Source organism: Cyanistes caeruleus, chromosome 15 (genome assembly GCF_971803275.1).
Source record: "Cyanistes caeruleus chromosome 15, bCyaCae1.hap1.1, whole genome shotgun sequence".
NCBI classification, from domain to species: Eukaryota; Metazoa; Chordata; class Aves; order Passeriformes; family Paridae; genus Cyanistes; species Cyanistes caeruleus.
Window position 1 is genome coordinate 3,477,859 of NC_141715.1, and position 131,898 is coordinate 3,609,756.

At 56.6% G+C, this 131,898-nt stretch overlaps 10 protein-coding genes across 71 annotated transcripts in view; 5 read left to right on the forward strand and 5 right to left on the reverse strand.

Moving 5' to 3' along the window:
* Positions 1-5,105: 5,105 nt before the first annotated feature.
* Positions 5,106-11,735, reverse strand: FGFR4 (fibroblast growth factor receptor 4). 2 transcript variants are annotated; one of them, XM_086852318.1, is made up of 18 exons: positions 11,546-11,735; positions 11,089-11,193; positions 9,871-10,140; positions 9,676-9,765; positions 9,387-9,553; positions 9,178-9,301; positions 8,705-8,895; positions 8,452-8,590; positions 8,175-8,368; positions 7,802-7,947; positions 7,537-7,658; positions 7,327-7,437; positions 7,000-7,190; positions 6,470-6,592; positions 6,324-6,394; positions 5,921-6,058; positions 5,748-5,853; positions 5,106-5,668 (listed from the first exon to the last, which is right to left on the reverse strand). In XM_086852318.1, the coding sequence occupies exons 2-18, from the start codon at positions 11,159-11,161 to the stop codon at positions 5,522-5,524; spliced, it is 2,403 nt and encodes an 800-aa protein (XP_086708444.1). In that variant the 5' UTR covers positions 11,162-11,193; positions 11,546-11,735; the 3' UTR covers positions 5,106-5,521. The 2 variants fall into 2 exon arrangements, with proteins under 2 accessions (XP_086708444.1, XP_086708445.1); XM_086852319.1 differs by lacking the exon at positions 9,871-10,140.
* A 4,008-nt stretch (positions 11,736-15,743) lies between these two features.
* ZNF346 (zinc finger protein 346) lies at positions 15,744-24,222 on the reverse strand. The gene is made up of 7 exons (XM_023935835.2): positions 24,076-24,222; positions 23,798-23,901; positions 23,616-23,711; positions 21,675-21,825; positions 19,948-20,187; positions 17,328-17,421; positions 15,744-16,058 (listed from the first exon to the last, which is right to left on the reverse strand). The coding sequence occupies exons 1-7, from the start codon at positions 24,134-24,136 to the stop codon at positions 15,953-15,955; spliced, it is 852 nt and encodes a 283-aa protein (XP_023791603.1). The 5' UTR covers positions 24,137-24,222; the 3' UTR covers positions 15,744-15,952.
* Positions 24,198-64,125, forward strand: UIMC1 (ubiquitin interaction motif containing 1). 18 transcript variants are annotated; one of them, XM_086852326.1, is made up of 14 exons: positions 24,502-24,616; positions 28,842-28,999; positions 36,958-37,045; positions 42,086-42,210; positions 42,552-43,709; positions 47,212-47,276; positions 47,702-47,800; positions 49,747-49,835; positions 50,741-50,823; positions 54,066-54,234; positions 59,687-59,765; positions 61,282-61,402; positions 63,170-63,233; positions 63,636-64,125. In XM_086852326.1, exons 2-14 carry the CDS (start codon positions 28,850-28,852, stop codon positions 63,887-63,889), a joined length of 2,544 nt encoding a protein of 847 aa, XP_086708452.1. In that variant the 5' UTR covers positions 24,502-24,616; positions 28,842-28,849; the 3' UTR covers positions 63,890-64,125. The 18 variants fall into 18 exon arrangements, 14 of the variants coding, with proteins under 14 accessions (XP_086708446.1, XP_023791597.2, XP_086708450.1 ...); XM_086852320.1 differs by lacking the exons at positions 24,502-24,616; positions 47,702-47,800 and adding an exon at positions 24,198-24,501 and having other exon boundaries at positions 36,961-37,045; XM_023935829.2 differs by lacking the exon at positions 47,702-47,800 and having other exon boundaries at positions 24,208-24,616; positions 36,961-37,045.
* A 672-nt stretch (positions 64,126-64,797) lies between these two features.
* On the forward strand, positions 64,798-70,616 carry HK3 (hexokinase 3). Of its 34 annotated transcripts, none has more exons than XR_015276854.1 (21): positions 64,798-65,004; positions 65,261-65,401; positions 65,523-65,669; positions 65,777-65,828; positions 65,902-66,064; positions 66,379-66,527; positions 66,639-66,779; positions 66,880-66,975; positions 67,054-67,153; positions 67,234-67,417; positions 67,587-67,742; positions 67,865-68,098; positions 68,187-68,491; positions 68,570-68,709; positions 68,850-68,969; positions 69,064-69,159; positions 69,279-69,378; positions 69,501-69,684; positions 69,758-69,913; positions 70,063-70,315; positions 70,443-70,616. XR_015276854.1 is itself a non-coding variant. In XM_086852328.1 (21 exons), exons 2-21 carry the CDS (start codon positions 65,316-65,318, stop codon positions 70,582-70,584), a joined length of 2,985 nt encoding a protein of 994 aa, XP_086708454.1. In that variant the 5' UTR covers positions 64,798-65,004; positions 65,261-65,315; the 3' UTR covers positions 70,585-70,616. The 34 variants fall into 34 exon arrangements, 12 of the variants coding, with proteins under 12 accessions (XP_086708454.1, XP_023791606.1, XP_086708453.1 ...); XR_015276857.1 differs by having other exon boundaries at positions 70,104-70,315; XR_015276869.1 differs by having other exon boundaries at positions 69,501-69,674.
* A 63-nt stretch (positions 70,617-70,679) lies between these two features.
* Positions 70,680-83,471, reverse strand: UNC5A (unc-5 netrin receptor A). 5 transcript variants are annotated; one of them, XM_086852337.1, is made up of 16 exons: positions 83,351-83,471; positions 75,368-75,589; positions 75,085-75,228; positions 74,906-75,009; positions 74,614-74,794; positions 74,333-74,500; positions 73,980-74,144; positions 73,707-73,895; positions 72,992-73,291; positions 72,813-72,900; positions 72,565-72,733; positions 72,254-72,487; positions 72,009-72,158; positions 71,750-71,914; positions 71,491-71,666; positions 70,680-71,281 (listed from the first exon to the last, which is right to left on the reverse strand). In XM_086852337.1, exons 1-16 carry the CDS (start codon positions 83,454-83,456, stop codon positions 71,122-71,124), a joined length of 2,721 nt encoding a protein of 906 aa, XP_086708463.1. In that variant the 5' UTR covers positions 83,457-83,471; the 3' UTR covers positions 70,680-71,121. The 5 variants fall into 5 exon arrangements, with proteins under 5 accessions (XP_086708463.1, XP_086708465.1, XP_023791616.1 ...); XM_086852339.1 differs by lacking the exon at positions 83,351-83,471 and adding an exon at positions 75,901-76,197; XM_023935848.2 differs by lacking the exon at positions 83,351-83,471 and having other exon boundaries at positions 75,368-76,918.
* Positions 83,472-92,424: 8,953 nt separating this feature from the next.
* EIF4E1B (eukaryotic translation initiation factor 4E family member 1B) lies at positions 92,425-93,966 on the reverse strand. Of its 2 annotated transcripts, XM_023948467.2 has the most exons (7): positions 93,887-93,965; positions 93,648-93,733; positions 93,444-93,539; positions 93,273-93,336; positions 92,973-93,086; positions 92,731-92,870; positions 92,425-92,614 (listed from the first exon to the last, which is right to left on the reverse strand). In XM_023948467.2, the coding sequence occupies exons 1-7, from the start codon at positions 93,902-93,904 to the stop codon at positions 92,500-92,502; spliced, it is 633 nt and encodes a 210-aa protein (XP_023804235.1). In that variant the 5' UTR covers positions 93,905-93,965; the 3' UTR covers positions 92,425-92,499. The 2 variants fall into 2 exon arrangements, with proteins under 2 accessions (XP_023804235.1, XP_023804234.1); XM_023948466.2 differs by having other exon boundaries at positions 92,731-93,086; positions 93,887-93,966.
* A 307-nt stretch (positions 93,967-94,273) lies between these two features.
* SNCB (synuclein beta) lies at positions 94,274-98,821 on the forward strand. Of its 2 annotated transcripts, none has more exons than XM_086851815.1 (6): positions 94,274-94,347; positions 94,985-95,112; positions 96,597-96,635; positions 96,982-97,100; positions 97,845-97,934; positions 98,075-98,821. In XM_086851815.1, exons 2-6 carry the CDS (start codon positions 94,992-94,994, stop codon positions 98,105-98,107), a joined length of 402 nt encoding a protein of 133 aa, XP_086707941.1. In that variant the 5' UTR covers positions 94,274-94,347; positions 94,985-94,991; the 3' UTR covers positions 98,108-98,821. The 2 variants fall into 2 exon arrangements, with proteins under 2 accessions (XP_086707941.1, XP_086707940.1); XM_086851814.1 differs by lacking the exon at positions 94,274-94,347 and adding an exon at positions 94,718-94,810.
* Positions 98,822-108,399: 9,578 nt separating this feature from the next.
* GPRIN1 (G protein regulated inducer of neurite outgrowth 1) lies at positions 108,400-111,944 on the forward strand. The gene is made up of 2 exons (XM_023935849.2): positions 108,400-108,492; positions 108,695-111,944. Exon 2 carries the CDS (start codon positions 108,735-108,737, stop codon positions 110,121-110,123), a length of 1,389 nt encoding a protein of 462 aa, XP_023791617.2. The 5' UTR covers positions 108,400-108,492; positions 108,695-108,734; the 3' UTR covers positions 110,124-111,944.
* Positions 111,945-112,136: 192 nt separating this feature from the next.
* On the reverse strand, positions 112,137-123,394 carry CDHR2 (cadherin related family member 2). 5 transcript variants are annotated; one of them, XM_023935851.2, is made up of 33 exons: positions 123,028-123,394; positions 122,072-122,137; positions 121,563-121,621; positions 121,135-121,200; positions 120,905-121,044; positions 120,654-120,707; positions 120,363-120,452; positions 119,667-119,756; positions 119,259-119,381; positions 119,038-119,181; positions 118,820-118,895; positions 118,525-118,631; positions 118,023-118,253; positions 117,780-117,935; positions 117,395-117,562; positions 117,106-117,167; positions 116,782-117,022; positions 116,442-116,678; positions 116,094-116,163; positions 115,392-116,012; positions 115,076-115,147; positions 114,753-114,802; positions 114,486-114,637; positions 114,190-114,292; positions 114,022-114,110; positions 113,753-113,827; positions 113,561-113,638; positions 113,421-113,481; positions 113,189-113,313; positions 112,915-113,028; positions 112,727-112,804; positions 112,563-112,623; positions 112,137-112,352 (listed from the first exon to the last, which is right to left on the reverse strand). In XM_023935851.2, exons 1-33 carry the CDS (start codon positions 123,048-123,050, stop codon positions 112,233-112,235), a joined length of 4,002 nt encoding a protein of 1,333 aa, XP_023791619.1. In that variant the 5' UTR covers positions 123,051-123,394; the 3' UTR covers positions 112,137-112,232. The 5 variants fall into 5 exon arrangements, with proteins under 5 accessions (XP_023791619.1, XP_086707915.1, XP_086707916.1 ...); XM_086851789.1 differs by lacking the exon at positions 123,028-123,394 and adding an exon at positions 122,712-122,773; XM_086851790.1 differs by lacking the exon at positions 123,028-123,394 and adding an exon at positions 122,712-122,749 and having other exon boundaries at positions 112,137-112,349.
* A 129-nt stretch (positions 123,395-123,523) lies between these two features.
* Positions 123,524-131,898, forward strand: part of RNF44 (ring finger protein 44) — a 16,424-nt gene continuing 8,049 nt past the window's right edge. The window contains exon 1 of the mRNA XM_086851808.1: positions 123,524-123,702. The gene's annotated coding sequence lies outside the window, so the exon portion shown is untranslated. The remainder of the gene's footprint in view (positions 123,703-131,898) is intronic.

A 131,898-nucleotide genomic window follows, 5' to 3' on the forward strand; every position in this document is an offset into this window, starting at 1 on the left:
TTGCGTGGCTTGAAACCGCAGGGATGGAGCGGCGGGAGCGGGGGCGACGGCTGGGGCTCAGCCCGGCTCCGTGCCCGCAGGCGCGGCTGCACCGGCCCGGTGTCTCTGGCGCCGGGGCTGCTCCTCCTGCCGGGGTGACCTCTGCTTCCCAGGTCCCTCACCTCGCAGTCCCCCTGCCCTGTTCCATGGTCCCCCGAAACCTTGCGGGGGCATCCCAGGGCATACAAGGGCGGTGGGTGCGGGCAGGACCGCTGCCATGAGCTGCAGGGGACTGGAGCCATCACTGCTGAGCAAATCTGCCCGGCGCAAAGAGCTATCGCTGCACTGTCACCTGGAGGCCAGTCCCTGCAGCAGCCATGTGCGGCATGGGGATAATCCCGAGGGGCCGAGGCCCAGGGTGCCCGTCTGGGTGCTGCAGCTGCTCTCGGAGTCCACCCTGCTTCCCCAGCCCTCAGGTTGCCCCCCATTCCCAGCTTAGGGGGTCCGCCCCAGCCCTGGGCAACGAGGCTGAGCTCACGCTGGACTTTGATCCATCCACCCAAGGCAAAGCCAGGTTCACCAGGCTCGAGTGCCTTTGGGGTGCCCTCCCCACACCGGTCCTGTCACCCGGAAGGATACAGATTGGGACACAGCACAGCTCTGCCACCCAATCACCCGCCCTGTCCCACTCCCAGCCCGTGCGGGCGATGGAGAGCGGAGCCAGGATACATCCCCATGCCGCAGACCGTTTTTCCCACTCGCGTTTGTCATCCTTCCAACAAAGTCCCGTGTCTGTCCTGCCGCCAAGGCCACTGTCGCCAGCCTAAATGCGGGCGGTGTGCGGCGGGGGAGCTGCTCGCCCTCTCCGTTCTGCCCGCCCCGCGCAGCTGCTGCCGCCGGCCGGGAGATGGGGCTGACAGTCCGCGGCTTCCCGCAGCACCGGCGGCTCTGCCCGGCGGCCGGGGGGCTACGGCCGGGGGCTCCGCAGCACGGGACCACCGCCCTCGCTGGCACCCCCAGCGGGGCCTGTCCGGCTGGGACTGGGGGTCCGCAGTGGCGCTGGAGCCTCGGCTCTGCTGCTGTGGGGAGAGAGGGGGTGCGTGAGGACAGATGCAGAGGGGGGTGTGTGTGTCTGTGTGTCTGTGTGTCTGTGTGTCTGTGTCTGTGTGTCTGTGTGTGTGTCTGTGTGTGTGTGTGTCTGTGTGTCTGTGTGTGTGTGTGTGTGTGTGTGTCTGTGTGTGTGTGTGTCTGTGTGTGTGTGTGTGTGTGTGTGTGTGTGTGTGTGTGTGTGTGTCTGTGTGTCTGTGTGTGTGTCTGTGTGTGTGTGTGTCTGTGTGTCTGTGTGTCTGTGTCTGTGTGTCTGTGTGTGTGTCTGTGTGTGTGTGTCTGTGTCTGTGTGTGTGTCTGTGTGTCTGCGTGTGTCTGTGTGTGTGTGTCTGTGTGTGTGTGTGTCTGTGTGTGTCTGTGTGTCTCTGTGTGTGTCTGTGTGTGTGTCTGTGTGTCTGTGTGTGTGTCTGTGTGTGTGTCTGTGTGTGTGTGTCTGTGTGTGTGTCTGTGTGTCTGTGTGTGTGTCTGTGTGTCTGTGTGTGTGTGTGTCTGTGTGTGTGTCTGTGTGTCTGTGTGTCTGTGTGTGTGTCTGTGTGTGTGTGTCTGTGTGTGTCTGTGTGTCTGTGAGTGTCTGTGTGTCTGTGTGTGTGTGTGTGTGTGTGTGTGTGTGTGTCTGTGTGTGTGTGTGTCTGTGAGTGTGTGTCTGTGTGTGTGTGTGTCTGTGAGTGTGTGTCTGTGTGTGTGTCTGTGTGTGTGTCTGTGTGTCTGTGTGTGTGTCTGTGTGAATAGGGATGGTGGTGTACGTGTGTCCAAGTGGGTGTGTGGGGGTGTATGAGGGTGCATGGGGGTTTTGTGGAGGATGTAGTGTGTGTGCTTGGCTGGAAGTGGATGTATGCACGGAGGGATGTTCCTGGAGGGTGTGCCTGAGGTGTGTGTGCAAGGTGATGCGAGTGTGCACACATGGATGGATGTGTGTGTGCAGGTGCTTCTATATGGATACGGGGGTTGGGCACGTGCCTACATCTCTGTGTGTGCCTGCATCACTGTGTGAGGTGTCCCTGGTCACAGGAACTGTGGTGGGATCCAATGTTTGGATTCCTCCACAGGAGAGATGGGGCCCTGCCTCAGCCTCTACTCCGAAGTGTGGGTGTTCATGAGCCCCTTTTCTCTGACCGCTGGCCCGTGGGGGCTCTTCCCTTCCTTTGCTACCTGGGCACATGCGGCACAGGCATGGGACAACGACAGGCATGTCGTGGAACAGGGGCTACGGCAGGCAGGAGCAGCCAGAGGGGCAGTGCCAGCTCCTCCTACCAGTGGGGCAGACAACAGCCTGGTGCCTTTCCGCCCCGCCAGCCTCATCCTCTCCTGCCCGGGGCCAGAGGCTTTCTGCATCTCACAGAAACCAGATTCTCCCCAGAGATAAAATCCTGTTGCCTTTGTTTTGTGGAGAAAAGACAACATCAGCTCCCGGCCAAACAACAGAGTCGTTAAGCGAAGGCATCTCCGGGCAGGGGCTCGGAGCCACATCCTGGAGCTGGAATGAGGAACCAGTTGGTGTCCTGGCCCCTGGGGTGCTGTCTCCCCCAGGGCTCAGCATTCCTCCCAGGACTACAGCAGCTCCCCCAGGACTCAGCATCTTACCCACACACCCCCTTCCCCCACCCCAGACCAGAATCACCTTCCCTAGGGCTCAGCATTTCCCCAGGGAGCGCAGCATCTGCTCCAGGACTATGGCATCCCTCTAGAATCATCGTACTCCCCGCCAGGGACCACAGCATCCCATGGAGGAGAAGCAGATTAGTGGGGTGGCTGTGAAGCTCCTCAGCCCCACCAACACACCACATCCCATTGGGATTCACAGATATATCCCAGAAACATGCAAGGGGAATCTGCAGCCCTGGAGTAGATTCTGGGGTGGCAGCAAGTACATGGCCCCAGAACTTGGGCAGACAGGATTACCCAGGGGCATGGCTGGGCAGGGATCGGTGCCAGGGCCCAGGGACTGGGAGCAGGCAGCAAGGGGGGGTTGTGGTGGTGGGGGTGTGTGGGAACGCTGCCTCAGGAAGCCAGCAGGATTTACTGGGCTACACACTAAATCCCCCTCACAAAAGGGGCCTGTTCGTGCGGACAGGATGCTGGTGGCTCAGCCACACTTGTTTGGCCAGCAGAGCCTGGCGGATTAAGGACAATTGGTTCAGCCCTGACAGAAAATACCAGGAATGTTAAACAATAAAAACTGCCTCCAGTTGTCGTGGGGCTGCAGGACGCCCCAGGCTGCTTCCCTGCCCAGTCATGGCCTCGGCTGCCCTGTGCCTGGCAGAGCTGGTTTGGGCACAGCCCCTGTACCCACTGCTATTTTTGGGGGTTCACTGGGGGATGCAGTGGTACCTGGGGATGGGCTGACAGCCATCCCCCCAAGGTGGGGCAGGCAGGTGGGCACAGTAGTGGGTACTGCCAGGAACCTGAAAGCACCCCTGGGCTGTACTGGTGTGGGTGGTTGGGCTGTCGGTAGCAGGCACTGCCTGCACCTGCAGCAAGCCTTTTAAGTGTGCAGGGAGTGAGCAAGACTTTGGCAGGGATGGCAGGTCCCTGCTCACAATGTCCCCTTCTGCCCACCTCCCCCCCTTTTGTATTAAGCATTAGCAAAGCCACCTTTGCCTCACCCTGTGAAACTGGCTGTGGCCCCGTTTTCCAGGGAAAGTGCAATGCAGGGTGAGCAGGAACTGCCTGCCCTCTGTGCTGCCCTTAGCATGGATACCCCATTCTGAAGTAAGGTCAAGGTGTGCAAGCTGGGCACAGGCCCTTTCCATGTTCAGTCTCAGGCCTGGCTGGGATCTGGGCAGCTCCTGTGGACAGCTTGGGCAATTTGCCCTTCAGCGTGTGAATGCCCTATTCAGGGTTGTGCAAAATGCATTGGTTCTGGCACATTACCGGACAGCTGGGATCCTTCCCAGGCAGGCAGGCTGCCGGGGCAGGCAGGTTTCACACCTGCCAGTGGGCTGTCTGCCTCCACCCACCGTGCTGAAATGGGGGGCTCATCCCAGCAGAGAGGGGAGTTGGGCTGGGGATGGAGGCTGCAAGCATGTCACTGGAGTGGGAATACCCCCAGCAGCCCTGTGAGGGGCTGTGAGAAGGAAGGGACACTGGGATGGCTCTGAAAGCTGTTGTGTTCCCAGCATATACAATTCACAACAGGCACAGCACCCATGGCTGAGTCAAGTCCCAAGTTCTGTATCTCTTGGGATCCCAGACTGGCACCAGCACAGCAGCAGCCAGGATCAAGGGACTCCCTTTCCAGCTGCCCTGGGCCCAGGTCCTGCCCCACAGCACCTGCCAGCCCCCATCACCTTGGGCTGTTTTGGGGCAGACTGTGCCAGAGAGCCAGCTTCCATGCTGAAAGAAGCAGCTTCCAGGCGGGGGGCTGTGAGTGCAGCTGGGAGCTGAAGAAGGAAACCAGATCCTGGGGCTAATGGCCGGCAAAGCCTGGCCCTAGATGAAACCCTAGACCCAGGGAGCAGGCTGGCAGGAGGGGGTGAGACAGCTGCAACCCCTCCCTGCCCACGCTGCCGTCACTGCTGGGCACCACAGGGCAAGGGGGAGCAAAACAGGCATCAGAGAGCAGGGGCTGGAGACCCCCAACTTGTGCTCCCATGCACTTTGGGGAGACAGAGCCTGTAACTCACTTTTATCTGGAGTGCTGGGCTGGCCTGGGCAGGAGGGTGAGGGAGGTCTCCAGTGCATGGGGCTGGGCCCCAGAGCACTTTCCCAGCCTGGGAGCCCTTGGCAGTTGGGGGATCGGTTTCAGGGCAATGCTGGTAGCGGAGTTCACGGTGGCTTAGTGCAGCAGTGGCTAATGGGGAACAGATGCGAGGGTGCTTTGTGCTGGAGCAGGCCTGGAGGCACAGGAGTGGGGACATCACTTCCTGCACCTGTGGCACTGTCTCTGCGTCCCCCAGGAGTGATTGCAGGCCGCTGTATTGGCTGGGGCAAGGAGGCAGTGAGGAGGCAATGCCTGACCTGCCTTCCAAGCTTAGGTGAGCCCTTTGCGCCCCAGGAGCAGCCCAGAAACTGCACTGGGATGTATTCCAAAAAAATAATTTATCAGGTTGATATTTCATGTACATAAATATTCATCTCTGTGGCTATGTACAGATGCAGCAGGAGCCTGGCAGCAGCGGGGCTCCTGCCCAGAGATACTTCCACTGAAGCGCTGGCCAAAGCCCATCTCCCTGGGCAATGCCATGGGCATCCCAGGCAGTGCCCACCTGGAGAGGCTCTAGCTCCTGCTGGCCCACAATACCAGGCAGATCTCAGCCAGGGCTGACGGCTCAGTGCCCAAAAGGAGCCTGGAGAGAGGGACGCCCTGTCCCAGTGTTGTGGCTCAGGACCCTGCCCACCTACTGCTCAGCCCGGACAAAACAGGGACCTTTGGGAATCTGGACCCCCTCCCTGCAAGGGCAGAGGTGGCTTCAGCATCACCCTTCCCTGCCCTCCCTTAAGTCCTCACAGTGGGATAGGAGAAGAGGCGGGGAGCCAGTGGCAGCGGGTCATGGGTGAAGACGGAGTCATCAGAGGAGCAGGAGCTGGCCGTGTCCTCGCAGGAGGGTGAGTACTGCTCAAAGGGCATGGAGAGGTCCAGGTACTGCAAGAAGGGATGGTGCCATGACCACCAGTGCTGCCCACACTGCCCCCCCCTCACCCACCAACTCCCCTCCTCTCACCTCCTCTGAAACGGCTGCCAGGATCTTGTCCAGCCCTTCCACAAGCTGCTTGAAGGTGGGGCGCTGTGAGGGCACGGCATGCCAGCACTCCCTCATCAGCATGTACCTGGGGATGAGAGAGTGTTAGCAGGGTCTCACCCTGCCCCCTGCTCACCCACCTGGCTGGTACTCACAGCTCGTGGGTGCAGTTGGATGGCCGGTCCATGCGGTGCCCCTCTTTCAGCAGCTTGAACAGCTCCTCCACAGGGATGCCAGGGTAGGGGGAACCCCCCAGCGTGAAGATCTCCCACATCAGGATCCCAAAGGACCACCTAGGATCATGCATAGCAGAGGGGTCAGATAGATCCTAGGGTTCTCCCCCAGTTTGGCCCACTGCACCCTGCAGTGCTGTGGGAGCAGGGATGGGAGAAGGTGGATCACCCCTGGGGAATATGTGCCCCGCTGTCCCCACAGAGTACTCCCACTCTGCTCATGGGGACCCTTCACTACATGCATAACCCCACAGTACTGCCTTGTCCCACACCAACAACATCTTCAGCCCACACCCAACAGACCCTCATTCCCCTCAGGACTCACACATCACTCTGGTGGGTGTAGACACGGTCAAACAGGGCTTCAGGTGCCATCCACTTCACTGGCAGGCGACCCTATGAGAGCAACCCCCTGTTCAGCTCAGCCCTGCTTGGGGGTCCCTGTGCCCCTCTCCCAGGAGCCCCACTCACATTGCTGGTTTTCTTGTAGTAGTCGATGTCGTGAACATCCCTGGCCAAGCCGAAGTCAGCGATTTTCATCACACTCTCTGCTGTCACCAGCACGTTGCGGGCAGCCAGGTCACGGTGGATGCACTGCAGGGGGAAGCAACACCCACAGGGGTGTGAGATGGTGACTCCAGCTCCACATGTCCCCTTCAAACACTGAAATCACTGTTTCACTTCCACACACCCCCCCAAGCACCTCTGCAGTGGTGGGGCCATCCCATCATTGGGCTGGCTGCAGGGACAGGCACAGTGGAGGAGCCACATACACTTCCCCAGGAGGTGGGTCAGGCTTTGAGTCCAACATTTTGGGGGAGGTACTGCCTTGAGCTTTGCTGGATGGGGCTGGGAGGCTCTGGACAACCTATGGGAATGGGCTGGGCTCTCTTTCCACAGGGACAGTGGGTTCACCAGGGGTAAACAGCTGCTCTGTCACTGCCATGCCCTCCCCAGCTGTGCCCAGCACAGGTACCCCACGCAGGCCATGCCAGCCGTACCCGTTTGGACTCCAGGTACTCCATGCCACGGGCCACCTGGTAGACACAGGAGACCAGATCCTTGAAAGAAAGCTGCTCCTCAGGCATTGCCATGACATCAAAAGCGTAGTCAGGTGTCGGGGGCCGGCGGGCACGGAGGTACTCGCGCAGGTTGCCCTTCTCAGCAAACTCCACAATCACGTACAGCGGCCCTGGGAAGGGTGACCACTTGTTCAACCCCTGTCCTGCCTTGTCCCTTCCCAGTTAGCCATTGACCCCAGTAGTCCACATCCCCTCCCTGCTCCATGCCCATGCCCTGCCTGAACCCTGCCTGCACAGCCCCCTCACCATCCTGTGTGCAGACTCCCAGGAGGTTGATGATGTTCTTGTGTTTGTCCATGAGCTTCATCATCTCCATCTCAGATATGAGGTCAGCCAGGTCCTTGTCGGTGGCATTGTCTAAGGAAGGAGGGCTGTGTCACGATGCCAGCTGGGTGGCACCCCTGCCCAGTGCTGATGCCACCTCTGTTCCTAGGACACTGGCACAGGAGCTGTTACCTTTCAGCATTTTGACAGCCACGGTGACAGCTCTGTCTGGCCGATCCCTGTCTATGCCGTAAGCCTCTGCCCGCACCACCTGGCCAAAGCAGCCTTCCCCCAGGGGCTTCCCCAGCACCAGCCTGGCAGGGACAAGCAGAACCATGAGAAATCACAGGGATGGCCTTATGGTGGCCAGAAACCTCCCCATCCACCACTTGCATGCTCCTGTCCCTAGGGCAGCTGGGAAGAGCAGCCCCTGTCCCTGCCCTGTGTGGCACCGTACTTGTCTCGGGGGAACTCCCACTTGGCGTCAAGGGGCAGGTCCAGCTCCATGACACCAGCCAGCATTGGGGCACAGCTGGAGGAGAGACGGGTGACGCGCATCAGGGACGTGCTGGACTTCCCAGAGGAGCTGGAATCCAGGGAGAACTGTGGAGAGAGACACAGGTCCTCAGCTATCTCATCCCATGCTCCAGGGACAAACAAAGGCACAACAGAAAAGCAGAGACCCTTGCTTGGAGCAATGGGATGAGGCAGTGGGAAGGGCAGCCCCAAGGCTGGCAGCAGAGAAAGGTGTGATGGGCACAAGTGGCACTCATAGAGCCCATTGGTCACCAAGGTCCCCTGCATTACCAGGGCTCAAGTTTGGTACCCACCTGTCGGATGAGTGGGAATTTGGAGAGTTTGTGGACTGCCATGGGCTCCAGGTGCTGCTTGCTCGACTGAGTCTGCATCCGGCACAGCACCACAATGATAATGGCCATGGCCACGGCGAGTGAGCCCGAGGTGTAGATGATGATGTCCGTGTACTTGGTCTCAGGGGCCTCAGCTTCCCGCACCAGCTCCTCTTCTGCAGGGAGTGAAGGAGCTGGCCTGAGGCATGGACTCTGTGTGCTGGTGATCCCAGATCCCACACTGGGTCCCCATCCCTACCTGGCAGGACGGTGAGCCAGGCAGACTGGTAGGAGAGGCCAATAGAGTTCCCTGCCAGGCAGGTGTACTCGCCAGCATCCTCCATGGACACATTGCGCAGGTACAGCACCTCCACCTCAGAGCTATTGATATCTGCAGTCTGTCAGAGAGAGGGATGGATGGTCAGTATCCCTCTTCCTTGGGGGGCTCTGTGCACCCCTGTCACCACTTTAGCATGAGTATCTGGGACCTGAGTGCTTCCAGCCCTTATTACCTTGAGCACTTGCACATAGGGGACCCCATCAGGACCGTAGTTGCTGCCATTCACTTCAATGTGCTTCAGCCACTGGATGTGGGGCTGGGCATCACTGTAGACCTTGCAGAAAAACTCCACATCACTGCCCACCAGGGCTGTGGTGTTGGCAGGCAGCCCAGCCTGCAAGATAGGCCTGTGCGGGGACCTCTCTGTGCACAGGGAGCAGAGCAGTGTCACTGACATGGTGGCCAAGGCCAGAGGCTCCTTTTTTCCCTCCTTCTTTACCCACCGTGGAGCCACAGAGAGCCCTTCCCCAGCTCTAAAACAGACCAGCGCAACCTGAGCCTGGTCTCCATCCCATATCCCTGGGGTGTGAGGGACACATGGGCTGCATCAGTGGACAGGCCATGAACAGAGGCTCCTCCACCCCTTTCCCTGACCCCACCAGGCATGGGGAAGCCCAGATCAGCACCATGCTGAGGAACTCTCACCCAGCACGTCCAGGAGGTAGCTGTAGTGGATGCTGCCAAACCTGTTTTCCACCAGGCAAGTGTAGTTGCCGCGGTCAGAGGGCACCACGCTCTCCATCACCAGGCTCCAGTGCTGGTGCCGGAGCTGCAGAGTGGGAGGTAAGGCAGTGAGGTGAGTTGGGGAAGATGGATCCTGGGAGGGAAGCTGTGGTGGGAGGAGTTGGCCATACCCGGATGCCCCCGATGCGGTGCTCTCCTCGGAACTCACGCCCGTTCTTGAACCAGCGAATGCTGGGGCTGGGGCTGCCTGAGGCCGGGCAGCGGAACTTCACCGTGTTCCCTGCAGGGACTGCATACAGCTTCTTGTCCATCCGGTGTGGGTGAGTCCAGTAAGGAGCTGGGGACATGCAGGATGTACAGTGGGAGGAGGCCTGTGCTCGGAGCAGGAGGCAGGAGTGCCCCATGCCCCTGGTTCTGCCCCACCTGCCCTCTCCTGTAGTGCCCCGGTGTGGCACTGACCTCTGTGCACATAGACTGACTCCTCATTTCGGTCTCCGTGGGGGCTCTCCCCATCACTATCTTCATCATCATCACCTGATGCCAGGGAGTCTGCAAAGGGAAACGAGTTGAGAGGGACATCCCTGCCTGCAGGGCTGGGTGGGCAGTGGCTGCACTGCTGCCCCAGGGGTAGCTGGGTGCTGCCGGGGCTCCTACCCACGACAGAGATGGTGAAGTTGCGCAGGACCTCCCCAGTTCCCCGTGCCCGGCACACGTAGAGCCCTGAGTCCTCGTAGGCAACCTCTGAGATCTCCAGGAGGCTCTGCCGGAGATAGATGCGACCCCCCGAGACGAGTGGCCGGGACTCCTTGTACCAGATCACACTGGCACCACTCTGGTTGGCATCACAGTACAGCTTCAATGTGTTGCCTGGGTCCAGTAGGAGATGTTCCTCTTCTGACTCCAGCAAGGGGCTCTCAAATAGCTCTGGAGAGATGTGGTGAGCATCCACCCCAGTGCTCACCCCTCTCTGATAACAGGACCCCTCCATATCCCTGTCCTAGTGTGGAGAGCATGTTGTGTGACACAGCCCAGAGCCTGGTTCTGCCACCTCAGAAGCGGATAAGGGCTGGACTCTGCCCTGAAGCATGGGGACAATCCCCAGTGGCATGTCCTCGTCCAAGGCCACACACGCCACCATCCTTCCACCACTCCCAGTGGTGCAGGGTGCTCCAGCCTGTTCTGCCTTACTGAAGGAGGGCACCAAACCCCTCCAGACATCCATCCCTGAACTCCTACAAGCCCCAAGCCCGCCTGGGACCCCTACAGCCTGGCTGTCCCCGGCAGTGCCCGGGCTGGCACAGGAGCCCAGCTTGCTGATGGCCAGCAGCAGCGTGTCCACGTGGAGACCAGAATCAACCTGGCTGCCAGCACAGCGATACCACGGCAGCCCGACTGCCCACGTGCAGGAGCCTGGAGGGCATGAGCGCGTCTCCAGCCTATTGCATGGCCAGCACGGGAGGGATGGGGGGCAGCTGGTCTCTGCTCCCCGGGGACACGTCCTTCTCCCACCACCTCGATGCACAGACTGCCCTCACCTCCCCAGGAACCACACACGGCAGCCACAGCCCACAGCGGTCTCGCAACCCCTCTCTGCCACGTGTGTTCACCGAGAGAGACAAGCCCCCGCAGCACAGGGACAGCCTGGCTGGAGCCACCCTGCTCCTGTCAGTGATGGAAACGCTGGTCCCTGTGCCGTGACTCCAGCTCCTACCAGCCCTGCTCTGCAGGCAGAGCGGTGGGGCTGTGTGCCCAGGACAAGCACCCGCATCCCAGCCCGGGGGATCGCCGCCCAGCTGAGATGGAGAAAGTATTCACAAAGCACGACCCCACTCCCGCCGCCCCCCGGCTCCGCTTCGCCCCCCGCAGCCGTACCTGGCTCCATCGCCCTGCCCTGTGCAGCCACCGCCAGCAGCAGCCCCGCCACGACCTGCAAGAGGGGCCGCATCTTCCAGGCCCCCCCAGCGCGGGGGTCCCACCCTGCGGGACAGGCAGGGGCGGGTGAGCGGATCCGGGCGGGCAGCCCCCTCCTCTCCCGAGGCACCGGGGAGAAGCAGTCGAGGTCCCCAGGTCACGGCGAGGGTGGGTGCGCATGGACGGGAGGCAGAGCACGGGGATCCCGGGGCAGGAATGGGAATGGGCACGGAGAGTGGGAAACACCCCGTCTGCGTGCCGGGAATCCGATCTCTCCAGCCAGCGGCAGCCTGATCAGGGCGCTAGGGGAGGTTAACCGGGGGCAGGGGACTGCGGGGGATCCCAGGGAGGGGGAGAGTGTCCCGGGAGGGGGGGCCCGAATGGTGCCGGGGGCGAGGGTCGCGGTCGGCGCGGTTACCGGCGGTGACGGGCTCCAGCGGCGGAGCCGCCTGTGCTGCGCGGGCCGGGGCAAAGTCCGGGGACAGCGGGCTCAGCGCCGCCGCGCCCCGCACCGTGGCCCCATGGCGGCAGGGCCGGGGACGGCTGCGGGCTCGGGACGGCTCCGGCTGCCGGCACGGCTGGGGCTCGCTCAGGGCTGGCTCCGGCCCCGCTCTGCCGCCGCCGCGGGGGCGCGGGCACTTTGTAGGGACGCGCTCGGGTTACAGCGGCCCCGCCCGGAGCGCTGGGGAGGCGGGAGGGGGGGGCGGCGACCGGCCCCACTTCGCTGGCATCTCGGCAAACCGACCCGCCGCCGAGCTGGACGGGGGAAGTAGGGGGGCAGCACCCGCCCTACCCCCCAGCAGGGAGAGGTGGCCCCCCGGGCCCCTCTGTCCCGGCCCTGCCGGTGCAGCCTCCCCTCGTGGGTGGGGGAACGCAGGGAGCTGCAAAACACCCGGGGCTGCTCCTCTGTGCAGTCTTCCAGGCAGACCCCACGCGTGGGGAGCAGCAGATGGGACAGGAGGCAAGGCCACCCCCGTTTCCCACCCGATTGCTCGGAGTGGGAGCACTCCAGCCCCAAGCAGGTGTTGTGGCCCAGGCTGGGCGCTGAGTGTTGCTGGGTGCCCAGCATCCCACACGCTAATTGTGCCATAATTAGCTGTAGTGTTATCGGTGTTGGTGCCATAAAGTGGCTGTGACCCTCATTAGGAGCCTATAACGGAGCATCATAAAATGTGGGTAAGCTTCGAGCCGGCATTGGAGTGGCCTAATCCGACCCATAAACACTTTGCCCTCACCTTCCCTATGCTGTTGCCTGTGCTGGGGCCGGCAAACCCCACCATGCCCAGGCCTTGCTGCTTGTTGGCCCGTGCAGGACACCAGGGCTCTGGGGGAAACTTTGCTTCAGACACTGAACTGGTGTGATCCCAGGGAACCATGTCCCCTAAGCATCCTGCTGCCATCAAGAGGGGTCAGTGTCCTGCAGTATATGGCCAGGTCTGGCCCTAGAACTGCTCTCCTTTCTTGTATCACCGCTGCTTTGCCACCTGCTTCCCAGCAAAATCTTCCAGGGCTGTGCTGAGCCCCACACACAGCTTTGCCCATGCCTGGCGTGGATCTTGAGGCCCTGAGTGAGTGTGGTCACCCCTCATTCCATAGGGCCACACCGCAAGTCCTGGGCACAGCCTTGTCCATGCTGTTCCACTGTGCCAAACCAGCAACTTCCAGCATGACATGGTTTCAGTGTGAGGTCTGGTTGGTGCTACAATCTCCCACAGCACCATCCACCCCGTGCTGCTCCCTGTCTGGAGTACTGGTGTCCCCTTGGGATGCAGAGGTGCACAGAGCAGTCCTGGGGGCCAGCAGCCCCCAGCAGCTGTTCATTCCTGCTGACGCGTGAAGAGGACGAGAACATCAATTTCACGGAGCAGCGGCCGCCCCTGCAGAGTTCACAGCGTGCCGGAAGCACAGAAAAATGTTGGGTTCAGCTCAATTCGAACCAAAACCAAATTAAAACCAGAGAGAAGGGGACACTCCCAGTGCTGGGAACATCAGGGAGACTGGGACTCTGGGAAGCCTATGGGAGCCACAGCCTGAGATGAACATGGAAGGATTCCCTGTATCCCAGGGTTCCCCAATGCTGAGTGGAAGAAGGGCAAGCAGACCAGTGTGGGCACCTTGCCCAGTGTCACACTAAACATCCCCATTGGGCCAGAGCAGTGCCAGGTACAGGCCAGGGCTTGGTGGGGCTCTGCTGAAGGCTGGGAACTGGTCACCTCCCTGCTGTGGGGCAGTGCTGGGCCGGGGCTGGATTGCCTGGCTTGATTTATAACAGCAACTGACGGCAAACAAAAAGCTCTTCACAGCAGCCCAGCCCCACCGCCTGCCACCCGCTGCCGGCAGCACCACAACGGCCTCTGCCACGCCAGCAGCTCAACAAGGGGGGATTGTGCCAGCACAGCACTCTGCGCTGTGGGTGCTCCCCTGCCCCAGCACCCTCCTTTGGGGCCACTGTCTCTTCCAGCTCATGGGCTGCCCCCATCACTGTGGTACAAGGGATGTGTGACCTGTGGTTGTTTAGCTCAGACACAGCAGGGTACCCAGAGAGGAAGTGTGTTCTCAGAACTCCACAGATTGGGCAGAGGGATCCCTCTCGCCCCATGCCCCTTTGGGGGAGATGACCCCCTGGCCAGACCCTCGGCCTTGCTTACATATGCGGGGCCCCGCGGCACTGAGCACGCACAAGAGGCGGGTGTCGGCATGCTGGGGCTCCATCCTCCCGCCCCTGCCCCTTCCCCCAGGCAGTAAATCATCCCCACTCCCCTCATGAAAGGCCCATGTATGTGCTGCCGGTGCAGGGAGCCTGCCTGGTGCCAACAATATTGCTCTTGGAAGGCAGCCGGAGCTGCGGGAACACAGCCGCCCCTTGTGCCTGGCCCCAGCACTTGCCGCCACTCCCGCTGTGGTGGCACCTGCGGCCAGCCAGAGCCCGCGCAGCACGGTGGCTCCTGTGGGGGCTGGAGCCTGGGGGGCTCTTTCCTCCTGGAAGTTTCTTTTGGCCTCCCCTGAACGGCTCTTGTTTGGGGCACAGAAAACCCAGCTCACTGTATGTAGGATGGTATGTGCATAGGATCTGAGACCGAGCAGGCTCATTCCATGTGCTGGGGTGATGTGAACCTTCTGGCACTGAGGGAGGGGGTCAGCCCTGGAGCACAGGGGTGAGCCCCAGCACAAGGGCTTCCAGCTCCATCCAGTCCCACTGGCTTTGACATGGTAGCTTCCAACCCGAGCCACAACCTCAGCTGCTCTCCTCCTATCACCGGGAACCTGCTGAGGAAGGCAGGGGCAAGCTGGAGGTGCAGGCAGCTGCCCCAGACTGGGCAGGGTGCTCTGCAGGGGCTGGGTCCTGCCCTGGAGGCAAGCAGCCAGGTTCAGGGCAGCACGTCCCACTAGGCCCTGGTCTTGCCTGCCCATCCTTATCTCCAGCTGGGAGGGACTGATGGAGCAACCCAGCTCGGTTAAGGTTTAACCAGGCAGAACTTGGCAAACATAAACCTGCTGCTCCCTCTGGGGAGCCAAGAATGTGGGGCCCAGTGCAGGGGCTGCAGGACAGGGACACCAGGGGCCCAGGCTTTATCTATCCCCCAGCATAGCACAGGAGCATCCACAGATTTGTGCAGTGACGGCTGAGCGGGAACATACAAGTTGAGGGTGATGTGGCAGGAGGGCGGGCAGTGTCATGCCTTGTCCTGCTGCAGCCCTGCCACCTCCTTCTGCCCTGCCTGTGTGGGGGAGGGCTGTGGCTGCAGCTGGCACATGGAATCAGGTGCATGGGGGCCAGAACATGTCCTGCTCCCTGTGGGGACATTGCACACACCATGTATGAGGTTGGGCACCACAGTGCCCATCTATGGGACAAAGCAGAAGCTTTGCTCACCAGCCCTGTGCCTTGCACAACATTGGGGGTTCATCCCAGTGAAGCAGCAGCCATGGCAAGGAACTGCAAGGCAGGAACGGGGCCACCCCAATCTTCCCAGCCCCTAATTGTAAGCAGGCACCCGGTCCTGACTCCACATCTGCACTTGATTTACTCAATGGAGCCTGCAGGGCTATGAGGGATGGCAGTGGTTGGGGCTGTGGCCAGGACTGCGCTTCCTCCAGCTGAGGCAGGGACCCTGGGTGTGCTGCTGGAAGAGCAACTGGCTCCACAGAGCTGGCTGTGGCCTGGGCAGGGGACTATGGTGCTTCTGTGGAGAATGTGGCTGGTGGGTGGCTCTATGCTCTGTCCTGCGCCTGCCAGCCCAGAAGGCAATGGAGTTCAGCCTGGCAAGGCAGCCAGAGCCTTGTACCAGGGCAGGGAGGAGCAGAGCTGGGCTGACAGCACACCAACACCAGGGCACACATAGGGACAAGGGCCATGCTTCATCCTCAGCCTCCTGGCCATGAAGGTGACTCTGGTTCCACAGCCAGGATCCAAGTCACCTCCTGTCATACTTGGGGGTGCCCATGGGTGCTGGTGTCCCTCTGAGAGAAGTCCAGTAGCAGGATGGGCAGCCCCCCAGAGTGGGGACAGGGAGAAGGTGCCACTACCAGCTTGCTGCCAAACCCTCCTTACACCAGATACACACTTCTTCTCACACCTCACCCACCTTCACAGGAAGCAATTACACAATGAAAACTACTCTAAGGGAGTGAAGTATTTGCTGTCTAGCAAGTCTCTTCCAGCTGGATCCTTTTCCTGACAGATTCAGTCCCCGTTCTGCTCAACGGGTGTATACAGGAGGGTAGGGCTTTGCTTATCCAGAGGGATAATGAAACCATTGTGGGCTGGCAAAGGATGTGCATTCTGGGGCCACCAACAACTCCAAGAATAGTGCTGCAACTTGCTCTAGAAGTCTTGGCTGAAGTAACTGTAGCCTCCTGGGGCAGTTGACTCTTCCCGGACATACTGCTGTGGTGGGAACGGTCCGACAGCCGGCACTGCTCCTGGGATCCTGCACATTGAAGGGAGAAAGAAGGAAAAAAAGGAGACAATGTCACAAATGCTCTGAAATGTGCCAGCTGCAATCACTGCTCAGCAGGCAAGGCTGTCAGCAGAGCAACAGCCCACTGCAGCCAAGGCAACAACTTGCCAGAAAATCTTCCAAGTGAATCCTTGCTCTCTGTGCCTGTGTGTAAACAGACACCTTTAGCATGGTAGAATTAGCTGCGGCACAGCTCAAGGACTGCTAAAAAGCTCCCATTACAAAGCAAGCATCCTGCCTCTCTTCAGGCTGCAGAAGCTGGAACAGGACTGCACAGCTGAATCCAGAGCAGCCTTCTGAAAGGGAGTTGTGTGGTTGCAACAGCTCCAACAATAGCAGTGTCCTTAAAGAGAACATTCATGTGTGTGTGGTGGGAACATTCTCAATGTTATCTCTCTAGAATGGGATACTTCCTATTCACTGATCTAGTTGTGCTGTTCGAGAGCTGGAACATCCCTGGGATGAAAGATGTCTTCCCATCAAGTACTCCCCAGAGCTGAGGGACCAGGAGGCTGTTATTCCATAGACAGGCAACAAGAAATCCCAGTTTTCTTCCAGTCCCTTCTGGGGAATCTGGCTGGGAGCCTGCCCTCCCTTCAGGTAGGATTTCCTAATACCCCTTCCTTCTAAGAAGCTTTCTATGCAACCCAGGCTCATTACTGCACCTCTTTTAGTGAAGGCTCTTAAATTAAAGATTGGCAGTCTCCAGAACAAGTATTTTTGGTGTTAATCATCTGGCAGCATAATTTTTTTCAATTAATAATATATGCAGGGGATGCCATTATTTAACTTGCCAGCTGTAAGAGTGAGTTCAGAAATACAGTCCAGGTTTCTGGAGCGTGCTGACTATATGCCAAATTTTAAAACAAGCAATCCCAATGGAGATTAGAATAGCAAGCAGATCTCCACTGAGCCAGTCTTTAATTAAATTAAAATCTCAGTTGTTAAGAGAAGCTGTGTTTAATAGGTGTCAGGTTCACTGCAAAGGTCTGTGCTGAGCTGAAGTATTAGGAACCAAAAGCAACTGGAGGCACTTCCACCACGGCAGCACAACTGGGCTGTCTGCAGAGGGAGCTCCTGGAGCAGAGTCAGGACACACAGAGAGAGCCTGCACAGACCCTGCTGCTCTGTTTGGAAGTCAGCTGGAAACACGTGCTCAAAACCGCATTTTAGGTTATATTTAGGTCATCGATTTGAACAGCAAGGCTGGAAACACACTTAGACAAGAACATTACTTACTGATTCTTGTGTTTGAAGCCACTGATGTGAGCTTGGTACTGCTCTATGGAGTTCAGCACTATGTTACATGTGCTGCAGGGGTAGCCCTTCCCAGCTGAAACAGACAGCAATGTTAGCATACACAGCTAGCCAATTCCCGTGCCTGAGTTAGAAACAAGCAAGATACTCAATCACTTGATTTATTAAACTACCCTAAACAAAGACAAATATCAGTCAACAATCTGACCAGGCAGGGAGATCACAGAATCCCACTACCCCCCACCCGTGTATCAGCCAGTCACTGCAAGGGAATCACTAAGCCAAAAAAGCTTCCCTGATGAGAACATGGTTTGTTCATTGCTAATACACACACACATGTTCCCTACAAACAGTTCACAGTATAAGGCATAGTAAAAATTTCAGATATGGACCCCAAACCCCAAAGGTTTTAACTGCCTTTGCAACTCCACTTCTCTGCCATATTCCTACTTCTGCTGATCTGGACATCTCAAAACAGAAAACAGGAGATACTGAATTTGTAAGCTTATAACATTTCAATAAAAAAGGCAGCCAGAGAAGATTACACCCACTGTCCAGCTCCACAATGCAGCATTTTGCTAAGCCTTGCTGAGGTGCCAACTGAGGATATTAAGCTCTGTCCTCCAGCAGTTTGGTTACAGTCAGTGGATCAGTTAACTGCGAGGAAAAAAAAGTTTCCAACAATAGTGGTACTTGACAGGATCAATGGTTTTGTGTAACATGACAACTCCAGCTGGGCTGAAAGTTCAGGAGGTCACAGATACCAAAAAGGCAAGTATGGCAGCACAGGAGTCTGTAACTGGGAAAAATTCTGGCAGTTGTCCTCAAGATATTCAGTGTTCCTGAATTTTGGCTCACTGGGGAAAGGCTTTGATTGGGAATCTCACAAGAAAACATTTCCTTAAGGTGAAAGACGAGACGAACCCCGGGTGGGAAGAGCAGTAAATCACTGGGAAGCTCAATTCTGGATGTAGCAGAGGCTTCACCACATGGCTGCTGCACCTCAGATATTTCAGAGGTGTCTCCAGTGGGACATTTGGCTCTCAAAATGGAGCTGGATCTGAGCAGTAAAGGCCAGAGGAGCTGATACAACCGTCAGATCTCTTCCCTGCACCATCAAAGTCAAGGTTTCTCTGTTGCAAACCCATCCAACAGGTGCATGCACAAAGCTGTCTAAACCACACTACTCAACCCTAAACCACTTGTTCGCAAAGAACTAAGCAGTCAACCACCTCAGTGTTACATTTGCAAAGAACACATCTTTATCTGCTGCAAGTCAGGTCTCAGCAGACGTTTAGGGACAACTGTGGCTACTGGCACACAAAGGCAGAGAGTGGGACAAAACATCCATGACTGCAGCCCATCTCATCTGAGAAGCCCCTGATTATAGCCCAAGCTCTGAAACCTTTCCTGAAGAGCTGAAGTGCCCCGGAGATGTGACTACATATTCCTGTTCTGCTGGCACTTCTTGGGACACATCAATCACACAGGCAAGGGCACTGCCCACCTACCCAGGCAAAGGCACTGCCCACCTACCCAGCCCGCCTGGGCTGGAGCTCCTGCCCCTGTCAGCGCCTGAGTCACACTCAAGTGGAACCATTCATCAGACCCCACTAATTAGGTGCAGAGCAGATGGGTAACGTGAGATACCGAGCACCTTTTCCATCTCCCACACGGCCACGCAATGTGGGAGAGAACATTACTTGGCTAATTGAGCCTCATTTGTCATAAGTGCTACCGGTATCTAAAGGTGGCCTGCAAAGAATTAGAATAATTAATCTTCTGCTTGTGTGGGTTTTTACGACAGAGAAAGAAGCCCTTAATGAAGATTTTAAGATGATCTGTCTGCTTATTATTTACCTCAAGTATCCAGCAGGTACTAAGACTTCCTGGCCCAAAAGAAGGCTGCTGGGAGGAACAAAGGAGTTTTCTGTGAGTGCCTAATGCTTTCACTGGACTCAGAGGGCTTTCATCACGTACAAGTGCTCACAAGCAGCAGATCATAAACCAAAAGAGTTTTAACTGTCTGCCTAAAGTTCCTCCTTAATAGCTCTGGGTTTTTTTTTTTTCCACATTCCTGCTTGCTCCAGAGAGAGTTGCATTAGTTCATCAGATGGAAGTGCCCACACAGAGGCAGAAAGGCATTCAGGGAGAAATCTTTCTGGCTTTCATGTGCTTTGAAGCAGCAGGTGCAGTTAAACCTATTCCTTCCATCTCTGGCTAGTCCCCTCAAAGACAACTTTTAAGCATCAAATGCCACTTTTATCTTTCCATTTTGGATGCAATCACCTAACTAGAAACAGTACTGGCCAAAATCCCTGGATTATCTGCAGAGAATAAAAAGGACACGTCCCCGATTAAACAACACTGCATAACACAACCCAAAGCTTGTCACGAGTAGCTACAGTCTAAAACATCTGCTGCTGGGGGTTACAACATCAACCAAATCAATCTTAGGGTATCTAATTAAGTTCTTCATCATGAGCAATACTCCCCTGCTCCCTCCACACAGACTCTCTTGTCCAAAGGTCTGTCAGACACATTCTGCTCCTCTCCCACCCTGCTCTTCAGCTGGTTATCAGCCTCCCTGTTGAGAACTCACCCATGAAGGATGATGCTGGTGCATCAGGGGTTCGGCCATAATGCGCCATCAGCTTGTGTTTGGTCTCCTGCTTTCTGTGCTTCTTGCCTACATAGTGCTGTTTTGCCATAAGGGGGTTGTTGAAAGTGGCATGGCAGAGGCTACAGAACTTGTCCGGGTCAGTAACGTCCTTGTTCTCTTCATTAGAAGATGCAGTAGAGGTGGGGAGGGCAGCAGGGTGTTTCTGTGGGGGCACCGTTTCTGTAGGGTGAATCCAAACTCCCGGTCAGTCTCAGAACTCAAGAGGTAAAATCCAGTTACTTTATTTCCTCCAAACCCACATTAAAACTGGTAACACATCACATCTAAACCCCAAACTAGCCAATTCAAGATACCTCAATAAATTAATGATTTTCCTACCTCTACCCTTAACGCTGCAGAATTTAAAGACGTGGTAACATAACTCACAGTATGCCAGGAAAACTTTCAGGTTTAAAAAATCCAACAGATTTGCATGTTTCTCCTTCACACAGCATGACTGTATTCAAGAAACACTGGGTATGAATGAGCTTCCACGTGCTGTTATCATCTCCCAAACAGAACATGGCCACAAGCCCTTGCACAGCAAAGGCAGTGGGACTCTGGAAGCACCATGCAGCCACAGGACTTGATCCTGAATTCCTAAGGAGTGTTGCCTGACACACAGCATAAATGGGACTAGGTCTGACACAATGAATCCACACAGGGAAGCAGCTCTTCTGTTTGGTGGAGAAACCTGCACCCTCTCACTCCAGGGTGCCAAAGAGCAGTGAGTAACCTGCTAGGGATCAGAGAGCTCCTCTCATGCCAGCACCAAAGGCACATACTAGACTGCTCAGTGAGCATCCACCTCTTCCTGCAGGCCCAAATCATACCCAAAAGCAAGGGCTACAAAGAACAAGAAGATCCCGGAGGTGGCTTTGCTGTGCACACATTTTAACATAGTCATGAAGACATGCTGGGACAGACAGTTTCTGCCTGGAAGATCCCAGGAGTCAGGTGTCTGGGTGACTCACAAGCCCCCATCTTGGAATTAGCACAAGCTGCCATCGTCAGGTGCACTCAACGGCTGTGTTTTCCTGCTGTCCTGACCTGCTGCAGCTCCTCTGGCCCAAGGCTACCCCTACCTGCCCTGCACAGGGGGTGTCACTCCCCGCCCACCAGGACTTTCCAGCAGCTAGGAAAGAGGTTGGACACACAGGCAGTTACACCAGGGCAGACAACATCAGAACAAGCACATACAGCTCCCCAGCTGTATTCTCCCACTCCCCAGCGATCTGCAGCTTTTAGATCTGTGAACCTCAGGGGCCACGTTGTTGTAGCTGAGCAGCCCTGGGGAATTTGCCATATCAGAGTTTCACCAGTCACTTCAGTCTCTGTAACCTTTTAATGAGCATCATACCCTGTGACAGGCGTTTTTACATCTCAACATCACAGGCCTGGTCCCTGCATACAGGGATGGGTACAATCCTGTATGGGTAAAATCCAGCTGCATTTCCCCCAAACAAAGCAAAACAGAAAAACACACAACCTCTTGCCAATGCCAGCCCACTGAGCAGGCTGACACAGCCACGTCTCTGGAGGAACACGGCTGGCTTACTCTATTTCATGGCAAAGAGCGCACACTCTTAAAAGAACTCACATTTGGGGTTCAACAAGCCTTTCCGCAGCCCTTTGAGACAACGTGAAGGTGCTGCAGACACTCATACCTTCAACTTTGGGGGCCTGCTGCTTCATGTTCTTAGCATGAGTCTTGCCCAGGTAGTGAGATGTTGCCACGGCCGGAGAGGAGAAGGTCATGTTGCAGATGGGACAACACTTGTTCCTGTCCTCCCCATTGCTGCCTTCCTGCTTGCTGTCCTGTGCACAGAGAACCACTGAGTTGCTGAGGCCGGGAAGGACCTCTGCAGGTCATCCCATCCAGCCTCCTGGTTTTCAGGAGAAACACTACAGTTTGGGGGTCTAAAAAAAGATCACTGAAGACATATGGGTGTTAAGTTGATTAAGTGTGACTAGGTAGAACTTCCATGATGCAGTATCACCCTCTCCCTCCCTGGAGAGTGTTCTTGCACCAGATTACTGTTTTTAACCTGTTGGCAAACACTCCAGGCAGAGGGGCAGCTCTTTCCTGTTTTAGTTAAGGACAAGGTTAATGTGTGGCTGCCAAAACTGGACCACACAGCCTTGTCCCCTGCAAGGTGTGAACTGAGCAGCACAAACATCATTATCAGCTGGGTCATCTGCAACACAACACCAGCTGAGGAGGGAGCTGCAGGCAGTTCTCAGCCTGACACTATGTGCAAAGGCATCTGCTGTTATCCCCCAGCTCCCTGCAAATGCCAGAGTTAGGGATTACAGCTGAAGCAATCATAAAAGTAGAATCTGTTCCCTAAGGGAGTCACGGGGCAGACAGATGGCTGAATGGAATGTGGGCCTTTACTGACCAACAGGCTCCAGCTACCAGCTGAGGGAACCTAAACAAGTAAAATAAAGAATGCATCTGGGAAGAGAATTCCTGTGGATGGTGAACCCAATGTGCTCTGAGTGATGTTATGCAATAATGCTCATGACAAGCTGTTGCTCCTGTTCTTTCTCTGTCATTTCCAGCAAGATTATCAAAATGAGAAACACATTTGTTTAAATGGGGAGGACAAGCTTGAAGAGTCTGTCTGAGTGGGGAGGGCAGCAGGAACTGGGATATGGCCTGGTGAAACACCTGCCACTAAGCTTCTCAGCTCGCACAAAGCCCCTTCTGAGAGCATTTTCCTTGTTCACTTACAAGGCTGTTCAACTGCCTTCAGCCCAGCAGATCTCACTGAGCTGTATTTAGCTCTGGTGGATCCTGCACTCACAAAAGGCAAGGATGGATCAGGCTGGAAGGGACCACAGTGGGTCGTCTGGTCCAACTTCCCTGCTCAAGCAGGGTCATCCCAGAGCACTTGGCACAGGACTGCATCCAAAGGGTTCTGGAATACCCCTAGTAAGAGCTGCTCCACAGTTCTGGAATAACCCCAGTAAGGGAGACTCCATGCCCTCTCTAGGCAATCTTCCAGTGCTTGGTCACTGCACAGGTAAGAAGTTCTTCCTCATGTTCCGGTGAAACTTCCTTGGATTCAGTTTCTGCCTGTTGCCTCTTACCCTGTTGCTGGGCACCCCTGAGCACAGTCTGGTCTATTCTCTGACACCCTCCCTTCAGACAATTCACAGAATGAGAGAATCATTAAGGTTGAATAAGACCTCCAAGATCATCAAGTTCAACTTCTGACTGATTGCAACCTTGTCAACTAGACCAGAGCACTTGAGAGCCATGTCCAGTTATTTCTTAAATACGGTGATTCCACCACCTCCCTTCCAACACCTGACAACCCTTTCAGTGAAGAAATTCCTCCTGATGTTGAACTTAAACCTCCTCTGGCACAACTTGATGCCATTTCCTCTTGTCCTGTTTCTGATTTCCTGGGAGAAGAGCCTCACCTGGATACTGCCTCATGACAGAGAGTTGTAGGGAGCAGTATCATCTGCCCTGAGCCTCCTTTCTCCAGGCTAAACAACCCCAGCTCCCTCAGACGCTCTTCACAGCACTTACCCTCTAGATCTTAAGACACTGATTGTAGACATTACTTTTAGACATTGATCAGGTCTCGTCTCACCTGCTTCACCTCCAGCTTCATCTTCTTCCCGTGGGCACCCTCCTCCCCACCGTGGATGGACAGGTACCGTCTCACCTTGTTGGCGTGTTTCTTACTCTGGAGAAAGCAGAGAAATCCCCGCTCAGTGCCTCGCCGAGCCCGGGGCTGGGCTGGGGCGGAGGCGAGGGGCTCCTCTTCCCTACCTGGTAGTGAGCCAGACGCTGTGACTCGGAGATGAGCAGGGCGCTGCACACCTTGCACTGCGCCTCGGTGAAAATGTGTCCGTTCTCCCGGATCAGCCGCTCCACTGTGGAGTGAGGGCGTTGGGACACAAAACGGGAGCGTCAGCGGCCCGGTGAGACCCCGCGATGCGCGGGCCGTCCCTGCTCGGGATGCCCCGCATCTCGCAGGATCCAAAGGGAAACTAGAGGGAAACTCCTGGGGCCCGACCACCCGCCCGCTCCCCGTCTCGCCGCCTCACCTGCCTCTTTGCCCACCAGTGGCCCCGCAGCGTCCCCGTTGCTACCGGCCCCGTCCGCCATGGCCGCCGTCGCCGCCTCACGCTGTTCTCGCGAGAAGCCGCCCGCGCGCCCCCTCCGCGCTTAGCAACGGTAGGGTGGTCTCCCGCGAGAGCACCGCACCGTCCAAGGGAGGCGGCGGCGGACATGTTGGTTGTGGGCACAGATGTATTGCGGGCAGCCCCGTGGCGGCTCGTTTTTGTGGGTACTTAAGTGGCGCAGCGCATCCTTCTCCAAAGGAAGCGCCGTCCGAAATGAGTAAACAGCGGGACTAACACCTCAGAGCGAGCCGTCCGGGCCCGCTACCCGCCCGCCACGGACATGGCGCTGCCCGCTTCAGCACCCCGATGACAACGTGAGACACAGCGAAGCCGCCGCCGCCATCTTGGGTGAGGGCAATGAGGCCTCCGCCGCCAACTTGAGCGCGGGTGCGGGACCCGCCAACCGGGGCCGGCGCGGGAGACCCGGCGGGGAGGTCGCGGGCAACGGGGCGGCCCGGGCCCGGTGAGTACCTTGTGCCCTGCGGGGGATGCTGCTGCCCCGCGGCGGGTGGGCCCCGGGCGAGCCGCGGGGCTCCCGGGGCTGCGAGGGAAACCCTTTCCCTCGCCCGGGGCCTTTCTCCGACCCCTGCCCTCGGGCTGACCTCCCCCAGGTATAACCCCCGGTCCCCGCCCCCGGCGGCCCGGAACCGGCCGCCAGCGCTGCCCCCTGGGGAAGGGACACCTCCCGTCCCCTTCTAAGGGCACTTCCTCTGTCTCTTGCCTGGAGGGGACCCAGGTGCTGTGCCTGGGGCGACCCTGGCACTGCTTCTGAATCGTTCCCTGGGGAGAGGACCCGACAAGCGGAGCTCTGCCTTGGCCACATCCCCTGAGATCGAGGCGCTCCTGCCTCTCCTGTTCCTCTTGCCAGGCCTGGCTTCCTCCCCTTTTCCCGGGGCAGCCCCTGCACGCTCTCTTCCCACAGGTTTGCCCACCTGTGGCTGATCCCCTTCCCCAGAGCTCACCCGTATCCCTCCTGGCATCCCTCATGCTTCTCCCTAGCTTATCGAGTGTCCCTGACCTCACCCTTGTAAATCTCCCTGCAGAGCCCTCCGTGCCCCAAGGGAAAGGACCGCGGGTGGGTTCTGGGGCGAGGATGGCTTTCCCTCCGTGTACAGGGGGGGAAACATTTTCCTCCCTGTCCTTGGAGGAGAGGGATGCTGCGGGCTGGACTGGAGCACTGGAGCAGGGAGCATCTCCCGGGATGCTCAGCAGCCTGTGCGGATGCACCCGGCCGTGTGTGGCCTCTGCAGTGCCCGTGTCCCCTCTGTGCACAGCCAGCTCTTGAAACGGATCAATCCTGTAAACAATTTCCCTCTCCCCGGGGCGCTGCCAGCCCTCGTGTCCTGCTCACGGAGCATCAGCTGAGCCCTGCGTGCGGGGTCGAGCCGAGGGTCCGGGGATGATATTTCCATGGAAGCGTGTGGTGCTGACCTGCCTGAGCACGGGGAGTGTCGTGCCTCTGCTTCCCGAGGTGGGGGGAGTTGTTTACAAAGCGACAGCCTGTGTCTCAACGACTCAGGAACTCATCCGGGGATGAGAGTCATTCATTTTTTTTGGCTTGGTTTTTTCGAGCATTTTTCAAGCTGTCACAGCTTGGCAGGTCTGTAGCTGCAGTGTCAAGATTTAGAATTATTCTGTCGGTAATTGCTTTCTGATTCATCAAAATGATAGATGAGAAGGAAAATGACAAATAATCATAAGTTGGGGATCTTCAAGGATATCCCTAAAAATGTGACTGGAGAAGCGTGGCATGTGCGAGTTCCTTGTCAGGAGGTCACCTTTGCTGTCAGAGCATTTACAAAGAAATTCTCTTAAATTCAGAGTTGAAAAAAAAATCTGGATAACTGCAAAATGAGTCTGCAAACTGGACTGCAAAGGTAATTTTAGATAATTCAGTCTCTGGCCTTTTTTTTTTTTTTTTTCTGGGTTTGAAAGCAGGTATCTTCCCCTCAGGCACTCACAACTATCTTTTCCAAGAGTGCTAAAAGCAAAATATGCTCAACTTCGCTTCCTGAAGAGGAGGTCTATGCTCTGATGCGTGTTGTCTTCCCTGAGCTACACCAGCTTGTCTAATAAAAGCCATTACTGCTCTCCTACTCACAGCCTCAGACTAGCACAGCTACAAGTGATCTCTTACTTGTCTTGTTCCCTTAGTTACAGTTTCAGAGACTCTCTTTGCCACAAGTCCCTTCATTTTCAGAAGCGCTGTGGGAGTTGTGTGGTTACATCTCTTACATCTCCTCTTTTCTCTCCTTTAAATGTTGAAGGTAGGTGACTCATCATAACTTCAGCTGATATTTCTCAGTGATCTCTTATTTAGCGCAGAGCACCGAGCAGAAGATGTATCACAGAGTCAGAGGAGAGATGGTGATACCGGCATGGATTTAAAAAAAAAATAGAAAAAAAAGAAGCAGCACAGCAGTTGTTTGTTGCTGTTGCTTTTGTTGTGGGGATAAAAAGGTTTATCTCCAAAGCCTCAGTGACCCTGTGTGGGCCCTTCTATGCTCCTCACGGCATATGAGTGAGTGGTTTTTCAAAGGTGAGGGAACATTCTCCACCACCATGCATGCCCATCGTGGGGGCAGCTCACAGCAGCTGGGTGGCAGCTGGCTCATCTCCCTGAGCAGGGAGGGCAAAGAGACCATTTGGAGCAAAAGATAAAAAAATTGGAGAACATATAGTGAGGATATTCCAACGACACTGGAGTTCAGCTTAGCTGGAGCTGAACAGCTTTGTTTTTCAAGAGCCAGTGCTTTACCAAAAGCAGTGCTTGTTTTTATTTTCCTTTCCTTAAATGGCTTGAAACTGACAGAGAGCAGGATTAAATTAGTTATTAGGAAGAAATTCTTCCCTGTGAGGGTGGTGAGACACAGGCACAGGGTGCCCAGAGAAGCTGTGGCTGCCCTATCCCTGGAAGTGTCCAAGGCTAGGTTGGGCAGGGCTTGGGGCAGCCTGGGACAGTAGAAGGTGTCCCTGCCCATGGCAGGGGATGGAATGAGATGATCTTTAAGGTCCCTTTCAAAGCAAACCATTCTATGATTCCTAAACAGACAAATACTGGAGGACTGCAGAGGTCCTTGCAGTCACTCTGGCTCATTGTGCAACCCATGACTGCCCATTTGTGCAACATTCTGCTTTCCGAGGGCTCAGCAAACCTTTGGTGCAAATCATGACTCACCAGGATAATCGCCTTTTGTCTCTGGGCATGTGTGTGCATGTATTTGCAGAAGGAAGGCTGCAAATGTAAGGAGGGAGCGTGAGTATTCCTCACCTTGCTGCTCGGACTGTAGATGGAGCAGTGCACTGCTGTTCTCGGCGCTGATGGGGATTTTGGCCTTCCTTAGTGTTTCTGTACGCAGTGGCTGTTTGCTATTTTGTGGTGTTACAGAGAAGGGTTTGGCTCTATCCTGGGTGATGCAGGGTTTCTGTTGCATCTTGTCTTACTCTTATTTTAGATCTCAGCACACATCTGAGCTATTTCAGTGATCTTGAAGGAAGGCAGAGTGATTCTGTGGAAGGACACTGGTCTGGGATCCAGCCAACTTAACTTGCATTTCCAGCTCTGCTGTTCCCTGATGTGGAACGAGGGGCTTGTTGTTCAGCCTCTGTCTGCACATGTTTAATTGAACTTCAGCAGAGCTGGTCATGCTCAGCCTGCTTTGTAAGGCTCTTTTACATCACAGTTCAAGAAGCACTGAATGTTATTGTCGAGCTACTAGGCAAACAGCAAGCACAGGCAGGAAAGGGTGATTTAACTCTGTGCCATCCTGCTGCTCTCCTTTACTGAGATCTCTTCCCAATCCTCTCCTCTGAGTTCTTTTGGATCCAGGCAGCTAATGCTTGCTGTGCATCCCTCTCCATCAGCCTATGGGCTGCCAAGAGAAAGGATGCTGAAGTACCAGTTTGCATTGTGTGGGCACCTGCCCTCAATTGTTCCATGCACTCAGGTTTGCACTAATAACACTCAGCAGGTTCCTCGCTGCTCGTTCAGTGCCTTCGTTAATGCGGATGGTTTGGGCATGTCTGGATGGAGTTCTTCCGGAGGCTGCTGCTCATTGAGAAATCCGTACTGCCAGATAAACCTGTTGTCTTGTTTCCAGCCTGCCTGCTGCCATTGCCTGTGTTTTCCCTGTCTGGAGCAGCCATGCACTGAGCTGTGCAGACGGCAGGACAGCATCCTTGAATGAATAATGCCTTTCCCCCTGGTTTTTATCAAATGCAAAACCTGACAAAGGGCTGTGCTGTGGTGGCGTCTTGGTCTGGTGTGCAAATATCAGCTTGATCCACTGCCACAGCCTGGTTTGTTTTGGTCAAAATGTGGGGCTGAGGAGGGGAGGTTTTGTTGGAGGGTGGGAGACCTGCTGTGAAGTAATTCTGTGGAGGAGTTTGCTGATGGGCTTTTAGAGGAAATGCTCATTGCTTTGGAACAAGGCATTCAGAGTAGCTTTGGTCTGTGTTGCTGTTCCCCTGAAACCCCTTTTTAGCAATCAGCTTTAATAAAGTGTTCTTAACTAGATGAGTGGTGACTGGTGCATGTGGCTCCCAGTAACACTAAATCCACCACGCTTTGTAATAAGGTTTCAGTGCCTGGGGTCTTTTGCCTAAAAATAGCAAAAAAAAAAAAGTGTGTTAGGGGAAATCTAAATCAGAAGGAAACAAATGGCTTTTAATCTTTCCCTCTGTTTCAGAGTGAAGGATGCCGAGGAGGAAGAAGCCTGCAGAGGGCCTGAAGTCTGGAGGTCAGGATGGGGAGGAAGAGGAGGAAGAGAAGAGGAACCCAGCCAATGCCAAGAAGAAGCGCAGTTTTGTGGATGCGTTTATTGTTATATCCGACAGTGACGGAGAGGTCAGTGATGGCTTTGGGGTACCCAGAGACTGTGCTGGGTCCTGCTGCTCCAGGACAGTGCCAGAGCAGCCCTCACTGTCGTGCTGGGGTCAGGTTTTGCACTGAGGGTCTTGTGCCATTCCTTTTCTTACATATGAGATGAATCAAATCCTATTTGACTAGGAAATGAATGGTGTGCTTCGTGAGGGTGAGTTATGAGTCTGGGATTTGATAACCAAATCCTCTCAGAACTGAATCTGAAACGTAATTTAAAAGTAACCTTTCCTCAATCCCTTTACAAATCTTTTTTTCATAATTTTTATTTGATTGATTTCCAGCTAAACCTTAGAAACATGATTCTGTATTATGTGCAAATAGATAAGAAAATGATTCAGAACTCAGGCTTGTGAGTAGCTCAGAGACAGGCAGTGTCTGGTAAACTGATTCTGAATTACAGGAGCCTGAGTTTGTAACCCAGCTCCAAAGGGTGTAAAGGTGAACGTGGTGTGGGAGTACCTGGCGAAGGCATCAAGGCTCAGATCACTGATCCCAGCGTCGGCTTATGCACATCAGCATTACCCTCAAGATTGAAATGTCTGTGTTGGTTACACAGGCGGTGGGATGAGCACGGGAACTCCTGCCTGGGGGAAACCCAGAGCCCTCAGAGTCTGTGCCTGACTGAGTGAGGTACATGAGAGGAAATTATTACAATCAGTGTTTTTATGCGTGACTCTTAAGGCTTTGCTCTGTCTTGCTAGTGATTGGGGATCCTAAGCTGCTTTTTGTAATTCCACCATTTTCAAAAGCATTTCAGTTCACTCTCAAGCTGTAGATCTTAAATCAGGTCCCTTTTGCTCCCACATCTGCAGTGTGCTGCTCTCCAATAAGGCGATTATCATGTGAGGAAGGGAAAATCACTAGAAATAAACAGTAAGAAGCTGTAGGGCAAACGATATTGGATGTTTTTTCTTCACATTGTCTGAGTTCTTTCCCATTGGGAAATTCCCTGAAAGAAATGGAACATATGGCAGTAATAGTTCAGTGGGGTTAAACCCTTAGCTCTGCAATATGCTAAGTTAACTTCAGATGTCTGCTGCATCACTGGCCTTTATTGTGAAACCTATAAGGAAAAAAGAAATCAGAAGCTATAAGAGCTGCTGCAGTACATAAAAGATCAGGACCTGTTATTGTCTGCAATTATTCATCTCAATGTGCACGTATCTGAAAAAGAGAAACAAACGTCTCTTAAAACACATCTATAAAAAGGTTAGGCTCCCTCACTGTTCTGTAAGTTTGTCTATAAACAATAAATTCCGATGGCATAATCGGTCATATTACAGAAAAGGATATGCTCAGAGAGGCCGTTAAAGAGCCAATTAGGTTCTGTTTAAGTGACAACAGTTCAGTCAGTTGAATGAGTGGATTTATTCAGTTCAGTCTCTTTCTGAGTCATCAGCTTCCAGATCCAGTGCCACAGTCTCTTGTCGTGTTGTTTTCTACAAAATCAAACGCAAAACTGATTTACTTGGGATCTCAAAAAAATAACTGTCTGCCTTCTGTAACTGTCTCAGCTCTTCAGTGTACATCAAGTTGAATTTCAATTTTGAATGTTGTAACTGTTGTTCTTGCACTGGTAAGACCTTGTTGTGTGTTCAAGAAGAGGTGTGGGAAGCTCAGATCAATAGCAATTTTAGAGAACAATACATTCTCAATTAATCTTGCATCTGTTAGGACATGGTTCCTTATGAATCAAAAGCTACAAGGACAATTTGGGCATCATTGATTCGATGGCTTTCTTCCTTGGCAGTCTCTTGGCAGGTATCTATAGAACAAGTCCCTAGTTCTGCTTCCAGACCAGCAGATCTTGTAGCAGCTGCACCTGGAAAGCCTCCAGCTTCTCACTTTTGATGATCTTTGGCAGACTGCCTCTCCCAGGAATTTTTCAGTCATGCTGGATTATCAAGCTCATCCATGTTATTTTGCCAAGTTCCCTTTCTTTGCTCATGTCTATGCTGTGGCATCTGCAGAGCTGCATCAGAAAAAAGTTTTCTGGACGTGAGGCTTTCTCATCTCTGCTATATATAATCCTGGATTTGGGGAACACTTCTCTTTTTTTGGAAAGGGTCAGACAAAATAAGAACAGTCTCTCTGGCTCTGCGGAAACCAGAGGAGATGACCTTCTTTGTGCAGACTGTGTCTCTGAAAATGCAGACATGCCAAATGAGTAGAGTGGTTCCCATCTCCCTTGGCTGTTTAATCCCACAGGGAATTGGTTGCCTGTGCCAGAAGATGGATGTTCATTCACAAATACACAATATTTCAAGTAGTGCCCAACAATGCTCTCTCTGAGCATGACAATTCCTGGTCTCTTGAACCTCCTGCTTGCCTTGGGCTGTTGGTTTGACCCCTGAAGCCATGTCTTCAAGATGATTGTTCTACAGCACAGGGCCTGGCCAAGCATGAACTCTGAGCACAGCCCAAAAGTTATGCTGTCCTGTTAGACTGATCTGCAGCTTTTAGTGCAGTTGATCCCCAAATGCTGCTGATCTGGTCTGGGACCTTTTGGAAGGGTCTTTTGCCTGGATAGATCCTTTGGGAGCTTTGAGAGTACCTGCCTGCACTTATAAAGTTGGCATCAAGTCTCACAAGCTCTTTCTGCCAGATCCATCAGCTCTGCCAGCCCTTGGGGAACATATGACAAGACTCCAGGGTGATGGTGCCATCTATTTCTGCACGGCCTGTCTTCCCTTCGGTGCGGAACATCCCTTTGCCTGAGTGTTCCTGTGTTGGGAGATACTCACAGTCGGGGTAATCAGCAGCATGTGTTGATGTTCCAGATCAGATTTTGGCTATGGTGCAGAAGGAGGTGTGTTTAGGCATTGGCTGGAATACCCAGCCACTGCCCTATCCTGTTTCCATCAGCTGTGACAGTGGATGCTCACCTCAGGACCAGACATGGCCTGAGGGACATCTTGCTGTGGAGAAGATGGCACTGGAAATGTCACAGCCAGGATGGCAGTGCCCACCTGTCATAGTTGAATCCCATCCAGCAGCTAAGTAGCAGGCAGCTGCTTGCTCACTCCCACCCCATGGTGAGGAGAATTGTGGGGAAAAAAAGTAAATCTCGTGGGTTGAGATAAGAACAGCTTAATAATTGAAACAAGATAAAATATAATAATACTATTAATAATCCTAATGATAATATCAAGAATAATTGTAATGAAAAGAAGAGAGAGAGGAACTGCTTTTTATCAGGAGCTGGAGTGATAGGGCAAGGAGGATTGGGTTCAGACTGAAATGGGAGAAATTTAGGTTAGATATATGAAAGAAATTCTTTACTGTGAGGGTTGTGAGGCTCTAGAACAGGATGCCCAGAGAGGCTGTGGATGCCTCGTCCCTGGCAGTGTTCAAGGCCAGGCAATGAGCATCCTGGTCCTGTAGAAAGTGCCCAGGACATGAGGGTTGGAATGAGGTGATCTTTAAAGTCCCTTCCATCCCAAACCTTTCCATGATTCTGAGTAAAACCCAAGAGAAACCAGTGACACAGTGCAGTTGCTCACAACCCACTCAGTGATGCCCATCTGAGCAGCAGTCGGTGTCTCCCAGCCAATTCCCCCCTGTTTATACACTGGGCATGAGGTTCTGTGGTGTGGAATATCCCTTTGCCCAGTTCCCCCAGCTCCCTGTGCACCTGCTCACTGCCAGAGCACAGGAAACTGAAAAGTCCTTGATTAGAGTAAGCACTGCTTGGCACCAACTAAACCATTGGTGTGCCACCAGCATTATTCTCGTACTAAACCCAAAACACAGCACTGCACCAGCTACTAGGAATAAAAATAGCTTAATCCCAGGACGCCACCTCACACCACTGACCATCTGAGCGAAGCAGATCCACATGGGAGTATTGCTGCAGTGCCCTGCTGTCTCCATGGGCTCTGCTGGTGCCAAGGGACCTGGTGCCTCCATCTCCCAGAGGAGAAAGCAATGTGAGTTGCTTCTGGAGGAGGCTTCATGGCTCTGCTGAGCTCACTTGTTGAAAATCAGATTGATCTGATTCCAGGCTCCTCAGAGCCCAATAAAAGCCCTTTTTCCTACAGAGTCCTTTCTCCCTGTGTCAGGAACTGCGTATTCTGGCATGAGCCCCATTGTGTCTTGTTGTTCATCTCCACTTCCAGCAGGTTTGTTCTAATGAGCAAAGCTGAAACAGATTCTGAGCTGAAGTCAGAGACTAATAAAGTAGGGTGAGATATTAATTTCAGCAGCAGCCTTGGCAAGAGCCAAACATGGCAATTCCAACATCTAATTGGCTTTTAAAAATAAATTAGTCTGGTTTTCATCTGCATATTTCCCATGCAGGATGTGTGGTGTTTGGCTGTGCCCTATTGTTAGATGGTCAACTGCTGTTGAGCAGTAAAATTACCCAGACCTTTTGACTTTGCAGTCTGCGCTGTTAGGGGTGGAGACACTCTGCTGTAGCCTTTTCTTCCCTGAGTCAGTAGAAGCTGATTTCTGTGGTTTATCATGTGGATTTGAGGGAGCAGGATGTGGGATGCTGGCTACTGGCTTCCATTTATGGGTTTTTAGAAATGAGTGGAGCTGTATCTGTTTCTGCTGGCAGAGTCAGCTTCTCTTAAGTACGTGCAAAAGCATTTTTAAAATGGGAATTTGATTTCCTGCTGTCTGGTGAAACCAAGCAGGTTACAAAAACAAGGAAGAAGAATAGTGGCTGCCTTCCACTAAATGTGTAAGGAATTTGGAAACCTGTCTATTTCTTGATCTGTGTACAATGCTAACAGTGAAATTGCTCATAAGAGAGCATCATAAATTAAAGTGCAGAGCCTGACACACAGGAAGAAAATTTGGGTTCCTTCTGGCCGTTATGCCTTGAATTGACAGCAAAGGAGGAAGGATGCTCTCCAGGCTGGCACTGAGCAGAGGTGTGCAGTTCCTACCTCGCCTCCGCTATAATAATTAGTTTCCCTTGGAAGATGTGTGTTGGAGATGACCTTGTAACTAAGAGTATTGGCTGCAGTTTGGGAATATTTTAATTGATTAAGATTATTTTTGGACTAGTGATCTTATTAGAAAGGCAGTTGGTTGAGTGGCCCCTTGAGTTCCTATTATCCTTGTAGATAGATGAGCATTAAAAGGTTGGGTCAGGAAGAGCAAGCCCTGTTGTCTTGTCTGAATTTTCTTGGCCCCTTCTGTTTCTACCATTCACGCCTGCATTTATGCAGAGTACTCTGGGGCCTGTGGGGCTTTCTCCCAGCAGAGGTACAAACAGCCATAAATCCTAATTAAAAGGTATGTTTTATTTTCTGGGTTTAAAAATAAAGAAGACTTAAGAATTCTTGGAATTGAGATGTGTGTATATATTTTGGCCCATCAGGATTAATTGGATTTGCTTCAGCGGTTCACTGTACCATGGCTTCTCAGTAGAATGCTGCTGAGCAATTTAAGCATCTTTCTCGAATGTATGAGGTTCGTACAACACGTGTCCTGCAATAATTTTGCTCCTGCCACTGATGTAAATGTTGAGATTCTTCAGGACCAGCGTGGGGACACGAGGCACGTACTTGGCTGTGCCGCGGATCCGGGCAGCGCACCTGGCGCCGGGCGCTCTGTTCCCCTCGGAACCCTGGAGGTGTTTGAGCCCTGTGTTGTCCCGTGGTGTGTGTTGTAAGTGTGTGTCTCTGTGCACAGAGCAGGCACTCACAGCCCTGGAAAGTTTGGTGTGCTCGTAAATCATATCCGTGCCCTGGAAGAGAGCTGCAGATGAGAGTGTCAGGGTTGACCTTCCAGCAAGTGCGGGAGTGATGAGGGGAAGATTGATGCCTGGAGAGAAGAGCTGGGGATTTACAGAGCCTGTTAGGATTAAATTGCCCCTGTTTTAAGCTGGGGTGGGTTTAGCATTGTTAGACAGGGTTTTGGGGGAGGGCAGGAGAGCTGTTGCTGAACCTCCTCCAGTGTATAATCCTAGTGCAATGCTGCTGTGATCCCATGGACTGTTCCCCATCCCCTGAGCTGTGAGCAGCCCACAACGTCAGCATGGGGCTGTTGCTGCAGACCAAGGCAGGGCAGTTTGGGTTGAGAGATCCCATGGCTTATGGAGAACTGCAGAGGGGCACTATGCCAGGGCCCTGGAAGAGAGGATTTTACCTCCTGAGCAGGAGCTTGGCATCCATCTCCTAGGAAGAGAGACTGGATGTGAAGCAGCCTTTTGGAGACATGGTGGCAGATCTTGGAAAGGGAATACCTAAACCAGTCTGTGGGGAAGAGAAGGAATCAGTCACAGAAGAAAACCCCTTAGGCACAAGTGTGAGTGTGTGTGGACCTGCCAAGCATGATTGCTGCTGTGTTGTGAGGTGATTCTTAAGTCAGTGGAAGTGAGGAATGGTGTAGGTATTAGGGCATGTAAAAGCTGTAATGTATTAAGGTTTCAGGAAACCACCTAATAGTATGTCTTGCAAAATCTTAGTTGGATAAATAATTTAATTTGGTCTAGATAGCAACATTCCTGGATTGAAATCCTGCTAAAAGACTGTCAGTAAGAGCTGCTGATGAACAAAGGAGAGGCTCATCTGGGGGAGATGTAAAGCTGAGGCCAAGAGGATCAATATTAGGTCTGTGTGTGTTTTAACATCCTCATTAATGATCTGTAAGAGGGAGCAAGTGGTGTATATAGATTAATAAAAACTACCGATAACACTAAAGCTAGAGATGTCTTCAACAAAGCTCAGCACAGAGGTGCAGTCTGAAGGACTTCACAGGTTCAGAAACATGGGCAAAGGACAAAAGAAATGGATGACAATTGAAAATAATCAATGTATCTGTTTGTGTTAAAGTAGCCCAAGCCACGTTCCCCTCCTTGAACCCTCCTTTTGGCAGAGGAGGTGGAATGAGGCACAAGCATGTGGCTGATGTGTCTCATGGGCAGCAAAACTCAAAGCTGCAGAGGGAGCAGTGCAAAGCTCATCCTGGCCAGGCCTCTGCCTGAAACACTGGATTTGATTCTAATCCTACCTGATTTAGAGAGACAAATTGGAAGGGGTCCAGTGCCAGCCTTGGGTAATGTGTGTGCCTGTGCCTAAGCTGTTAGGACAGCAACTTGCAGAAATTTGTGTCATTTAAGCCTGTGCCCATTTGTGCTGCAGTCTTTGTGCTTAAAGCTGCACACATTTAAGTTGTTCGTGGGAGTATTGTTCCAGGGAGCCTCAAGACAACAAGTTTCTGAAGGATTCAAGTTTCAAAAATGAAATATTTGTGGCAATACTGCCCAAAGAAGCTGTGGAAGCCCCTCAAAGTGTTCAAGGCCAGGTTGGATGGGGCTCTGAGCACCCTGGTCTAGTGGAAGATGTCCTTTCCCATGGCAGAGAGTTGAAATGAGATGTTCTCTAAAGTCTCTTGCAACTCAAACCAATCTTTGATTCTATGAATACAATGAGAGAATAGCATGAGGAGAAAATACAGCTGGCCCTCCTACCCTCAGGGTGCATTGGTGTGGGTCTCCAAAAATGGCTAGGGCTTCTAATTTTGATGACCTGGCATTGTCTGGGTACATTGCCATAGTACTAGAAGCATAGCAAGAAACAGTCCTGGCTTAAAGGTGTATGATGCTCAGTTAGAAAAAGGTTCTGTTTTTCTATTCTGAGTGCTTCAAACATCAATGTCTTAGCAAGGCCAAACAAATTCTCTCTGAAATCATGGGTAGCAGGTGCAGTGCATGGTGGTGACTGGCATGAAGTCTATTGTCTCTCCTACTTCTCTGTTTATGTCAGTCTGTAACTCTTTTTGCTCGTTATGCTTATCACACAGCTTTTAATAGTTACAGAATGTGTTTGAATTACGTTTGAAATTCAAATTTCACACAAATAGATGCTTGTTCTTGAACCAGTGTTTGTGTCTGAGTAGTTGGGGGGAGGGGGCTGGTAGTAATTCTTACATATTGCACGCACTCACCATGTTATTTTCCATTTCAGCAGGAGTCAGAGGAAGAGAGTGAATTGCAAAAGAAGAGAACAAAGCAGCTGGATCGAACGAAGTTTGCTGCTAAAAGAAAAATTGCACGTAGGTCTCAATTGTGGGGCTGGGGAAGTTGTCTGGTGCTGAGCAGCTTCTGCTCTTTGTGTTAGAGATTATTTCCCTTGCAGCAAGGCTGTGACATGGCTGGGGATGCAGAAGAGACCCTTCACAGGGCTAAACTTTGCACTTCCAAAATAAACGTGTGAGAGTGTAGATACCTCACTGGGTTCAAAACTGTCTGAGGCTGATCTGAAAGCACCGTCAGTCACAAACTGCTTTCCTGTCCAGGCCCCTCTGCTCCTGTCTGTCCCTGAAACATCACAATGCTTTGACCCGACAGCTGCCGCTCAGGAAGGATCTGAGTTGCAGCTGACAGTTCTCTGAAATCATCAGCTCACAGTGTGGGGGCAGCCAGAGCACCAGCAGCCAGCAACGCTGGGCATCATAAGGAAGGGTGTTAAGAGCCAGGGATTTGGTTGATGTCATTTTGCTGTTATATAAAGTGTCGGTGCAGCCTTGTCACAGCGCTGTGTGCAGTTCTGGCCTCTGCAAGGACACAGTGGTGCATCCAGAGAAGGGCAGCCCAAGTCATGAAGGAGTGGAACAGCTGCCTGGTGAGGAGAGACTGGAAAGCTTGGGGCTGCTTTGTTAGGAGAGAAGGGTGGGATCAGAGTTCCCATTGGGAAAGCAGTGCCTCAGCTGAGCACAGAGCTGTTGTTTACCAGCTCCTGGGGTGTATCAGTGGAAATAGCAAGAAATAGAAAGGTTTAAAATGGGTGAAGGACAGTAATGCTTCACACAGCATGGGGTGAACTCCTGGAAGTTTGTGTCACAGAAGGTTGTGGAGAGGTCAGTATCAACAGCTTTAATAAGGTATTAAATGCATTCATGGACAATAAATCTGTGAACAGATGCTAAAGGCTGGGATGTTCCCACTCATATTCTGATGTACAGGCAGGAGGGCCCACTGAACATGGCCAGCGTACCTCTGCTCCCTGTAAAGCCCTACATGTTACAGCAGCCAGGCCCCAGAGGGTCCCCACTCGTGTTCCTGTGCTCTGTGAGGCAGTGGTCCATCCTGCATGTAAAATTCAGGATGTTTTAAAATGGGAGAGATGTTGCCTCCTGCAAAACCCAAAGCAATCACTGAACAAAATGGAGCACGCCAGTGCTCTGCAAGCAGCAGCAGTTGGGCTTGTCAGTCCTCACAGGGCTTGTGTGAATTAAATTGTTTTTAATAGAGGCCTAAGGCCATAGCACAGAACAGCCCAGCTCTTTGTGGGAGCTGCAGCCCACTGTGCATGTCTGTGCTGAACAAGTAAGATAGCAAAGTCAGAGATGGGGAAAGAGTTCTTTTTCTTATTCTTCTTTTTCTCCCAAAGGAAACAGAACACCAAATTAAAGCTGAAACCCCCCTTGGAGATGCCACTAAAATGTGACCAAGCATATGGTGCTAAGAGCAGGGATCTGCTGAAGTTTGATGTCCTCGTTGCATCATTGAACATGTAGGGTTTCAGGAGCTGCTGCTGTGCAAAAGGTGTTCAGTGTGCTCCAGAAAATCCACAGGAGACAGGGCCGGCTCTCCAGACATTCTATACCAGAGGAGTTCTGCTGTGTTTCTAGGAGTTGAAATTATTGATAATAGTTTTTCTTTTCCTGGGGCAAAAGCTGCCTTTTTTTATTTCTTAGTGTGCTCCTCTGAGTTTGGGGATGCCTGGTACCTCATGGTCACAGAGTGGGGGCTTATTTAAGCACATGTGATGGGGGGGCTGTTCTCATTTGTGGGAAGCTATAATTAGACTTTTGGTGTTTGCTCTTAGGCAAATTAAGATTTGAAGTAGTAATTATTTTTCCCAGTGTCTTTAAATAAATTCTTTGAATTGCGAGGCAAATTGGTCTTTTGTAAAGATTGGGTGCTTCTGGGTAGAGCAAGTTCTTTCTCCTCAAAACTGGAAAATTTTGGATGTTGGCAGGCACTCGTTCTAAAGCATATCCTCCCTTTTTTGCTTTGTTGTGGTTTTATTAAATTTAACCTAAAGCCATAACTAAAATATATCTGTGACGTTTCATCCTGACAGGATAAATGGAAATACAAAACCTAAAGAAGTCTCTCTCTCTTTTTTTTCCGGAGGAAGTCGGTGCTTTAAAGCACATTTGAATGTTTTTACTGTAATTGTACTTTGGATATGTAAAAATACCGAGATCCCGCATTTCTGTTATTTTTGAGTAAATCTCTTATTAGTAAGTGTTATAACTACAACTAGTGGGGTTTTGCATCTAATTCACTTTGCAAATGTCAAAATGGAACATAAATCGCTTTGCAAATTGCCGTATTAGCATTTAAAAAGGTTCTGAAATGGTTTAATTTGTTTAGGGCTGCCGTATCTTAAAAACAGTTTCTCTCTGACCCCTCCTTCCCATCTGCGGGTCTCTTGGATGCCCCGGTCCCCAGAGAGGCGCTGGGATTTCCTGCTGCGTTGGGATGGACGTGTGTGATGAGAGGATTTTGGAGTGTGAGATGCAGAATTCCCAGCGCTGGTGCTTCCCCCTGGGAATGGGCTCCTGCAAGGCAGGCGAATGATGAGTGTGAGCTGAGCATCGGTCCAGATGGAGAGGGGTGGTTTCTCCCGGGATCTGTGGAGCCCCTGCCACACACTCCGAGCTCTCTGCCCAGCTCTGTTTGCACACAGTGGTCGGGGGCTAACGCAGCGCTCTGGGTTTCTAATCATCATAAATTATGACGGCTGCAATCAGCATCAAGTTTAATAAAACACACAGTGCTGAGAAGTGATCAGTCCTGGAGCATCAAGTACCGTCAGCTCCGCTTAAAGCAGGTCAGGTCTGCTGGAAGTCATAAGCAGAGCTGCTCTTTGCTCTCCCCACAGTAATGCCAGGTGGATTTAAACTCGAGTTTTCCCCATCTCCAGAGCACCTACTCAACTGGAACGTGCACTAAGTGCATCTTGTTTGTCACTGGTTTCTTTGCCAGAGGCAGCATTTGTCTGGCACATTCCCTGTCCCCAGAGGGGAAATTGCTGTGCCAGGGAGGGAGAAGAAAACAAAATGTACAGCAGTAACTCGCCAAAAAAATGTTTCTTTTTATTAAGCTTCATGGATGTTGATAGCCTGAACTGGCAAACACTCAGGCCCCTGTTGAAGCACGTGGAAAGTCGTGTGTTGCAGGGTGCTGATCATGTGCACCAGTTTTCCTGCACATGTCTGAGTTTGCAGGATCTGGCCTGATTGCTGCGATGGTCTGAGCAGGAAAACAAATCAGCACACACTTTCTGAATGCTTGGAAGGTGTTTGGTGTTATGGAAAAAGAAAAGACTGTATGTAGCACTAAGTGCTATGGTCTGGATGACATGGTGCTGATTGGGCAAAGGTTGGACTCAATCTCAGAGGTGTTTTCCAACCTAATTGACTCTGTGATATGCTGTTTAATGCTGCTGTTCTTGGGGCTGGGAGCTATTGCCATACACTGGACTGTGCTTTCCATTAAAGGATGCTTGTTTTTTCTTTTTTTTTTTTTTTTTGCCCTGGTCCCTCCTGGCTGTAACATCACAGAGTGACTTTGTCCAAGGACAAAAGATCCCCATGAGCCCTGAGAGCGCTGCAATCTGCTTTCCCTTCAACCTCTTTCTTAATTTTCAAAGGAATTACCCCCCACCCCACCCCAAACCAACAACCTGAAGCTAAGTGCTGTTTTACTAGGACACATAAAGAAATCTGAAGGTAATCAGTCCAAAAATGCTTCAGATCCTGCTGCCATCATCCAGGAGCTGGGGGAAGGGCAGAGCAAAGCTCTGCTCTGTGGATGCTCCTGGTTGCAGCAGAGCTGTCATGGGCAGGCTGCGGTACTGCCAGAGCACAGCTGCACCGCTGTGTTTGGGTGGCAGCTGGTAGGGAGGGGATGGGATAGAAAATGGGAGCCTGCAACTTATGAATGCATCTTTACCCAGGGAAACGCCTGTCTCCAGAGCTGGCTGCAGTGCAGGCATGTTTTGTGCTTGGGCAGCCTCCCTGTTCAAATGGCATGTCTTAAAGATGTTGTAGCCTGTCGGAGAGCGCGAGCCTTTGGTTCATGCATGAGATGGCGCGTGCAGGATTCTGCCTGGAGGAGGGAGCGGGTTCTGAAGGAAATCTGTCAATTTGTTTCGAGTGAGAAGATGTATTTTTCAGCTCCTGAGAGTGCTGTTGAGTTGTTTTTCAAGCTGCACTCCATTCTGCAGACATTGTGTATTTTAAGCAGAGTGAAAGTGTTGGATTGAATCTAAGTAAATAAGTGTTTTCCAAAGTAACTAGCTGCTTTGTTTCTACATAGCCAGTCTAGACTTTTGGTTTGATTGGAGCGAGGAATATTTCAGGAATAAATTTTCTGCTGAAATAGCAGTTACAACTGTAGGAAACCTGTTTCCCATGCATGAGTGACTTAGTGATGCAGTGGAGTGGTGATGTGTGCAGAAGGGGGATGTATGCATGTGAAATATCCTCTATAATACCACCAAGCAAGTAATATTATCCTCCACAGAGCTTTCCACCTGCAGCTCCGGGTGAACAACATGTAGCTCTTTTTCTCTTGGGTAGGTCTCCTGTGGTATTGCAGGTAACTGTGTCAGAAGAGAGTGAGATGTGCTACTCAGTTAGTAAAAAAGTGTTTTAAAGAAGATGTGTTGTTTATCCTACCTTGCCTCTGAGCCTATCTGATACAAAAATGAGCACACTTTAGAAACCTTTGGAGTCCTTTTCCTCTCTCCTTGAACATGCATTCTGCAGCTGCAGTGTGTGTTGTTTGATGGCAAATAAAATGTCATGTTGCAGTTAATATACTTGGGGAATGGGAGCTTAGATTGCTGTACAAACCTGAGGTGAAGTTCCTGACCTGAATTACCTTTCTCATTTAGTGTTGCCTGCTCCAGTTTTGGTGACACCTTTTCAGGACAGCTGAGGTTTAGATAATTTTCTCTGTATTCCTCCTGTGGAGGTGGGACTCTCACCCATTTTTCCCTACATGCTGGATGTTCACTGAGTGTTTACATACACCTGCAGCTGTGACTTGACATTATCCTGTTTCTTCTGCTGTAGAGATGACTGAAGAGGAACAATTTGCACTGGCCCTGAAAATGAGTGAGCAAGAAGCTAGACAAGTGAACTGTCAGGAAGAGGAAGAGGAGGAGCTCTTGAGGAAGGCCATTGCTGAGAGCCTTAGTGTAAGTGCACTTCTGTGAAGAGGCTCACTAGGGTTCTTTAGCAACATTGCTGTCGGTGCCTGTTTTACCATGTTGCACAAAAGAAAGTTCTACTGGGAGGGTGTAGATATCCCCAGCACAAACTGGAATGACAGCAGCCTCAGAGTAGTTGTTTTGTACTGTTCCTAGTGAGAGGGACATAAGTCTAACCCCAGCTTTCCCTGTTTTGAGGTACAGAGTTCTGATTTTGGGTAGGGGGATCTGCAGTCCAGGTGATGGCTGCCAGCGTGCTGGGGGAACCCTTGGTTGTGCTGTGCTGATAGAGAACATGTCTGTAGGAGAGTCAACCTTTTGTTTTCCAGAGCTGTCAGCCCTCAGACTCATCGACTGCAACTCCTCAGCTGTCAGTGGAAGCACTGGATTCACAGGGCCAAAGCCAGCCTGCTGAGAGAGAAGGCTCTGAGATCCTGGGAGGCCTGGCGTTCTGCCCTGACACCCCTCCCTCTGACTGCAGCTCCAACTCACAGAGCTCCAGAGCTGATGGGAATGGACAGATGGATGTCGCCCGGAGACCCTTGGTAGTGTTGAGGAGGTTAAGCCAGGAAATCGTGGAAAGCTCACTAGTATCCAGCATAATCGTGTCTCCGGGGAAGGGCCAGCCTGTGACAAGGTCAAGTGAAAAGTCTTCCTCACCAGCAAAAAGAGATCCGAGTAACATGTTACCCAGCACTCTTGGAGAGGACTTCATGTCTTTGAGTCCCACCTTTGGCAAGGTGGCTTCAGGAGGCTCCTGGCGACTGACACCTCGGAGACTGTTTGCCAGCCCCTCCAGCTCTTCTGAAGCAGCAGGCCATGAATCAGAAGAGCAGCTTATGCCCTGCACTGGCCATTCTGTGGGAGAAGCTGGTGCTGGGAGCTCAGCCATGCTCTGCAAGAGCAGGACCACAGAACAGTGTGACAGTCCCAGGAGGAGCGGTGGAGGAGCAGGTACCAAGCACAGCTCGCAGCCTGGGCACACTGCCAAGGTCTGTGTTTCCACAGAGCAAGCAGAGCAGAATGAGGGGTCTGGCAGTACCCCGGATCTTTGCATGCTGACTGCGGTGGAGGAGAAGCACAAACGGGAGGAGGCAAGAGACACAGTGCACTATTATTGGGGCATCCCCTTCTGCCCCAAAGGGGTGGACCCCAACCAGTACACCAAAGTCATCTTGTGTCAGCTGGAGGTTTACCAGAAGAGCCTTAAGCAGGCTCAGAGACAGCTGTTGCATAAGAAGGAGTTTGGTAACCCGGTTGTGCCCAGTTCTTCCTTGAGCCAAAATGAGCTTGGGAAAGGAGAGGAGATAAGCAGGGAGAATGGGGTTGCTGATGGTACAGAAGATGGAGATACAGAGGGACAGGAGTCTGAAAACATCACCTGGCTCCACCCTTCAAAGAAGAGGGAGGCAGAGAGCCCAGGGCACAGCATGGAAGAAGAGAAGAACTCCAATTCTGATGATGAACCGACCACCAGCTACTGTCAGGTAAGAGCTTCGCCACTGAGCAGAGGTTGAGCAGCCATGCCCTTCTGTCCATTTTACGGTTCAGTCCCTTCTGCAAAGCAGGCACTGCTATTTAATACCCCTCTTAAATTTAAGGACTTCCTCCCCCAGCCACACAGGTTACTGTGGAAGGGAGAGAAGTGTACAGGCTGACACCCAGCTCACACAAGACAGGGGCCATTGAGCCAGCCTGGCAGTCATCATTAGTGCTCCAGAGACCGACACATCCGACTGATCCGTTTCAGAAGGGTGCAGCTTGGCAGCGTGTCAAGGTAGAGGGCACAGAGGTGATACTGACCACCACCAGCTCTGGTAAACCAGTTTATAAGCCTGTGGCTGTGTGGGGAGCTCTGGGTTTCCCTTTGCAGACAGAGATGTGGGTTTGTCCTTGCAGTGCAGCCTTTCCTGTTTGCCCCTCCACGCTCGTCTGCATGCATCAGTGCTTCACCCTTGGAAGAGCTCTTTTCCCTCATGGCTGGGAGAGTCTCTGTGTGGTCACAGGCATCTTCTGCCTGCCCTGGTGATCTGTCACCACGGTGGTGCTCCCTGTCCTTGTCCTGGTGCTGGGCACCTTCTCTCAGGCTCGTGTGTGCTAGACACTAGGTGTCAGCCTCTGTCTCTGTCAGGGCTCTCCTGCTGGAGCGGAAGGCAGCTTTCTGTCACTGCTAAGTTTAAACAGATTGCTAGTCAGATGAAGTATTTATTACTGCTGTATTTTAGGTTTGTGTCAGCCTTTTCCAACCCTCATTTTTCATAATGACTTCACTCCTGGATCATTGTATAACTTTATCTTCTCTATGACTGAAGCCTTGGCTCTGTTGTTCCTGTTTTCAAGTGTATTTGATCATTTACCCTGGTGTTAGAAAGATACTTAACTTGTTTTGTGATATTTATATTCTGTCTTGTAATATTGAACACTTAGGAAAAACGTCATGTCTGCATTTTTTGGTTGCAGAAGAAGAGCAGAGCAGCCTGTGCTGAAATGTGACTTTTCATGACAGTGCTTTGGCTCTGGTTTAGCAGATGGAGATTTAAACAAGCCTTAGAGGTGATCTGCAGAGGAAAGGAACTGACTTGTGCCCTTTTTCATTTCCTTAGGATAGATACAAAAGACCTGAGAGGTTCTTAAAGCAAACTGCACTTTTTTTTTCTGTAGCTTTTCCTCTGGAAATGAAGGTGTCATTATACTGGAAGATTGGGGTGACTGGAGGTCTGTGGATGTGTACTCTAAAGCCCTTGGGAAGCTACAGCAGCTGGGAAGGGCATGAACTTTTAATCAGTACTGAAAATTGTGTGGTATTTTAAAAAATATTATCTGTTTAATGCTAATACCTAATTAATTCTCGGAGAGAAAAGAGGTTTTAGTGGTGCTGAGTGGTAACTTGTAACCTATTCCTCTTGACCACAGGAGCTGTCTCAGAGCCATAGCCGAGAGATGTAGCCTTTCTGATATTTTTGAGGTGAAAAAATAAGGGAGGGAGAGCAGACGTTACAATTTCAACCCTAGCCCAAAATTTGCCAGTCTTCTATTTACATGAGAGAAAATAATTTCTAAATGCCTTTTCATCTGCTTTATCACACCCAGCATGAGAGGTAGCTCCTTTCTCTCGCCTCTCTGTGCAGTCGCACACTGAGGCCAGAGCAGGTGATTTACTTGCAAAATCGATATGTTTGATGTTTGCTTGTGCCTTGTCTCCATTTTTTTCCTTCTATCAAATACAATTCCACTGGCAGTAACAAAGGAGGGGCCCAGAGCTGTCGTGTCTCCACCTTGCTGCATCTCTTGGAGACCCTTTGCTGCCTGGTCTGCCTTGGGGCTCCCCCAGTGCCGCCAGGGCTGCTCTGCTGGTGGGGCTGGTGGGAGATCTTAGGCTGTGCTGAGTGTAGAAACCATCCTTGAGGACTCAGAACCGTCCTTGAAAACGACATGGCCTCATGCCATGTGTGAAATGAAGGTGCAAATGATGTGCTTGTGGGAGGCTGCCTGTACTCCTACCCTGAAAACCTCACCTGGAATGGGCACAGACCTTCCACCCTGGCAGCAGTCAGCTTCTGCCACTGCCTCCTGCAGCCAGGGGATGTTTGCACAGAGCAAATCCTGGTTGTCAGGAGATCTCACAGCCTGTGAACCTGCACTAACAAACTTCAGTGCTAATAGAATCAATTTCTTCAGAGCCTTTCAGATAAGGTTAGGAGACTCTTGGTCTTTAAAAGATTCAGAGGGAAAAGACCCAGTTCTGGAGATTTAGAATCTGGTGACCTGAATTAGTGCCATATTTTATAACAGATGTACAAGGAAAAACAGAAACATGAATGAGTGTTCGTGACCAGGACAGAGACACTGTTAAGAAATGCACAATGCAGGACAAAGACAAATAAAAATAAGAGAGGAGGTGGGGTATATTATGTTAATGATGAGCTAGGCTGCAAAGAAGTAAAGGAAAGCATAGATAAAACAGGATATTTGGGGGTTGGAGTCACCTTGGGGAAATTTGACAGGAGAGGCCTTGATTTGGAGCTTCCTGGGTAACTATAACCAGGAGTGGAGCTGATCAAAGTTGAAACCTTTGGTGGAAATCAAGCTCATAGCACTTGATAGACTCAAGGAAAGGGGAGAAAAACTCCTTGGGTTTCTTTGAGATCTAGCATGAGAAATTGTAGGCCTGACCGCAAGGACTGCTAATAAACTGTTGTAATTCCACCTGATTAGAGGATGGCAAGTGTAGCGTGTACACTGCAGAAGAAGAAAGGGATGTGGGTAATGACTGGCATGTTATCCTGACCTCAGCAGTGCATAAGGCTTTTGAACAAATTTTAAAGGAAAGAATAAGTGGAGTGGTAGAGCTAAATGAAAAATGGGATAAAATGCACACAGATTTTCCAGCTGTAGATTGTGCAGGTTAATCTGTTCCCTTCCTTTGATGGGACAGCTGATTTCCCAGGCAAGAAAAATGCAACAGATTTTATCTCTAGAGAATTTCAGAAAAGTGCTTCTCATGGTCAAGCATCAGCTGTACCAGTTGATCAGGTCATTCTGGCTCAGGAAAATAAGTTTGAAAGTGGAGTAGGTGAGGGCTGCTAGGGTACCTGGGGGAGTGCAGGGGACACTAAAAACTTTGGGTTGTTTCAAGCTCAGCACAGGTGGAGGTGAAGAAAAGCTATGGTTGCTGCCTACAAATACATTGAGGTGGATGCTGAGAACAGGCAGAGAGCATGGAAGATGATGGGCAGTGTGGGAAGGAGTGGAAGGACATGAATTGTCCAGAAACGTGTCTAGGCAGCAAGGTAACAAAAAGTACTGCCAGGCTTTATTACAAGGAATACCGTGCCAAAAGGAGGGATGGAGGGAAAAAGCTGATTAGTTCTGGATGGATAAAAATATTCAGAAGACTGGGTGCAATGTCATGGACAGGATCCAGTGACCCAGCAGACCCCAGTCAGCTGTGCACATTGTTTTATATAACACCAGAATTTTCCTTTCCAGTCCTCCCAGGTACTGCCTGCAGAGGATGTGCCTGAAGATGGGGAACCCATGCAAATTGCACAGAGGTGAGTAGGGTGTTCAGAGTGTGGGGCTCACAGGTTCTCTGTAGTGATATGAGCTCTTTTACTCTCCCTGGAGTATTTTGGGGTGCAGTCCCACCACAGTTCACTGTAAGGCTTGCTGGAAAGGCTGGCTGTTAAGGATCCCTGAAAATATATGGCTTTGGAGCAGCATGGGAGAGGTGGGGCACAGCTGAGGAGAAAGGATCAGTTGCTGTTGTTACTTTATAGGATGTGCAAGGTGCATTCTTGTACAAGTTGAAGAAGTTGCTCCTTGCCCTCTGAAGCTCCTGGTACATGGTGCAGTAAAGCCATGGGGAGCTGGAGGTGAGTTACAGTGATGCTATCACGTGTCTGTCAGGGAAGGCTCACAGGCAGCACGGGGAAGGGTTTACTGGATTTCTGTGTGTATTTTTATGTTCTTGCCTTGCTGCTGAAGAGGAAAGCAGGGAGGAGGAAGCCAGACGGCACTGCCTATCAGCCAAAGATAGAGTGCAGTGCTCCAGAAAAGCCACTTCAGCAGATGACAGGTGTGGGGCAAGTCAACATGATTTTCTTCAGATTTAAGCCTACTCCTCTTTTCCTTTTTTTTTTTTTTTTCCCTCCTTCCTGTGGGATGCAATTGCACAGCAAAGGCTATGGAGAAGGACAAATGGGAGAGGATTCAGGGAGCAAGTTACAAGAAAGACCAGATAATGTCATGTTTTTGTAATTTGCTGGATTTTATAATTTAAACCTGCTTTGGAACAAAACTGCCAACTTTCCTCTGATCTAACAGCATTTGGCCTGAGCAGTTAATATCAATATGCAGAGTATGAAAATCCCTCTTGCTTGCACCTTTCTAACAAGCTTAAAACCTGCCTTGGGGAGCAGAAGGAACCTGCAGCTGCCACTGCTGCCGGGGTTGATGAGCCTGTGACAGCTGAGCTCTGAGCTTGCGTAGAAGGCAGCGAGGTGTGTGCTCTGCAGCTCTGGCCTCCTGCCTGCTTAGGGCCTGAGAGCCCAGGATATGAAAGGAGAGGGACCTCTTTCCTTTGATGTAGCTGGTGGGGTTAATCTGGGACATTCCCCAAGTTACCCAGGAGCTCCTGGCTGCCCGCCTTGGGGTGGGATGCACCTGGATGCAGTAGCCCCTCCTCGAGCAGCTGGAACATCTGCAGCAAGGCAAGAAATGGCTGCAGTCTTTGCAGTTTTGTGCACATTAAGTGTTGCCATCTGGCTCCTGGTAATTTGCCAGCACAGGCCTCTCTTGGGTACGGCTCAGGCACCCCAACCGGCTGGCCTCAGCAGCACTTAATAAGAAAACATGGCTCTGAGCTGTCTGGAGAGAGTGGAGCAGTTTAGGAAGTGCCAGTCCTGTGGTGAAATTGCTTTGCTTTCTGTGGGCTGCTCTCCCTGCTTGTTCCACACTTTGTACAGAGCATGGAAGATTGGGGTTTTAATAAATGATTATAGGCTTTGTTACCAGGAGATAGTTGGTGTAGCAAGAAATGTGGTTTGACTTCAAATTGATTAGCCCATTTTATAAATGTCATAGAAAGTTGTTTTGTGTGAGTTCTTTTGAAGAGAGCCCTGATGTTAGACACAGAGTAAAACACGCTCAGCCTGGATTCATAACAAATGCTTTGAGATGCTTTATTTAGAGAGAAAAGCCACTTGTGATTTCCTATCAGAATTTTGTTATTTATCATAAATCAGCAGTGGCTGTTCTCTCTTCTCTGAGGCCTGTGGTTGAGCTTAATAAATCTTGTGTTTGTCAGTGCAGGGATTCATGTTTTTTTTAAAGTGTGTTCTTGCATACTTGATCAGACTAATCAGAGAGCCACGCAAGGTGCAGAGTGTGTCAGCATGGGTGCCAGACTTACTCAGCAATGCCTGCCTGTGTCAGAAAGACACTGTGCAGTGAGGTGGGAGGGAAAAAAAAAGGAATCCAGAGGTTAAAATGAGAGGAGCAATGCTGGGTGCTGCTCTGAGGAACCTGTGCACTAGTGCTGTAAGGACTTTGCTGCAGGGAAAATGCCTTGTGTCACACCTGTGCTGCTTCTGGCTGCCATGCACAGGGATAGAACACGAGCAGTGTGAGGAGGGAGAGGAAAATGTGGGATAGAGCAGGTCTGTCTTTCCCCTGTGAGGATTTCCTTCCCAGACAGAAAGAGGCACAGTGCTGGTACATGCACAGCTCTCACATCTTCTCCCACAGAGAGTCCTACAATTGTGAGTGGGTATTTTTGCTCCCCTGATAAGAGATAATGACCTTTCTGCCTTTCCAGAAGAAGAAAATGTTCCCTTTGGGGCTTTTGCTTACGATGGCATTTTAGACTCATATTTTGCTGTTGTCCTGGTCATTTCTGGCTGTCAGATATTGACCACTTGGAAATTATGGTATCATCTACTGTTCTGAACTGTGTGAGAAAGGCAGGTGTGGCCCTCACACGTACTGGATTGGAGATTCATGTTATATTTATATTTTGAACAGCATCTCCACAATGACCCCACTTGGCAGTAAAAGAAGCCCAGATATTGCCACAGAAAACTCTGCTGAAGAAGAGATCTCTGTTTGCCCAGGTAAGAGGCACTTGAGACTGCTATGAATTTTGTACCGAAAGTTGCACACTTAGAAAATTCAGAGAAAAGAGAATTTTCAAGTTATTTGAACAAAATGAGATTTCTTTCCCATCTCCATTTTTCAAGGCTTAAATTATTCAGGTAATTTAGTTTGATCCCCCAGTTTTGGACCCCTTTCCTCACAGACAGTTCTATGATACAGATTGCTGGAGACTTGCAGAAGAGACACCTGGATATGCATTGGGCATGGAGGGATCACTCAAAACAATATGTCTTTTCAATGCAATAAAATTTTCAGATTTTTCAGTGTCATGATAACGTGCAAAGCATGAGAGCTGAAATAATTTTTGTCTTAGATTAATTAAACATGTTTGGGACTAAGGAGTATTTCTTCCTTGGTCTCTTCTACCATGTTTGAGATTTTCTGGTCCAGGGTTTAAAGTGAGAAAAATAATGAAGAGGCTACTCCTGTTCGGGAGTAGCTGTAGGTCATAGTGGTGCTTGGAGGCATATTTTGTTGCTAACGAAGATGTGGACGTCTAAAGAGGGTGTGACTGTGAGACAGACCATGGAATGGGAGCTCTGCTTCTCTCAATGTGAGAGCAGCTCTATTCTTGCTTTGTCTACATCCCAGCAAGTGTCCCACGCACTTTCCCTGTGTCTAATCTCACTCCCCATGAAGCTACAAAGCTGCAGTTCCTTTATCCTCACACTACCCCGCTGTGACTTTAACCCCTCATTTGGCTGTGTTGTGGCACTTTGTCTGATAACATTTGTGGCAAGTCTAAAGAATGTTTTGAAACTGTGAAAACTCTTAAAAGGCGTTAAGGACTAAGCTACATCAACAAGTGAGGAGATAGTTGAGGGCTTCAAACCTGTGCTGACATGGAGGTGTTTTTCTGCAGAGACACAGCCAAGCCCACTGGAAGCTGTTGAGGAGGAAGAGAGAGAAGAGCTCTGTTCAGACAGCAGAGGTGCACCTATGCAGGTAAAAGAGCTTGAAGGGTCCTCTTTCCAATCCTACCTTTTAGACCTTGGTTCAGCTGAGCTGTGCTGGCATTTCCCTTTGGGTAGCCGGAAGCTTGGACTTCTATTTAGATCCTCACAAACAGTTCCCTCTTTGCTTTTCTCTACTGCTCCATATCTCCAGTCCCTTTTGGCTGGGGACTGCATGCAGCTGCTTCTGAAGCCTTTCAGTCCTATAGCTGGAGAGCTGTTATCAATTCCAGCCCGTTCTTTTATATCCCAGCGCTGCTGAGCTGAAGGATGCCATCAGCGTGGGCGGCAGTGCTGTTGCTTGCCCACGCTCAGGGGTACAAGCTGTGATACTCACGATGCAGGGACCCCAGGAGCTCTGAGGGGAGTCCAAGTAAACCTCAGCCACTTGTGCTATCACCTGCTTTTCCCTGTTACGGTGCTTTGAATATCAGTTTGCTCTCCACAGACTATATCCAAGAGGCTAAGAGAAGAGCTTCACCTAGATCAGACTGTTAAAAAGACGTGCTTGAAGTGTTGAGTGCTGGTAGTGGTTTTCAGGTCAAGCAGAGTGTCCTGAGTCTGGGAATCTTGAATTCTGTGCAGTAATAGTTAATAGCAATAGTAAGTCAGTGGCAGGGCCATCCTCTTACCTCTTGCTGCAGATGTGTGCTGTGCACAGCCCCTTTCTCCGTGTTGTCACACCTGCACAGCAATTGCTTTGCAGCTGTCACTGTACCAACATCTGACTTCAGTTCCTGCTTCTGATAAAACTCCCTTTCTTTCTCTATTAATTTAGAGAGCGATATCAAAGGGGTTGCCAAGTACTCCTCTGGCGCAGGGTACGTGAATACAGAATTGCACAGCTCTTGACAAGAGGATTCATTTGTGGAAAGCTCATTCTGGGAGTTTGTGCAGCTTGTACAGCATGTCTGCAGTTCCAATGTCTCATTCTCACAGGCCTCTTAATAAACCATCTTCTGCTCTCGTGTGCCTTTCATTCTGCAGGTATCTCCAAGCACTGCTCAGTCAATTAGGGACTGCAGCAAGGAGAGAGGCGGTCCTGGGCTGGCCACCAAAGCACATTGTGACCCATTTGGCTGTGGCCAGGACACTTCCCTGTCCCCTTGTGCTTTGCAAAGGGTGCCCTGCGTCTCACACCTCTGCCTGGGTGGCAGAAGGTGGTGGGGAGCAGGTTCCTAGGGACATCCTAGGGATGTTCTGACAACATTATGGTTGGCAGCAGGTCCCAGACCAGAGCCCACAGCCCTCCAGGAAAACAGCAGAAACAGCTACCATGGCATCAGTGGTTTGCAGGAGTCTAGCAGAGACCACTGGGACTGCCTTCTTCCTAGCAGATGCTGAGCCAGGACACAGGAGTCTTGTTGTTGAGCTCAGCCTCTAGCACTGCTCTTGGCTGGCTGTTTGCTGCAAGTACTGTGTCTTGTAGGCAATTTCCTCTGTTAAAATGCAGAGGCAACTGTCTCTGGCTCTGACAGGGGTGATTGGTTCTGCAGTTGAGGTTTTCCAGACTGTTACAGCAAGGTTTTGTACAAGCAGTCTTTTGTTACAGAATGTTGCATTTCCATTTAAAATTAGTAATTTACCACTGAATGTAGGCGGGCAGGGTATGCAGAATTGGTGATCTCCTAAGATTGCTTTAAAAAAGGCAGCTAGAAGGAGCAGTGCCTGCTGCTTTTCCCATCATATTTTTTGTGTGTGTTGTCTGTGTAGCACAGGTTTGATCTGATCATTCACATTTGACACATCTTGTTTTTTATGGCTCTTCAGTGTGACGCCCCACAGTGAGGACTTCACAAGATGTAATGACACTGAGATGTGAGAGAGGGGTATGAGTGTTAATGCTGTAAGTGATGTTCTTCAGCAGCCTGTGTTTGGCTGGAGGAACTCTTGTGGCAGCTCCTCTGCAGAAATTCAGGGCAGAGAGCCTCCCTGGGAATGAGGGATGTTCCTGGGGCTCACTGTTGTAGCCTTTCAGCCAGTGTCGGGGAGAAGCGCATTTTGAGAGTTGGAACCTCAGTTTGAGGCCCAGTCCTGCAATTTTTGTCATAGCTCCTCTGAGTCAACAAAGCACCCTCCTTCCCTTTAGGACATAAAAATCAGGATCAGATCCTCATTTGGGAAAGGAAGTAATAAACCGAGTAATACAGCAAAGCACTCCAGTGGCACAGAGCATCTTGGCTGACCCCAATTACTGCTTCCCTGAAATGATACTGTCGGAGGGAAGCAGACGGCAGTTTTGCTGCTCACTGTCTACATGTCACTGCTTAGTTCTAAGAACAGAAACCTCTCCCATATCATTTTGCTATAGGTTTCTTTACATGGTTAATATTTAAATAGCTTTTCTTAATCATTGTTGGGAGGAGAAGGTTTTTTCTTAAATGTGGAATAGTCTCGCAGGAAGCCTGACTAGGCAGAGATGCAGTTATGAGTGAGATGGCTGCAGTCTGCTGCATTTGGGAATGTCAGTGGAGTGAGGAGCAGGCTGGATCTCTGTGGGTTGGTAGTGGAGCACCTTTGCAGCTGCGTGACCAATGCAAGAAAAGAGTGTTCTTAAGTGGTAATGACACCCTGAGAACGTACATGAGCTGTGACATTCTGCCCTGGCGAAAAGCCTCTGCTAGTAATTTTGTGTGACACAGATTTTTAATGGTATTGCCTCTTTCCTTGATCAGTGTCCACTCTCATGACTCCTCCAGCCACCTCTTCTATAAAGGAGAAGCTTCCAGTGATCTCTCTAGGCTTCCTAACACCACAGCAGCCTCCTTTCATCCTGGGGGAAGATGTGTTCCCAGACAATGCTGCCTGTGTAGCATGGATCATGTCCAGAAACTGATGAGCACAAGTCAGGTGTTGAACTCTGGCTTTGCCCCATGAATTTTCCATCAGTTTCGCTTCTGAGATTTCCTGATTAATGGAAGCTTTGCCATTTTTCCACCTTACTGCAGGTGATGGTTGCCTTAAACAGTGTGCATGGCTGTGCAGGGAGTTCCACCATGATTCAGAAGGACATGTTGCCTTTGCAAGAAGAATTAGTTATTAGTGCAGTGCAGTTTATTCAGCCAGTGGTGTTATTTTATGAGCACTATGTGATGAAGGAGGACTAAAACTTTACAAGAAAATCTGAGACTGTGGGAGGGTGAGTAGCTACCAGACAGCGTGGAGCAAAGACAGCACCTAAGCAAAGAAAGAGAAGAAAAGCCTGTCTGGCTAATGTTTCTTCTTCTTCCTTAGGTTGGTGGGGATGAAGATGCCGGCAGGGCTGTGTCTGAGTGCAGTCCTACAGCTGCTGCCCATGTGTCGTGCCCGCTGTGTGACCACGGCTTCCCAGCCGACAAGATCGAGGTGCACGCCATGTACTGCAACGGCATCGCGGGACCGGAGCCCGGCGAGGATGCTCCAGGTGTGCCAAGTGCTGCTTCCACGTGTTTGCTCCTCATCCTCACCCCCCTTCCCTGTTGTTACTTCGCAGGCAGGTGCTGCAGTCTTGTCTCTCTCAGGATATTTGGTGCATGGGAAAGTTTGTTCACTCTGCCTTATTCCATCTCCACGCTGCCCAGGAGAGCGTTGTTGGAGGCTCTGCTATTTCCAGCACCTCCTGCACAGGGACATCATTTCTGATTGACTTCATACAATAACTCACCACATTATCAGCTCTTGAATATTACCCCAGGATCTAGTCCTGGATGCTTCAAGCAGTACTTATAAGATGTGTCTATTGTGTGCTTTGTTGAGGACCTGCAAAGAATGTGGCAGTGGTAGAAAATGGATGGCTTGAGCCATGTGGGCAATTGTCCTTCAGGGCCCTTGAGAAGGGAGAATATTCTGTACTACTCCAAGAATGGCCTGTGTCCTGCATGAAGTCTGACATTTGTACGTGCAAAAATGGCCTGTTTGGGTGCAGAGACCACAGAAAAGTTTCCCTCTTGTTTCCCTAAAATTGCAAAATGATAACTATCATTACAATGGAGTAAATAATATGGGAGTGTGGATTTTTCTCCATCATGTGAAGAGTGAGGCATAGAAGCAGAGTTAGAATGCCCATATTAATCCTCTTTGTATTGTTTTTCATATCAGTTTTCCATGACCAACCTTTGTAGAGCTTAAGTGAACAAATACACTGGTTGGTTATCAACATATTCAGTAAGTTATGTTTTAGCTGCTGCTTGAAATGTAAAATCTGTGTTAGCACAATGTCAGGTAATATCAAAGTAGTAGCTTGTAATAAGATTAACTTTTCAGACTGTGAATATATAATTTTCAGTTACATACTGGTTTGTTAAATGCAACCTAAATCTATGATGTTTAAGCAACTCGAGCAAATCAGAGCTAGTACAAGAACTGTAACTTCTGCATTTCTCTAGCAGGAAGAAGTTTCACCATGTAATCTTAATGCAGAGTTGATGTAGTTTTAAAATAAAAGGTTCCTGCTATACTAAATCTTTGGGAATGTGGCATGGGTCCTGTCAAGATAACAGGAGCCAGAGTAGAGGCTGATACTGGCTGGTGCTTAATTTTGGTGAAAGGTTCTCTCTGCAGACACAACCCAGCTGCTGATGCAAAGCATTTGGCTCAGGCAAATCACAAATTAGCATAGTTCCTCTCCCATCCTTAAGACTGATAAAGGTCTTATTTGTGTTACAAAACAGGGCAGAATTTTTAGTGTGCCTTTTAGCAGGAATATCTTCGGCCTTGTGGTATTCCAGTCCCTCGTGTGGCTGGACTGTGAGTGTATCCATTGATCTTGGGGAATCCCGACTGTGATCAGGAAAAGGCTTTGAATTCTTTGGCAGTGCAAGGGAATTTGTTCTTTTCTTTGGTGTTGGCTTTCAGCAGGACAGAGTTCAAGGCTGGCCTCTCCATTCTGCTTCCAGGCTGGTCTCCTTGGGGATGTTTGTAAGGGTAGTTATTTTGGAATTGCTACTCTGCTGTTCTGGCTTGTTCAGAACAATCCCTCTGTAAGAAAACCAGCCTGGAATAAAAGGGATTTTGCTCTGCAATAATGTCTGTAAGCAGAGCAATGGGTCTGGGATGAAATCACAGTAATTTGAGTTTTCTATTGCCAGTTATTCTAGTATTTTCCCTGTAGAGACCAGGCTCTATTAGCCATAACAGTCTAAGACTGTGTTGTTTGCACCCAGACTCTTTGCAGTACCATGAGCTTCCCAGGCTTGGGCAGAATCCTGCCTGCCAGTGGGGCTCTGGCTTGTGGGGCACCTTGGGCCAGTTTCCAACAGCTTTTGGGAGGCAACTGTCACCCAGAGGGCTCTCAGCTGCTGGGCTGGTCTGTGGGATTTGGGTTGAGTAGGCAGAGATGATGTTTAGCTCTGAGCAGAGGCCAGAGAGTAGCCTGGCACAGCTGTGCAGGTACAAAAGGACTCTGTTTCCAGGGATGTTACTTGGCATCCACCACTAGCACAACATCCACAGGTAAAGCTAATGCATGGGGAGAAAAAAGATGTGAGGAAACTGTCTTCTGAAGCAAATGCCAGCTCCTGTGTGGGTCCAGAAGCTGTTCTCTACTGCTGCAGCACTGTGTGCTCTTGGCTGGCTGCTGGCTTCCTTGGGAGCAGAGCAACAGCCTTGTGTGAGAGGAAGTCAAAGTTCTGCCCTCTAAGCCATGCCCTGATCTGTTAAGAAAAGATGGTTTCAGTTTTCCTTTGGTGGACTGGGTCAGGGGTTCCTAGTCTGACTTTAGATTTATTAATTGGACTTATTCCTGATGTCTCTAGAATTGCAGTCCTGCAAACTACAGCTGTCAGTGGTTTTCATTTTAATACTACAAAAGGATAGGGGTTCTTGCTGGTTTTACTTCTCTTCTTCTAATCATGCACCAAAGTCTCTCAGTCTTAGGTCTCAGGAGGCCAGCTTAGTCTGGCTGATATCTAAGGGCAAGTTTTCAAATGAGCAGCTGGGCAAGATGAGCTACAGTCGCTTCTCCTACGTACATGGTCACCCTGGCTGGATGCCCAGACTACCACATACCTGGGCAGCATGAAAATCTTACCATGAATTTGCACTTTCCTGTGATCTGAGTAAATAAAAAAGAAGAGCCTGATGTTGTGTTAGCTACTGTAGCAGGCTGGGGAGGGCTGAGCTCCTGCGTTTCCAGCCCGGTGACTGGTGTTAATTCCAAGCGAATGAGTGGAGCTGTGGAATTTCTGTGCCAGCTCCCTCTTTCTTCATGCACTCCACTGAAGGGGCTCACTTGTGTGAGAGGGCTCTGCTGGAGTCACCGCATCCATCGCCCGCTGCTGCTGCCAATGCAGGGATTTGCTGGTCTCAGTCTGGAAGCGAGTCTTGGCTGCAACTGAGTACAGCAAATACTCTTGGGCTTTGTGACATACTCGATGCCTCTCACCCTCCATCTACGTGCATCCGACATTCTCAGTTCCCAAGTGAGCCCAGGAAAATGAGGATTTGGTATATCCCTTCCTCCCAGAGGCTCAAATGCAGTCTTGATGCAGCTGTCAGTCTTCAGCAGCAGCACCGGTGCTGTTAAAAAGCTCTTGACTTCAGTAGAAGTGGCACTGATGTGGCAGAAAGAGTAATGCAATGGGTGCAGAGGAAAACTGCATGGCTTCTGAGAAGGGACAAGATGCCATGAGCCAGACACTAACAGATCCTGCGGGGAAGTGGCACAGCTGGGAGTGAGCACAGGGAGCTGGTGGATCGGACCGCAGGTGGGCTGAGTGGGAAAGGTGAGAAGCTCAGTGGCTCTGACCTCGCAGCTCCATGTGCCAGGCAGACCTGGCAGCCCCAGGAGGTGCCCAGGCTGAGTGTGTTGATAGCAAGGCCATACTGGGCAGCATTTGCTGCTCTTCCCCAGGGTGACTGCTGGAGCCAAACTGGCCAGGAATGACTTGTCAACCAGAAGAAAAGCCAGGGGAGGGAAAAGGTTGTTCTCGGGCCACAGAGTACGTCTGACCCAGCAAAGAGCATTGCATTTGGGAGAGTTACAAGGCTCCTGTCACACAAGCAGGTCAGCACTGCTCTGTGGTGGGGATTTTGCCTGTGGCAGGTCTTTTCCTGTGTTCTGAACCCCCTTCTTGGGGGCATCCAGCATGTTTCAGTAGGGGTTGTGCCTTACCAGCTGGCCCTGTTCTCTTTCCTCTGCTGCTTCTTCCAGCAACACAGCTGAGGGTTTCCTCCTGGGCAGCTGCAGAGCTAGTCCCAGACATCTCTAATGGGCCTATTATGCCAGATGTGTTCACTGCTTTTGGAAGAAAATAGAACTGATTAACACCTGAGCTGGCGCACAAGGCTCGTTAAGGAATATTAACGAGCATACGCTGATTGGAGAGCGGTTCTCACCACGCTGTCAAACACAGTCTTGGTTGGGTTCTTGGGAGACTGGATGGCCTGGGGGGTGGCCATTGTTGCCAGTCTTCCTAGTCAGGCTGCCACTTCAAATCTGGGCCAGGCTGTGTTAAAGAGAGATGTTTGCTTTAGTTCCTGTGAGCCATGAGCTGTTGGTATCAGTCATCGCCTACGAGATGATGCCCACATCCTAGGAAACGCTCGCGCTTGTTTCTTCAGCATGGTTGTCTCCTGTCAGCCCCAACAGCTCCTGAGCACTTCACAGTACATTGCTGGTTGTAGCTGCAGATCAGTGATTGCTGCTAAAGGAAAGGCTGTGTTGCATTGTGGATAGATATCGGGATTACCCAACACTCTGGAAATGGGGTTTTGCTAAAACTCTAAAGAATTCCCTTTGTTCCGCACAAAATTTTTGTGCTTCGCTTTCTTTATCACAGATGATGTGCTAACAGTAACAGTTTTGTTGTGCCTATACCTTGGAGTCAGACTTTTCTCCTCATGAGTATGGGAAGCGGCATCACCAAGCCGTAAAACAACTCCCTGCATTGTCCCCTTAGCCAGCATGCCTGAGAGCGCTTACTGTGACATCTGTTTTGGAGCTGGAGTCTTGAACGTCCCTGGTGAAGCAAGCTAAGCTATCTGAAATGTTCCCTGAGGATCTTTGCTGGTGGTATGTCAACAGGAATATGCTGAGAGGAATTCAGCTGAAAGGGACAGCACTCCAGCGTGCTCCCTGCAGATGCCTGCAGAGCCAGTTGGGAAAGGCTGCTTGGGCTTGCTGGGGGAACAGAAATGGTTGGACCCGTCATCAGCTGCTCAGCTGGGATCTCACTGGTTACCCATGTGTTGGAGCTTCTGGAGAGCAGCACTGCTCCTGCTAGAGATCTTTGTCCAGGGGACTTTCAGGGCTGTTTGTGGCCAATAGCACCGATCCCCACGGTTCACATGGGCAGTGGGAAAGCCATCAGTGTGGGCCAATTGTTGTAACCTTCCCTTTCCAGCGTGAGCTGTGTCCCTTCCCAGCCAGGCTCTCTATTAAAGGTCTGGTGCCTCTGCACAGCCCTTGCCTCAGCTCTGCATTCCCCTGAGCCCCCAGCTGGCACTGTCCCTCCCTGCAGCAGGCACAGGAGGCTGGTTTGGCAGGGAGCGGTGCTGTGCTGCCAGAGCAGCTGGATAACGCTGCTCTCAGGCTATCGCACCGCTGTGCGTCAGCTCTGAAATTCCTGTAAACCACAGACTGTCAATCCAGCTGTTTCTGGCAAGTTAGGTGTGAAATGGTCAGCTGGCTCCCCAGTATGGAAAAGGTAAATTTTTCAGTATCCCCCCCAGGAAAAAAGGACACTTGTTGAGCAACCTCTTCTGCATGAAAGAAGACCTTGCTTGTCCTGGTCCACTGTTGCTTCACCTCTACCATCACTTCTGCTGCAGCTTTGAGTGGAAGTGATGGAAACTTGGTGTACTTGAGCATGATGTAGGGATGGTTTGGGGTAGATGGTAGGAACACTTTTTGTTAATCCTTTCTGTTTTTTCCCCAGTGCTCACCCGGCATCAGAGAGAGGCAAGAAATAAAGCTGCCAGTGGTGAAAGCAGCCCACCATCCTTAGACATTGACAAGTAAGTAGGTATGCCTGCTCCTCCAAGATTGTTTCTGTACTTCTGTTCTAGCTTGACTATGGATGTCTTTATTCCTGTACAAATGCTGACCCTTGGCTTTATAACAGTGTTTCCCTAAGAAATTGTTTTTCCTCAGTGCCTCTTGTTGCAGTGCTGGCTATATTTAAACCAAAGCAAGAGGAATTTGCTGTTCTCAGATTGTTTATTTTTGCACTGATTTCCTTTCAGCCCAATCCATGACGGGTCAGGGGCTCATGGCTGCTGGGGGGGAGCTGTAGCTAAAACAGTGCTAACTCAGCCAGTTTCTGATCGGGGGTTTGAGCTTGGTAACCCCAGGAAGAGGCCAGGACATGGAGACTGTCGACATGGCACCTGTAGTGATATTCTTAATTAAATTAGACTTTCAGAATAGCAGTGGCTTTGTTTAATCTCTCTCCATGCAGCCCCTCCTCCTGCCACCCACACAAAGCATCATAAGAGAGGATCTGACAGTAAAATCCCTGCTATGGAAGCAATTTTGCTGTTACAAACAGTGGATGGCAACATCACTAATGGAATTAGGCTAATTATAGAGAGGACAGCTTCTGTTTAGACACATTATCTGGGTAATCAGCACTGACTGGAAAGAAAATACGGGAAAAAGTGCTGCAGAGTTTTGCTCGATGGGGGCTCTCCATATGCATTTTAGAGCCTGGGGTGTTTCACTCAGAGAGTACCACTATCAAACTGAACACAATGTTGCTGGGGCTGGTCCCTGGAGGCTTTGTCTCTTCTTGGAAATCGTCCATTCCTGAATGCAGCTTCCCTCCTGAAGAGCCAGTGTCCTCTTCTGCAGGGTTCAGTCCCTGCTGAGAGCTGGTGTGGAAGTGTGGTGTGGTGTAGCTGTGTAAATCTATGCCTGACCTTCATCTCCTTTCACCCAGAAGAATCTTCTTCCCAAGAACTCTCAGTTGTCCTGTGTGAGCCTGAGCATCTTCCACCCAAACGAGGGGGTTTGAGAAACAGGCTGAGCCAACCCCCCAGCAGGAGCATGTGCTCTGCAATTGCTCTCCCTGCATGGCATGATGTAAAATGGAGACAGTGCAGAGAAAGGCTTGATTTACTAGTCAGACAAGTTCATCCAGCCCTGGTAAAATGTCTCTCTGATTTAACACACTTGGTTTGCTTTTCAGGCAGAATTTAACTCCCCTTTGCAAAGCCCTTGCACTTCATTTCTGTAGACTTTGACAGGGTGCTTTATGTCTGGGGAGAAATCAGTGGTGTTTGAGATAGTTAGATGAGCAGATTTGATTACTGTCCCACTGCTGCAGCAGCAGGATACAAAGGAACAGGCAGGGAAAACTGATAATCACTCAGTCTTTGCAATTGGTGCCGGCCTGACCCCACTGAGCGAGACTGGATTTGGTGACACGTTTTCTCCACGGCATGGTCTGGAGGAGGAGAGTCACCACTGGTGTCTGGGAGCCCAGTGCAGGGTGAATCCTAATGCAGTGCTCTGTCCTTTACTGCCTGGCAGGTGTGAGAAGTGCTACCTCTGTAAGTCACTGGTGCCACTGCTGCAGTATCAGAGGCACGTGGACAGCTGCCTTCAGGCTGCTAGGCAAGCTCAGGGAACCAGGAGGCTGCGAAGAGCCAAGGTGAGGGGCGACCCTGCACAACATCCCCTTTGCTTTGTGCTGGGTGTGGGGCTGGGCTGGCAGCAGGAGCCGTTTCCCTGGTTGGCAGGGATGAGCTGACCTGATGTAGGATTGCCTGTCCCTGTGGGCCACTGTGGACAGAGAACTCATTGCCCTCCTTCCCACGACGCTCTGTGAGAGCACAGGCCGGTCCCAGGGGTGAGCTAATCCAGCAGAGCTGCCAGCAACCTCTTCAGTGGGCAGGCAGCCAGGGCTGTCCCACTGCCAGCCAGCACGCCTCAGTCCTGCAGCCTTCCTCGGCTGAATGTCGATGGAGCAGAGGCCAGCGTCAGGATGACAAACCTATCTGGATATCCACAAGCCTGTTCCCACAGGGAAGGCTTTAGAGCCAGAGCAAGAGGAATTGCTCAGTGCTGGGAGCGAACGGCAGCGTCCCAGGAGAATTGTGGGGGAGTGAATGTGGTGGAGGTGTGCTGGGTGTGGGGAATGTGCCTTGCTAGAGGAGGTGGGAGGCAGGAGCGTGGGTGGCAGCTGGCTCACAGTCACTCGCCAGGTGTTAGCCCCCACCATGCTTTTTCCTGCTCATGGCAGTCCCAGGGGAGCACAGAGAGGGTCCTTCCAGGCCTTCCTGCTGGCTCCTGCAGGCAAAACCCTAGTGCTGCAGCTTTGCCTATGCTCAGAAATGTGATTCACGGCATGAAGATGCAACATGATGTCTTAGTTTTGTATAATCCCTTAAATCCATCACAGACCTCAACCCTTTGGGGATTCAGATGCAAATGATGAGATTTCTGGTTGATGATTTTGGCTGGGATACAGCCAAGCACTGTGTGGTTCAGAGTACTGCAGGGCATGCCTGCTCCTGCATGTGACCAGCTCTGTGGGGGCTGTTTGACTGTGTCCCTGTGCCCCACAGCTGGCTGGTGTGTGGTTCCTGCAAGCAGGTGCAAGCATAGGGTATGGGGGAAAGATTCTGAAGCCAGGGGGCTCATTGGGAAGGCTCAGCAAGGCTCTGTTACCTCTGAACCTGCCTTTTGGGGTGGCATCTCACTGGGAAAGCCTGGGCATGGGTTGGGCCGTTGCAAAGCTTCCTAGTGGCACAGCTGGGCTTACAGTTTCCTGCAATGGCCCATTTTGGGGTGATTTGCAGCTCCAACACCACAGCCAGGATGTCAGTGCCTCCCAGAGCCCAGTTCTGGGCGTAGGGAGCAGCCAGAAGAGGAGACTTTGCTGGGCCAGTGAGGCTCAAAGCAGCCAGGCCAAGTGGTCTTCCCCTAGTATGTGGGACCAGCATGGCTGCATCCTCCCAGGGGCAGAGAGAGGGCCCAAGGTGTGTTCCTAGTCTGGCTGTGCCCTGAAAGAAGTAGGCACAAAACCCCAATACGCTTGGACAGAGTGGGACGAGTCTGGCCTTGGACATGCAGTGCTGGAGGATGTGTTCCAGCTGTGTCAGAGCCCCTGATGCCCCCATTTACCACAGCCCTGTGTTTGCTGGCTGGGCTTGGGGGTGGCATCCTGTACCCTGGCCTCCCTCTTTAGCAGGTTCTGTTTGATTAGCTGCTCTCTGCTGCCTCTGCTTGAGTGCTAGTTTGGCTGGGCACAAAACAGTGTCCTTCCTGTGGATGGCTGGAGGCCCTTGACAGGCAGCAGTCCCTCTTGTGCCCAGCCTGACCCTGAGGGCTGGGGGAACGAGTGCCCACGAGGCCATCGTGGCTAAGGGGTTCCGTCATGGCAGTGCTGTGATGGTGGTTCTCCTCTCCTTGGCAGGACACCGGAAGGCAGGAGAGAGGACTCCTCAGGATGCTGGAGCTCTCGGAGAGCAAGTCTGAAGGTGGAAAACTTTCTATGCCAGCCTGGCTGGCTCAGGGCTGCTCTTTCCCAGCTCTCCCCTTTTGATCCTGGCTCAGCCTGGGCTGTTCTGGGAGTGCAAGTTCCCCTTGGAAGGGTCTGTTCTTTCTGAGCAGAGCAGGGGGCTGTGAGCTTAGCTGGCTGTCAGCATTCCCACTGGACCCACACCAGGGTCCAGAGCCCTCGCAGAAATAGGGGTGTACTCTGAACCATTGCACCAAGACATGTCCAACTTCCTGGGGGATGTGGGAGGCTTCTGCTGTCCCTGTCTGAGCACCAGTGCTTCCCTCCATGGATCCAAGGACAGGAGGAGAAGCTGGGGGAGAGGAGCTCTTGGCAGCACCCGTGGCTCACGCAGGAGGGCTGATGTGTGCTCTTGTTGCAGGTGCTGACGCAGGGACTCCCCTCACTGGATTAGGAGACCAACAGTCCTCTCCCACACTCTCAGCCGCTGATGGGGAGCCGTCTGCAGACAGCCCCATCTCTCTTCAGCACCTTCCTTTCCATGTCTCCCCTGCGAAACCCAGAATCTCCTTGGAAGCCGTGGACGGTGTGGTGGACTCGGAGCCACACATGGCTCTCCCTGCAGGCAGCCAGCAACGGACCAAAGGCTGCTGCCGGAGAAGGCACAAGTTCTGAGGCTGGCGATGCTGCAGGGACCCCCAGCAGCTCCCTGTGCCCCAGCGAGGGTCTTCTTGGCACTGTACCCTGCTTCACCTGCAGCCCTGTCTCCCGCGCACCTTTTATATGTTTTATACAATCTGTGCGGGGAGTGCTGGGTGGAGAGGTGACTGTGTGTTTTATAGGTGCCTGTGCAGCTTTGCTCTCTGTTACAGAAATGGAAATATATTTATGTATGTTTTTATGAAACTGCAGCACCACGGCAGAGCTCTGCTGGCTTTCTCTGGGGAATGGGAGGGTGCTGGGGGGAGGAGAGGAGGAGCAGCAGCAGCAGAGGCTGTGTCCCAAATCACACTTCCCCAGGCCTCTCCTGGAGCTGCGGCTGGTGGGGGGGGCTGTGGGCAGGGGGCTGCAGTGTCCTGTGCTCTATGCAGCAGCACAGCACTAACACATTCCCAGCCGGGAGTGCCAGAGGGCACCTTGGTGCCAGCTGACAGCCGCAGTCAGCGGATGCGACGACCGGAGGAGCCACGGCCGCGGTGTCCTCGTGTCCTTGGTGCTTTCCCTGTCCCCGGGTGGCCCAGCCCGCTCCCCGGGGCGGCGGGGCTTGCCTGCCTCGCACCGGGCCTTGGAGGGACCTGTTCTCTGAGAACATCCTCACGGGGAACAGGGAAGGGCGACCCATGCTTCATTAATGGGACGAGCTGGTGCGGAGCTCATTAAGCCCCGGGCTTTGAGCAGCGCTGCCGCCCGGCCGGGAGCGGGGAGCGGGGAGCGGCCCCTCCCGCGGGCGGGGCCCGCAGCGCCGCCGCCCATTGGCCGCGGCGGGGCCGGCTCGCGGCGGGGCGACCAATGGCGGGGCGGGGCGCGGCTGTTGCCGGGGGGACGGCGGCGCCAACGGCCCCGCCCGCGCCGGCCCCGCCCCCGCCCCGCCGCCAACGGCCCCGCACCGGCCACCACCGGCCCCACATACCGGCCCCACCACCGGCCCCACACACCGGCCCCACCACCGGCCCCACACACCGGCCCCACACACCGGCCCCACCACCGGCCCCACACACCGGCCCCACATACCGGCCCCACATACCGGCCCCACCACCGGCCCCACACACCGGCCCCACCACCGGCCCCACATACCGGCCCCACCACCGGCCCCACATACCGGCCCCACCACCGGCCCCACACACCGGCCCCACCACCGGCCCCACACACCGGCCCCACATACCGGCCCCACCACCGGCCCCACCACCGGCCCCACATACCGGCCCCACATACCGGCCCCACCACCGGCCCCACCACCGGCCCCACCACCGGCCCCGGCCACCACCGGCCCCACCACCGGCCCCACACACCGGCCCCACCACCGGCCCCACCACCGGCCCCACACACCGGCCCATACACCGGCCCATACACCGGCCCATACACCTGCCCCTGCCCCGCCACCATGAACAGCCGCAACACCCGACCCAAGATCCAACATAGCAGACCAGACCAAAGGCGAAGTTCGGGCGCGGAGGAGCGGAACAGCGAGTACGTGACCGGTGAGCGGCTCCGGCTTTGCGGAGACCGCTGTGGGGCCGGGGATGGGATCCCCAGATCCTCAGGCTGTTACAGGGGAGAGACATCAGCCTCTGGCCTCTTGCATTTTTAGGGGCCCTTCTCCTTCCACCGCTCCCGTGCTCGGCCCGATGACCGTGATGGGGCAGAGCTGCCTCCTCCACGACCGCAGAGGCAGTGTGAAGATACTGCACAGGGACGAAAATATGGACCCGTTAATGAGCATGGAGGTAGACACCAGGTGGGAGCAGAGCTGGGTACAGGCCCCCCAGCCCTACTGTGTGCAGGCGCTCGTCCCGTCCTGCAGACCAGAGCTCAGTGGGTGACACGCCACCTCTCTCCATGCAGGGTCTCCGTGAGCCCTCTGACCCAGCGCCGTGACAGTACCCTCACCACACCGGTAAGGCCCACCCCTGCTCCAGTCACTCCCTGCCCTTTGCCTCTGCGCCTCTGCCCTAATGCACCATCCCCAGATACAACGAGCCCTGCGATCGTTCAGCATTCCACTGGAGAGGCTGCATGTTATGAAGGGCCACATGATGCAGGACATGTGCAAGGGGCTGAGCCGTCAGACACACGCACAGGCCAAAGTGCGGATGCTGCCCACCTACATCTGCGCCACTCCCAATGGCACTGGTAAGGCAGCCCAGCCTGAGGATGAACTGTTCTACCGGCAGCCCTGCACACCTCACTGGAGTCAGCCCTGGGGGTGCTGGGGAGAGGTAAACCACTCTTGGATCAGTTATGTGATCCATAAGCTTCTCCTCTGCCGCTTCCCAGTGAAGGGGCAGTAGCCAGAAGCTTATTCCCTTGGTCTCTCTGCAAGTCTCAGGCTCTCAGGAGCCTCCCCCATGAGTGAGTAACTGTCCCTGGGACAGGGCAAGGAACAGATTTTAGGAGGCCTGCCACAGGGAAGGTCTCTGCCTGACACTGCCTCTGTTCCCCCATAGAGAAGGGAAACTTTCTGGTGGTGGAGCTGTGCCAGAACCAGATTCGGACCCTGTTGGTGACCCTCTACGGAGATGGAAACATGAGCCCCCACATGATGTACAAGATCTTTGACATGCCAGAGGGCATCATGCAGGGCGAGGGGGAAGCGGTATGAGGAGGCCGTGGCAAAGGGTGGCTGGTGCTGGAGCTCCAGGCTGCCTTCCACAGCCTGGGTACTGGATAAAGCAAGCAGCCCTTACCCCCAATCATGACTTTGCAGCTCTTTGACTTCATTGCACAATGTGTGTCCCAGTTCCTGGCCGAGACCATCAGCCCTGACGCCGCTCAATCTGAGGAACGCCAAAGCCTCCCCTTGGGCTTTGTGTTCCCCTTCAGCTGCCGGCAGACACAGCTGGACAAGGTGAGGGGGAGAGCCCTGTCCCAGGCTGTGACTATAGCACAGCAGCAGTGGGGAGAGGAACCATCCTGGTGCCAATGGCTCTGCCTCATGCTCTCCACAGGCAGAACTCCTTTCCTGGTCCAAGGGCTTCAGCTGCAGTGGTGTGGTGGGGAAGGACGTGGTGCAGCTGCTGCAGGCAGCCATCAACAAGCAGGAGGTGGGGGCCAGTGGGACAGAAGGCCATTGGCTGTCCCCGTTTAGGAGCTGGAAATCCTCTCAATTTACTCCCCGCCAGCTCTGCCACGTGGATGTTGTTGCCCTGATGAATGACACTGTGGGCACCATGATGACCTGCAGCACTGAGGGGAGACCCTGTGAGATCGCCATGGTTGCAGGTGAGACTTGGGCACTCCGTGTGCCATGGCGGTGGGTGCTGGGGGGGCTGTGCTGGTGCTCAGCCCCATCACTCTCGTAGACAAGGGCTCCAACTGTTGCTTCATGGCTGAGGCATACCTGGTGGAAACAACAGACGAGACCAGCGGGAGGATGTGTGTCAACACTGAGTGGGGCTGCTTTGGGGATGATGGCACCCTGAATGACGTCTTCACACCCTATGATGAAAGTGTGGATGAGGAATCTAACAACCCTGGGGAGAAGAGGTGCTCTGTCTCCCCCAGAAAGGACAGGCTCCCCATCTATCTCTGAGCATGTCAGGCCCCACCAACAGGAGCACATTTTCCCCTGCAATGCTCCTGGGTGCTCTTAAAGAGCCAAGGGGTGCTGCTAGGGAGGCACGACCGACTCACATGTGGGCTCAAACACACGCAGGTTTGAGAAGATGGTGGGCAGCCTGTACCTGGGGGAGATTATCCGGCACACGCTGATTGCCCTGAGCGCTGAGAAAGCTATCTTCACTGGGACTGATGTTAGTGTCCTAAAGGAAAAGGGAGTGTTCACGATGCAGCATGTTCTGGATATCGTCAAGTGAGTGTCTGAGGACCAGGAGCTGCCATGGGTGGGAGGATGGGGCGTGACTGATGGGTGTTCCTGGCTGCAAGCTGGTGGACCTGCAGATGCCACAAGGCTGTGATATATCTGCCTTCTAGCAACGAGGAAGGCATGACTGTCGTGAAGAGGGTTCTGGAGGTTCTGGGGCTGCAGCCAAGCGAGCGAGACTGCGGCCGGGTGCAGCAGATCTGCCGGGCAGTGGTGGGGCGTGCTGCCACACTCCACGCCACCGGGCTGTCTGCCATCCTCAGCTACATGTGCCAGACCCGGGAAATGGAGATGCTGACGGTCAACGTGGGGTTGGAAGGAGAATTGTGCACAGGCTACTTCAGGTGATGAGGAACACAGAGCTCCCAGTGGGGTGCTCCCCCAATGGGATGCCTCACACCCAGCCCATGCTTTCTTCTTCATCCTCGGCAGGTTTGAGGAGATCCTGCAAAATGTGTCAAAGCTACTGGCTCCTGAGTGCATACCTACCTTCCTGGCCTCGAGAGATGGCTCTGGGCGGGGGGCAGCCATGGTGACAGCAGTGGCTTTGCGCCTGGCAGCCCAGCGCCGTGAGGTGGACGAGGTGCTGGCCCCACTACGGCTCAGCCACGCTGACCTGCAGAAAGTCCAAGCACTGATGAGGGAGGAGATGGAGCGGGGCCTGTGTAAGGAGACCAATGCCAGTGCCTCTGTCCGCATGCTGCCCACCTACGTTTCTCACACACCCGATGGCACTGGTAAGGGACGAGGGACACTGGGAATGGGGTGCTGAGGAAGCCGTGGCCCTGCTAATGCACTGTGCTGGCTCTCCACAGAGCAAGGCGACTTTCTGGCACTGGACCTGGGGGGGACCAATTTCCGTGTGCTGGTGGTGCGTGTGACAGAGGAGGGCATCAGCATGGCCAGCGAGATCTACGTCATCCCAGTTGCCATTATGCAGGGCACTGGCAACGAGGTGAGGCTGAGGACCTGTGACCAGGGGCTGGGCTGAAGGGGTCGGCATTGCCTCCCTTCTTGCTCTCCATGGGGCCATGATGGGGCTGGGAGAGGCATTGCTCCAGCTTCGGCCATGCTGACCACAGCCATTATCCACAGCTCTTTGACCACATCATTGACTGCATCATGGACTTCCAGACGAAGCAGAACCTGGTGACAGAGAGGCTGCCTCTTGGCTTCACCTTCTCCTTTCCCTGCCAACAAGTGGGCCTGGATAAGGTGAGGGAGTGGCTCCAGCACCAGGATGGTGGGAAAGACCCCAGGATGTGGTGCGAGGCAGCTGCCCTGGCCCCTGCTCCTGCCACTCTTGCAGGCACTGCTGCTGACCTGGACCAAAGGCTTCAGCGCCTCAGGCTGTGTGGGACAGGACGTTGTCCAGCTGCTGCGGGACGCTGCCCAGCGCAAACAGGTAGGGAGTGTCTGGTGGCCTGTCCCTGTCCCCAGGGTACACCTTGTATCCAGGCAGTGTCAGCCCCAGGAGCTGCCTGGGTGCCACTAGACCACGTGTCCCCATCTCCTGCTTGGCAGCACTTAGGGATGAAGGTGGTGGCTCTGGTCAACGACACAGTGGGAACCATGATGGCCTGTGGTTATGATGACCCCAAATGTGAAATCGGCCTCATTGTGGGTGAGGAGCACCTCTGCATCCAGGAGGTCCCCCATCTCCTCACCACCCCTCTACCCCATGTGGCATGGCCACATGCCTCTGCCAGAACTGTGATGGGGGTGACAACAGCATGGGGCCTGCAGGGACAGGGACCAATGCCTGTTACATGGAGGAGATGAAGAACGTGGGCACTGTGGAGGGGGACCAGGGCCGCATGTGTATCAACATGGAGTGGGGGGCCTTTGGGGACAACGGCTGCCTAGACCACATCTTCACCCACTTCGACAGGGTGGTGGACGAAACCACCATCAACCCAGGCAAGCAGAGGTGGGTGAGGACCCTGGGGCAGAGGGGGCTGGGAGTGGGTGGCTGTGCCTAGCTGAGGCTGTGTCCTGCGTAGGTTTGAGAAGCTCATCAGTGGCATGTACCTGGGTGAGATTGTGCGTCAGATCCTGTTGGTAATGACAGAGAAACAGCTCTTGTTCCAAGGCAAACCCTCCCCCAAGCTCCAGACCAAGGACATCTTCCAGACCAAGTTCCTCTCTACCATCGAGCTGTGAGTGTTGGACTCCTATGGGTTCCCTGAACCTGGGGTGGGGATATCAGAACCTCAGGAGAGGGGCCAGGCTACACTGATGTGGCACAGGCAGAGTTATGCTTAAGGGATGGGAACAGTGATGGGGACAGGGACTCTGCTGCTAACAGTGGCACTGGTCCGGAGCAGCAACGGGCTGGCCCTGCGGCAGATACGGGCCATCCTGAGCGAACTGGAGCTCGATGCCAGCTTTGAGGACAGCGTGCTGATGCGGGAGGTGTGCCAGGCCGTGTCCCTGCGGGCAGCCCAGCTCTGCGCTGCTGGCTTGGCTGCTGTGGTGGAGAAGATGCGGGAGAATCGGGGCCTGGAACAGCTGTCTGTCACTGTTGGGGTGGATGGCACCTTGTACAAGCTGCACCCGTGGTGAGTGGGACCAGGGGTGGCACGAACCCATGGGGCATCCTTGCCCTATGAAGGAGTCTGTGGTGGGAGGCATGGTGTGCATAGGGTGGGAGCATCAGTCCTCACCCTCCCCTCCTGTCCTGCCTAGCTTCTCCCAAAACCTCCAGAAGACACTGAAGGACCTGGCACCCAACTGCAACGTGTCCTTCCTGCTATCAGAGGACGGCTCGGGGAAAGGGGCCGCGCTCGTGGCAGCTGTGGCCAGTCGCAATGCCAACGCCATGCAATAGTCAGCACCTCAATAAAGCCCTTTGGTCTGCGCCTCCAGCCTCTGGGGGGGATCACGAGGGGCGTGGGGCAGCGCACGGCCGGGCACAGCCCCACGTAGCAATATATATCGAATTTATTTACATTCACGTCCGGCAGACCCCCCGCCCGCGGCACCGCTATGTACATAAGGCCAAGTGTAAATACTTGAATGCACTTAATACAGAATTAAAAAAACGGGCTTTACACAACACGGCACGGGGCCCGGGGCCTCCCGGCCCCACACGCAGACAGCACGACGGCACCGCACGCACGACGCACACCCAGTGCCCCCCAGTCCCCCACCATGGGGCTCTGGGACCCCCGGGGCTGGGCTGAGTCCCGCCGCCACAGTGCTGGAGGGGCCTGACTGCCATGGGGCAGATGCATCCTGCCCTCCCAAGGGGGCCAGGCAGCTCTCCTTGTGCGCTGTGGGGCAGTAGGAGCCTGGTGGGCCAGCCAGGGCCCCGCTTAGCCCCATGGAGGTCATCCCTTGGGCCACAGCCCCTGCTGTGCCATGCTCAGCACTCAGCCTCGGAGAAGAGGGCACCGTCCTGCTTGCCGACCTCGGCCACGGCGGCAGCCAGCTGGGAGAGGTTGCCATTGGGGAAGTGCCGTGCTTCCCACAAGTTGAGGATCATGGCTGTGGGGCTGGCCTTCGAGGCGAAGAAGCTGAGATGGCTGGAAGGGGACAGAGGGACCATGTCAGGGCACAGAGATGGCTCCACATCCCATTACAAGCCTCGTGCTAGCCTCACCTTGTGTAGCAGCCCTCTCCCAGGATCCCACAGCATTCCAGCATCCATCCATAGGTGCAGGATGAGGCCAGAACCCCTGCTCCCATCCACCATGCCACCCCATCCCCCAGCACTGCCCTCAGTCTGCATTACCTGTCAAGGTTGAGTTTTTGTGCCAGTGTCCTCCAGTCGGCTCCCCGTGTGCCCGGCGGGTCCAGGCTGCTGATGATCTTTTGGCGGATGAGGAAGGGGATCTTGAAGGCACTGGGGCCCACCAGAGCCGGGGTGCCCACCTCGTCGGGGACCAGCCAGTCTGAAAACCTTGTGTCCTAGGGGAGAGCACGAGCAGCGGAGAAAGGGATGTGAGGCAATCCTATGGCCACTCCCAGAAGTGGCCCAGTCCTGCCCTCACCTTGGCGATGTTGAAGTTGACGGTGAAGCTCTGCCCGTCTCCCTCCACCTGCCAGACCCAGATCTTGCAGGCCAGCTCACAGGTGCTGGTGCTCAGGCGCTCCAGGGTGAAGGTGCAGTGCAGGAAGGGCTGCAGCCCGCTCCAGATGTGATAGAAGGGTATCTCCTGCAGTGGGGTGACAGAGCTGGGGGTGTCAGAGAGGCAGAGACACCTCCCTACACCTTTATCCCCATCCCCACACACTGACCAGACTCCTCACCTGGTAGCTGGCGAGGAGCTTGCTCTTCCAGAGGGAGCTGGGCATATCGTGGATGGAGAGGCGCAGGTTGTGGTAGCTGTCCTTGAAGTGCAGCACCCGGGGGGCTCCGATCAGCTGCCCTCCCAGCTGCTTCTCCAGCTGGATCACCTCCTGCCAGCACAAGCAGCAGTCAGGCAGGAGATGCCACACACCAGGAGCGCAGCTCTCGCTCCAAGCCGGGATGGGCAGGCTGGGGACCCCGGTACCTTGAGGACGTCCTGGGTGTCACTGAGGCAGTAGACGCGGATGTTGTACTCGAGCGAGGGGCAGGCGGCCGGCGCGAACAGGACCAGCTTGAGGCGCTTGGAGGCCGCCATGCTGAGGGACTCCCCGACCAGGGCAAAGCGCCCCAGCTGCTCTGTGAACACGTAGCAAGCCTGCGCTTCCAGCTGGCAGTAGTACAGCTCCGTGCACGGCTCAGCGCCCAGCTGCAGCACGTCCTGCGGCACCCAGGCAGAGATGCACCTCAGCCGTGGCTGTCCCTCCTCCATCCCTGAAAGCCCTCGCCCCTGCTCACCTCCCACGTGCCCTCACACGACTGCTTCTTCAGCCGGATGCTCCAGTTCTCAGCGCTGGCTTCCACGCAGTGCCCCATGGCCAGGATGGCGGGGCGGGTGAGGAGGACACCAGGGGGGCCACAGCTGACGATGGGGCTCAGCAGCGTCTGGCAGCCAGCCAGAGGCAGCCTGGGGCAGCGATGGGGGCAGCTGAGTCAGGACAGAACCCACTCCAACAGCCCCGTGTCCCGACAGCCCCAGCACCTACCTCACCTCCTCCTGTTTGTGCAGGGTCAGGTAGACCTCATAGATCTTCCCCCGTGGGATGGCATCAGGTGGGATGAGCAGGCTGATCCCTGGGTGGGAATGGGGGTGCAGGCAGGGAGTGAGTCCCACGAGGACCCTGCCTGGCCTGGGCAGTGCTCTGGAATCCCCACCCCGCTGTACCTGTGTTGGGGATCATGAGCCGGCCCCCCAAGAAGTTGAAGGTGCCATAGGCCATGTTGTTGGTGCCGCGGGGCAGGGAGCGAAAGTAGCTCTGTGTGGAGAGCCGGGCCACGAAGTCAGCACCCTCGGCGGCGGGCGAGCTGTGGTGCAGCGTGTGCCGTCCAGCACCCAGCGGGCTCAGCAGGTGCCCGTTGGGCAGCTGGAGCTTGGCAGGGCCGTCCTGGCGTGGGCAGAGCGAGCCCTGGTAGGTCATGGTGGTGGTGCTGAGGTCTGGCTGGATGGTGAGCAGGCTGGGGTTGTCTGCGGCACAGAGCAAGCAACCGTGGCGCCGGGGCAAGGCAGAAACAGGGGGTCCCCACCAGTGGTGTATGGGCACAGTCAGATTGAGAGGGCATGGGACACACAGTCCCTGCCCCATAGTGAGATCCTCATAGGGCACGGCCACCACCCTGGGGATCTGACCCTATGTGGCATAAAGCACTGATCCCACAGTCAGGGACTCTTAAGATACAGAGTCCTTGTCCCTAACTCAGGGATACCATAAGGCAAAGAATCAACTCAAGACCAGGGACCCCACAGGGAACAGAACCTCACCCAGGGATGCCCTATAGCAGACAGCCCCAGCCCAGAGACCCCCTGGCAGGTATGGCCACCTGCAGGTCCAAGGGACACCGTGTCCCAGTGTGTGTACACTCTCCCTGCAACACTCACTCACCTGCCTTGCTGGGTTTGATGCTGACAGGCTGGAAGCCGGCGGTGAGGATGGAGGAATCGGCCACGTCAGCGTCCAGGCCCCCCTTCTTGCGGCAGTACACCAGCACCCCCACCAGCAGCAGCAGCACCAGGCACACGGCCACGGCCACCAGCCCCACGTACAGCGCTACGTCCTCTGCACCTGAGGCAGCTGTGTGGGCAGGGCATCAGCACACATGGTCACCCCCCGGTCTCCTCTTCTAGGGGACAACCCTGCCATCCCCACCGTGCTCACCGTGGCTGCAGAGCTCCGAGGTGCAGTTGCGGGTGTCCAGCTCGGGGCCATGACAATCCCGGCCTCCGTTGCGTGGCGCTGGCTCCGAGCACTCGCGGCTGCGCCAGTGGGTGCATTCGGCCCCGCACTCCGACCATTTGCTCCACTCCGACCAGGCACCGTCCACTGCAGGCACAGCTTGGGGTCAGCGCCCTGCTGCCACCCTCCTTCCCTGCCCCGGGGCCGGCAGAGACGGACACACAGGGGAATTGGAGGACAAAACATCTGGTGGGGACAGGGAATGCGATGGGCGCAGTGGGGAGTGCAGCATCGGCACGATGGGGCGGTGGCGGTGCCCTGAGCAGGGCAGGTACCTGGGCAGAGGGTGGTGCAGGCGGTTTTCTGAACATTTTGGCCCTCACAGAAAGCACCCCCATTGAGGGGTGTGGGGTTGGTGCATGTCCGGCTCCGCTTCTGCCAGCCCCGTCCACAGCTGGTGCTGCAGCCTGACCACTGCGTCCACGTCGACCAGCCGCCGTTCACTGGGTGGAGAGGGACCCGTCAGCACCCTGCCACTAAGGGGATGCAGGGAGGGACAGGACAGGGAGAGTGACACCAGGGCAGTGTGGTGGGGACTGGCGTTGGGGAGCCGTACCGTACACAGTGATGGCAGCAGAGGCGCTGCGGCGACGGGCCACAATGTTTTTAGCCACGCAGGTGTAGTTGGCCGTGTCAGCCAGGCGGGCCTGGCGCAGCACCAGGCTGTGCTCTGGTGTCACATAGACGTTGGCATCCAGTGCCGGGTCCACCAGCTCCTCATTGCGCAGCCACTCCACCTGTAGGGCACAGGGACATCACTGGGTGCCTGCCTGGGATCACACACATCGTGGCCCTGGGCGAGGGGCATCCTCAGCCACATCCCGTCCTGGCCAGCTGCAGGGACCCACCTCGGCGGGGGGGATGCCCTCGGGAGGGCGGCATGGCAGCACGATGCCCTGCTCAATGGAGACCTCCCTGGCTGTCGGCTCCTGCTCGAAGTTCTTCCGCAGATCTGGGGAGGCACAGGGGTGAGATGGGGGCCGGGGCCAGCGCCCCGCACTCTGTCCAGACACCTGCAGACACTCACAGGCGATGCGCACGAAGGCTTTCTGGCTCTTGGTGGTGCCGGAGGAGCTCCAGGCCACGCACTGGCACCAGTACTCCTCCAGCCCAAAGATCTTCTCCACTTGCTGGCGGGTGACCTCGATGCGCACTTCCATCACTGGCAGCCCTGGGACCGGAGAGTGGCACGTCACACTGGCATGCGGGGAGCTGTCACGCTGTCCCCAGCCCCAGGCAAGCCCCGCCAATAGTGGCACATGTGGCTTCCCTGGAGTGGGACTGGCACCGCCCCTCCTGCCAGCGCTCACCAGTGCTGCGGTCGGTGCTGTGCTGCGTAACGTGGTCACCTTGGTGCACCCACTCGCCATTGCACTTGAAGTAGATCTGGGTGGCAGGGGTGGCACGGCAGGCCAGGCTCACTGCCTTGTTCTTCACAATGTAGACATCCTCCGGCTCCAGCTGGAAGTGCGGCAGCAGGTCCGGGGATGCACCAGATGCCGGGTTGGCAACAGTCGCGCTTTGCTGAGCACCTGTGGGGAGATGGGGCTCGGCCACCTCCACGTGCCCTGGCTGGGACATCACCCACACCGGCACAGCCACATGCCAGTGGTCCTTTGCCTCCCCACTGTCCCCTCCAGCAGCAGTGCGGCAGCCCTCTCCCACCCTGCCATCCATCAGGGAAAGCAGCCACGCAGTGGCTGCGCCCGCTGAACCCTTGCCGATCCCTCATGTCCACACTTAGCACTAATGAAAAGGAAATGTAGTGTGACCAACAAGGGCCATTGCTCACGCCTCCGGGGCGCCTGCCACCCCCTTCTCCAGCACGCTGTGAGGCACTGACCAGGGGCCACGTGCTGTCCTCCTGCACCCCAGAGTGGCACAGGGATGCTGGACAAGTGGGGGTGACGCTGCAGGGCAGCACAGCAGTGTTCCCCGTCCTGTGCCACTGACACCCACGCTCACACGGCACATGGGGGCTGGCTGTCCCCAGCGTGGTGAGGATGTGCTGCACACACATGTCCCCATGGGGACAGCAGTCTGGGGACATGACACATGGCACAGTCCCACGATATCCACGTCCCCCAGTCCAGACAAAGCCAGGTGCCTCTTCTCCCCCCACCCTGCCGGTGCCTGCTGCGGGAAGAGTTAATAAACCAGGGCCCTAAATAAGCATTTGATTAACAAACGATAAAATAGCGATTGTGTCACTGAATGAAGCTGTAATTGCTGCTGCTAATTGGCTGGTTAGGATTTAATAAGCAATTAAACGGGATGGAATGCGCAGTAATTAAGTGCCTTCGTTTGGCAACTACCAGCCACTCCCCATGTGCCCATGGGACCCCACTGCCTGTGCCCACCCCGGCTGGTTCTCGCCTGGCTCGGCCGCCTGCATGACGGGAACGCGAGCGACACGGGGGTCCCTTGAACCCTGCCTGAGTCCCCCAGGGAGGCTCCAGGCCCTGCTGCCCGCCCCAAGCTGGCTCAAGCCCCTCGGAGCCGGGGAGCGGGTGCCGGGGAACCCGCCGCGATGCCCGCCGGGACGGGCAAGGTGCGGCAGCTAATTTACGCGGGGAAGATAAACGGCGACCATAACACGCCGGTTATTACCCCATCAGCACTTTTACAATGTCACTGGCAATTAATTTAATTAAAACTCCTGTCGGGGATATACAGGCATTTCATATTTCACTGGTTTAACGACCCCCCCAGCCGCAGCCTGGGGCCGGCCCGGGGGTCACGGCACGGACAAGCGCTGCGGTCCCCGGCGCGGTGCTGTCCCTGTGCCGGCTGCGGCACAGCTCGCCGCATCACCCGCGGGTCCCAGCGCTGTGCCTGCTGCTCGGGCACCCCGGGTGCCCGCGCTGCACTACCCGAGCTGGCACGTGGGCTCTGGGTAAATAAACCAAATTTATTTATGAAATGCCATGTTTGCTGCCGCACAGCATCGCGGCTGCCTCCCGCCCGGGCGGCTGTGGCAGACGCGCCGTGTGAACTGTGCTGCGGGACCAGCTTTTTAATCACACGTGAAATGAGTACAGCGATTGCCGAGCTGCGTGTCTATCCATCAAAGCTGAGTGGAGGGGTGCAGAAAGCCTGGGACCAGCAGCAAGGCATGGAGGAGGCAGGATGGGAACGGAGCCCCCCCATTGAGCGGGGTGCTGGGTGGGGGGAGCGTGGACAGCAAACAGAGCTGGGGACGTGCAGTGTGTGCCCAGCCCTGCATGTCTTGCTGCTGAGCACTGTGCCAGGCACTGGCGAGGCTCTGTGCTGTGATGCGGGAATGGATGGAGCCATGTGGCACAGCCAGGAGGCTGGAGCTGACCTTGAGCCCCGCAAGGGAGCGGGGGGACTGTGGTCTGGGTGTCCCATACACCATAGACACCCCCTCCATGACGAGTACCCTACACACCGCGGGCTCTGCAAGCGCTACGAGCCCCCCACGCACCCTGCGACCATCCAATGGACCCTGGCCACACCACGCATCCCAGTCACGCCACACACCTCGGGGATCTCACGCGCTGTGGATGCCGCACACTCCGCGGGCACCTCACATCCCATGGGCGCCCCACGCTCTGCAGCCACCTCCACGCGCTGCGGGCCCCCCGTGTCCTGCGGGCCGCCCCACGGCGCAGAACCCCCAGCCCGTGGGTGCGGGCACAGCGTGGGCGCCCTGTGGGCAGCGGCCCCCCACGTGGCGCGTGCCGGCTCCCGCATCCGCCTCGCGCTCACCTGCCGCTGCGTTGCCATGGAAACAGGCGAGATGCTTATGTCACCTTGGCAAAGGGAACCGGGGAACTTCGGCGGGGACGGGGAACAAGCGGATGGGGTGGGGGAGCGCTGGGTTCCACACAGCCCTGGCCCACCCCACACACCCCCCCCCGCCACCGTGGCAGGGCACAGCCTCGGCCGCTCTGCCTGCAGCTAAAGAGGTGGCTGAGAGCACAGTTTGCTCCAGCGCCGATAAATCTCAGCCAGTAAAGTCGGTGCATTAAGCAGGGCTTTAATATCAATTATCCCCCCCCAAACACGTGGGTTAATGAGTGGTGCCTGATGGAGGGGAAGGGTGGTGGGTTCGGGAACAAGTCTGTGACACCCACCTCAGGGTGCAGAGGGGATGGGGACACCCCACAGTGAGCTCTGGGCAGCCGTCCCTGCTTCATCGCAGCACTGGGGGACCCTCAGCTGCTCCTGCCCCCCATGTACAGAGCTCCGCCTGTTCCCTGCCACCCCAGGTGGTCACACAGCCTCTCACCGTAGTACCTGGGCCCCTCAGCAGCAGAAACACCAGGTGTACTGGTGTTAATTGTCAAGGAGGGACCGCAGGACTGCACTGTCCAGTTTGGGGGGGGTGGGGGGATCATTGACAGAACACACCAAACTCCAGTGGGTGCCCCATTATGGTCCCTCTGGTCCTCAAGGGGCTGATCCTGCCTGGGTGACGGTGCCAAAGTCCCCAGTGGTGCCAGGAGCAGCCTGGTGGGTGCCTCTCTGTCTGCCGCGGGGAGACACTGAGAAGGTCAGCGTGTTCTTGGCGAGGAGAGGCTGCCCGCCGGTGGCTGCAGCAGCGCCAGCCCCGGCACGGCCGGAGGGTGCCCACGCTGCACAGCTGCCCCCGGGAGGGAGCAGGCGGCTGCCTGCAGTGGGACAGCGCTCCAATGGCACGGGTCTGTCTGAACGCTGCACCACCACATCAGCCACCTCCTATGGGTCATCCCACCCCATCCTCCCTCTGCCCCAACCTCCTGCATGCTCCCCTGCCTGTTGCTGCCACTCTGGGGGTCCCCACAGCAGCGCGGGGACCTCAATGCTACCACCTGCCTCCACCGCTGTGACCCTCTGTGGACCTCCCCGAATCCCCGTGGGCTTTGCAGCCGGCAGATTCGCTCCCAGCTGGTGCCCCATCCATCGTGTCCGTGCCAGGCCTGGCACACCATTAATATGAAAGATTTCCTCGCACTTTGCCGGCGCTCGGCGCCCTAGCAGCAGGTAATTAAAGCCATAATTGCTGCTGATTGCTCCGGCCTTAACGAAGGAAGGGTGGGCATCAGGGGGAGGGCAGAGGTTGCCCATCTGTTCCCAGGGGAGCCGGGTGGTGCCAACCCTGCACGCAGGGGTCCCCGTCGCTGGCACTTTGCTCTCTGCAGGGTGCAGAGAAGGGAACTGGCACATCTCACCACAATCAAAAAGCTCGTCTGAGGCTTTGAGCTGGGTACCATCCTGCTGGGAGAGGCTGGCTCTGAGCCACGATGAGCTGGTGTTGTCTCTGGGAGACACCCCAGTCATGGGCACACCATCGCCCAGCACTGCCCAGCTGCTCCGAGCCTCACCTGGGGCATCAGGACATCGGCAAATGCTTCCCTTGCACCCACCTCTCCACCCCACGCAGTCCCACGGCAATGCCAGGCGGGTGCCAGTGCCAGCTCCGGCTGGGCAGAGAGCCAGCAGGGTCGGATGCCAACGCTGGGCAGCAGGACTGGCTCCTGGCCAGCCTGGCACGTGCTGAGCACTGGGGACGATGTGACTATGGGCACACGATGCCAATGCGGCCTCCACGCTCCAATGGGCACCGTGTCCCCGGGGTGTCCCCGCCTGCCCTGGGACCGTGTCCCCAATTTTCTGGCATGTCCCCACAAGCTGGCCGTTGTCCGGGCCCCTCAGGCGTGTGGCCCACGTGCGCCAGTCCTCAGGCCACTGGGGGAGGCTGGGTGGAGGTGCCCGTCTCCCGGTGAATGCCTGGCAGCGTCTGGGCGCTGATGAAGCGAGTGCTGCTTGTGAATGAATTAGGCGGGTTTGCATGACAATGGAGCTGCCTAATTACGGATTTGAGCTGATACTGCTCTCCCCATTACATGCTATTAGCATGTGCCAGGGCGGGCAGGGCTCCCAGCGCCCGCCCAGGGCTGCACGCCCCGGCTGTGCCCGCACATGACCCACGCTGCACCGTGCCCGGGGTCTGAGCACAATGGTGCCAGTGCCACCAAAGACAGCCGGGGGTGGCAGCCACTCCCAGGGACCACCTCCGCCAGTTCGAGGGCTACCAGCCCCGGCATCCAGTGCTGGGTGTTCTTCCCCAGGCATACACAGAGCCGGGGCTGAGAGGGGACGTGTTCCCGACCAGCTCTGGGAGCTGAAGAGCCCTACAGACCCCAGACCCTCTGTGCCGGCAAGGACTCGTGCCAAGACCTGCCAGCCCCTCTCGGCAGCACGGCATGAGGAAGGGGTCTGTGCTCAGTGGAGGATGAGGGGGTGTCCCAGCCCAGTCTAGGACTGGGATGGTGGGGGACACAAGACTGGCTCAGTGCAGCGTGCAGGAGCTGTTGCTGGGGTCTCGATCCTGGAAAGCCAAGTGGGTTTCCTGGATGTCCTTTCACTGACAGTGAGAAGTAAAAGCTCTGGCCAAGCCCTGGCCCCACTGGGAGGAGTGTCAAGGTCACCCTCAGTCCTTCATCCCACCAGAACAGACAGGGGACAACAGTCCCAGGTGCCAGGGTCCACCCCACAGTCTCTCCCCTCTCACCCACGGGTGTCACCCAGTGGTGACGGCAGCCCTGGCACCTCACAGCCCCATGGCAGCAAGGGCTGGCTGAGGTAATTGGGACCCGAGAACCCCATCCTGCAAGAGCTCTGGCAGAGCAGGGTCTGGGGGTCCATGGGGAGCAACCTGCCTGACAACCCCCCGGGGGCAGCACCCAAAGAGCAGGCAGACAGCAGAGACAAGGGACTGACTGGATAAGGACAGGGTCCCACTGTGCCCAGGCTGGAGCCAGCCCATCTCAGCCTTCCCACGGGCCGACATGCAATACACGGACCAGCGACTGTGCTGGTCCATCAGAGCAGTGCTGGCATGGAGGGTGCACCCCTGGGCACAGAGAAGGGGGGACAGAGGGACATGAACAGCACTCATTCCCAATGCCAACATCCCCCGGGCACCGGCATCACTAACAGGGCGGGTCCCGTGTGCTGCTGGCTACTCGGGTGCCCGCAGTGACTCTGGGGGTGCCCAGCCCCTGGTGGCACCGTCAGCATCCCGGTTGCCTCCTGCAAGCACCTGCCAGGCTCCGCACGGTTTGATGTAGTGCCAGCCCCGCGTGGCACTGAGCCAGAACAAACAGCCCTGGGCAGGCTGCGTCTGCCGCGTGCTCGTGCTGACAGCCGGCACGGCAGCTCCCCGGTGCCCGGCACACGCCAGCCCTGCCTGCCACCCTGCACTCCTGCTCGCCCCACGGAGCCACCAGTGCCCAGCCAGGCGCAGGTTGTGGGGTGCTGTATGAATCAACGACCTGGGGTGCCTGGGGTGCCAGGCTGTGGGGCATCAGGCTGTGGAGTGCAGCGGCTGGGGACTGTCTGCTGGAGCCGGGGGGTGCCTGGCAGCCCAGTGAAGTCAGCAGCACAGTGGCTCCTGCACGGTTAGAGCAGAGTCTGTGGCCCCGACCAGAGGAGCTGGAGCAGGAGCTGCTGTGGGGCTGGGGTGAGAGATGTGCTAGGGCCTGGCACTGGCTGCAACGATGCCAAGGGGAAGGCGCCACAGCTCAACTGGGCCGGGGCAGCTCTTGGGAAGGACCCTGCCCTTCCACCTGCCAGAGCAGCGGCCGAGCAGGGCAGCCCCTCACCTTCGGAGCTCGCTCCTCACTGCTGCCCATGGGTGACCCCCAGTCCTCGCTGCTGTTCTCACCCTTCCCCTGCGGGCACCAGTGGGTGGGCAGCCCACGAGCAGGGATGCTGCCCCACCAGCAGGCAGGACCCTTTGCCTGGACACCTGGGTTCGCTGTCCCCAGCCTGTGGCTTGACAGCCCTGTTGAGGGGAGCTGTGCCATGCCACGCTGTGCCACGCTGTGCCATGCCTTGCCAGGCTGGAGCAGAGGCCCAGCCCTGCCCCGTTGGTGCCAAGCGGGCTGTGCAGGTGACGGGGCTCAGCCGCGCCGCGGCCGGCTGTGAGCTGCCTGCCAAAGCGAGCCATGGGGACCAGCACCACACCACACTGCCCGAGCCGGTGCTGGCACCCCCGGGATCCTCACAGCTCCTGTCGCAGGGCTGGCATGGTGCGCTCTGGTGCACCCCCTGCCCGTCTGTCCCCCAGCTCCATCCATCCTCACAATTCCCACGGGCGCCGTGGGGACAGCCGTGGTCCATGCCCAGCTGAGGTTCGGCACCCACAGCACCCTCCATATAAGGTTCCTTGCACCCGAGGGGTGCCCACCCACCGCGCCGTCTCTGCAGCGTCCCCGTGCAGACGGGGCCATGCTGGGAACGCAGGGTCCCCGGGGATGCCTGGGGTTGTGGGGAGCACTGGGGCTGCAGCCCCTCTGGGCGTCTGCCGTGCCCACCAAGGCACTGAAGCCGCGCTAGGGGACACCTCCGCAGGCGGGTGCAGGGTCAGTGGGCCGGGACCCTCGGGCGCAGAAGGGGAGTCCGTCCCCCCCCCGGACCCCCCGCAGAGCTCACGTCCAGCCTCGCGCAGCTCCCCGCCCCCAGCCCGGTCCTTTGTCTGCAGCCGCCACTTCCCGTCTGCCGTGACACCTGCGAGCGGCCGCCAGCCCCGGGCACTCACCGTGCTCCCGGCCGCCGACCGCACGGACCGGCCGCCGGAGCGACCAAACACCGGGGGTCCACCCGGCCGCTCCCGCTCCCGCCGGGTCCCGCCCGGAGGGGACATTGCCGGGGACAGCCGTGCCCCGGACCGTCCGCGTCTGCAGCACCACCGATACAGTCCCGCATACTCCCCGCGTCACGACCACCCACGCGCACCCCCGCGGCGTGACAGCACCCTCCGGGCTGTCCCCTCACCGCGGTCCCCCGTGTCCCGGACAAGTGATGGCAGCGGCAGGAACGCTGTGCCAGCGGCAGGGATGCCGTGCGTGGGGCAGGGACAGCACGCGTGAGGCAGGTGCGCTGCGGACACCGCTGCCCGGCGCTGGTAGGGCCCCGGGAGAGCGGAGCCGTGGCGGGGAGCGCCAGCCTCCCCCAGTGCGAGCAGCGTCCGGGGCACTGCCGGCGGGACACGCGTGTGCGACCAGGCTTGGGCGAAGGGCGGGGGACGGCAGTGCCCGCCGTGGGGCGGGGGACACATCCCCGGTCCGGGAGGGCGCCCCACCAGCACCCGAACATCCCACAGGCAGCGGGCATCCCGCACGGCGAACGGACGGCCCCCGTCCCCGGGAGGACACCGGCGTCCCGCAGGACGCCCACCCGCCGCCGCTCCCCCGGTGACCTTGCCCGGCGCCCAGTCCCGGTGCCGGGTCCCCCCCTCCCGCCCGGAGCGCGGTGCCCGCGGGAGGCGCGCGGTGACTCACCGGCGGCGGCGAGCAGGGCAGCGGCGAGCAGGGCACCGAGCGGCCCCGGCGCGGCGGCGGCGGCGGCGGGGGGGGCCCGGCGGCGGCGGGGCGGCCGCGCACCCATGGCGCGCCCCGCGGAGCGCTGCGGGGCGAGGGAGCAGGGCGGGCCGCGCTCCGCGCCGCCCTCAGCGGGCCATGGCGCCCCCGCCACCGCCACCGGCCCCGCCGCGGCTGCCGCCCGCCGCCGCGCCGCTCCGCTCCGCCCGGGCGCCGCCAATGCGGGGCGGGAGCGCGGACCCGCCCGCGGAAGGGACGGCGCAACAGCTGGGCGCGCCCCCGCCGCCGCCCCCCGCCCGCAACGCCGGCACCGCTCCCCCCGCCGGCACCGCACCCCCCGCCTCTGCACACACCCGGGCCGGCGCGGGGGGTCCGCACCGTCCCCAAGCGCAGCGCAGCGCGGCTCCCCCGGTTTGCGGCCCCCCCGGGCACGGCGCATCCCCCGGCACGGCGTCACTCCCCATCTCCGGGACGCCCGCGGGCTCTGCACCCCCCGGGACACCCCCCAACCCCAGCAGCTCACACCTCCCACGCGCCTCATCTTCCCTCCACACCCCACTCTACCCCAATCCCCTGCTGCACCGTCGGGTGATGCTCAGGGATGCTTCCCAGCCCAGCCTGGCACCCCACGGGAAATGCCACAGAAGAGGGATCACAGTCTTGATGCAACGTGGGTTAACGGTGGGGCCCCACCTTATTGCCATACACGGCGGTCTGGCCTCAGGATACCCCATGTTCAGCCACACTGGCCTCTCCCAGGGCATGTAGCCACAGAATGTGGCCCCTTCCCTCTCTGTCCCCTCCCTGCACCCCGCCAAGGTGCCCACAAGCAATGCTGCCATCACCAGTGGGCAGTTGCAATGTGGGCAAGGGGCAAAGGTCAAAAGGGGTTGAGGCTGTACTGGGGTGCCCGTGGTGCTCCCCAAACCCTTTGGCAAGCGGAGCCTGAGGCAGCCGTGCTGAACAGCTCTGTCCCCAGCAGCAGGGGCCAGGCAGTGCCTCCCAGTGTCGTGCAGCAATAATTTCATTAGCGGCATCAGGAACAATTAACAACTGCTCTGATGCCTCCAAGAGCTGAAGCGCGTGTGAAGCCAGCACAGCTCTCCCGGGTGGCACCAGCTGTGTCATGGCCTCTCTCCACCCCAGCACAATGCTGGCAGGGCCAGGCAGAGCCGAGCCCACCACCAGCACCGCTCTGGAACGAGGCCAGAGCCTTCTTCTGCCATCACACACCTCCCGGGACCTCCTGTGGAGTCCTGGACCAGACATGCACACAGGTAGGGCAGCGATTGTGGGGTGACACCTGTGGGTGCCCATTTTCATCCCACCGTGCTGCCCCAGGCAGATCCACGAGCCCTGGGACATCTGCCTGGACATTGGTGGGAACCAGTGGCAGAGGAGACCCCCAGCCTTTGTGGGCAGAGCTCTGGCACAGCAATAACAACCCTCCTTCAGGCTGGCTCGTTATTACTGATGGCATTTGCATGGAAACAGGATGTTTTTACTCCTTGCAGCTCCATCTGCTCCTGCTGAAGTCACCGCTCTGCACATGAGCTCCGGGGGGCTGCCATGGGAACCGGGGCGAGCTCCCCCGCAGCGCTGGGACCCTCAGCTCGGGCTCCCACAAGCCCCCCAGGCAAGCAGCAGGGCAGGGCAAGATGGGGGTACCCAGTGCAGATGGCACCTGAGGTGGGCACCCAGCACGGAGCTGCCCTGGGGCAGCGTGTGGGGAGGGGGCTGGGGGTCCCAAGTGTGATGCCAGCCCCATCTGCTCCTTGCACCTCTCTCCTGGGATGGCTTCCAGCTCCTGCTGCTGGCACTGTGCCGGCAGTGCCAGCAACAACACTCCCACCCTCTGGGCACCCACTGCATCCTCCCTGTCTTGGTGCCCATCCGGGGGTGCTGCTGGTGCCCAGTCCAGCCTCAGCTTCTCTCAGTTTCCCTCGCTGTGTTCTGGTGCTCCTTGGTGCCACGGAGGTGCCATGCCAAGGCTGTGTGGTGTCACCCTGCATGTCCCTCCTGTGCTGCGGGCCAGCACGCCTGGGTCATCAGTGGAGAAGTGGCAGGGTGCACTGACGAATGAATAAACTCTAATTAATACAGATTGGGGAGATCACTTTTAATTCCACCTGCTTTCCCTTTTACTGAGGAGAAACTGAAGGGATGGATGAGCCAGATCCTGCTCTGCAGCTGCCAGAGCCCTGAGTCCTGCTGCCAAGGGTCAGTGTCTGCCTGGCTCATGCCCATGGGGGCATCTGGGACCCCTGAGCACCCGCCAGGGTGACGTGAGGGGCTGCAGAACATGAGGAGCCACGGGAATCAGAGTCTTTGAGGAGGAGATTGCAGTGCTTGGCTGGCACAGTGCCTCCAGCCCCACACGTTCAGCATCTGGGTGTCCTACGAGCCCCAGGGGGATGCCAGAAACACTGGTCCCACTGGGTGCTGTAAATGGATTATTACTCAGAGTAATTAAGGTGGAATTAAAAATTAATTCTCCTCTCCAGTGTTCCGTGGTCATGGCTCAGCCACGTGCTACAGCCATTGTGTCAGGGCTTTCTTCTGAAAAATACTGGATTAAGGTGGAGGTGGAGGGAGGGCATCACCTGGTGAGCAGTGGTACACCCAGGCTCTGGGGGCTGCAGCTGCCAGCTCCCTAGGGATGTCGCCTGCCTGCCACTGCTCACCTCTCACCACATGCCCCAGGTGCCACTTTTGTCTGGGCCAGCTGAGGTGGTTCCCACCACCACAGAGCCCGGTGAGCCCCCGCCCGTGCCATGCCCGACCTCCTGCCCAGCCCTGGCAGCCACGGGCAAGGCCAGCCCTGAGATTTTCTAAACTCCCATCAAATATTTAAGTAGATATTTGAGCTCATGTATAATGGATCGCCCGTGCGCTGCCTCCCTATCCATTTGTGGTATTTAAAGAAGCCGAATATTAAACACCATTGTATTAGCAAAACCGCGCCTGCTTAATTGAGTTACAAACAGGGAAGGTGCTGACGGATAAACAATGCATAATGCAGGGACCCACGGGCAGGATGTGGCTGCCCTGGCGCCAGGCAGGGACTGGGCAGTGCAGGGCATGGGACAGTGAGGGGAGGGGACACTGCAGCTGATGGTGCCACTGGCAGAGCCAAAGGTGTGAGGAGCACATGTGCTGTACAACAGACAGGTGACAGAGCATGGCACAGCACAGCATGCCATGGGACAGCTTGGAATGGGATAATGTGACACGGCGTGGGACATGTCATCCTGCACGGGGATGCTCAGAAATGGAGCCAGTGCGAGCAACCCCAGCCACACAAGGAGAAGAAAGATTATAAAAATGAGAAGTAAATAAATATGGATGTTGAGGACCTAATTCTGATAAGAGGATTTTCAAAATTAGCCATTTGCAAGAGTAGATTAACGGCACACGGTGCTGGGGGTGGGAAGGGTTCCTTTAGAATGTGCAGCAAAGCCCATCAGGCACAGCCTGTTCCTTGTAGCCCCCAGCACCCACAGAGTCACTCCCCACTTTTTGAGGAGTTGGATTTGCTGCTGCTGCTGTGGGAGAAAATGAGGTGGCCAGAAGCGCAGCGTGGTGCCACCTTGCACGCACAAGTTCTGCAGACACAGTACCAGGGTGCCAGGACCTCACCACAGAGAATCGGCATCTGGCAGCACTGGGATGCAGACACCGGCACCCAGGACAACAGGAGAGTGGGCGCGGTGCTGGCACGCAGCTTGGGGTCCCCAAGGATGTGCCTGGCACCCCCAGCCTGGGCATGCAGGGTACAGCCAGCGTGGGCTGGGACAGGGGGCAGTGGGATAAATAGGTAGAGAAACCTCTGGACTGCACATCCCATGGTGCATCCCATGGGTGCCTCACACCCAGTGCAGTGGGTGCTCCTGGATGGAGCTGGTGCCCCCCTGGGAACACTGAGGGTGCAGGGGCACCTCTGTATGCTCTGGGCTGGGCAGAGACAGGAGGCTGCTGGGGCTTGGAGAGGCTTTTCACATCCTCTGGCTGGGATTTTCTATCCAGGCAGCCAAGCAGAAATCTCATTACAGACAGGCACAAAGGCAGAGTCCCTGTCCCCATCCCTGTCCCCACACCAGGCTGGGGGCTGGTGCAGGCTGGAGTGGGCACAGGTGTGAGCAGTGTGAGGTTGTTCTGGACATGGGCAGCTCGTGGGCTGCAAGTGGCCATTTGCTGCCCCCCAACCATCCTTTGAACCCCTCCCTCTGTCCTGGGCCTGCCAGTCCCATCCCCAGCCTGACACAGACCCCCCACTTTGTGGTCCAGGTGGGTTGGGGTGGGGCTGAAGTGTGTGCTGGCTCCTTGACATGTGTGGGGCAAAGCCCCTGTGCTGCAGGCAGGGTGCAGGCAGCCCAAGCACCCCCGTGCCCAGCACTCCCACAGCAGCAGCAGACAATTAATTAGCAGGGCGGTGGGAGAGCAGCCGGCAGAGCTGTGCGGGATCGATGGGCACATCGACCGCCCGGGAAACTCCAGCCCTGCCAGCCAGAGCTGTGGAGCTGGGGCACAAAGGAGCCTGGCAGCCCCCAGCCCTGCCGAACGGGGTGGCTGTGGGAGCAGCATCAGCAGCCCCTTGCGAGGGCACAGCAGCGCGCACAGGGCCGGGAGGGAAAGGACAGGCACTGGTGCGTGCCCGGTGACCCTGCAGCCTCAGGGCTGACACCTGCTCCCCTGAGAGCCGGGAGAGTGGCTGGTCCCTGTGTCATGCTGTGTGAACGTGGGGGTGCCGATGTTTGGATGCAGCTGTGTTGAGGGAGGTGCAGGGTGGTCCCTCGGAGCTGGTGGCATCCACTGTGGGAGCTGAGGAAGGGGGCTGAGGCCAGGGGCAGTGCTAGAGTCTCATGGACACGGTGACTCAGGGAGGGAAAGGCTCTGTGGGGACGTGCCAGCCATCTGGGGGTCACCCAGGCCGTGATTTAGGACCAGCAGGACACACCCCAGAGGTGTGGTAGCACTGCCTGCACAGCCCCGTGCTGCAGACATGCCTGCGGGTCTGTGACCACACAGCTCCTGTGCCCATCCCCATCCCTGTCCCCATCCCACCCGCCCACTTCCCCCGCCTGCCTCTGCCAAGCGAGAAGTGCCAGCCCGTCCCTGCGGGGAAGGAAAGTGCTCAGCCGTGTTGCAGAGCCTGGTATCCACCCAGATGAGAAGTGACAGCAAAGGACCCTTCTCAGGTACAGGCTCCCTGAGGCGCAGGGCAGGAGATACTGTCCCCGTCTTTGCCTCTTCTGCTGCCGGCACCGGAGACGGCCCTGCAGGCACTTAACCACTTCCCCACCGTGCAAACCAGCTGTAGTTGGAGGGCAGCAGCCCAGCACCAGCAGTGCCATGCTTATCTGTCCCAAGCTGCCAGAAACAGGATGCAGCAGGCAGGGCTCGAGCGTGGGAGTAAGAACCAGAGGTGCAGCCCCTCTGCCGTGCCCCACTGTGTCCTGCCAGGCACGGGAGCCCATGCCCGGCGGGTCCACAGGCCCCTCGCCTCCCTCATCTCCCACACTGACTGCTGTCTCTGCCGGGAGGTTGTCATGGGAACGGTGCGCTGTAGGTACCCCTCACCCTGGGTACCCCTCCTTGCATGCCACGGTGATTCTGAATGGAGGTCGGCACAGTCTGTGCCCTTTCCAGGGCCTGGCAGGGAGGGCACGGAGAGCTCCGCTCCAGGAATGCATGGGGATGCTGGTGGTAGGCAGGGACAGAGGTCCTCTGTGTACCCACACCTCCCCTGCAAGGTCCAGAGTCCCCCGGTGGCCCCTGGCTGGGTGACAGGCAGGGCACACGGGCTCGGGCACGCGGGAACAGCGTGGCACAGCCTCAGCTCCGGCAGCCGCGCTGCCTGCCCACTCCCACGGTGAGCCAGCGCTGCCTGTTCTTCCCTGGCCCACGCACCCTGCACGGAGCCAGCAGCTCCTTCCCCAGTTATCTGGGGGATTTTAACCCTGCAGCACTCACTGGTTGCAGGAATGGTTGGGTGCCTGCACCAGACGCATGCCGGGGGCCAGAGGCAGGATCTGTCCTTGCTGCCAGAGCTGGTGGCTCAGGGACAAGCTGGACTGGCAGTGCCTGGCCATGGCTGCGTGCCAGCTGCTGGCAAGGTGACCCAGCACGGGCACCCAGCACCACTGACCCACACCCCCTGCAGGGAAAAGGGGACACGGGACCCCATCCCTGCAGCAGCGCAGTCCATCCCCATCCCTGCTGGGCCCCACAGCAACCCCAGCCCCATATCCCCCACCTCTCTGGTGCCACGTGGGTCCCTTGTACCTCCCATCCCCACTAGACCCCACAGCTCTCCTGGCCCCCCAGCCCTGTCCTTGCAGGCCCCTCTGTCTGCCTTGCCTCCCACCCCCACCTCCAGCCCTGCCGCATGTCTGCTGCCATCTGCCTCTCCCTTTTGATTAGTATTAATTTTTAATTATTATTATTGACAGGGCTGCCAGCTCGGCTGCCAGCTGGGACAGCTGCCCAGCATGAGACAGGCCGGGGGCAGCCCTGGCGCTTCTGTACTCTCTGTGTGGCTCCTGGCAACTGCTGTGCCCACCCAGGGGGTGACTTTGTGCCCCCCAGCACCCCCCGGCCCCCAGACAGGGACTGTGGGGTGCGAAAGTTGAGGATGAAGGTCATTGTGTCGCCAAAGGGCAGACTCTGGGTGGGCACTGCCAGCCCCCCAGCCTGGCTGGGCTGCAGGGCTGATGGGAACCCATAAAGCCATGGAGATAAATGGCTCCTATTATTTTTCCAATCAAATGAAATCCCACTGTGGCTACATGAGAATGGTGATGAACCACGGCAGTGCAGCAGCCTCTGCACCCCCTCCTGCCCCAGTTAACCTTGGCCTTGTGACGTGATGGGGCAAGGGCACCCCATGAGCACAACACCCTTGCTGGGGCAAGGGGACAAGGACAGCCTGGCAGCAGGGGGCTCAGCCCTAGAGCCAGGTGGGGGGCGATGACACAGCCGTGTGACAGAGCAGTAGGTTGAGGGGACAGAGGGACAGAGAATCCCTGCCTCTCACATACTTGACGCTGTCACTGCTGGGGAGGGGCATTAATGGTGTGTTTTAGGGGGGGTCTCAGCAACCCCTCCTTCAGCTTCAGCTTTGCCAGCCCCACGTGTGGCTCTGCCTGTCTCTCATTCTGGGGGTCGGGGGGTCGGAGTGGGGGGCGGCTGGGGGAGCGCTGTGACCCCACTTCAGGCAGGGACCCAAACGTGGGCAGGGCAGCCAGGGACCCCACCGCAGGCAGGGCAGGCTGCCATCCCTGGCGCGCCGGAGCTGGCCAAGGCCGGGCGAGCGGCACCATCGCGTGGCGAGGGAGCGGCGGTACAGGCAGAGCAGGCAGCACCCGGGCGATGCCCGTGCGGGACCAAGTGGGCAAGGCAGGCAGAACCGCCCCCTGATCCCCCGCTTGCAGCACCCTCAGTTTGGGGTGCTGCCCCCCATTCTTCATCCCCTCATCCCGGTCCTGCCACCTGAAGCACCCACAGTTCGGGGAGCTGCCTCCCCAGTACTGCATCCCTTCATCCCTGCCCTGCTGCCTCTCCAGCCCCATTGCCCTACTGGGGAGGACAGTGCGGTGCTGCTGCCCTTGCACCCGCACAGAGAAATGACCCAAAGCCACCACACGATACAAGGACACAGGGACATGGCCCGACACATCGCCTGCCAGGGATGAGCTCCTGTCTTCAGTCTCTACTATCATCTTCTGCCTGGAATAGGAGCAATATTGGGCGGTGGAGAGCCCCACACTGCCCTCGGGGAGCTGCAAGGCTGATGTCCCTGGAGAAAGGCAGCTGAGCCCCAGGGACAAAGCTCTCTGCAGCCATGGCAGCATCCCAGGTGGTGCAGGGCTCAGCAAGCTCAACCTCACAGGCTGCACTGCAGGCAGTCGAGACCCTGGGTGACACAGCCACAGCAGCTGTCTGTCAAGCTGTGACCAGACAGGTCACAACCAGCTCTAAGAGCAGAGAGTGGTCAATACTTCATCCTTCTGCAGGACCAGGTCTCTGCAGAGCCTGTCTGCAGACAGGGCAGCAGTGAGCCATCACAGCAGGGGAAAAGCAACCCTGGCTCTGGGTTGATGAGGTGGCACAGATGGGCTGGACATGTGGCCCTGGACAAGGTGCAGCCCTGGGCTGAGAAGGAGCTGCTGGAGAGAATGGAGGGTACTCCTGGATGAGAGCTGCAGTGAGGGCAGAACTGCAGCTGCCACTGTCAGGAGGTGAGCAGACAGCTCCACCTCTAGAATCTGACTAGGCAGGGAAGCACAGATACAACAGTCAAACACACAAATAAAAGATTACAGGACAGAGTTTGGGGTGGGTCTGGAAAAAGAGTGTGGGGGACCAGGACTACCAGAAGGGACATGAGCCATGGAAAGGAGGAGCCAGCAAAGTCCCAGGGCTCAAAAGACTGAGGCTGTGAACCTGCAGGTCTGGCATCAACAAAACCTTGGGAAGAAAATGAGCTTCATAGCACCTATGCTGCAAGAGTCTGTGGGAGGGGATGCAGCATGGGAACCATGCTGTGCTGCAGCCCAACACCCTCCCTGCAGGGACACTGCCAGCCCTCAGCTGGGAAACTGATCTTCCTGACAAGGCAGACTCATGTCCCACAGATGTGCAGGGACTTGGGACAAAAGTGGACCAGGTCCCCAGGCAGAGCTGACCCAGATGAGCTGGGCCTCAGTAGTCCCTCCTGTGCCCAGGTTTGCAGGGCAGGAAGCTGTGCCCATACCTTGGCCAGGGGAGGGCAGAATAGCATCCTTCCGGGAGCTATCTAGGGCTCCCCAAAACACAGGAAACACCCCCACAGCCTCAGGGAGAGGAGCACTGGTCTCAGGCTCTAGGGGATGTGAGGGGACATGTACAGTGTCCCAAGCCCACAGCAATGTGCTCCTGGCCCCTCTCACCCAGAATGGAGGGGCCAGGATATGGCACATCATCATCTTCCTCCCAGGAAACCTCCCCAACAAACAGGAGCCACCCCAGGTTGCTAAGAGCCCTGGAGACACAGATCATGCTCAGATGCAGAAATTCATTGTGAGACAGTACATGGGGACTTCATAGGCAGCTCCTCACTCTCCCCACAGTCACACCACAAACTTGGTCTTGGCAAGGGAGCTGCTCTTGGTGGCCGTATCCGCATGAGCCTGGTAGCCAATGGCCACCTTCTGTGACAGACCCAGGTGCTCCTTGTAGACACGCCTGGAGGAGAGAAGGGAATGCATGAACAGGGCAGCACCACTTCTCCTATAGGACCTATTCCCCCAAACAGGGAGAGCCCTTATTCCCCTGTGCAGTCCCCCCTGAAGCTGCATTACCCAATGTGGGTGACCCCCTCCTGGTTCTCTGCTTCCCGGGTCCAGATGGCAATCTTGTCCCCCTTGGTGCGGATGTTGATGACGGCCCCACACACCTCGTCACTGTACTCATCAAACATCTCCCCAATGAGGCACAGCAGCTGTTGGGAGGAGAAGGGGAGGCTGGCACAGTCCCCACCGGGGCTCAGCCCTGTGGCAGGGGGAACACCACAGCCAGGACACTCGAGCAGGGCTGTACTCACTGTGTCCAGCCAGAACCGGTCCAGCTCGGTGTGCCGCTGCTGCTTGGCCAGGGTGATGAGCCAGCGCCCACCACGCTTGTTCTGGCTGTCCTCCCACATGGGCTCAATGCCATCCTAGGGTGGGCAAGGGGACAGTCAGGGGCTCCAAGTATCTGCCAAGAGCTGGCCTGTGGAGCTGTGAACATCCAACCAGACTTCCCCTCCCACCTTATGGCCAGGACATCCTGACAGCCTTACCAGCACCCAGTGTGCTCCCATAATGCTGGGTGCTGGGGGGAGTCTGAGGCTGGGGTTTCGTACCTTGAAGAGGGAGTAGTCACAGCCAGCTGTGAGCTTGCTGGCGAGCTGGATGTGACTGTACAGCCTGTGTTAGATGGAGACACAGAAGCAGGTGAGAATAGGTGCCTCAGGCTCAGACCCCCCCAGCAGAACACCTCTAGAAGGGGCACAGTGTGCCCAATGGACACTCACGCCCAGAAGTCCTCCACAGTGTTGAATTTGGTGACAAGGCGCAGGTTTGCTTGCCACATCTTGCTTTTGTCATTCTTGAAAAACCACAGTGCCCATCTGGGGAGGGAGAGGAAATGGGTGTTCAACCATGCCAGAGTCCCTCTCCAGCCCCAGCAAACCCCTCTCAGTGCGGGGAGAGGCTCTCCATGGCCAGGCCACCCATACCTGTTCTGCAGCGGGTGCTTGCCCAGGATCTCTGCCGGGAGCAGCTCCTGCTGCCGAGCCCTCTGCCGGCGTCGCTCCTGTTGCCTCTGCAGAGGAAGGTGGGACAGCCCCCAAGAGCCCCGTGAGCACCCCAGCAGGGAGCCTGCAGCCCCCCAGCTACCTCCCACACTGTGTGCCCCGAGGGGTGGCAGGCCTGTCTGTGTTCTACATCCTCCCCAGCCTACAGGGCGAGCACCCACCTGCTCCCCTGTAGCCATCCTGACCAGCACAAGCTCCCCTGAGCTGTCTCCGGCTCTTAAGTACCCACAGGCAGGTGGGCTGAGGAGCTATCCCAGCTACAGCTGGTGGGGTGGGAGGGTGGTATCCTGGAGAGGGGGCCAATCCTGCCCCATCCTGGGGGGCAGAGAGATGGGGGATGAGGACAGGGGCTCAGAGTGGGTAGAATCAGGATGAGGGAGTAAAATTGTGTAAGTTGGGGACCACGATGTGTATGTATGCCATGACATATGGCAGGGCAGGATAGTATACAGAGAGGGTGGGATAGGATGGGATGGGGAGGGGATGGGTCCAGAGCTGGATGTGGTGGGATGGGAATCGGGTGGGATGAGGTGGGAAGAGGACATGACGAGACGGGGATGGGAATGGCATAGGGACAGGGTGGAACGTGGAAGGAGCTGGATGGCAATAAAGATGGAGTGGGGTAAGGGCAGCCTGTAGATGGAAAGCATCGGAATGAGGTGGAACAAGGAACGGGAGACGTGACCGGGAGAGAGTAGGATAGGATGCGATGAGGGTCAGGACAGAATAGCATGGGGACAGCGTGGGGTGGGATCACGATGAGTGACGGGGATGGGAAGAACGACTGTCCCGAGGTGCCGCGCAGTGCGGGGAAGGAGCCTGCGGGGCTGGGGCGGTGAAGCCCGGAGGCGCCGCTGCCGTGCGGGGCGGTGCGGGGGCGGGCGGGGGCGGCGGGGCACGGCTCGGCACGGCCGAGCACGGCTCAGCCCGGCTCAGCCCGGCGCAGCCCGGCGCGGCGCGGTCCCCCCCGCGCATCACGGCGCAGCGCGGCGCAGCGCGGCCCCGGCACAGCCGCACTGAGTCCGCCCCGCCGCAGCCCGGCCCGGCCCGGCCCGGCCCGCCCGTCCCCGCCGACAGCGAGCCAGGTCGGGCGGGCGGCGGGACCGGGGGCGCGGGACCGGGATGCGCGGGACCGGGATTGGCAGGACCGGGATGCTCGGGGATGGGATGCGCGGGACCGGGATGAGCGGGACCGGGATGCGCGGGGCGGGCGGGCGCGGGGCCGGGGCGGGGTGAAGCCGTGCGGCCTCTCCCCGCAGAGCCGCCATGGAGGTGTTTATGAAGGGCTTGTCCAAGGCCAAGGAGGGGGTGGTCGCCGCAGCTGAGAAGACCAAGCAGGGGGTGGCCGAGGCCGCCGAGAAGACCAAGGAAGGGGTCCTCTATGTCGGTAAGGACCGGCTTGTCCTGCCTGCCCCCTGCCTGCCCCCCTGCCAGCCCCCTGCCAGCCCCTGCCAGCCCCTGCCAGCCCCTGCCTCCCCATCCCCGGCTAATCTCTGCTCGTCCCTGCCTGCCCCTGCCGGTCCTCTCTGCCTGCCCTTGCCTGCTCCTGCGTTTGCCCTTGCTTCCTCCTGCCCATCCCCCTGCCGTCCCCCTTGCGTTCCCACCTGTCCCCGGCCTCGCTGCCCCTCTCCCCCGCTCCTTCCCCGCCACGACCACCCTGCGGCAGAGTGCTCCGGGACAGAGGGTCGGTGCCCGCAGTGCCTCGCTGCCCTCCGGGAAACTGCAGGGCAGGAGAGTGGGCTCTGCAGGCAGAGCAGAGTCGGGGACTGGACCCCTTGCTGAGGGGATGGAACCCTCGGGGACTGGACCCCTGGCAGCTCCCAGTCTGAGCCTGAGGGTCTCTCAGCTCTGTGCCCGGGATGCTGTGGGGCAGGAAAGCAGAGGGACCATGATGGAGGTGGTGACCCCTGTGTTGGGATGTGCCTGTCTTGGGGCAGAGGGGTGGGGACAGTGTTTGTCCCCCTTGGAGAGGCAATGCCCTGGTGCTCATCCCACACCGGCATCTCCCCTGCACCCGGCTGGTGACTGAGGGGTCCCTCCGTGCTGCCCCTCGAGGGAGGGATCTGTTCGGGGCCAAGTCCTAGAAGACATGGCTGGCAGGAGGAGCAATTCCTGGGCAGTGTGTGTGCCTGGCTGTGGAGCTGGAATGCCCAGGACAGGAGCTGAGGCCAACCTGCTTGCAGTGGGAGGGAGGAGGGCGCAGGGCTGAGGCTCTGTTTTGCTCCAGAGGGCACAAGCTCTGTGGGAGAGCTGAGGCCCCAGAACTGTCCACCTGGGCAGCGGTGGATGCCTGCCCTGGGCCCCCATCCTTGCTGGGGTGTATGTGCTGGACTGGGGTCCAGCAGCTCAAGGAACACCCCGAGGCCCCATCCCACAGGAGCTGCCCAGCCCCTACCTTTCCTTCCATCCTAGACACCCCACTCTGTGGGGGTGTCCTGGGTGGTGTCACTCTGCTCGAGGGAGCCTGGCAGGGTCAGCACAGCCAGCAGCAGCACCCAGCTCCGGGCACTCCAGCTGTGGGGCTTCCCATGCTGTGTTGGCACCAGCTCTAGGTTTGGATCCTGTGGAAGGTTTTTCTCAGCAGCACGGTTCACATTCACCCTGCCTGGCTGTGCCCCGACACGGTGCTGGGCTCTGGGGTCTCTGCCCAGCCTGGCACGTGGCGCTGGCCCTGTGCTGCCCCAGTTCTGGCTCCTGCAGGGACAACAGGAGCCTTGAGGGGAGCCAGGCAAGTGCTCAGCTGCCCAGGTGCCTGGCATGGGGTGTGGACAGGATGCTGTCCTGGCTCAGAGCCAGGGTCCTGGGCATGGCACGTGTTGGAGCCCAGCTGTCAGTCCCTCTAACCTGATCTCTGTCTCTTTCTATCCTCAGGGAGTAAAACTCAAGGTGTGGTGCAAGGCGTAACCTCAGGTATGGGCCCCTCTGTCTTCCTTGCCACGGTACCCCTCCAGCCCTGAGAGCATGGCCACACTAACGAGATCAGAGGCTAATTGAGGGGCTGATGTCACTCTGCTAAAGCCTCTTATATAACAGGGCCGGCAACCAAGGATTTGCGGCGGCTGCTCACACTCCTTGCCCAGCTGCAGAGCAGTGTCATGGCCCCCTCCCCTCCCCGCCAGGCCAAGGAACTGGGAAGAGCCTGATCCTGCCCAGCATCTCCCTGCCAGCTCCCCCCTGGGTGGTGCAGGGCACAAAGCCACAGCTGGCCACCCCTTTTGGCAGGGGGGGCACTGATGGGCACCCCTGGCTCTTGCAGTGGCTGAGAAGGCGAAGGAGCAGGCGTCCCAGCTGGGCGAAGCGGCGTTCTCCGGCGCCGGCAACATTGCGGCGGCCACCGGGCTGGTGAAGAAGGAGGAGTTCCCTGCAGACCTGAAGGTGAGAGTCCCCATGCCCGTGAGGAGGCTGGCACATCCCCAGGTTTGGCGAGGAGCCAGACTTTGGCTGTTCCCCGGTCCCTCAGCAGGGCCCAGGAGGGTGCCCGGGTGGTCTCCCCACAGCAGGCCCCGAGCGTGAGGGGTGTCTGCGGACGTGTGCGCGCTCGAGGCCTGCCATGGCGGCCGGCGGCGTGGGCCTGTGGCGCATCGCTCCAGCGGCTGCGAGGTGACCTGACAGCTGCGGGAGGGGCAGCGGCTTCCAGCTCGCCGCCCCATGAGCCATTGGCTTCCAGCTTAGCCCAAAATAGCATCAGCTGAAGAAATGAGGCCACCGCCGCCACCGCCGCTGCACAGGGGGATTGGCTGCCCCCCTTTCCCGCCTGCCAGCCCCGGGGAGGGGTTACCCAGCACCGCCCTCCCCTGCCAGGGATGCAGGATGCTCCCGCAGCTCCTGCCAGCGCCTGGAGCCTGTCGAGGCCCACGTGGTGCCAGCACTCATTGCCTGCCCGAGGCTGGGGCTGGGAGCAGTGTAGGGTAATACACACACAGCCCCTGTTCCCACAGACCTGCGCGTGTCACCTCCCAGCCAGGTGGGCTGCTGGGTGCCCAGGGTCCCAGCGGCTCCCCACGGAGCCCCTTGTATCCTGTGTTGCTGGTCTGGCAGGGGCAGGGAGGGTGGGTGTCGTGTGTGTGTGTGTGTGTGTGTGTGTGTGTGTGTGGTGTTGACCTCCTGGTTCGCTCTCAGGCAGAAGAGGTGGCCCAGGAGGCCGTGGAGGAGCCACTGGTGGAGCCGCTGCTGGAGCCAGAGGGGGAGAACTACGAGGAACCCCCACAGGTGAGGGGACAGGGTGACACAGTGGACACAGTGTGACAGTTCCATGTCCAGAGCAAAGCTGGTGTTGGGCTGAAGAAGAGAGGGGGGCTCTGTGCGTGACCTGAATTCTCTCACTGGCTCTTTCCTTCCCCATCCCACAGGAGGAATACCAGGAATACGAGCCAGAGGCATAATGGACCCCCATCCTTGCCTCTTCCACCAGCAGCACAACGAACCGCCGGTAGCCCCCTGCTCCTCTCCAGCCGGCCCCGGCCGGTGCCTGTGTGCCGGGGAGGAGCAGGGGCGCCCCTGCCCCGTTCGCTCACGAGTTCTTCCTCCAGTTCCGTTCCAAGGGACCGTGTCCGTGTCTCCGTAACATGTCTAGCAGTGAGAAACACCCGCAGTGTCCAAGCCCCCGAGCCCCGGCGCGTGCCCGAGCCGTGGGTGCTGCCCGCAGGGGCTGGTGTGTGTGTGTGTGTGTGTGAGCGTGTGTGAAGCCCGGGTTTATGGCTCTGTCTCCCTCCCAGCACCATAAACCCCGGCTGTCCTGGCGTGTCTGTGTGTGTACAAAGCATGTTTACCTGCTCGCGGGCTGCTGTACATTTCGCTTGCACGCGTGTCCCTGTGGTTCTGCTCTGGTCATCGTGGAACTATTTTTTTTTATATATATCTCTCTCTCTATCTATGGGTGGACGGGTCTTTTGCCTTTGTGAACCCTTGGCGCCCCAGCCCGCTCCCCAGCCTGCTGGGTGGTGACGGTGCCTGCGCCCCCCCCGAGGTCCCATAGTGCCGACGCTGTGTTGTGACGTGGCATGGATATTCCCCCGTCGCTGGATGTGCAATACGAGGGCAGCTGCCAGTGACACAGCTGCCCCCGTGTCCGTGAATAAAGCCAACTCTTGTCTGTAGCCCCATGGTCCTGGTTGTGGGGTCCCTGGGGAGGGGTTGGCCCCGTGCTTTGGTGGCAGGGGTAGTTTTGCAAAGAGGAATGGAGCTGGTGCTGGGAGAGTGGGCAGGACTGGTTGGTCATGAGGACAAGATGCCTTTCTGTCTGCTGCATCACAGCAGGTCACTGTGCCCTGGGCCTCCAGCCAGACTCTGGCTGAGACTTGGGGTGCAGGCAGTGTCCCCACACCACTTGCCTGTCTGCAGAGCTTTGCATCTGCAGGGGGCCCTATGGGGCTGAGGACAACAAGCCAGGGTGAGGGTAGACACAGCCCTGGCCTCCAGCACTGGTTCTCCCCTTCCTAAGGGGCAGGGGACGTGGCTGTCACCCACAGCTTGTTCAGATGCAGTGTGACCACCTGAAGGGCAGGTGGGTGTCACACATGCTGTCTTTCATGGCAGGGGGTCCTGTGCCCACCCCACAGCACCATCCTTGGGTCTTCAGCTCTCCCAGGGCAGGACCAGCAACCCAGCCTGGGTCCCCAGCTAGCCTTTAGCCCCTTGAGTGCATCACAAGTTGGGATGAGAGGCTGGGCTGAGTGTCCCTGCCATGAATATCGGATTAGATCCCCCACCTGTGCTGGCTCACCAGCTCTGCCAGTGAGGAGTGAAGCTGCAGCAGTCAGCACGGACACACAACAGGTTTGCTGATGCCAGCAAATCCTGCCCTGGCTCTGGTTGCAGCAGTGCTCAGAGCACCCCTTGTGTGTTATTGGAAGGTCTGAGATGGCTCTTTGGGGGCTGGCTGGCTGTTCCCCTCAAACTTTTTTTCCTTCCCTTGTCAAATTCTGCCATCCATGGAAAAGCAGACCCAAACTGGGGCAGCATGGCTTGCCCCAGTGCCAGGGAGGCTGTAAAGGGGCAGAGGCAGTGTGGGGGAAGACAGGCCCATGCCTGGAAGAGCTGGAAGCCAGAGAGCAGGGAGAAAACTTGCTCAAACCAACACTTTATAGAAAGCAGGGTGTCTCCTCTGTGCAGCACCCCCTGCACAGCAGGACTGAGACCCTCACTGGGGCAGCTCCCCTGGGTGCTGTGTCTGTAGGTGCAGCCAACCTCATTGTCCACAGTGAACACCTGCTCCAGGTTCCCTGTCCTCACCTCGGCTGTACCTGCAGTCATGGTTGTGATTTTCTAGAGAGAGGAGATCTGTGAGGCTGCCAGGCAGGTCTGGCAGCTGGAGGGGGCAGAGGTCCCCATGTTGGTGCCACATGTGTGAGCACCAGGCACAAGCCTGGCACAACCCTGGAAATAGGGTACACAACTTTGTGGCAACAGAGAGAAGGACAGGGAGCCAGCAGCAAGGAGCACTGCTGAGCATGAGGCTTTATCTGAGATGGATGGAGTCACTGTGGGAAGATGCCAGGAGCTGTGATGAGGTGCCATGGGTGGGAACCTCTCAAATACAGCCAAGGGTCTCTGTAGCAAAGTGAAGAACCCAAGAACAAGGATGGGTGAGGCAAAGAGCCTTCAGGTACCTCGGCTGACTGTTCCATGGTATAGGACAATCCTAAAAGCAGTGGTGGGAGGAAGCTGATATTTGTAGCAGTCCCATGCTTTGCTCACTTTTTTCTGCTGCCCGTGATTTTCAGTGCCAACAAGATGAGTACCTTCGAGAGCATCATCTCCTCTGCCCTGGGGGAAGATCTGATAGAACAACGAAGACTGAGGATGCAGAAGAGCCAGCCAAGGTCATTCCAACAATCCTTGCTCTCTGCCAGCAAACAGAAGGGCTTGGGCTTTCCTTCCCCCAAATTATGTAACCTGCTACCTCCACCTTATGCTCCATCCCTCTGGCACAGCAGGCAAGATATCAGTGTGGCACCTTCCTGGGCTGCTGAATTCCTAAAGCCAAAGTTCAGCTGCTCAGCTACCACTCACACAGCAGTGCAGGGTTTGTCAGGAGCATGTGGCACGTGTGGTTTGCACATTTGCTTGCTCTGGGGTGTGTTCTCCCTCCTGAGCTGATTCTCAACAGTAGCAGGGATGATGAGGGTGTTGTGAGACATCTCCAGGATGCTGCTGTCATAGGGATCTGGTTTTGGGCAGCCAGCTGTGGTGCTGTGGTCCTGGAATGTGCAGGAGAGTCCTGTTGTTCCCAGCCTAGCAGTGTTAAGCACAGCTCTTGGAGCTGGGTCTGTAGGACACGAGGGGCAGCCACCTTCTCTCTGGGCATTGCAGAGACAGGCACTGACCACCAATCCTTAAAGAACAGGGACTGGGATGACTGGGCTCAAGTCACCTCCTCAAAGTCTTACAGTACCTTGGTGCTGATCCTTCTGGAATTGTAAATGGCTCTGTCTGTGTCCCCCACACAGATGCAGCAGGCACCAGACTTGTGCAGGTGTTCAGCCCACTTTGGCAAAGCCCTTCAGTGACACGGAACAGAGATAGTGTGGGGAGAGGGAAGCTGTGGGGACAAACATTTAACCTGACCCTCTGTGCTGGCAATAGCTCCCTCTCAGGAGCTTTTGCTGAAAAGCACAAATAGAAACCTCAGCGTAGCTGTTCTTGGTGAATGTTTTGGCTGGATAGAGACTAGGACCTGGCAGGACAGAGATCTCCTTGGCTGGTGAGAGGATAGTGAAAAGCAGAGTCTGCTCATCTTCCAGCTCATCCTGTCTTTATCACCTCCAGAGCTCCTGGACGTGATGTTCCAAGCACAGCATGCTGTTCAGCTCCTAAGAGCCAATCCTGATAGAAAACAGTGAGAAACAGTCCCTTGGTGGGCACCACACAGCACCCAGGCACAATCTGAGCAATCCTGCACCTCACACTCCCGTGCAATTGGCTGCCAGGCATCAGAGCAGGGCCATGGGGGAGATCAACTTTCCTTACTGGGACATAGGATTTTCCACTGTTTGCCTCGAAGCCCTTACCTGCTTGGTACAGATCCTAAAAGCAAAACTGACACTGCAAAACCAGTTCCAAAACACAGAACTATCCACACAGTAGTCAAGGTCTTCGGCTGTGTCATTCTCTGCTGTATCAGCGAAGCAGAAGGATGCGTGGAAAGGAAAAGGATCAGCATAGACAGGGCCATTCCTGAGGGTACAGCCTTGCTTCAAAGCCTCTTCCACGGGGGAGGGAACTGCTGTGAGGAGAGAGGGCTTGGAGGGATCCACAGAGTGCCAGCAGGACTTCAGCTGTGTGTTTTGCCGTTTATTCCTCCCTGTCAATGGCCTCAGGAATGAGCAGCTGCGGGTGCTGGATCAGGGCAGCAGTGCCTGGCCAAGAGCAGGAGCTGCTGGAGTTACAGCAGGGGGAAGCACCTCACCGCAGTTGTGAGCTGGACCTGGTCTGCAGGGAGGAGAGGGAAGGTCCTTCCCGGGAAGAGAGGAGAAAATGCAGTGCTGGTACTCTCAGGGTCCCACTGAGCTCTCGGGCTCCAAACCAGTGCTGTCAGGGTTTACCCAGTGCCCCACTGAGTGGGTGTAGATGTTTGCTATCCAAAATATCTCCCACTCCCCAAGTACTGACATCAGGGGCCAGCATGTCAATCTCAGGCCCTGTGGAGGTAGAAAAATCACTCACATCTTGTCTTGCAATTCATTTGCTGAGCTCAAACCAAAGCATGTCTAGAACTGGGTGATTTCCCCGGGCTGGTCATGGTCTTGGACACACCAAGGAGTCCCCTGACCAATGTGTGGTGCTGCCCATATCCCAGGGCCACCCCAGATTTCCTTAGGCATGAACAAGGTCTTTGCCTTGGCCCTTACCAAGAGGGAGTGTAGAGATCTTTGCCTTGTGACCAGCACTCACTGAACTCTCTATCACATGGTGGGGCAGGAGAAACCTTCACTCCTCCCTGAGCCTGAGCAGGCCAGTGGGAGTACAGGATAGCATTCAAGTGAGGCCCCTGCTCAGCAGGAGGACCAGCCTGAGGGTCTCTCTACTCCAAATTCTCAGTGCAAGCAAAATAAAGTGTGAAGGGGCAGTGGAGCACCAGGACGGTGACAGGCAGTGATGGTGGCAGCTCCTGTGTCTGCCTGGCCAGGCAGCTGCTGCCTGCTCCCCTGACTGCCAGCACACACTGCTTACAGAGCAGGGACCAACCCACCTCCTACAAACTCCTTCTTGGCCTATCCTACAGTAAAAGGCCTTGTTATTTTCTCGAGCTTGTGTTCCCTTGCAAGAGCAACAAAACACAGTTGTAACTACAGGCCCCAGGAAAAATCACAGAGCTTCAGTACAGCATCCAGCAGCTGCCCTGCCCTGCCTGACGGCTCCAGGGAGTTTAGTCACAGCAGCTGGGGACCCTGGAATGGAAAAAAAGACATGTGTGAACTCCTGCTCCCTTTGCTCACTGCCCTTTGAAGCCCTTGCTGATTTGCCCCTTCCCCCAGCACAGCAGGCAGTGGTGGGAGCATCCCCACTGCAGGCTCCCTCAGCGTGTCTCCGGTCAGATGCACCGACCCATAAACAAGAGTTCTCCCCCCTCTCCCAGCCCCAAGCTGCTTTTCACAGTCGCTGGGTGAGTGTTACTCACTACAAGCGTCTCCCCCCACTCGGCAGAGCACATCGCTGAGATACGCTGGGAGAGGGAGGGCTGTGCAAATGGAGCGTGAGTTATGGGCTGTCGGCAGGGAAACGAGGAGTGAACTCACCCAGTATTTCCTTAGATTGATCCTCACATCCACCATGGCAACACAAAAAGGAACATCTGGAAAAGGCTGGGTAAGGCAGACAGATGTTCTCTGCCAGCTCACCCGCTCCCCGGGGGGAGGAAGTGACTATGGCAATTGTGGCTGTGCTGGTGAATCCAGGCAAGGGGCCACCACTTCCCACACATGGCTCCCTGGTAATGGCACGGAGCCTCTGCAGAGCAGAGCTGAAGGCAGGACAGGATATGGACCTGCCACAAATGCCACCAGCCAGAGCTGAATCCATGACAACCCAGGCACAGCATCTGAGGAGCACCATGCTTGACACTTCCTGATTAACACCAACATTCCGGGCTGCCAGTGGCATATTCTGCAACAAGACATGCCCTCACACATCTGTGCCCAGAGGAACATCCTGCACTTCCAAAGACCTTCTGATTTTCACAGCTCCTAATGAGCTTCTCTGACTCGTGGCCCCATCCCATGCCCAAGTCACCATGTGCTTCATGTTCCCTTTGTACTTACCCACCACAGTGCATTTCTGTGCTGTTAATACAGCCAGGGCTTCCTCTTCATCGTCATGGATTGAGCTGCTGAAACAAACCCCTGGGAAGGGAGAGAGAAGTGAAGAGTCCCTGCCTCTCTACCACAAAGGCACTGTAGGAAACAGGCTTTCACTGTAGGAAAGGCTTTCACTCTCCTGGAACAGCAGCATCTGGTTGTGATAGATGATTGTATTGATGATCAGAGGGCAGGAGCATCTCAGCTATGGAGACAGGATGGGAGAGCTGGGGCTGTCCAGCCTGGAGATGAGAAGGCTCTGAGGAGACCTTAGAGCCCCTTCCAGTACCTAGGGAGAGCTGGAGAGGGACTTTTTACAAGGGAGTGGAGTGATAGGACAAGGGAGAATGTCTTTAAGCTGAACAAAGATAGATTTAGATTAAATATTAGAAAGAAATCCTTCCATGTGAGGGTGGTGAGGCCCTGGTACAGATTGCCCAGAGAAGCTGTGGCTGCCCCATCCTTCAAAGTGTCCAAGGTCAGGTAGGATGGGACTCTGAGCAACCTGGTTTAGGGGAAGGTGTCCCTGTCCATGGCAGAGGGTTGAAACAAAATGATTTTTAAGATCCCTTCCAACCCAAACCATTCACTGATTGTATGATTCTCTGTGTTGGTTCTTTTCCAGAGTTCTCCCTCATCCTGTGTTGAGAGATCAAACGTTTGACTGGGATGTTCCCCAGTGTCAGCACTCAGTTTTGGCTGATTGATGCCGTGTTTGGGTCCCTCTCAGTGGCACAGAGCAGCTGGCAGAGCTGGGCCTCTCTGTGCCCCTGTCCCTGCCTCTGCCCACAGCTGGCCCTGGGGCCATATCCTTGTGAGTACCCAGGAATATCCTGAATTATGTTCTCGGCCACCAGGCTGCAGTGTCCTGGATGCAGTGTTCTCCCATCCCACAGGGCTGTGGCAGGGACAGTGTTTTGGGGCACTTGGGACATGAGGTGCTGGCAGGGATCAGCTACCAGATGTCCACACCAAGGCAGCTGGGAAAACAGTGCTGTTTTTAGGGTGCTTGGTGCTTTTGGATCTCTGAGTAACATTCTTGTCACCCCAAGGCACAGCTCTGGGCACGCTGAGGGTCCTCCCGCTGGTGACGTGACTTGGGGGCCAGCACGGGATGCATAGCTGTGGCTGGAGATGGCATCCTGGTGCCCCAGGCCATGCCCTGCCACTGCCATCTGCCAGCACCCCACCTCCTCCTCCCCCCACATCTCTGCCCGCCGGTACCGTGGGCAGCCGTGCGGGAAGATGAGGTGACTGTGAGATGCCGTGGGAAAGAAACCCCTCTCCTCCCTGCCGGCCAGCACCGCAGGGCTCACATTCCCAAGCAAACCCTTCCAGCCGTGTCCCTGGCAGAAGCCGGGCACCGGAGGGGCCGAGCTGGGGCTGTGCCGGGTGCGGGGCCCGTGCGCTGCTGCCCGCCCCGGGTGTGCGGGAGCCCGGGATGCGTTCACGTGGCGCTGCCCGTGCGGCGTGGGAGGTGGGCCACGGCGCCCAGGGAGGGGGTGCCGAGCTACCTGCGCCAGCACCCCCTCCGCCGAGGGAGAACGCGCTTTTCAGGCAGCTGCCTGGCTCCTCCCGAGCCGGCAGCGCGGGAGTGCGTTGCCAAGGCAATGGGGACCATCTTACTCATCCTCCTCGCTATTGTTCTCCTGCCAGCCCTGAGGTGCCCGGGCGGGGAGAGGAGGAGGAGAAGGCAGCCAGCCCGGGATGAAGGCTGCCTGCGGGGAGGGGAAGATGCTCCCCATGATCCCCTCCCCGCCCCCCCCAGGAACACCAGGCAGCTCTGGTGGGACGGGGACACGCTGGTGGCAAGATGCCGGTGGGGACGGGGAGAGACGCTGCTGGCGGAGCTTAGAGAGGCAGGTGGAAGCAAATGGCAGCAGGATGTGACCCCGCAGGCTCCTGCCTGAGGTGAAGTCCCAGCCAAAGGCAGAGGGGCGTTTGTCCCCTCCTCTGCCGGGACTTGCCCCAGTCCATGACGTCCCTTGGACCCGAAAGGGGATGTGCCGGGGACCGAGTCTGACCCCAGAGAGGGCACCATAGGATGTAACCCCACACCTGTGCCTCACAGGGAGTTAGTTCCCCCACCGCTGCAGGCATGCAATGGGGTCCAGTCAATGCTGCAGGACTGGGAGCAGCACGCAGGAGCAAGTGTGGGGACAAACACCTTGAGGAGGGGACACATTGATGGGTGGGTGCAGGGATACACCCCCACTCCAGCCTCTCCATCCATCCATTGGAGTGCCCCTTGGTGACATCGGGGTGCCTTGCTCTGCCCCAGAGAGGGAGGGGGGCAAGGATTTTTATTTCATTTCCATATCCTGCCTCCCTATTTTTAGCCTTCGGGGTTTTGTTCCAGGCTGGCTGTTTACTGAAAGAAGCATTTCCAACCTCTCTTGTCTCCAAGCAACCAGGTGTGCCAGCTCCCATGGAACCAGCCTTACCCTATAGATCTATAGGGCTGGGGGACCTGTGCTAACGTTATCTCCAAGATGAGGAACCCTGTCTAACCTTAGCACCCACCCCTCTGGACCCTATAGATCTATAGCTCCTGTCTCTGTGCTGACATCTCTGGGTAAGGGAGGGGACCCTGGTCCCCTAGGGTGATGAGGGGCAGTGGGAAGGCCGGGGGGTATGCTGGAGGTTTTTGGGGGGGATCCAGGGATGCAGGTGAGGCGAGCAGGCCGCCTTCCCCCCAGCAGCGCGAGCGGGAGTGCGTGGGAAGGAGTTAGACAAAGCCTGAGCCCGGGAGCAGAGGCAAGCGCTGCCGGGAGCTAGACGGGGCCGTTCTTCCCTCCCCGTCCTCCCCCACCCTCGGGCGAGGGGTACTCGGGAACCCATCTCCATCCCGCCACGCTGGCACGTTGTCCCGGTCCTTCGGGCTGACCGGGGTGCAGCCCCGTCCCCGGTAATGCCCGGGAGGGAAGCGGCCGTCTCCATCACCAGGTAGGAGGGGGACTGGGCTCTGTGTTGCCGTCACCCCCACCCAAGGGACCTACGCTAAGGTTTGGGATCCCCTGACTCCACCGGTCCCGGCTGCGCGTCCTGCTGTGCCCGAGTGCATCGGGGAGTGGCGGGATGCTCGCTCCTGAGGCACGCGGGGTGGTGATGCTCCGGGTACCGGGGGGCTGTGGGACCGTGGGGAGCTCCCAGGGCAGCCCGTTGTGGTGACAAACGATGACACCGGGGGACATGCGGTGCGCCGGGACCCCCACTCCCCGCGCGGCAGCCGGCTCTCCCTCGCCTCCCCGCTGCTGCTGGGGGTGCCGGGGCGGGCGGCAGCCGGGGGGAGCGGCCCGGGGCACGGTACCGCCCCCGCCGCCGCCGCCCCACGCATGCTCGCCGCCGCTGCCGCCGCCGCGCCGAGCCGAGCCGTGCGGGACGGGACCGGACGGGACGGGACAGGACGGGACCGGGCGGGAGGATCCGCCGCAGGTACCGGCGGCCCCGGGGCGCGCGTGGCGGGACCGGACCGGCCGCCGCCGTCGCCCGCCCCGTACCGGCACCCCCGTGGGGGCTGGGGGGGGGTGGGGGGGTGGGCTGCAGCCCCGGGACAGGAGGAGGAGGCGGCTCGGCTTTCCCAGGTTCCGCGGGAGCGGCTTTGTCCGGGGCTCGGCGGGGAAAGCGGGGCCGGGCCGTGCACACGCGTGTCCGTGCGTGCGGGTGTGCCCGTGGCCATGTGCTGGCGTGTGCGTGCCCGTGCGTGTGCACACGCGTGTGCCGGGGCTCGCAGCTCCTTCGCGGAGCATCAGGACCGGGCACGGCGCCACAGCCCCGCGGGATCGCGGTGCTGTCGGGGCAGGTCGGGGTGCGGGGCGGAGCGGCCCTCCGGGGATCGGGGTGCTGCGTGGGAACCTACAGACGGGGCGGGGATCATCGCCGCCGGGCTCAGCACTGCTGGGGGACGTCGGTGACCGCCTGGTCCCCGCTCCTGTCGCCTCCCTTGGGGGGAAACTCGCTCGCTGTGTCCGTTCGGCTCTGCCCTTTTCGGGACCCGCGAGTGGCCGTGTCTGGAGGCGTGGAGTGCCCCACACCCGCCGGACCCATGTGCTCCCGGCTCTGCAGGGACTCCCTGGCACTGCCAGAGCTCCGGGGCTCCCGGAGTGTTTGGGGCTTCCTGCCCTGCTCCTGCCCCACAGGGTTGGGAAGGGTTTGGGGACAGCCGGGTGACACTGGAACGTGTTTCCCTCATGTGGAGAGGGAAGGGCTTGGGCTGCCCCGTATTCCTGCCCTTTTCTGCAGCCTCCCTTGGACCCCAGGCTCAGCTTGCTCTCACCCCTCACTGCACCCAGCTTTCCACTGACAGGAGGGGTCTGCCGAGCCCCCGGTTCTCAGCCTGGTACCCAGGACGATTTTCCATCTAACACTCTCTTTGCAGGGGTGCCTGCACTGTGTTCCCCGCTCCACCAGCCACAGCCGCGGCTGGATCGCGCTCCCGGTCCTGCTGCCCCGGGAGAAGGCTGACTTTTACGGTAGGCAGCCGACACTGTTCCTCCCTTCCCGTGTGCCTGGGCACCGTGTGCCACCACACGGGCTGTGCCAGGCACAGTGAGTGCTCCAGGTGGCCACCCAACCTGTTGTCATGGGTGGCACGGAGAAAAACAATCGGCAGCTGAGGTGTACTGGGGGTCCATGTGCTGCCTGCTCCTCACTGCCTCATCCTCTCTCTTGCAGACCCGTGGCGGGACTAGCATGGGAGAAGCCTTCCCTGGGCATGGGCAGCGCTAAGGAGCCCGAGGGGCTGCAGGTGCTGAACCTCCAGGCCGGGGCTGAGGACGCCTGTGAGCCCAGTGCCAGCTCCCCTGGCTGCCCAGCGGCAGGCGAGTGCCTGCCCGGCTCCGGCTGTGCTGCGGGAGCCCGTGCCATGAGGACCTGCTGTGTGCCTGAGGCAGAGTCTCAGGGCACCAAGGCCAGCTCAGTGACAGAGAAGAAATTGCCATCACCAGCAGGACCAGCTCCTGGCACACTTCTCCAGGACACCAGCACAGAGCAGAGTGTGGCAGTAGCAACAGGGAGCTGCGGAGGACCAAGTGGTGCTGTCCCTGCCTGTGGTCCCAGAGGGATGGGGGTTCCCAACACCCAGAAGGAGGATGCAGCCCCCACTTCCCCTGTGCCTGATCCCTGCCTCCAGGCAACCAGCAAGGACCTGGGGAACACACCAGCTCTTGGCAAACATGTGGCATTCGTGGAGCCCACTGCAAGCATTGGGACAACTGAGCTTCCAAGCCAGGAGCAGCCCCAGGACAGCAAAGGCACATCCCTGGGTGCTGCCCCCCAGACAAAGAGCAGTGAGGCTCCCAAAAACCCGCAGGGAGGCACAGCTGATCCCCCCAGCACCAGCAATGCAGGGACTGGGGGCCGAAGTGAGGCAGGACCAAGCTCCACCGCTGTGGGCCAGGGCAAAGCCAAGGGGAGCTCAGCCCGGGATGTGGGTGCTGGGAGCAGCCAGCAGCCCCAAACAGCCAAGCAGCTCTGTGAATCCTACTCCTTTGAAGTGAGCCCACCCCAGGACGCTGGGACACAAGACACGGGGACACAAGTGGACAGCCGTGTGTCCCTGGTGTCGGTGGCCTTAAGCCCCATGAGCCCCCCGTGTGGGGCTGCTGCCTTCACCTTCCCCAAGAGAGAGACGGCCTCTGCAGCCCCACGCCTCGAGCCCTTCAAGAAGGACGCGGAGATGCAGGTGTCCATGCCTGTGGAGACCCGCTCAGTGGCCACTGGGCCGATGACACCAGTGGCCAAGTCCCCGCAGACCTCGTACCCTGAGGTGCAGGTGAAGGGGACGGTGCCGGAGGTGGTGGAGGAGGAGCCTCCGGAGCCCATCCGGGAGGTGAGCTGGGATGAGAAGGGGATGACGTGGGAGGTGTATGGGGCCTCCATGGAGGTGGAGGTCCTGGGCATGGCCATCCAAAAGCACCTGGAGAAGCAGATTGAGGAACACGGGCGGCAGGTGGTGGTGACCCCGCAGACCACCCGCACCGGCTCCGTCAAGGGAGGGCCCCGCAAAGGCGAGGCCAAGAGGCAGCCCAGCGTCTTTCGGGCTCTGCTGCAGAACGTCCGGCGGCCCCGGTGCTGCTCCCGTGCCGGCCCTGCCATGGAGTGAGTTGTTGCCTGTGCTGGCAGGGTGGGGGTGCCTCGGGGCTTCTCAGAGAAAGTGGGGATGGGTCCCTGCCCTGGCGTCCTGAGACACCCGGTGCCAGTGTGCAGGGCTGTGGTGGTGATGGAGCACTGCACACTGGGACGAGGTATCTCCTTTGCTGGGGTCCTCCCTGTCAGCCTGGGGTTCCCCCATGAGTGTAGCCCCATGGAGGTACCCTGGGACATGAGACTGGTCCTGTCTCTGTGCTTGGTGGCTTTTTTCAGCAAGGGGAAGCACATAGCTCCTTTTCAGATGGAGGCAGCTGCTCCTGTGCGTCTCCTGCCCGTGGCACAGGTCTGAAGATGGCTCAGGGTGGGTGCTGCTGGCTGCCCTGAACTCTGGCACCCCAAGGAGCAACATCACTTCCCTTGCTGGAGAGACACTGGTGCATAGCCCTGCCTTTGCTTTGCCTGTCCAGGGCTTGGCCACACTCCAGCAAGCCCATGGCTGTGCATGTGTGGATCCCCACAGCTGCCCACAGCAGGCACCAATCCCCCAACTGCCCTGTCCTCTCTGCCCATTGTGGGTGCCCTGGATCTGGGAAGATGTGGCGACACAGGACACCACAACAGATCTCAAATGAGAGAGAGGGGCCAACCACGTGTGTGATGGAGAGCTGCTCATCCCTGGCTGGAGGTGCTTGTGGAGTCTTGTCCTCATGGCCCCCAGCTCAACCTGCCTGGAGGCAGCACATCCTCGCCACAGCTGGTGATGGGCATGAAGCCTGCCCTGCTTCCAGGCCTGTCCAGCTGCTCCAGTGGTGCTGGAAAGGCCCCTGTGCTGGGGACATGGACACATGTCCTGCTGGCTTCTCCTCTCCAATGGCAGCTGGGGACGTGACAACTGCAAAACGCTGCCACTTTTTACAGCTGGGGTTTTACAGGGTGGGGGGAAGGGGAGCTTTTATTGAACTGTGTTTGCATTTTTGGAGCTTTTTAAGAGACATTTTCAGCCATGTCTGTCCTGCCTGGAGCCACCTCCTGCCCACGGTGGCCTGTGGGGCTGAGACCATTTTTTCAAACACTGTTCCTACGTTGCCTGTGCTCTGCTAGGCTAAAGAGCATTGGGAGTGAAGGGTCATTCTGCCGGGGGGTGAATATCCCTGTGGTCAGGCCCACATCTGTGTGGCTGGCAGCACCCTCAATGTCCTGCCAAGATGTGGATCCTGGTCCCCCCAGCCTGGCCCCATACAGAGGACCATCCCCACAGTGCCACAGGAAGGGGGGCCCAGGCCTGTGTCCAGCATCTGATGGGCAGGAGGCTGCAAACAAGGGGTGCTTGGAGAGCTACACCATCCCCTCTGGACAGAAGTACAGGAGGGCTCAAGGTGCCAGAGTCACCACTGCAGCCGTTTTCCTTCGTTAAGGGTGAAGTCTTGCCCACCTAAACCCACACTGTACATCCTGGGCTTGTTTTGTCCCTGTGGGGCTGCAAAGGGCTTGCTGAAGTGCCAGCTGGCAGCCAGGGCTGTGGCAAGTGCCCACTCTGTGCTGTGGCACTCGCTGGGACCTGGCTGTGCTCAGTGCCTTGGGCTGTGGGACCGGTGCCACGGCCATGCCAGAAAGACCAGGAGCCGTGGGGCATCCCCTTGCCACCCTGCCCCAGGCTGTGCTCACCCCCAGCCCCGCACTGCCAAGCTGTGGCACACCAGCGCTGCAGCTTCATCACCTTATTTTCTTCTTTTTTTCCTTTTAATTTCTTTTGGGGGTGGGGTGGGGGGAGGAAGGGGCGGGAGGATCAATCTGTCAATGTGGATGTTGGGTAATAAAACCTTGCACAAACCTCTGCGCGGGGCTGTCTGCACCTCCCTCCCCTGGGGCCGAGAGGGTCCTGGGGACAAGAAGCCAGACTGAGCCCCACAGTGGCACCTCCCCTCTGGTACCAGCTGATCCAAAACCAGCACTTCATGCTGGGAGAGATGACTCCAAGCTGACTGACCCCCAGGCAGATGGGCTGATAGCAACAGGACACCGTGACCCCCGTGGAACAGTTTTATTGCCAGACACTGAACATATCAACACCTAAGCAGCTGCCCGAGTCCTGCTCTGGCCCCAGTGCACCCCGTGAGCTCGCTCACAAGTCCGTGGTGGTGAAGGTGGTGTTGAGGTACGCTGTTTTGGTGGGCTCCTTCAGGTTCAGGGCTGCCACCAGCACCTCCTTGTCGGTGGGGTCTGTTGGCCGCATTTTGACCTGCTGCAGGAGGAGAGCGTGGTCAGAAGGGATGGGGACAGACATGTAAGGACAGGGACACCCATCCTTCCTGGAGCTGAGGGCTGTTGAGGGGTGCAGAGTAAAGGACACAAGGGGTCCATAAGGCCCTGGGGATCACAGCAGAGAGAAGAGGATGCAGGATGCTGTCAGGACTCCCAGCTGGCAAGCACTAGCAGCTCTTGGCACACTTACCTCAACCTCAAAGTGGTCATCTGCTGGTGCATTTACTGTATTTTCATCCAGGGAATTCATGCTGTGGAGAATGGAGGGTGGGAGGTAAAAAAGGACCCAAGCACTGGAGAAATGAGGTATGAGGTGACAGCCTGTGGCATTTGGGACCTGCCCACAGAGCTCACCTGGTCACAGAGATGGAGTCCTCGTGGAAACCCAGATCGTGGGAGGGATCGAGCGGGTGGTTCAGCATGGGGTTGGCCCTGGTCAGGGATGGGTGGCAAGTAAGAGCTGCTCCTTGGGGCACTGCAGCCCTTGGGTGTGGGGACAAGCCTGATTTCTCCCCACCTGCTGCAGGGAGCTCCCCACTCACCCTTCAGCATTGTACTGGTTGGTCCCAGGGATGCCAGCTCCGTGCTGTGCTGTGACAGGATTGAATGTTGTGGCCACCTTCAGAGCCTTCATGGCACTCAGCTTCCTCTTGTAGCTGCAAAGCCCAGGCATGGGGTGGGTGAGAGGGGCAGGGAGGAGCTGGGCTGTGGGATGGGGTGGGCAGAAGCGGGTTGGAGGATAGGGATGGGTCTGGGGGTGCTGGTGAGGATGGAGGTGCTGGGGGATGATAGGAGGGGCTGCAGGCAGTGAGGTACCTCCTGGTGGTGAGTACCAAAACCAGGGTCATGACGAGTATGAAGATGAGCAGGAATGCTGCCAATCCTGCGATAATGCCAATCAGCTCTATCTCCTTGGTGGGCTTTGTCACCTCCCCGGGGCCCTGGCACAGATCACGGGTGAGGGCACTGTTCCAGCCAGTGGAACTCCCCAGCCAGCCCCAAAGGGGTTGTTGCCCTCTCCCCGTGCCCCTTGCCTGGCCCCACTCACAATGACAGCCAGGCCCAGTTTCACCAGCTCAGCCAAGCCCAGCGGATCGGACTGTATGAGTCTGCCAAGGAAAGCGGAGGTGTGAGCAGCTGGGCTGGTTCCAGCACGTGGCAGTGCCCGTGCACAGCCCCAGCACTCACGTGCTCAGGTCATTGACGTCCAGGGCAGTGCCATTGCTGTACACAAAGTAGGCCTCCATCACTGACTTGGCATCCATGCTGCAGAATCAGAGAGATGGGGGGAGTGTGGTGCTGGGGTGCAGGGCATGGTGCCCTGCTCCAGGGTGACACCCCTGATGCCACCACCATGTCCCCTTTCCCACCACCACTCACTGGGTGTCACGGGTGTCCTCCACGCTTTGGATGGCCACCACGTAGACTGCTGCCTTGGTCACGGTGGTCAGGGCCCTAGGAACAAGAGAGAGGGCGGAAGTTGGGCTGGACATCCTGCTGTTCTGCTCACGGGCACAGAAAGCAGATGGACCCCCTGAAGCCCCCTCTTCTGGTTAGGACCAGCCTGGCCCACCCCATTCATAGTCCATGAAGCTGAGAGACACAGCTGGTGGGTTCAGCTGTGCCTCCCCCAGCCCAGCACCCCTTACAATTTAATATTTTCGGAGTTACTCTGGACTTCTTCCACCGTTGACAGGAACTGGAGCCGAACACGGTAGCTCTGATCCACTGTGAAGATCTGTGTGTGGGGAGCAGGGCTGAGTGGAGCTGGGCCGGGCTCGTGGCATCCTGGGACAGGGGTTGGGGGTGACACTCACATTCAACATGGTCTGTACTCTGTGCACTGGTTCCTCACCATCCTTAGCCTCCACTGTCACCTTGTACTGCCCCTTCAGTGATGCATCAAGGTTGCTGGACACCCTGTGAGAACAGGGACATCAGCGATCCCACTGCACTGCACAGGATGTCCCCTGCCACCCCTCAAGCTCCATCCTACCTGCATGCCCAGCCAGGACTCCAGAAAGGCTTTGTCCCCTTTGCAGCCCATGCTGGCCCTGCAGCAGGCAGGAGCTGAGCTGCATCCCCCCACCCCAGCCCAGCCCCATGGCCTCACAGGATCCTCCCGATGTAGGCGCCCTTGTCGAACGTTGTCGATATCATGAAGAGGTTCCCAAAGGGCCGAGTGACCCCGGTGTCCTCCACAAGCACCACACTGATGATGGAGAAGGTGATGTTTCCCCCCATCCCTGAGTCAACATCTGTGGCCTGCAGGGACAGAGCATTGCAGGAGCATGGGAGGGAATGGCCCCTGACTGCCCACGGTGGGGACAAGTGAACAAGGCTCCACAGACTACACAGATACAGGCAGGCAGTTCCTCACCTTCACAGTAGCCACTTGCAGGCCCGTTACAGAGATTTCAGGGACAACCACTGCCAGGAACAGACAGATGGATGGTGCAGTCATGCTGGTGAGCAGCCAGACTTTCTGCAGACCCCACACCCACACAGCCCCAGGGTTCCAAGCACCCACTTCTGCCCTTGGCCCCACAGCCTTCATGGAAAGCACTGAGTAACCCCAGCCTGGGCCCTGCACTGCTCAGCCCTGCTTGGGGCTTGGGGAAGATCCTCGCTGCTGGTGAATGTGGCAGGGCATGTGTGGGTGCAGCGAGGAGCCCATGTGTTGTGCCAACCCCGACTGCTCACCAAAAGTCTCTGAGGTGGCCTCGAAGACTGGCGTGTTATCATTCACATCAATAATGATGATCCTCAGGGTTTCTGCAAATGTCCCAAAAGCAGAGTTCTGATCACCAACAGAGCAGCCCTGCAGCATCATCCTCTGCTTCCTGTGGGAGCCCTGTCCTCCCAAAAGGCTTAGATCAAAAGAGCTGGGGACACCCTCCCTCCGTAGCCAAACCACCCAGCTCCCACCCTGCTGTCCACAGCTTCTTGTGGGGCGTGGGAGAGCCCAGCACCTGCCATGCCCAGGGGTGGTGGAAGGAGCGGGCAGTGGGGGCCGTACCGTTCTGGCTGTAGCGGTTTCCCTTCTCAGTGTACAGGTCCTCCACCCGCAGTGTGAGCAGGACCGTGTCACACACCTCGTAGTCGATGTCTGAGCTGTTCACCAGCACCGAGCCGTTGGGTGCCAGCACGAACCAGTCCCAGCACACGTCCTCAGCACTGCTGTCCCCCTTGAAGCAGGAGACTGCCAGCTCCTCGAAGACCAGCGAGTGGTTGGTGTCAGGGTCGAAGGCGTTGAGCGTGCGGATCAGACCCTGCTGTGTCCCGTTCTCAGCCACCGACACGTCCCGCAGTGAGTCTGGCAGGATGGTGGGGGACTCGTCATTGACATCTAGGATGTGGACTGTCACTGAGACGTTGGCCTTGTCCCCTGCGTTGTCTGCAGCCGTGTTCTCTGCCAGCACTGTCAGGGTGAAGAACTTCTGCTGCAGTGTGTCATAGTCCAGGGGCATGTCAGGGTCTACGGACAGCTTCCCACTGTATTTCCCCGGCCCCATGCGGGATGAGCGGATTAAGAAGTTGCTGGAGCCACCGCCTCTTTCAAGTTGGAATGAAATGCGGGAATTGATCTCTGTCCGGTCGGCATCTGTGGCCTCCACCTCACCCACGAAGGACTCTGCAGCTGGAGAAAGACACAGAGTGGGCAGTGGGCACTGACTCAGGGCCATGGCTGGTCCCACAAGTCTGGCCATGCAATTTCTACCTGGAGATTCTTCAAAGACTGAGAACTCATAGGACTGGTTGAGGAACATGGGAATGTTGTCATTCAGGTCCTGCAGGAGACAAAGCCCATGGCTGTAGCCCTTCCAGGAAACAGGATTCCCCACAGCCAGCTGGGGACAGGAGTGTGGGCACCTGTCTTGCCCACAGGCAGGAGCTACACAAGCCTTCTCCTGCCTCCCTGCATCAACTATTCACTCTGCCCCCACAGAAAGCCTGGAGACACAGCACTCTGCCACAGCCAGGGATTCCACATCTCTGCCCTGCCCATCCATCCCAGTTCCAAGCCCCAGCCTGCCCCAGCATGTCCCTGCTTGTGCCCAGGGCTCACCCCCACGGTGATGGTGACGTTCACCATGGTGCTCAGCTGTGGCTCGCCGTGGTCATACACCATCACTGTCACCACCATCTGTCCACGCTCATCTTCCAAGGCCTCACGGTCCAGCGGCTCCTTGCTATACATCTCACCTGTGACTGCATCGATGGTAAAGTTGTTGCTGAACAGTCCTGTCAAGATCTCGAAGCCCAATTTACTGTTGCAGCTTCCAGGCTCGTCATTGTCGATGGCCTGAAAAGGTCAGCGTTTGGAACAGGGCTGTTGGGCACCTTGGGGACTGTCAGTCCCTTCTCTCTGACATCCCTGCAAACCCCCCACCTCTGTTGGTACATACCTGGATGTGGGTAGTAACATTCTGCCCCTCATCCACTGAGATGAAGTAGGAGCCAATGATGACGGGTGCCATGTCATTGGCGTCCAGCACGGTGATCTCCAGCACCGTAGTGCCCACCAGGTTGCCCCCATCCTTGGCCTGGAGGTTGGCGTAGTAGATGGAGCGAGTCTCCCTGTCCAGCAAGCTCCCGTTGTACACCAGCAGTGCCCCGGTTGTGGCGTTCACCGTGAAGATTTTACAGCTGTGGCAGACACAGAGCCTTCAGGCCTGGAGCCCACTCTCCAGGATGATGCATTGGTCATGGCTGGCTCCACCCTTACTTACATGGTCTCTGGGAGCAGCTGGTAGGTGATCTGGCCCAGGATGCCGCTGTCTGGATCATAGGCCTGAAAGACAGAACGAACCATCTGGTCAATCTGTTTCAGCCCTCAGAGCAGTGATGAGTTTGGGGCAGTGGCTGTTGTCCCACCCTTGAATACCCACTGGCCCTGAGTCCTTCCTGTGTGTACAGAGACATCAGTGCCCTCAGCACAAGCTGCACTAGAAGTGTTAGGTGTGCCCAGTGCCCTGCTTGGGGACAATAGGTGTGCCCAATCCCTGCTCAGTGCCTGACCGTGATGTTTGGGGAGATGATGGTGCCATCGGGGCTGTTCTCTGTCACATTCAGGTAGTAGGTGCTCTGGGGGAACTCAGGGATGTGGTCATTGCTGTCGATGAGGTCGATGGTCACGGTGGCTGTGGAGCAGCAGTCTGTAGGGTTCCCTGTGTCATTGGCAATGATCTGCAGGATTGAAAAGGGACTGTGTCTCACATGAGTCCCCAAACATTAGGGGCTGTTACGCTCCAGCTCCCCTGCACCAAACAAACTGCCAGGGCAGAGCCCTGCTCTGCTTTAGCTCCTGAGCTCTGCAAGAGGAGGGTTGTGTCCCCACTGTGTTCCAATGCTTGCAGGGAGCAGGAACTGCCTCCACAGAGCAGTCCAGCCCTACAAGTCCCACCTGCACCATCATGACATGGCTTATCTCGTAGTCCACTAAGGATGAGTTTTGCACCAGGATCTGGACTTCCCCTGCGCCCACAATGGTTGTGGGGAACACAGTGAAGGCGTTGGCATTCGGACCCTGCAGGCTCAGCTCAAAACTGCTGTTGATGCCCTGCCAGGGAGAAACAAGAGCGAGGGTGAGTGCTGCAGCCAGGACAGACACCAACACTGCAACCCAGCACCATGGACAGGCTCCTACCTTATCTGGGTCTCGGGCAACGATGTTGAGGTTGGACACTGGCAGTCTGGAGGAGGAGTGCTCTATGATGTTGCCCATGAAGTTGTTCTGAGCACTGACAGAGAAGTCGCAGCTGGACAGGGAGCAGTTGTAGAACTGGGGCTTGTTGTCATTGACATCAGTCACCAAGACTGTCACCAGGGTGCTGGCGCTGGCCACCTTGCCGTGGATATCCAGGTTCTTCTCAACTGCCTGGGCAGGAAGAGAGAGCAGGTTGGAGAGGAAGAGGAAGAGGAAGAGGAAGAGGAAGAGGAAGAGGAAGAGGAAGAGGAAGAGGAAGAGGAAGAGGAAGAGGAAGAGGAAGAGGAAGAGGAAGAGGAAGAGGAAGAGGAAGAGGAAGAGGAAGAGGAAGAGGAAGAGGAAGAGGAAGAGGAAGAGGAAGAGGAAGAGGAAGAGGAAGAGGAAGAGGAAGAGGAAGAGGAAGAGGAAGAGGAAGGTGTTTCCCTTGCTACCTCCTACTCACCGTGACTTTCAGTAGCACTTCCTCGCTTGGCAGCTGCTCACGGTCCAGGGGCTCACTCACAGTGATGATGCCCGTTGTGTTATTGATAACAAAAGGAACACTGGCATCTAGGACAAGGGGACAGCAGGAACCAGTAGCAGCCACTGGGAAAGGCAGGCCTGGCCCTCTCTCTGCCAGCAGGTCAGGCTGGCAGAGCCTGCATGCCAGAACCAGTTTCCAGTTTGCTGCCTGACCACCACTCCTGCTCATGCCATCATTTCATCCTCTGCCTGACCCATTCTGTCCCATCACTCACTGCTGATGATGTAGAAGATTTCATCATTCACCCCTGTGTCCTGGTCCATGGCGGTGACGGTCAGCACAATGGTGCCCTGTGGGAACATGGCCATCAGGGCAGGACCTATGCCCTCTCCAGCTGCCCACAGGTCTGATGGCCCAGACACTTCTGGGCATAAGGACCCCCAGGGAGGGCCAGGGGCAGGGACATGACACTGGGGTAGGCAGGCTCCTGACCAGGTCGCAGTTCTCAGGCACAGAGCCGGAGTAGGGCGCATTGAGGAACCGTGGGCTCAGGTTAGGCATGTCCTTAATGGTCAGGGACAGGTAAGTAAAGCTCTCCTGGACAGTCCAGTTGTTGTGCAGCCATCCTCCACCATCCTGAGAAGCAGAGCACCTGTCAGTCCCACAGCCCCCTTACCTGGCAGCCCTACACCCCCAACCTGGATGGTCCCCACCTGGGCAAGAATCTTGATCTGGTAGAAAGTGTTCTTGGAATAGTCCAGGGAACCATTGAGCACCACACTCCCATTGGGCAAGATATAGAAAAGCTGGAGATTCTTCAAGTTGTCTGGGATCACCTGAGCAAGGGACATCATCCTCAAGGCAGGGACCAGAGGTGTTCCAGCAGAGATGGGGACTCAATCCCCATCCTTCTGCCAGGCTTGGCCCATGTGGACCCCTGACCACCTGGCTCATTCTTGGCCTGAAACTGTTCAACACCTTGCACCCATTGCCCAGTGGGTGTGACCCAAAACCTCCCTGCACCCCAGAGATGTGGGTCTGTCCTGGCCATGTCCCCCAGCACCTCAGTGCCGCAGGGGTGGCCCAGGGGTGGGTTTGGGTATGGTATGCTCTGTGCTCACCTCCTTGATGCTGTAGCTGACTTTGGAGGCATTCCCAGTGTCGCTGTCGTTGGCAAACACAGTGTAGATGATGCTGTGCAGACTTGTGTTCTGGGCACACAGACGGGTGGAGGTGGCAGAGCAGGGGGTGATGCTGAGCCTGGACCCTGCCAGCCCCACCCTGGGGTGCTCTGGCCCTGCAGTAGACTGTAGGTACTGCCCAGTGCCATGTGATATACAGTGACAAGCTGCTGTCCTTGCTCAGGCCAGGCAGTGGCTGGACCCCCTCACTACCCTCCCTGGGGCCCCTTGGGAACAGAGGCTACACCCCAACCCTGGAGCTGCTGGATGGGGGTCAGACTTAGCCCCACACCCCATCTACACCTTGATCCAGCGTCAGGCTGTCCTGGGCTGACAGGTAGCTTGGGCACACCCTGAACAGAAACTCATTGCAAGGGCAGAGTCCCAGTCACATTCCAGCGCCTCAGGGTGACACAGAGGCTGCCATCGGGAATTGCCCGGGCACAGAGTGCTCCATTGGTGCAGAGGGCACCATTGATGACCCCACGCCCAGACACACTGTCACCACACACCCAGGTGTGGAGTCACACAGCTCCCAGCCTGTTGTTGTCCCACTGCTGGCACACCCATGCCACAGGAGCCACCCAGCACCCCTGCCCTGCTGCTCCTGGGGGCTGGGAGGTCTCAGGAAGGTACCTCAGGGATGATGGCATTATACGGCAGGCGTTGGAAGACTGGGGCGTTGTCATTACGGTCCTCCACGATGACGGTAACTTTTTGGGAGATCTACCAGGTGTCAGAGAGGGCACAGGGTGGGTGTGTGGGAGATGGTGGCCAGCAGAGCTGGGTGCAGTTCTGGCAGCTCATGCCCACCCTAGCCAGCCAGCCACCTGCTTCCAATTGCCTTCCCACTGAGCCTTGTCCGTGGACCTGTCCATGGGGGCTCCCTTCCCCCTGCAGTCACCCAGCCCTTGTCCCAGCACTCACCTCACTATTTACACCATCCCACACTCTGACAATGATGGTGAGCCTGGCCTGGAGCTGAGGGGACACAAGGTAGGACTTGGTCAGGGCCAAGGTGGAGCTTAATCCTTGGATGGCCCCACAGAGCCCCAACATCTGTGAGGACAACTCTCCCTCCAGGAGCAGGGTTTTGGGGTCAGGGAGTGACCCACAGGTTCTGTCCTCCATCCCCATATCCCCAGACTCCCACATCTGAGCCCATCCTCTGCCCACACCTCACGGTCCAGAGAGTTCCTCAGTGTCACTCTGCCTGATTTGGGGTCGACAGAGAAGTAGAAGGCGTCTGTCCCGCCGATTTGGTAGGTGAGAGGGTCGTTGTCTAGGTCATAAGCCTCCAGCTGGAAAGCAAACTGGCCTGGGGGCACAGGCTGTGTCAGTCCCTGCCCAAGAACCCCCCGATTGCTCCTCTGACACCCCAGGCCCTTCTCGAGACCACCCTACTCACTCAGCTCCAGGTCCTCAGGCACGTAGACAATGGTCATGTTGATGATGGGGACAGTGTTGCCTGAAACTACAGGGGAAGAGGAGCTGAGCACCATCGCTGTGCTGGGCTCTGCTGGCACACCCACGTCTGGCAGCACCTCCTCAGCTCCAGCCCCAGCTCCCAGCCGTGGTTTGGGGTCTCTATGGGAGGCAGGGGAACCCCCAGCCCTCTCATCCTTGTGCTCATCCCACATCTCCAGACCACGCTTCTCTTCCAGCTGCAGCCCCCATGCTTTCCCTACTGTCTGGCCCTGCCCTGGCTCTCCAGTGGGGTAGGCAGCAGTTTTGGGTTCGCAGCTTCCCCCAGGGAATTGAGAAAGAGTATTGGGGGTTGAAAACAGCTCCAACACCTCCCACCCACCCATGCCAGATGCCAAGAAGAATCTTTACCTGTTGCCAGGAGGAAGGGGAGCAGCACCAAAGAGTGCCATGCCATCCTGCCAGGATACCTGTGGGCACAGGGGACAAACACCTGAGAGACTGAGACCTGTGCCCCAAATCCCTCCCGGGGAGCAGCCACCAGGGCAGGAAAGGTGCTGATGGGGACAGTCCCCTCTTCTGGTGAGCAAACACCAGGCTCCACACTGCACTCCTGGGCATGGGCTCCCTGAGGACATGGCATGGGAGAACAGGATTCACCTCCAGCTACAGGAAACTGGATGTGTGCCTGGGGAACCCCAGGAGCCTGTCCTGGGCATGGCTGGAGGCTGCATTACTTGTGCCCAACAGGGCTTTCCCAAGCAGTGTTTGGAGTCCAAGAGCAACCCATGGCATGACCACGGTGTCTCCCTCCCCGTGCCAGAGCCTGTGGGCAGCTCCACAGGTGACAGACACCCCCTACTCCCCGCCCATGGAACAAGGTGCCCATAGGGGCCGGGATAGGGGCCGACATCCCTTACCTGTGGCTGTGTCCCTGGGGATGCTGCCTCTGCACTTGAATTTTGACACTGCCAGACCTTTGCCTCCTGCAGTAAACATGTTCATCAATCATTAACTGCAATTAAGGGGTGAGAAATCCCTCTCCTGTCTTCTGTACTCCTTGTGCTCATCCCACAGCTCCCACCCAGCTCTGCTCCAGGCTCAATCCCCAAAACCAGGTCCCCAGGTCTCCACACTGGGTGCTGTCCCTCAGGATTCAGCCACCCCAACCTACATCCGTGGGATCCCAGCTCCTAGAAGGGGTGTGGAGCCTACAGGGATGCAGAGGGATCTCAAACCCCAGGAAACCAAAATGGGGTTAGGAAAATGCCCTGCATCCCCTGGGCTGGGGGCACTGGGGTCCTACCAGGACAGGGGGTGGGCACCAACCTTGTTGTGTGGCCACTGGGGCGGGCGCCTGGGGCCCTCTGCAGCCCCTGCCACCCACTTCCCTCCCCAGGGGCCTGGCCCAGCCTCCCTGACCTACTTCAGACCCACTAGGACAAGGGTGGATTGTCCAGCTCTGCTCAGGCAGAAAAGGGCTGGGAGGTGGTGGGGGGGCACAGTCAGCCTGTTGGACCCCTGCATCTGTGGCCCTGTTCCCTGGGTAACCCACAGGACCTGGATACTGGAGAAACACTGGAGTCTCCCCAGACACTCAGCCTGCTCTGAGATTCCCATCTGACCTTACACCTGGGTCAGAGAATCCCCAGACAGGGGGCTACAGGGGACAGGCTGTGACCAGCCCTTAGCAAACCTCTCCTGAGCTGGTCCAGGACCACCCCAGTTCCTGCAAAGGCTGCTCCAGGACATCCTCACAGACACCCCATGAGCTGTCAGGGGTTACCTGGGCTGTCCCAGGGTGCCTCCCCCAAGACTCCTGGGCTGGTGCTGGACACCATAAACTGTCCCTGGCTGTGCTGGGGCACTTCCACACCTCCCAGGGCTGTCCTGAGTCATCCACAATTTCCTGAAAGGAGATTGTAGCTAGGTGAGAGTTGACCTCTTCCCCCTGGCAACCAGTGAAGGTTTAGGTTGGACATCAGGAAGAATTTCTTCACGGAAAGGTTTGCCAGGCATTGGAATGGGCTGCCCAGGGGCATGGCGGAGTTACCGTCCCTGGAGGTGTTTAAGACTGGATATAGCACTCAGTGCCATGATCTAGCTGACATGGCGGTGTTGGGTCATAGACGGGGCTGCATGATCTCTTTTCCAATCGAATTGATTCAGTGAATCTCTAACTCCTGGGATGCTCCCCAGCCCAGTCCCGGGTGGTGTTACTGCGCTGCCACTCGGAGCAATACGGCCGAACAGCTCCGCCGTGCACTTTTACCGGCGCCGTTCTTGGGCTTATTACGGCAGGAGGCGGCGGGCGCGCCCATCGGCGCGGCGCGGGGGGGGAGCAGCGCGGCGCGGCCGGTTCCATCGGCGCGGCGAGCGCGGGGGCGCCATGAGGCGGGGCTGAGGCCGGAGCGGGAGCGGCACCGGGACTGGCACCGGCACCGGGACGGACACGGAGCCCGGCGGGCCCGGCCGCCGCGCCATGCGAGCGGGCTGAGCGGCGGGCAGCGCCGGGGCACGGCACCGAGCGCCGGGGGCGCGCCTCCCGGAGGTAAGGGGCGCGGCGGCGGCCGCAGGCCCGGGCTGTGCGGGGCAGGGCCGGGGCACCAGGGGGAGGCGGCGGGCAGGGCCCGGGGATGGAGGAAGGGGGAGGGCAGCCCTGGGGCAGCGGGATGGGGAGTGCGGCGGGCAGGGCCCAGAGCGATGGGGCGGATGCAGGGCCGCGGGGCCCGGTGCGGCGGGCGGAGGAACGAGCGCGGCCCGGTGCGGCGGGGGCTGCGGGGCCGGGCCCGGTGCGCGGAGGGGCGGATGGCCGGCGCGGGCGGGGGTGGCGGCTGCCGGGGCATTGGGGTTTGGGGAAGCGGCCGTAAAGCGCAGCCAGGCCCGGTGCAGCCGCAGGGCGGTGGGAGGAGCCCCTGCTGCTGGGGGAGCCCCGCGGGGACAAGGAAGGCAGCGGGGAGGGATCCGGAGCGCTGCTGCCCATCGGGGCTGTCTGCGTCTGACCCGGCCGGAGTCCCTTCGTAGGGTCTCCCGCGACCCCGGCCGGGCTGGGGTCGGGCTTTTGCTGAGGCTGGTGCTGTGTTCTCATCCGGCTTGGCACCTGGCGGTGTCCCGTCCATCGTTCCGCCGGACCCGGTAAACTGTGCCAGCTCGGGGCAAGCCCCGGTGTGGGATAGGGGACGGGAGGGGAAGTGGTGAAACTCTTCGGAAAGTTGTCCCTGGGGAGGAGGTAGGAAACAAATGAGCCTGAAGTGACGGGGTGGGGGTAATGGTACCCGGGGTGGTGGCAGGGGCACAAGCCGTGCCACCGGCCCGGCAGGATCTGTGCTGGCAGCGTGGGCTGTGTGTGGGGCCCGTGGCAGCCCTGTCCCAAGGAGGACGTGTGGGATCGCGTTGTGGGCAGCTGGGATGCGCTCCAGGATTTGCTCTCCCGGGCAGGAATTGAGCTCTGAGGCTAGGCAGGTGCTGTTCCTCCGTCTGGGACAGCCCCTCTTCCCAGGAATGCGGCTCTGTTTTGTGCTGGTACCTTGTCCACCAGCTCTGCACCGGCCCCGCGCTCCAGCAGATCTTGGTGATCCTGGCACAGGCTGTGTGTGCCTGCAGCTCCAGAGATCATCCCTGCGCTTGCCTTCTTGCTGTCCTGTGCCAGTGCCTTGCTCTGTCCCTCTGTCACCTGCTCCCATGTCGGCTCTGACGCCGCAGGACCTCGAGGCCCCCCTCGAGGTGGGGTCTTGTGCCCCGGGGAGATGCGCAGGGCAGAGCCCGGCGGGGCAGGTGGGTCCCCGGGGCCAGGCAGGAGCCCCGGGAGGAGGAGCAGCTGTCGGAGGAGAGCCGGCTGCGTCTGATGTCACTGCGGTGCATGGTGGGTAATTATGCACGTTGCAATGAAAATAATAAGGCCGGCTCCATAGTGGTGTCTAAAAATACTGCTAATGCGGAGTGCCTGCTGGGCGCCTTTGTTTGTCACCTTTGGGTGTCTGCTCTGGGGCTGGCCGGGTGGTGTCACACGCCTTGAGCAGTGGGTTAGGTTTAGCAGGTGAACTGTGGCCCCTCCATTCGCCCCCACATTGGGACACGGTGCCAGTGGAGACAGGGCAGGTGTTGGCATGGGAGGTGAGGCAGGAGGCACCTATGTGTGTTTGGGAGGCTCCAGTGCCACCTCTCAGCCATGGAAGGAGTCTCAGTGGGATGGCAAAGCTTTGTTCCCTTAGCCTTGCTTGGAGCTGGGCACTCTCCAAGTGGTGGCTGTTTTGTGTTCCAGAAATCTGCCCTGATAGCCTCTGGCAAGTACCAGCTGGTTCGAGTACAGAGCAGGATTTGGGCCCTGGTGGTGTGGTCTGTCCATCACTGGCACTGTGTGGCCAGGGCAGAGCTCAGTGGAGATGGGGACCAGCTCTCTGCCGGACCTTCCCTCTGCGGCTGCCTCCATGGTGTGTCATGGCACTGATAGGACTCGGACTGTGGCAACTGTGGCTTTCTGGCTGAGCAAAGGTGGGAGGGAGGAAGGGATATGCACCTGGAACAGCGGGAAATTATGTGATAGGTGCTGGGGGGCATCTGGCTGCTGGCCCAGGCCAAAGGCTGCTCAGCACTCTGATGTCCACTCTGTGGGCTCTGCCTGGATGCTCTGGGTGCATCTCTGGCTGCTGCTGTGGTCCCTCCATCTACTGCCAGGCTCTGGAAGCTCCCACTGCAGCAGAGGGAGAGGCTTGCAGGGGTGGCAAGGGCCATCTGGAACCTACTAGCCTGGCAGGGGGAAGGTGTTGTGTGGCAGGGCAGCAGCAGAGAGCTGTGAAGGGCAGGAAACACTGAGCCTGTGTGCCTGGGTCTCAATGAGGAGTCTCTTCCGCTTTGTGTGCAGAGGTCAGAGAGGTGGTGGTTGCTCTTGGTTCCCAGCTGGTGCTCGTGGTGGGCTCTGACTCCAGATGTCAGCTGTGGGAACTGAGCCTTGTCCCTCTTCACTGTGGAGCAAATAGGGGGATGTCACCCTGCTGGCATGCTGGGCTGCTTTGCCTTTAGGGTCATGGCTGCGTTCTTGGGGCCCTTCACTGGAGAGGGAGCATCGCTGCTGCCTCTGTTCTTGCTGCTTTTTGTTCTTGCCAGCTCCGACCTCTGAAGCCATGCATGGCAGTGGTGTTCCCCTGAGCAGTGAAACACACTGTCCCTACCTGCTGTGCTGTGTGGCTCCCTTTGGTGAGTGAGGAACAAAGAATGGGGTAGGAGACTTTGTGAATCCCATTGATCCACACCATGGAAGCTGCGTGTTTGCATCTGCCTGTCCGGGACCAGGGCCCTGTGAGGGGAATTGATCAAGCTGTAAAACCCAGAGCCAGCTAATGAAATAGGGACTATAGATTTTTATTTTAAATGGAAGAGAGTTTAGGAGAGATTTAATTATCCTTGGTTTATGGACCTGTTAGAGGAATGAAATAACAGCTGGCAGGTAAGGGCTGGGCTTCAGCTCACAGCACTTTTCTCCCAGGTTGTCTGCAGAACTGGTCAAGTCCTGCTACCCAGGGTAGAGTGGGGAACAATGTAAAGTCACTTGGAGCATAGCTAGACAGGGTGATCCTGCTGGGTGTCCCTGCTTCCTGCTGGGAGTATGTGTACTGAAATAGCAGAGGGTCTGGCCCTGGGCAATTGGGGCTGGTGTAAGAACAGCTCTCCTTGGTCCCTGGGGCTTGGTGTGGGCCAGTCCTTGAGCTAGTGAACATCAGAGAGTTCAGGAGGCCTGTACTCACTGGGCTGTCTCTCTCTAGGTGTCATTTTCCTGGGGCTGTGGGCACTGATCTCTCATTGATGCCCATGTACCTGCGCAGTGTGTGGAGTTTGTAAAGGAGAGCTGCAGAGCGCTGGGATTTGCTGGGCTCAGCTGTGTGTTGGACACAAGCTGTAATGCTGTCACTACAGCCACTCCTCCTGTGTGCATCCACTCCACTGTCACGTGAGGCTGGCCGCAGGGCACGGCTCAGGAGGTGGTGGTGGCAGGCGGCACAGCGCTGGTTTTCAGCAGAAAAGCCTGGCTTCTGGATGCTTTTGGGGTTTTCACCTCTTTATTGAGGAGATGGGGCATAGCATTTTACCACCATCCTTTGGTTCCCTGCTTGGACCAGTCTGGAGAAATAGAGCTTGTCACCTGCTGTGTGTGGATCATTGGTTAGCCAAGGGGTTTGTGTAGGGTGCCAGTCTGACGTGTCCAGAGGCTGCTAAAACATCCAAGGAAGTTGCTGGTGCTGGGGAGCTCTCTCAGAGCCCTCCGACACTGATGCAGGAACTTGGGAGAGCCAAGCCCTGAGCCCTGCGGTCATGGAGCTGCATGAGGATGTTGCGTGGCTCCCTGAGACAGGTCAGTTCCAGAGGGGAGCAGCGTGGATCTGTGCTGTCAGCTCACAAGGGTGTTGGGAGAAGCCAGCCTGCTGACTCTCTGGGCAGCAGAGCTGCAGCATGGTGCCTGTCCTTTCCTCCACCCTTGCACCTGCAAGTCCCCAGCATTTCAGGGCAGGAGTTGTTTCCTGGAGGGCACAAGCAGACCATGGGGCCCACGTCCAGTGTGGTATGTCTAGGTTTTCTGGAGTGGGGTGGTTTGGGAGGGCTCCATACTTCGCTGTGTGCATGGCAGAGGGTGAGGTTGAGCAGTGTCCCCAACAAGCAGCACTCATTGCATGCCTTGGGAATATTATTTTCCAGTTGCAGGCTGGGCCCTGGAGACCTGCTCTCACTGGCTGCAGAACTGTAGTTCTGGGTCTTCTTTGGTTACCCTGGAAAGCAGGATGAAGGTTTTTAGCTCAACCATGCAGAGCAGAGAGCTGGCCTGCAGTACTGTGTGTTAGGAGCTGCTTTCTCTCGGGTGAGCCTGTGCCTTGGTGATCCAGGCCTCTGGCATCTCTTGCTGCTGCCCCTGGGAAGGGAGGGCCCATGTTCTGGCCCTTCTTCCCCCAAGCCTGGCAATGCTGAGGCACGGTCCCCTCCGGCAGGTTGTCTTTTCCCTGCTGTGCTGGTGGGGCTCCGTAGCTGCATTTGCATTTTGAGCCAAGTGTCTTAGTTGGTTTTATCCCCATGCCTGTGCTTTGGGAAAGTGGTGAACAATAAAAATCTGCTGTTGAGAGCTGTAGCAGAGGTCAGGCAGCTCCTATGCCCCAGGCTGCTCTCTTGTCACCGCAGTTGCGCTTTGTGTGCAGGGGCTGTCAGCTTGAAAGTCATGTTTTTGCTCTTAAAACCAACCTCAGGCACTGGTGTGGAGTTCTCTGAGTGATGTACGAGGACATATTGCAGCAAACCTCCTTTGCACTTAGGGTAGTGGTCACTCCCTGTTTTGGTGCATCTTGTAAGCAGCCTCTTGGCAAATTTTTAATCAAGGACAAAGGAGGGTAAACGGTTGCTGAAAATCATGAGTTTCTCTGAGCTTCTTTCTGAAAATGATCGTTGCAGGTTGTCGGTGTCCCTGCAGGCTTCTTAAAATGCAAAACAAACCACCCAGCCCAACTTCCTGACTGTCACTAGCGCTTTCAAGAGACGCTTCGTTTTGCTGAGTGGCAACGAAACTGCTTTTTGCCATCCACCAGCTCCTGGCTCTGCTTGTATCCCTTTGTAGGAGCTGCTCTGCCCAAGAGCAGTGGGGAATGTATCTGGAGCCTGGCCCCTCCTGCCCCGGGCCACATACTTGGCAGATGCCATTAACACTGTCCACAGCATGTAGAGAGCGGGCTGGTCTCAGAGAGATGCTTGTGGAGAGGTGACAGATGAGCTGGGTATTCCAGTGATGCTGTGTGGGAATGGGAAAGAGGGGTGATCCCTCCTTCCTGAGATGGCTCTGTCCCAGGAGAGATCTGTTTTAGGATCTCTCTGTTTTAGGAAAGGGCTGTCTGAAATGAGCACTGAAAAGTGAAGGGCAGAGGAGTATGGAGTCCTGAAGAGCAGTGTCTCATAGTAGGAAGGAAAGGAAGGACCAGGTTGGGGATGGACATGGTGGCATTTACTCTTTTCTTTTCAGCCATGTGCAGCTGAGCTGTGGAAGTGGCTGCTGCAAGATGCCTGGGCAGACAGAGGTGTGTGTATTTCAGCGTGCTTCTGTTCAGGGGAGAAGAGGCCACCCAGGAAAGAGGAGGACACAACCCATTCCTTGATGCTGCTGAGCTACAGTGGTGGCCAAGCTGGACCCAGTTGTTGCACCTGCAGCCTTCTGGTCATGCTATTCAGGTTGTTCTGGTGTTTCTAGGGTAAACGAAGGATGGTGGAGATCTCTGGAGATTATTTACCCTGTCCTAAGGAAAAGAAGGCTTGTTGCAAGCTTAGTGTTTATTTGTGAGTGTTCACTCTGCTTTGAACTTGCTGGATGGTATCAGTTGGGGTAGGTGTCAGGTGTGGATGCTACTTCTGAGGTCTTGGATTGCTACAGGCTCTGGCTCTTGGGGAGGAAGGCGCTGCTAGTTCTCCCTCTGCAGTGCAGCTCAGCCATGCTATTAGACATCAGAGAATCCACGTGGGAGAGATCGACAGGAAACTGGGCGTTATCAGTTCCGCTGCCTGTGCAGCTACTCCTCATGTCAGCATCCTCCACGTGTGTGTGGCTGGAGGCGTTTGATGGGAGTGCTGTCAGCCCGGGGGTGGGAGTGGGTGGTGTGTGATCACGGCAGAGGCGTCCCTGCCTCCACTGCCAGTGAACTCGGCTCCACTGGGTGTGTGGAATAGAGAGGGAGCTCCTTGCTCCTCCATCTCCACGGTGGAGAAGTGCTTCACCCTGTGATGTTGGGGTATCCCATGTCACCCCAAGGTGTAGGGACACTCCTGCTGCTCCTCCCTCCCTGCAGTCTTAGAGCTTCTGTGTTCTTGGGGCTGGTTTCTCCATGCTTTTTTTGTAGGCCCCAGGGAGAAAAGAGAAGGATCTGGGGCCTCTTTCTCTCCCTGGACTAGTGTGAGAGGCACAGGAGATTGAGGAGGTGAAGCACTGGCATGCTGAATATCGGGGAGAACACAGGCAAGCCTCCAGTAGGAGATGTGCTCTCACCACTGGATCACCCTGACTAATCCTGTGTCAGACCTGACCTATATATGGGGCAAGGGAGGTGGCATGTCTGTGGCAACAGATGGTCTCTTAAAGAGCCTGGTCTCAGGGAGACTTTGTCCTGCTGGCCCCTGGCTATTCTGAAGGAAAGGATGGGCCACCTGTCGGCTGTAGAGCAGCCAGGTTCAGCCTGAGCAGCACCTGCAGGTAGAGAGCTTTCTAAGGCTTATGGGCTGTCCCACTCACCAGGGGTGTTACAGGTCTCTCTGGCTGGACTGGGATCCCTTGTTCTAGCCTAGAAGTGCTGACCAGCCTTGCTGTAGCATCGTTTGGGCCCCTCACATAGCTTTTCAGGCAGAGCTCTGTACCTGGGGCAGTGTGATGTTGGTATTTGTGTGCATGGCTGTGTCCCTGAGACAGTGTGGGCAGAGCTGTTTCCACACGCTCTGATCCTGTGGCTGGATGTGTGGTGCCCCATCCTCACTGGGCACAGCCGTGTGCAGTGTGGCTGTGCCAGGGGAATGATCCAGCCTGGCTGAGCAGGGAGTGTGAGCAGCATGTGAGCTGTGTTCCATCGATGGCTTCTCCTGCTGCTGTCCCGAGGACATCGATAGCTGCTGCCCACGGGGGAGCTGGTGATGCTGGAGCGGGTCTGGAGGGAGTGGCTGCACAGATATTCACCATCTGTGGCCTCTGCCTGCTGCCGTGCTCTGCCCAGGATCAGACCGTGTCCTGGCAGCCTTGTCAAGGTGCAGTGTGGCCTCTGCCCACAAACAGTGGCAAAGTCAAAGGACAGAGTGGTGTTTTCCTTCTCTTCCCTGTAGTCCTCAGCTCAGGAAGCAAAGAGGCTGTAGTGGAATAGACCTGGAGGGTAGTTGTTCAGGTTTGGGCTGATTCAGTCCTTTGGCTCTTCCTGCTGGAGTTCTTGCCTGAGTGCGTGGCTCTGACACCATCATAGGTCTGTCCTGCTGTGCTGCCTTCCTGTCCCATGTGTCCCCCACCATGGGGACAGAAGCAGTTGGCTGTGGTGCTTCTGCCAGACATGGCAGACGGATCTTGCCCCAGAACGCTCTATGTCCTGGAGGATCCTTGAGCCTGGTGTAGTTTCTCCTGCACGCCTGGATTTGGGGTGAAGAGGTGAGAGCCTTGAGAGGGGCCTGAAGGGACCTGGGCACAGGGTTGGAATCAGGCAAAGCTGAATCCACTGCTCATCGCAACAATGAGCTACTGAATTGTTAAATCGTCGATCTGAGGTTTTCTTTGAAAGGGGTGATGCTACAAATTAATTAGCTCCCTTTTGGTTGTTAGCACTTTAAAGCCCAGCTGTCAGGGGAGGGCTGGTTTATAGGCATTACATCAGGGCTGCCGGCTGGCTCGCTCGCCTACCTGGGAATTTCTAAGTGTGCGTTGTAACCGGGTGAAATTTGGCTCGGGTGCAGCATCTGGTGCTCAGTGAAGCTGCTGCGATGCGCTGTCCTGAGCACGGGGATTTGACCGGTGCCTGAGCGATGCTGCTGGGGCACCCGGGGAGCCGGTGGCTCGGCCTCTCGGTGTGCGGCTCCCGGGAGCCGGTGGCTCGGCCTCTCGGTGTGCAGCTCCCGGGGAGCCGGTGGCTCTGCTTCACGGTGTCCAGCTCAGCGTTAGCCACCAGCCGGGTGAGCTGCAGGTGTGCAGGAGATAGTCCGAGTAGTTCCTGCTTCTTGCTTAATTAATGTGAGAGAATAGGAGGCTTTTCTGAAGCAAAAG

Bases quoted from the DNA above. Each gene is read 5' to 3' on its own strand.
- FGFR4 (XM_086852318.1), bottom strand. From the start codon at position 11,161: ATGCGGCCCCTCTTGCAGGTCGTGGCGGGGCTGCTGCTGGCGGTGGCT. The intron at 9,766-9,870 runs GTAGGAGCCCCG...TTCCCTTTGCAG, and splicing joins CTTCACCATCTCTGTCGTGG to ACTCCCTGGCATCAGGTGAT. The intron at 8,369-8,451 runs GTAGGGATGGGG...CACTCCCTGCAG, and splicing joins CTGGCTCACCGTCCTGCCAG to AAGAGGAGCTGGTGCGGGAA.
- UNC5A (XM_023935848.2), bottom strand. From the start codon at position 75,734: ATGGATGGCAGGGTGGGAGAGGGCTGCCGCACTGCTGCTGGAGGGGAC. The intron at 72,488-72,564 runs GTGAGCAGGGGC...TGGGTGCCGCAG, and splicing joins CGTGTGAGGGCACGTGGGAG to GACGTGCTGCAGCTGGGCGC. The intron at 71,282-71,490 runs GTAATGCAGACT...GTCCCCTTCCAG, and splicing joins CAAAAACTCAACCTTGACAG to CCATCTCAGCTTCTTCGCCT.
- GPRIN1 (XM_023935849.2), top strand. From the start codon at position 108,735: ATGGGCAGCGCTAAGGAGCCCGAGGGGCTGCAGGTGCTGAACCTCCAG.
- UIMC1 (XM_086852326.1), top strand. From the start codon at position 28,850: ATGCCGAGGAGGAAGAAGCCTGCAGAGGGCCTGAAGTCTGGAGGTCAG. The intron at 47,801-49,746 runs GTGTGGGGCAAG...TATTTTGAACAG, and splicing joins GCCACTTCAGCAGATGACAG to CATCTCCACAATGACCCCAC. The intron at 54,235-59,686 runs GTGTGCCAAGTG...TTTTTTCCCCAG, and splicing joins GCCCGGCGAGGATGCTCCAG to TGCTCACCCGGCATCAGAGA.
- EIF4E1B (XM_023948466.2), bottom strand. The intron at 93,337-93,443 runs GTGAGTGTCCAT...CATCTAACACAG, and splicing joins ACTGTGGAGGACTTCTGGGC to GCTGTACAGTCACATCCAGC. The intron at 93,087-93,272 runs GTACGAAACCCC...TGCCCACCCTAG, and splicing joins GTGACTACTCCCTCTTCAAG to GATGGCATTGAGCCCATGTG.
- SNCB (XM_086851815.1), top strand. From the start codon at position 94,992: ATGGAGGTGTTTATGAAGGGCTTGTCCAAGGCCAAGGAGGGGGTGGTC. The intron at 97,101-97,844 runs GTGAGAGTCCCC...GTTCGCTCTCAG, and splicing joins AGTTCCCTGCAGACCTGAAG to GCAGAAGAGGTGGCCCAGGA. The intron at 97,935-98,074 runs GTGAGGGGACAG...CCCATCCCACAG, and splicing joins ACTACGAGGAACCCCCACAG to GAGGAATACCAGGAATACGA.
- HK3 (XM_023935837.2), top strand. From the start codon at position 65,316: ATGAACAGCCGCAACACCCGACCCAAGATCCAACATAGCAGACCAGAC. The intron at 69,685-69,757 runs GTGGGTGAGGAC...TGTCCTGCGTAG, and splicing joins ATCAACCCAGGCAAGCAGAG to GTTTGAGAAGCTCATCAGTG. The intron at 69,914-70,081 runs GTGAGTGTTGGA...GGTCCGGAGCAG, and splicing joins TTCCTCTCTACCATCGAGCT to CAACGGGCTGGCCCTGCGGC.
- ZNF346 (XM_023935835.2), bottom strand. From the start codon at position 24,136: ATGGCGGACGGGGCCGGTAGCAACGGGGACGCTGCGGGGCCACTGGTG. The intron at 23,902-24,075 runs GTGAGGCGGCGA...CTCACTCCACAG, and splicing joins ACTGGTGGGCAAAGAGGCAG to TGGAGCGGCTGATCCGGGAG. The intron at 23,712-23,797 runs GTAGGGAAGAGG...TGCTTTCTCCAG, and splicing joins AGCGTCTGGCTCACTACCAG to AGTAAGAAACACGCCAACAA.
- CDHR2 (XM_023935850.2), bottom strand. From the start codon at position 122,163: ATGATTGATGAACATGTTTACTGCAGGAGGCAAAGGTCTGGCAGTGTC. The intron at 118,254-118,524 runs GTGAGTAGGAGG...CTTCCTGCCCAG, and splicing joins AAGTGCTACTGAAAGTCACG to GCAGTTGAGAAGAACCTGGA. The intron at 117,563-117,779 runs GTGGGACTTGTA...TCAATCCTGCAG, and splicing joins GCCATGTCATGATGGTGCAG to ATCATTGCCAATGACACAGG.